The sequence below is a fragment of the Ambystoma mexicanum genome, chromosome 6p (genome assembly GCF_040938575.1).
Source record: "Ambystoma mexicanum isolate Mex_15411 chromosome 6p, UKY_AmexF1_1, whole genome shotgun sequence".
NCBI classification, from domain to species: domain Eukaryota; kingdom Metazoa; phylum Chordata; class Amphibia; order Caudata; family Ambystomatidae; genus Ambystoma; species Ambystoma mexicanum.
The window spans coordinates 515,520,477-515,664,655 of record NC_090935.1 but is presented as its reverse complement, the minus strand read 5'-3'; the positions used below and the strand labels follow the sequence as shown (position 1 = coordinate 515,664,655).

The following is a 144,179-nucleotide window of genomic DNA, read 5'->3' as shown; positions in this document are numbered from 1 at the left end:
TGTGGTTCGATACGCGTGGTTGGGTTAAATGCATACATTCAAAGAGGTCATTCAATGTTTCTCATTTTAGCTGGGGGGACTGAGTCCACCCTCTGAAAAAAATGGGTAGACTCCGTCCCTCTGCGTGTAGTGTACCCTCGACTTTAGTCCTGGCCCCTAGCACAGGAAATGCAGAACAACTCATTCAATATGCAGACTCTCAACATCACAACGTTTCAAATGACCTCTGGAAGGTGAGATTCCACAGCCAGCACTGGTCCTTGGCCTCAAGCCATGGGATCGTATCTCTCCAGCTCTGAAATCTCTCCATTGGTGCCCAGTGGATGCAAGGATTACATTCAAAACCCTCTGCATTGTCCACAAGGCTTTCTGGGGCCTGGGTCCATCTCCGGTTCCAGAAGCACCTCAAGACCTTCCTCTTTGCTTCTGCCTTCGCTCCCCCTCTCCCCTGATGATCTGTTCTCTCTTGGTACCGTGCACCTGGCCACTCTCTGTCCTGCGGGCCCAGGTGGCTGCTCGCCCTGCCACCCTCCCGCACTGCCTCTTGGCCACACCTTGCACTGGGTCTGTATCTATACCCATACAGCCCCCCTTTTTGTTCCTGTACTTATCAAACCTACCCTGTCTGCTGCCATAAATGCAGCACTTTCCGATTGCTGGCTGCACTACCACTGTTTGTTGCCTTTTTTATTTATTTATTTATTCATTTATTTATTATTTATCTGTTTCTCCTTTGCTCCACACTTTCCACTTCTCCCCTTCCATGCACTTTTGCCCTCCCCTCTCCCATGCACTTGCACGTTCTCAAGGTTACTGTGCCTAGTAATATCGTTGTTTTGTTCTCCCCTGTTCCCTTTCCTTGCTTTGTCGCGCTCTGAAACACTTGTGTACGAGTATGATAAAAATAAAATATCAATATCAATCTCGAAGATCTTTCTGCTCGTGTCTATATCCTGAGACAGCTCAACACAGATGAGTTAACAGGGGAAGGAAATGCCCTGAGGGTGGACTATGTGCTGGCCTCTTCCAGCTCCTACAGGATGTGTCGGGACTATGAGAGCTCTATTTGTCTTCGCAGTAGCTGTCCCACCATCCAGCAGTGCACCAAGTTGATGCTTCCATTTGGTGTATGGGCCTCATCACGAGGTTGGAGGTAAGGGGTTACTGGCATCGGTAAGGATGCCGGTGCCGGTAACCCCTTATCTCCGTATTCCGAGGTCCATTAGCGGGTCCCACTAAGGCCGGCTGGTTTTACCAGCCGCCCTTAGCGGTAGCCGCTAAGCGTCCATGGAGCTAATGACGGGCCCGCTATTTGCGGGCTCGTTATTAGCTCCTTCCCCATTCCCATTGAGCCCTATGGGGGCTCAAATAGGAATGGGGAATGGTTTTCAGAATGGAGACTTATCGGGTCCTCAAAGGTTGAAATGACCCGGTAAGTCCCTATTCCGACAACCTGGACCCGGAATGCGGTAAGGGGGTAGCCATGGTGCTAATCACACTATGGCTACCTCCAACCTTGTAATGAGGCCCAATGTCTTGGATACTACCTGGATGTTTTCCCTGAAATTCCTATGCATTTTGTGGGGAGTGTTGCAATGTTGTCGATAGATGCCCTAATCTCATCCTAGGCTGCAGGGACATTGTTCAAAAAGGATTGCCCATGCTCTTGGCAGTCTGGATTGGTTACACTACAGGGTCCTCGTTGGTAACTCAATGGGCCTCATTACGACTGAGGCGGAACGGGTTAACGGGCTCTGCTAAAGGAGGCGGACCCGTTAAACCCTTTTCGCCTCATTACAAGCTCCCCTCGTGGGACCCGGTAAGTAACGCCTGGTCAAACCAGGGGTCCTTAGCGGGTCCCGCGAGTGGAAGAGGGAGCAAACAACGGGACGCTCGTAATCGGCCCGTTGTTTGCACTCTAACCCATTCCCATTGAGTCCTATGGGGGCCCAGATGGGAAAGGGGAAGGTCCGGGTTCCTGGAGGGAGGAATTACCGGGCCCTCCGAACTCGGAATGGCCTGGTAATTCCCCATTCTGGGAACCCGGACCCGATTTCAGCGGCAGCCATGCCGCCAATAGCGGCATGGCTGCCGCTGAAGTCGTAATGAGGCCCAATGTGTGTCCATGGGTTCTACTTATGAAATAGTAGTGACATAAGCTTCTGTTCTTCTTATTAGAAATCTGCTCACTTCTTCCGGTCCCCAACCACAGCTTCATCCTCAGCAGACACATCTAGCATTCGTCCCTCTTTCTGACATTCTCGCTCCTCCTCAGTGCCTGTGACATCAACACAGGGACACTTGACGCTGGGTCATTAGAGTCATCTCCTACAGGTGCCTGCATTTACAATCCCACTGGAACACTTTCCCCCCAGCTGCAGGCACTGCATGACATCACCAGTGACAGCTGAAGGACTATGGGCAGTAGTGATAGTCAGCAATGCAAGGGAGTAATTTACTATGGGATATATGTCTAAATGTAGTTATTCTGTACAGGCAATGCAAGGTGTACAAATGTTGCCAGTTATAAGGTTGCCAAAAAAAGCAATTTCTAAACACACAAAAGTTCCAGGTTGTTACCCTACCAAGGACCCAAACCCCAATAAAATAACGCAGCCATCTGCCCTATACAATCATCTATCCCCAACCCTTAAACTAATCCTTATTCTACTCATACCCCTTTGGCTTTCCGTAACCCTTCAGCGCTCTATAGCAACACATGTGCATGTTACTTGATAGAAAACACCAAATAAATAAATAGAAAATTAACAGTGGCCCTAACTCCAACTCCAGCACCATCCCTCCACAAATTTCATAGCCCTTAGTCTAACCCACATTCTTGCTCTACTGCTAACCCTAGCCTTACCCTAACACCAACTTTAACACTTGCCCTAACCCTTACTTCGCACTAACGCTTAAGTTTTTCCTAACCCCTATTGTAACTTTCACGATCCATGCCCCTGACCCCCTGAGGTACAACAGCCCCCTGGCAGCAGCGGGGCTAAAGCCCTTCACACTTGCCCCAAGGGCCTTAAAACTCCATCAGAAACATACATGGAGTCAGTATTGGCGCCTTTGGCTCAATATCAGGAATAAAGTAATACCAGTTTTGGACCTTAATCCATCATGGAGGCCTATTATACAGCTCAGTTCTTTAGAACCAAGCCATGCGGTCTAGTGTTTGGGGTGCGGCTGGGCCTGGAACTACTTGGCCTGGAACTACTTTACCTGAGCTATTTAAACCACACCCAAATAGAAGAACACGCTTCGCGTTATTCTGCACTCCTGCAGCGTAACACTCACTGTGTCCAGCTCTTGCTCATCTGCTTCTCCCGCGGCCCGATCCTGAAGCCCTAGATCCGGATTCCATTAATAACCTGGAAGAACAACAACAGCATTAGCGAGCAAGAACACTTACCTGTGAAGTAACCGGCCTTGAATCCGTCCTGCGCTTCGCTTACCTCGCCCATCTCTGGAGTTCGCCGCAACCTGCAAAGGTAAAGAAACAAGGACAGCATTAATAACAATTCTTACCTGGGCAAGCAGCGAGTCCTGGCAGCACTCTGCGCTTCTCTTACCTCGCCAATCTCCGGGTTTCACCGCAAACTGCAAGGGAGAAGGAACAAGGTCAGCATTAACAAAGCACTTACCTGGGCAAGCAGAGCTTTGATCACTCATCACTCCGGAACATCACTGCATCCTGTACAAAGAAGAGAAGAGAACACAGGTTAGCAATTAACACCAATAAACTGCACAGTGCTCCACGCATTAATAACTCACCGTGGTATTTGCCATCGGCACGGCAACTCCGAGATCGCAACCATCCCTAGACATTTTTAGGGAACAGCGTAGTGGAGTAAGACGCAGAGAAGACAGAAAAAACAGAGGGAAAGAAAGAGACAGAATAAAGACGGAAACAACATTATAAATCACCTGGAAGGCAGCAAGCAGAGTCGGAGTCACAGCCGGTGTGGACCCGACATACGGGCACACGGACCAGTGAAGCAACTAGATCCATGGAACGGCCGCACCAACCACGCGCCCCTGCACAGAGACACAGTACGGAGAGTTCAATGCACAAAAACCTAAGGTGAGCAATAAACCCAAGGGAGGGGATTTGGACCAGAGGGAGGTGGGAGTCCACCTATCACAGAACCAGTATCTTAACCCTCCATTCTCTTGTTTTAGGTGCTACCCAACGTCTGGCACATAACCAAGCAGAGAGGGGTCTGGGATAGCGCTTAGACCTCAATCCAGTATTTTGTGGCGACCCGTGTATACCAGGTGAGCGTAACAGAACGCAAAGCCTCAATTAAAACATCCACCTTGGCGTCATGGAAACATCAGAGACTCACCAACTAGCCCAGTTACTAGGAGAATTACGGGCCAAGGTGCACTCCACCCGGCAAGAAACCAACACTCTTAGGAGGGAGTGATTGTCACCAAGGACCGCACCGGTGAATTAGCCAGACAATTGCTTCAAACACAGGCTGGGCAGGCTCAGTTGCCAGGAAGTATTCTGTCGGTTCCAGCCACATCTGTCAATCCAGTGCAGATGGTCCTCCCTGGGGCAGTTCCTTTGGCCCCACCGGAACGTTTTACGGGGGACCCAAGAAAATATGCAGTATTCATGAACCAGTGCCGCCTCCATTTTCTTTGTAGACCCGGAGTCCTTCCGATCAGTCGCGGGTTGCCTTCATTCTGTCATATCTGAGTGGCAGTGCCGTGGATTGGTCCATACCGTTGGTAAGCCAGGATGACCCACTCCTGTGGGATTTCAGGCCTTTTTAACAGGAGATGAAGAAGCTGTTCACCCGACATACCCAGGTCCAAGCTCTGGATAACGAACTTCTGTCCCTCCGCTAAGGCAGCCAAGATTTCTTAACATATATCGCCACTTTTAACAGACTTGTCGTTGAAACTGAGTGGGCTGAGGAGAAACGAACAACGTTATTCCATCGAGGATTACGGGGGGAATTGAAAGGCGTCCGAGCTCAGGTGGTAAACCCGCCAAAAGACTGTGCAGAGTTCATCAACCTAGTGGTGCAGCTAGACCACAGGCTGCAAGATATAAGGACAGATCGAACCAGAACAGAGAATCAGACTGTGTATGTACGCTCAAAGGAGAACAGTCCGCGTTCATCTGAAAACACTTCGGAACCCATGCAAATTGGGGGGGTACTGAGCCCATTAACCAAGGCCAAAAGAGACAAAAGGAAACAACAGCAATTATTTCTGTACTGCGGGAAATCAGGTCACTTCCTCAGAGAATGCCCCTTAAAACCCTCTAGGAGAACAGTTGGAGCTACAGAGAAAGAAGGAGGAGAACAAGAGTCGGAAAACTTCCAGGCCCGGCAAGTGTAGAGGTCCGTTTGTCGTGTGAAGGAAAAGAGCCACAGACCTCACACCTTGCCCTGCCTGTGATTTTGATCAGTCACCAACAACCGTCTCGGATACATGCTGTGGAGGCATACATAGACAGCGGAGCCGTTGGTAACTACATAGAACAAAGCCTGACAACAAGGATGGGGCTTCCCCTCTGTCAGAAAATGACAACTGAGAAGGTCACCACTGTCGACGGCATGGAGATAGCTTCTGGTCCTGTAACTCAACGCACAGCAGAATTGACCCTTCTGTGCCAAGACGGATATCGGGAAACCATTGCCTTCGACCTTATCAAGGCCCCTCAGTTCCGGGTGATTCTAGGGATGCCGTGATTGGTGGCTCACAATCCTAACATCGACTGACAAGCCAAGAAATTAGCCTTCTCCAATGAGTGTGCTCATGCGTGCTACCAAGTGGAAATGCCATTGTCTGACCCAGAGACACCGGTCCAAGATGAAGAGGCGTTGGTGCTAGGTGTAACAAGTACACTACCAAGCGAATACCACGATTTCCAAGACATTTTCCAAAAAGAACAGGCTAATACCTTACCCCCTCACAGGCCATATGACTGTCAGATCGACCTCGTACATGGTGCACAAATCCCGTGTAGTCGAATTTATGCACTCACCGAACCTGAATATCTCCACTTGAAATCATATATGGACCAATACCTTGCAAACGGTTTTATCCGCCCATCCCAATCCCCGGCAGCCTCGCCCCTATTCTTCGTACCCAAGAAGGAGGGGTACTTGAGAATATGCATCGACTACCGTACACTAAACCAAGTAACAGTTAAAAAGCGTTATCCTCTACCCCATATCCCAGAACTGCTGGACCAAGTCAAGGATGCCCAAATTTACACCAAATTGGACCTCAGGGGGGCATACCATCTCGTGTGTGTAAAGAAAGGAGACAAATGGAAGACCACCTTTCGTACTAAGTATGGGCTGTACGAATATCAGGTGATGCCCTTTTTGCTTTGCAACTCTCCCGCCGCATTCCAGTACTTCATGAACGATGTACTACGGGAATTGAACGACGTATGTGCCCTAGTTTACATCATCGACATATTGGTGTACTCCTCTTCTAAACAGGACCATGTCAGGCACGTTCGCTCTGTCCTTTCAAAACTCCGACAGCACCAGCTATACGCCAAACTTGAAAAATGCTCCTTCCATGTCACCGAAGTCGAGTTTCCTTGGTTTTCTCCTCACTCCCAGAGGCGTCCGGATGGATATGCACAAAGTAGATGCCATCCTGAGCTGGCCATCACCGTCTTCAGTCAAAGGTGTCCAAAGTATGCTCGGCTTTGCGAACTTTTATTGCCGATTCATCCCGGGTTTCTCCCATATTGTGCACATGATCACTTCTTTATTAAGAAAAAACAACAAACTGTTCCAATGGACAGAAGAGGCGGAGAAGGCCTTCCAGGAACTCAAGAAAAGATTTACCTCAGCCCGGGTGCTACGACACCCCCGCCCAGATCTCTCATATGTAGTGGAAACAGATGCCTCCAGCATGGCAATGGGGGCTGTTCTTTCCCAAAGGGATCCTGAAACAGGCCAGTTACATCCCGTGGCCTTTTGGTCGCGAAAATGTATTACATCTGAACTTAACTATGCAATAACAGGTCAGAGAGTTCAATGCACAAAAACCTAAGGTGAGCAATAACCCCAAGGGAGGGGATTTGGACCAGAGGGAGGTGTCCACCCATCACCATACCAGTATCTTAACCCTCCATTCTCCTGTTATAGGCGCTACCCAACATCTGGCACATAACCAAGCAGAGAGGGGTCCGGGATAGCGCTTAGACCTCCATTCAGTATCGTGTGGCGCCCCCGTGGATACCAGGTGAGCATAACAGTAACTCCACATCATTAGCTATCCCCAACTTCCCTGTCACTTTCTTTAAATCTAATCCCGAACACTTAACCTGTTCACTGGAACTTACCATAACCCCCAACCTAACATGTATCCTCCCCATTAATCTTCCATAACTCTTAAGCACACCACATCACTAAGCCTCCACAACCACCCTGACCTCCACCATCATCCTAATTCTAACCAAAATCATTGCTCTAACTCTAATCACTACCCATACCCTAAACCAAGCATTCACACTTCATCCACACCCCCTTAACCATAATGCTTACACTGACATCTCTGTATTTGTGGCTACATATTCATTGTACAGGTATTTCCACCAAATTTCTTTTCTCTGACTACATTTTAGTTTGCAACATTTTCACTTTATACCATACTACGGAATAACTACAGGGCTGCTTGTTAATGATGCATGGAGATAGAAGACTATAATTGCCATGGTGCCAACTTGTAGTGGTAGGTGCATAGGGGGTAATACTGAAGTGGCTCTGGTGGTAGTTCTGATACAGCAACATATGCTGCAGTGGTTGTAATTGTGGTATTTTCTGAAGCACAATTTACAATGCACAAAAGCAAATACACACTTCCCTTGTGGGACTTAATATTTTAAAATAGTACATGAAATGTGCATAACTGTATATAGAAATGAGACACACATAAACACCACTTTGAAATATTCAATTAAACTTCAAAATTCCCTATGTGATGATCTGTCCTGCTGACAATATTTAAGGTCAAGGACATCCTTATCATAAAGATGGTGGTAATTGTAAAACATTTGGGGTATTTTAAATTTCTCACATTCTTAAAATACAACCCGATTATGAGCTGACATGCAATATTTACTTCAGAGGACACATAGAAAGTATTGCATGGGAAAATTATAAGCCGTTTACTACATGCAATACTAAGATGAAATTGCACATTTAAAGAGGAAAACTTTATTGACATCTTCAAACTAAAGGACTGAGTAGTGTGGTGCGATGATATAAGAATTTTTAATAAATAAATAAATAAATAGTTATTAGAGGTTACTGGCCTCACCTCCTCAATAGGGCCATAGCATGGTACTTGGTAGGCTGGTCTTATTGCGGCCCCAATCTCTCATAACCTAAATGACACAGTGGTCTCTGTAGCTATAACCATTGTAACCTGTGCAGCTATTTTTATTTTAACATTTGTGTAGCGCTCAGCCCCAAAGGTACCACCGCGTTGGTACAGGGTAATAACAGAGTAAATAACAGAGTAAAAACTTTACAGATCATTGCGTTATGAGGAATTAGTACGGGCAAAATAGGAGACGGATCATGTTTAGAGTGTTAGGCAAACTTATTGAACAGCCAAGTGTTCAACAGTTGCTTGAATGCTGGTTAGGAGGGCTCATTTCTTAAGTGTGGAGGTAAGGAGTTCCATAGGGCAAGTGGTCTGGTGCTGAAATTAACGACTCCTTCTCTGGCTAGTTTGAACGTGGAACAGCTAGGGTGAGCTGGTCAGAGGAGTCGAGTGAGCGATAGTGCTGTTTCTTTGTGATGCAATGGTTCAAGTACATGGGTACTTCATTGTAGATGCATCAGCGTGATATGGTCAAGGTTTTGAAGTCAATCCGTGCTTTTATTGGTAGCCAATGGACCTATTGTAGAATTGCAGAAATGTGGTCAAATTTCCAGAGGCCCAGAGCTACCCAAAAGACTTTGTTTTGAAGCAGCTGTACCTCAGCTAGATTGGACATGGATGTGCCTTTCAGTAGGGCATTACAATAGTCTAGTTTGCTCAGTATAATAGCTCTGGAGAGCGTGAGGCAGTTGTTGGGGCTCAGGAATTATCTGCTTAATGAGATAAGTTTTGCGGTGTGGGACGTTGATGATGCCAGAGCATTGACATCCCTCGTCATGGTTAATTCGGCATCGAGGGAAACTCCCAGGGTTTTGGCATGTTTGAGGACAGGAAAGGAGACGTAGGAAGGGTTGAGAGCTTTGAGGCGAGCAGGAGCGTCTGCAATGAGCAACTCTAGCTTCTCATAATTGAGACAAAAGTTATGGGTAGCCATCCAAGACTGAATGGTGCAGAAGACTTGGTTAATGGTGTTAGAGTCATTAGTGTAGTTGCCGGAGAGGAGAATGCGAGTTTGCGTGTCGTCTGCAAAGTTGTTGTAGTTGATGCCTAGGTTGTCAAGAATGTCAAAGAGGGTTTTAGTGTAGCTGTTGTAGAGGGTCTGGGAAAGGCAAGAGCCTTGTGGGACACCAGAAGGACAGGGATGGGGTCGGCTGTGTGGTTGTCAATGAATACTCTGGAGGTACGGTCATTTAGAAAGGATTTGATCCATCGGACTGCCTTGGGTGAGAAGTGGAAGATCCTGAAAAGTTTTTGGAAGAGTAGGTTGTAGTCCATGAGATCATATACAGTGGAGAGGTCTATTAACAGTCGGATGGCAGCATTGCCAGCATCTCTAATGCTGTCAAGTTGCATTTTTAGATCGATATAGGCCGTTTCAGTACTGTTTTTCAGTCGGAAACCAGATTGTCTGACTCCAAAGAGAGATTGTTGTTCTAGGAATTGTAGGCGTTGTAAGTAAGCAATGCAGTGAAGATTTTGAGCAGGAAGGATACTGTGGTAATGGGCCTGTCGTTGGCAGGTCCTATCTGGTCCAGGGAGGTTTTTTTAGTAGGAGGGGGGTGACTCAGGCTGCTTTAATAGTAATGAGTATTTCGCATGAATTGAATGAGGCCCTTATGCCTGCAGGCTATGGCGCGATAGAAATAAATAATATATAAATGAGGAGTTAACACATTCTGTAATGCTGGGGGTGAGGCTTGGGGTGGAGTTTTATGATGTTGCCAGGGCAGGATTCTCCTTTGCAATTGGACGGTTTCAGGTCCTGGATGGTATTCAGACAGCTACTTGGGATACGTGTTGAAAGGAAAAGCTGGGGACTGCCTTCGTAGAGGAGGTAGGTAGGGCTAAACGTGGGCGTTATTATGATGGACCGGTGCGTAGGTTTGGCAGCGAGTAGGACTTTCTTAGGGCCTCATTACACGGATGGCGGTAGGGATTTACCGGTACCGGTAAAATACCAGTACCGGTAAATCCCTACCGCCTTACTACGAGGTCCCTTTGCGGGTTGGGGGATTTAACGCCTCCTTTTTGCAGGCGTTAAAATCCAACCCGCTAAGGGACCTCGGAGCTAATTACGGCACCGCAAAATTGCGGTGCCGTAATTAGCGCCTTCCCCATTCCCATAGAGCCCTATGGGGCAGAAATGGGAATAGGGAAGGGCAATGGCGGAAGGGGGATTTACCGCCCCTCTAACCTTGGAATGGGGCGGTAAATCCCCTTTCCACCAAGGCGGTGCCGGTATTTTACCGGCATGAGCCTTGGCGCTAGTAGCGCCATGGCTCACCGCCTACCGGGTAATGAGGCCCTTAGTCTTTATTTTGCTACAGAGTAAATCGATTTTGGTAGTTAGAGCAGTTTTGATAGTGGTGCACCACGCTTTGTCAGACTGAACTAAGGAGGTTTGTGCACAAGGGTTTTCTAATTTGCGCAAGATTGCGAAGAGGTCCTTGGTGTTGGTGCTTGCTGTACTAATTCTGTTGTCAAAGGAGGCAGCTTTATTCACAAAAAGAGTAGCTTTGTAGGTCTTAGAAGTATTGGCGAGTAGGGAGGCATTCTTGGGGTGGGATGTTTCTTATATAGATGCTCAATGGCTCTTTTCGGTCTGCGTAGCAGAACTAGTTTCTCTGTGAGATTTGTTTTTTAACGGCGCATGTTCATCTAGGAGGCTGTCATGGTAGTGGTTGGCAAGGGCTGTGGGGCTCTCACAGTTGGGAGGCCATGTTTCGATGAGAGTAATGAAGGTGGATTTGAACATTTCATGAGTGAGCTTCTGAGTACTTCTCGCTAGGATTTGGATGGGTGGTGGTCGGGTGATGTTGTTTCAGGGGTTCGAGTGATATAGTTTAAATCCAATCAGATGGTGATTGGACCATAGGACTGGGTTGATGAGAGATATGTCGATGATCGAATTAGGTGTAAGTATCCAGTTGAAGGTGCATCCTTTTATGTGGGTAGGGGCAGAGACAAGTTGTGAGAAGTTCATGTCATGTAAGGCTTGGACCACAGTGGTAGTATTATGTACAGTGGGATCATTGAAACTCAGATTGAAGTCACCTAACATTATTCATTTGGTGGCTGGTTTGAGGTAGGGGATTTCAAAGTCAGGTAAGATGGAGGCATTAGGTTGCCGGGAGAGCAGGAGAATGGTGATTGAAGTCTGGAGATTAGTCTTCAGTTTAAGTAATCATTTTTCATATCCCTCAGTAGGAGGCAGAGTAATTGAGCGGATATGGAGGTCAGATTTGTAGATGACAGTGACTCCTCCACCACCAGTGGCGTTAGCACAGTCGATTCTGTGGATCGCGTGGTTGGGGGGGAATAGCAATGCTGACCATAGGGCCAGAGGCATTATGTAGCCAAGATTCTATGATGGCTAGTTGGTCAATCTGGTTGTCGATGATAAGGTCATGAGCTTCTATAACATGGGCACCCAGGGATCTGATGTTAAAAAGGGTGCAATTAAGTGGTTTGTTCTGGTCAGTAGGAGGTGATTGGTTGGCATGTGGACTCATGGTAGGGGGAAGGTGTTTGGGTGGTGGAGGTTGGGAGGTCCGACTGGATAGCCTAAGCCGTCTGAGGTTGGTTGTGATATAGTAGGAGAGCTGTTGGAGATGTACGGGTCCCAGGAAGTTCAAGACCCAAGATCTTAGGTTGTGTAATCTTAACGCTTCTGAGGGGGGTGGGGGTAGAAGTGGTCATGGGTTTAGGTCTGGGAGGGTGAAAGACATTTGAGGGACAGAGTAGGTGGCAGGGCACTCATGGGCTTGGGTAGCACAGGTGGCAGGGCACTCATGGGCTTGGGATGCATGTGTGTCAGGGCACTCATGGGCTTGGGCAGTGCAGGAGGCAGGATACTCATGGGATTGGGCAGCACAGGAGACAGAGCACTCATGGGTCTGGGCAGCACAGTAGGCAGGGAACTCATGGGCGTGTGCAGCACAGGAAGCAGTGCACTCATGGGCTTAAGGCAGGTAGGTGACAGGTTGTCAGTGCCACCTAGAGGGCTTGGGTTGCTTGCAATATTTGACAGGAAGCAGTTTTGGTAGGGCGAGATTGCATAAAAGTGGGGGAGGAAGGAGGTGGGCCTGATATGTGGGTCTGTAGGCATATCTCCAACACCCGTAAAGGTGTTCAGGGATGTTGGGGGTACAGAGATAGAGTTTCCAGAGGAGTTGACCAAAGCAGGTGGGCCATAAGGAGAGGCTAACACCCATAGCATAATCCTGGGAAGAGGCACACAGAACATTGTAATCAGAAGGGGCATGCAAGGCAGTGCCCTCATGCAAAACACATACTTTGTAGTCAGGTTGGGCACATTTCAGGTAAACATATGGGGGGACACATGGCAGGCAGTGTTGAGAAGTGTGGCATGCATGGCAGTGCTATCTAGCGAGGCACGCATCACTTAGCAGTGAAGTGGAGCATGCAACGAGCTAACAATTAGGTCGGCTGAGGCGTGCAAAGTTGTAACATCAAGCGAGTCATGTAACAAAATAGAGGTAGCATCAGGTGCATTCGGAGTGCCAAACGATATACAAGGGTTAAAGGAATTTATAGATGGTATCATTGCGCGATCAGCTGTTGATGATTTGGGGGTGGGGGTGACAGGGTGAAGGAATGCAGGCAGTAGGGGCAGGGCAAATGTTGAGTATAGGTAAGGGTAGAGAAAGTTGCTTCTGAGCAAGATTGTGGTTGCTGGCCAGGGTGGTGACTTGATGTGTACCACCGGGAGTACGCAATGATAAAGAGTGCTACGCTGTGAGGGCAGGTTGGGCAATGGATGGGACAGATTGATGCAGTGTGTGCAGCTGAGAGAGAGGGTTAGGATAGTGGGTGGTAGTATGCAGACACATTGTGCATGATATGATATGGCACTTATAATGCGCCTATACACAAGTGTTTCAAAGCGCGCATGGTGGAGGGGGCATGTTATGTGTTAGGGGGAAACAGGGAGCCTGGATGCAGGGGTGAAGCTGAAATGCAGTGGACAGAGGCTTGTATGAATCAGCATGGGACTTACCTATGTCAGAGACCATGGAGGGGCGTCGCATGGTAGGATTTTTCTTGTGGGCAGTGTGGCAGCAAAGGAGCATGGACTAGAGAGTTGTGCCCACGCCATGACAGGTGTCGATAGGAATGGGCCTTGCTTCTGGGCCTTCCTCAGCTGGGCCTGATGGCTGGGCCTGCCGGCTGTGGATACCGGCAGCAGATAGGCTGATACTGGGCCAATCACAGTGCAGCTGAGCCGGGAGCTGTGTAGAGGCACTCAGTGAGGGTTCTCCAGAGCACATGGCAGCAGCCATCTTGAACAAAGTACCTTCTCCTTAATTTTCAATGGATTCAGCACAAGTGGGAGCTTCAATTTGTCCTGTAAAGGGTTGCAGCTTTAAATGAGCACATTTAGGCATAGTGCTTTTCTCAGAAAAGTGTAAAAACGAATTTAGAAGATTTTTTGAAGAAAATTTGCTGATCTCCCTGGGGCATCCAATCAAGGTGCTGGCATCAGGGAGGTGTGGGGAGGGTGGTTTCTTCACGCAGATGGCTAGAAACAGGGGCACTGGGTGTACTGTGGTGCCAACAGGAAGTGGCCTTGCTTCTGGGCCTTCCAGAGCTGGGCCTGTTTATCTCTTATAAACATTTCTTCTGTCAAAATAGACAGGAGTATCAGAGACCATTTGATTCATTCCTGTGACAATCAGACACAACCAATTATCCCATTTGTCCAATGGATACTGTGACATTAACTAAAGGAATAATGATTTTCACATACAAGAGTTTGATTTCCGAACTTAGTCAACAAAGCAGCTTTGAAACCAAGATTGTGATCTATTGTAATAAGAGCATGTATGACAAATGGTACACTGGGAGAAATACCAGATAATTTAATTTAAGAATTGATGTCCCTTGATCTTACATCCGAATGAAAATCATCCAGGCACAGACGGTAGCCCAGTACAATGAATTTAAGCACTAGTATACAGGCATTGAATGAACAGTCCTAGACGGCATACATTTGAATAAATGAGAAACCTCAGTAAAGCCAAATGTTAACCATGCTGGATACTTACATTTCGACTTTTAATGAGATGATGAAATGTCTGCATATGTTTTAAATAAGGAGATCGCCACATCTATGCTTTGTTATCTACAAACACGTTTCATGCAGGGATGATTTATCTCATCAAGGACAAAAACAATTTCAAGACATACCACCATGAATGCCCCATGATAAAATGCTCACAGTATAAAAACGAGTTCAAAATGGGGCCACGGTTGTTCATATTGCCATAAGGAATAATGTTTCATGAGAGAAATGAGGTAAGAACACGCATGGGATATCAGAAACTTTTTAAGTAAATATATGAAGTGAAACTGATATTTGTTCTTTGTCAGCATGAGTGCTATTTGTGAGGTACTGTTGCATTAATCACCCCTACTGGAAATGGTACACGCGAGTCTGCCGGCTCTAGAGACCCAAGCTGCAGCTCACTGATGATGCCGAATGAAGCCAGAACATGTCTAGGGATGCTGGTGATCTTGCACAGAAAGGCGGTGTCCAAGCAGTTTGGTCTGAACTATCCATTTTTGTGCAAGACCAAGTCTATATTGCAAAACATATTTCCCCTCCAGTAAGGGTATGCCAGACTTACACATTATGGTCTGTCGGTTTGCCCAGAGATTTGGCAGTGGATTTTGATTCATTCAAACCACTTCAACCATTACTCTTCAGTGTTACGCTTCAATCAGCTTGGGCGGATAATGATAGCAGATCTAACTGCACATAAACGAATACCTTCATCTAAGGCTGTAAAATCTTATCAAAAGAGCCTGGCACTTGCAGGATGACCCAGTTGTGACAGGATTTGCTTGAAGGGACTGTGCTGCAGGAAGCATTGCTGCCTCTCTCAAGATACAATATACACTTTTCAGCTGAGACTGTCCTCTTTTTCCACACACTGATATATGGATGAGCGCAACTCCTGCATCCTTTGGAGATCTGTCTCCCTGTCCCACCCTTCTGTTCCCTTGCCACTGTGATGGCTGATTAAAATGTGCATGGCCAAATGTCCTGCCTGTAGGGATTTCAGTCTATTTACAGTTTGCTAGTCATCTTCTTTAATCAAGGAGCCAATGATCTCACACAGATGCCCAAAATTTCAGAAACAATTTCTATACTGGTGTGTTGGAGCTCAGAATCACAAAAACATTTTTTAAGATTTTGAAAGGAAAACTGGTAAACCTGAAGTGTCCCTTAACTTACATTAGGATGAGTGCTATTTTAGGAGAGACAAAAGATCAAGAATACACAATTCTGGTAAAAATAATTGTCAATCTACCCTCATAAATAGGGATAATGGCGTGTGTGGACAACCCCAACTCCAACGGTATACAGTGTTATACAATACTTCCTCTTCATCAAGATAAATTCTCCTCTTCTTTTGGTGCACTTTCTGCCTGGTGGGATAGCAGATGACAGACCACATGATGCAAGTGCCCAGAGTGATGGGCTATCACTAGATTTCTTTAATGGAAGATCCAGTGCCAAAACGCCCCCTTAGCATGGTGCTCTTTGGGCTGATGATGTTAGGAATTGCAGTTACAGCTGGTACAGTATGTGAAGATGCTCACAAGTTACAATGCACAATGAATAATAGTATGGTTGTCTTCAGAAGTGATGCTTTAAAAGGGGTAGGATGGGATAAAGAAGGTTGTACAATGCATGTAAAAGTCTGCAATTTATTTGTTTCATAGAGAACCATCAATTGTACAGTCATCAATGCTTTGCACCTTAATTGCTGTCTGCCGCCACTTTTCATTCTGTATGTTAGAAATTGTCCAGGCCAAAAGGTCATACAAACCTTGCTAGAGGCCAAATGCAGAATCTGCAGGTTGGTAACATTTCCATATCAGTGGGTTTCCCTAACCCATTAGCCATCTATTCAAAAATTCAAATGTTAGAAAAGAAAAAAGGTAGCCCAAAAGTACAAAAGTAGAACTTGTTTCATTAAAGAGAGATTTTAGAATATTCACAAGTATATCAAACTGGAAGAAAAACGATAGCTACACTTTGGGCCTCATTACACGGACGGCGGTAAGGGTTAACGGTCACCGTTAATGGCAACGGTGACCGTTAACCCTTACCGCCGTACTACGAGGTCCCTTTGCGGGTTGGTGATTTAACGCCTGCTTTTTGCAGGCGTTAAAAACCAACCCGCTAAGGGACCTCGGAGCTAATTACGGCACCGCAAAATTGCGGTGCCGTAATTAGCGCCTTCCCCATTCCCATAGAGCCCTATGGGGCAGAAATGGGAATGGGGAAGGGCAATGGCGGAAGGGGGATTTACCGCCCCTCCAACCTTGGAATGGGGCGGTAAATCCCCTTTCCGCCAAGGCGGTGCCGGTATTTTACCGGCATGAGCCATGGCGCTAATAGCGCCATGGCTCACCGCCTTCCGTGTAATGAGGCCCTTTGTGTCAAAACATACAACATATTGGGCCTCATTACGACCCTGGCGTTAAGGGTTTAACGGCGCCGTTAAACCCTTAACGCCTGATTACGAGGTCCCTTTGCGGGACCCGACCTTAACGGCTGGTTTTTCCAGCCGTTAAAGTAGGGAACCGCAAAGTGACTTTGGTGCTAATAACGGTACCGCAATTTGCGCCTTCCCCATTCCCATTGAGCCCTATGGGGCACAAAATGGGAATGGGGAAGGGCCATGGCGGCATGGGGAATTACCACCCCACCAACCTCGGAATGGGGTGGTAATTCCCCATTCCGCCATGGCGGACACCGTCATGGACCATGGTGCTAATAGCACCATGGTCCTCCGCCCGGGTCGTAATGAGGCCCATTGTAATTACTAGCCTACAGATACTATAAGGATAATGAACACTTCCAATAGTAAGAAAACGATTGAAATAGCTAAGAATCCCACCTCCGAAGAAGCCTGAACATGAAATGAAAGAAATATACACTCTTTTACTGAGGCAGCGCAAGAGGTGGGGAAAATTAAGTCTACTCTGACTGACTTGTCTGTGAAGGTGCAGCATCGAAAATAGGGAAACTAAGGTGGAGAAAGAGTCTGGAGAAGCCAAATCTGAAATATCAGATAGTTTTAGGGCATGCATCCAACTGAAAGGCAAATGGTCCAGAGTAATGGGCAGAAATACCGAAATACAAAGCAACACAGGTTCGATCCCCTGGTCCATGCTTAGAAACCTCTGGGTATTAAGCGCGTTATAAATAATCTATCATATCTATCTATCATGGCTGGCAGAAGTAGGTGGAAAAAATGGAAGAAACCTCAACAAATATGTTGTACAAATACTGACAGAGCTCTATGGTCCTGGGATACTCCATCTTTGAGATTTAGACTTGGCCTTTAAAGCTGGGAGAGTGGAACAGGGTAATACACACCATATAACACTGTCCCTGAAAAAAGGATAGCTTTCAGGGAGGTCAAGACAATGGCAAAAGAGAACAACATCTGATGAAGTGTTAATGGCCAAACCAGCAATACTAATGTTTCTGCCAGAAGGATTCAGGCACCACTGATGACACATTCGCAGCCGGGTTGGCAGAGAGGGGATCAGTCTCCTCTTCGATCTGATGCTGGATAAGCCCCTCCTCTATTGCTTGGAAGACTATATCACAGATGTAACTTTATTACAGAAGGAGTGATTTTTTTGTGGTTTCTTTATGTACAGTTCACATAGGAAATAAATAAAATGGCGTGCTGGATAACAACGGCTTCTGCTAGGGCTGCATGGGCCATGGGCCGATGCTCTAGCAACAGGAGGTAGATGCAAGAGGGTCCTTTCCTCGAATACTTCAATGCCAGTTATGCTGCATATACTGCGTGCTGTGACAAAAGCGGTCTTGTGATTCTGGCAGGGATGAAAAGATCTGCAGAGGGACACCAAAGAGCGATGAATCCCTCACTGGCACTGGAACATCGATCTTAAAAATGGGAAAAAAAAGCTGAATGAAAACAACTAGAAGTGGGCATTGAGGGGAGATACACAGGGAACATTAATCTGTTTTAAATACTGGGGACAAAAGATAATTAGAGCAGTAATAGGAATATATTTCAGGGTGGAACAAACAATAGTTTTAATAAGGATTAACCTACCTAGGATTGTGTTATCATTTAATAAGTACAAAGACGGAAGGATTGTTTCAGTGCTGATGAAGATTCCAGGAAACTGAGGTGGCAATTTGTTACATTTACACTATGACAAGCAATAGGCAATTTTTCAGGGATGTTGCACAACATTTGCATGACCATAGAGTGAAAGACATTTTATTAGAAGGAGACTTTCAAGAGGTGCTGGACCCAATATTGGACAGAAGTAGTAGTATTGTTCAAGGAGAGAGGCGTTGGAACTGTGAGGCTTTTTAGGAACTATTAAACAAATGTAACTTGTTAGATGTGTGAAGGTTAGAGCACCCAATTGATAGAGACTATACTTTCCACTCTGGGGCACATGACGTATACTCACGAATTGACTTTATACTATTAGCTGGTAGGATTACCCAAAACGTGCTAAAGAATGAGATTGGTAGCATACACACTCCTGACCATGCTCTGATTAAGAAAGAAGTATATCTAGACTATTCTCTTACAAAATCTTGCTCATGGAAGATGAACACATCCATATTGAAGGATGATGGAATGGTTGACTGAATTATGCAAGTGGCAGAACACTATTGAGGCAAACAGCATTGACAAAGTGTGGGATCGCATAGTCTGGGAAGATTTTAAATGTGCCATGTGTGGTCTACTGATGGCAGTCGCTACTAAAAATGGAAGATCAGACAGCAGTTCTTTGGAGTTCACAGTTAAGCGACTGAAAAAAGAAACATCCTAACAAAGAGAAAGAACAAGTTCCTGTGGGAGAAAATATGAATTGAACAAAATGTGTTCCGAAAAGGTGGAATATGCATTATTTAGAGTGAGATGCACAAACTTTGAAGGGGTGATAAGTGTAATTGTCTACTTGCTCACCGATTGTGATTGATGAATGATGAATGAGGGCAAGGCCAGTTGTGCCATTGAAAAGCGTTCTGAGGGCCTGACATATGGCCCAGATGTGATCAATGAAGAATTCCATTCATACTATGAAGGTTTATACACGAGGAGAATGAAGCCAATAATGGGAACTTGTCAGACTTCTTGTACATCGTAACTTTGCCAAAGTTGACGTGGCCTGAAAATATAAAGTTTGAAGAGGAGTTTACATCTGAAAACTAAAGAAATCAGTTTATAGCCGAAACACTTGGAAATTCCTGGGCCTGGATGATCTACCAGCAGAATTTTACAGGATACTGGATGATAGCATATCCGACCTCTTGGAAGATATGTCAGCTCCCACAATGGCACGACATGCCAGAATATCATTCCTGCTGAAGGGGGACAAGACTCCTACAGCACTGTGAAGCTATAGACCTATTTGCCTTATTAATTCAGACTGAAAAATACTGGCGAAGACAATGGATAGACGTCTGGAGCAAGTTTTATTAAGATTGGCGAACCCGAGTCAGATGGGTTTCGTTAAAGGCAGACATGCATTTATGAATACGAGGAGACTGATTCAGATGCTGCTTGAAGCCGGGAAACCTGACACTGGGGTAGCAGTCCTATCATTGGATGCTGAAAAAGCATTTGACCACATTAATTTGAGATTCCCTCTTCTAGACGCTTCAGAAGACACGTTTTCGAACCGGCTTCATAGAGTGGGTCAAACTGCTACATTCAATTTGTAGGGCGTCTGTAGTCACGAATAGTAATTCTTCGGAAGTCATCAACCTGGAAGAGGGAACCAGACATGGATGCCCTTTTTCATCAATATTATTTGTGTTGGCTTTGGAACCATTAGGGATTTCGATTAGAAATGGTGAAATAATTTTTTAGGGTAAAGTTTGGTGGTGTCGAGCAGAAAATGTGACTCTATGCGGATGATCTGCTGTTAGTTATACAAGATTTGCCCGCTTCCCTTACAGCTTTGATGGAGCAGATCAAATGCTTTGGGACGCTCTCAGGATACAAGAAACAAAATGTCTGAAGCTATGCCAGCTTCATTAGCTTGCAGGAAGTGAATCTTGTGGAACCAGGCTTTTTGATGCTGTCCTGCGATGTTGAGGGTGGGTAAAATGGATGGAAGATCTGTTTGAAAATGCGGACTGGGTGTAAAGACTGGCGGGGGTATCTCTATTTCTTCCCCCTATAAATGTAGGGAAAAAGCACAGAGCACCCCAGCCAAGGCTCTGAATTGTTAACATAGGACGAGCAGCCACGCTGAGAGTCTTAGGAGGTGATGCAAGATGGCTCTTAAGTACAGTGAATCTCCAAGCTCCCACAAAGGAATGTCCACACACTATGTTATATGCTAATACAGTGCTTTTATTACTACCATCAAAGTTTAGATAACTTCAGTTCAAATAAATATATACATCAATAAATAATACACTTTGTACTCAGGTAACTCTATCCTAATAATGATAAATATATAAAAATCTATGTTGCACCACAATACATTTCAGATTCAATTTAGAATGCACCAACTGCTGGCAGTTATTTTTATTTTTTATTATTAGTTGTTTTAAGTTTTAATCAAGAACATCTTGAATTTTAAAAATTTGAACAGGAATATAAAAGAAATTTAATGTACTTTGTTACAATTCAAAAATAAAATGCAACTCAAATAAAATACAATTCAAATGTGGAAATATATCACATGACATCATAAAACATACACCATTTAAATAGGAAATATAGTAATCATTCTTGCAGCGTGGCTCTTGTTCTGGGGATTACAATTTGCTCTGGATTACTATTTTTTTGTAACAGCCCTAAACTATATAAAAAATTAAGAATAGCAAATCTAACAGACTTCCTTGTGCAATGGTATAATAACTCCCACAAACTTGCACCAGTTACATTTCGGTACCCTCAAACAAATGTTCAAAAAACATGACTCTCTGAGGAAGCAATACTGAACATTTGATGCATAGATGTTTCAGCGTTTCAGGAGCAGTCTTACAAAATCGACATTGCAGCTCACTTGCTGTTAACATTCTGCGTATGTGTAACACTTCACGTGTAGGCCAGATGTTTAAATGAAAGCGCAGAAAATCATCTCTCTGACGTGGGTTAGGAAACATGGTTCAATAACCTTCAACTAGGCCATATCGTTTCAAGGCAAAAGGATTGTCAGACAATTTACAATATTTGGAACATGCTCTCCTTGTTTGAATCCAGTCATGTTCCCATAAATGCTTTTTGGCTTTATCCGGGTTTTCAAGCAGTAAGGTTAAAGATATACGTATGTCGTTGATGATTTTTCTGTGCTTTCTTTCTCCAGGCCATAGGAAAGATATCTGTCGATTTCCAGAGGTAATCTTAGACGATACTTGATAGGCCGGTTTTGTTGGAAACCATCATGCATTTCCGATAAAGTGAACATTGTTTCCTATTATACGATGCATAAAGTGATAGCAATCCCAATTCATGCCTAAGTATACATATAGATTCAGATAATGGCAGATTCAGGACACGCTTCCAGTAGCACCCTTCTATGGTTGCCCAATAGTCATAGGGTTTCCTCACAAAAGCCTCAGTATCATACGTGATAACCAGAATACATTTTTGTTTATAATAGACAATGATGGGTGTTATTGAAAATCTGCAATATTTGTCTTTAATTAAACGTACTTGTGACACAGCTGTTAATACTTTTTGCTTGATGTGATGATCACTGGCGTTTTGACTCGGATGAAGAGTTATATACGTACCTAAATAGGTATACAATGAAACTGAATTCAAGTGCATTGTCTGCAGTGGCCATCGATGACTAGCAAGCCGCGGTTTGGGGTTACCAAATTGAATGACTTTTGTTTTCATTAGTTTGATTACTATACAATTGATCTGAGTGTATATATCAAAGGCACCCAACAGGGCTCGCAGGCCATTTGCGGTTTTTGAAAACAATACCATGTCATCAGCGTAAAGTAAAAATTTGACTTGCACCCCATTACTTTTTGGAGGATCAGCTGTAACGCCTTCAAAATGGGAGCCCATATCAGAAATAAAAAAATTAAACATAGCAGATGCTAACAGCCCTGTTTTAATCCCAGAGCAGTGTGAATTAGATCTGACAATAGACCTTCATTTGATAACCTGACCTGAATTGTAGTGCCGGTATGCAGATCGATAAGCCATTTCAAGATGAACCATGGACACTCTTTGTCCATTAGTTTTTTATACAGCCACTCACATGGTACTGTATCAAACGCCATGCGAAAATTTATGAAGGCAGTATAAAGTGCCTGATTTCGCTGGCGTGCTTGATGGATAATACTATTCAGGGTTATTATATTGACAGCTGTGCCTAGTCCCGGGAGAAACCCTATTTGAAATGGGTCTCGATAATCATTCGAATCCAACCATAAATTAAATTGTTTCAGGATTAGGCGAGCACATATTTTTCCTGGGAAGTCCACTAGGGCAATGGGGCGATAGGACTTGGGAGCGTCTCTGTTGCTTTTCTTGAAGATGGGAAGTATTATTGACTGCTTCCAAGATTTAGGTATTTCTCCTACTACAAATATATGTCTAAAAACTTGATGGAGAATTGCCACCCATTGCTGCGGATTATCTTTTATCATCCCGTAATGCAAACCATCTGGGCCAACCACTAGCGAGCGGCTCAAATTCGAGATGCAGTGCAAGATATCATCAGTTTCCGATGGAAATGAATGGGACATGTCTGGCGCAATGGAATTCCAAGTCAAATCCCAAAAAGGAGAACAGTACAAATCTGCCAGTCTTCGTTAGATATGGCACTAATTTGTACTGCTCCTTGTGTCTTTGAGGTAGCTTCATGCAGATAAGCCCAAATACCACTGGTGGATTTGGTGATTATTTGTTTTAACATTTGCTCTCCATCTTTCTGGCGCCAGAGGATCCTCAGACCTTTCAACCAATTTTTATAGGTCATTTTCAACTGCCTTTTCGCTGTTGCCCTGACTGCCATCAGCTGATGTGTCAGATTGCGAATGGCCCATCTTAGGTTAACCTTTTTATGTTTGAATTCTGAATCACAGGTATGACGATGTTGGTGTCTAATACTTGAATCTGGCATCATAACCTGCTTGAAGATTTGCATCATTTGAATATAGCAATCTGAGGCATCAGTATATGGAGAGTTAAAGGTTTTACTAATATTATCTCTATATTGGTTCAACTTATATGGGTTCCATTTGCAGGCAGGTGCCACTGCTATTCACTTTTATATTCACTAAATATGCATTTTTTTGTAGTAGCTGCAGCCTGGATGGAAGCTTGCAACACATGACCAACATATTATGATCACTTGCGCTTGATGGTATCCCGTTCATGGACTGTACCTGTGTCAAAAAAGTATTGTTTACATAGATATAGTCTAAGGTAGCTTGGTGCAAGCCTCTACCCCATGTGGATTGAGATGACACATCACCTACTACTGTGCCATTTAGCAATTTAGCATCACAAAGCCCCTTTATTCCATGATTTTAATCCACCTAGTTTCATCATGTGTCTGTTCTATATCACCATCAGGAAATAGATGTAAGTTCAGGTCGCCTAATATATTTGTCCAAGATATACTCCGATCCATCAATACATTATCGAGATGCCAGATCAAATATATGAAAAACAGTTCTGCTGTTAGATTCTGTTTACTCCAATATATATTAATGATAGTGATGCTTAGGTTACTTCTGGTCAATTTCACAACTTGGAAGTAGGGTGAGGGAGAGGTGTATTTCACACTCATAAAACCAGTAGCTTTGGTAATTGCTAGTAGCCAATGTTGAGATAATCGAGTGGGACACCCAGACCGGGACACCCGTTAGCCACGTCTCCTGAAGCGCAATAATATCAAAACTCGCCAAACCACTATCATGGGAATTAAGGATGTGACTATGGCCTCTAGTATTCCAGTAGATGAGGCTGATGGCTTCTTCAAGTGCATTCTGTTATGATCTTATACCATATGTTTGTGTCACTGGAGCATATATTGGATGGATTTCCATTCTCCTCTCTAACTCATACTGTCCAGATCTATATATCTTTATCTGAGGTTTCTCAATTTGACGGTCATTTAGACTTATATCTTGGACAGAATGAAACCCAGATCAAATAGGGCCATTCTTGCCTGCCATAGAATGTTAAATATTAGGCCAGATCGCACATAAATGTTAGCTTCAGACAAGTCATCTTGATTAACGAATTCCACTAGCTTAATGTCTGTTCTGTTATAGATAATTCCCTCAGAATTGGGACTTCTGTAAACATTTTCAATACACTTGTTCTATTGAGAACATATTTTGGAAATGGTAAAGTGTGACATTTGAGGTTTAAACAGTGATAATTCGATAGTTTGATTGCTTTATCGTTATTTGTGTGGTTTGTATTCTGAAACCCCATAGATGTTTTCTGTGTATGATCAATAGTTACTAGGGGCCACATTGGGTCTTGCTGTTCTCTTTCTGAGTTGTTCGTTTTGGGAGGACCCTTTAACAGGGAGCTCACGTCAGGAAATGACAAGCTTGGGGCATTGTCAGTTTTACTTCGACCTTTGGTCTCTATGAGGTATGAGTCAATTGACAGCTTTATGATTTCCCTCAGGTCCTGTGTAGGTAGAGTCACTTGACTGGGTGTCACCACAGGCACTAGAGGAGTGGCCGTGGTATCATGTATGGATTGGGTCTGTAGGGGTAATATTACTCTGGAATGTATTTGGTAGGCTTCCTCGTGAGGTGCCTGATTATTAAATGGAGCAGGCATATGTATCATTTGAGGGCAAAATTAATTATCAGGCTTGTCGGCCAAAGTGGCTGGACATAATTTTGAGGTAGTCAAGTTGGAAAGAAGCCTAGCAGACGCCACATGGGATGGATCCGACTTCTGAGATACTGATGGATTCTGGATTATATACGTGTTAATGGAGGCTCTGATCTCCTCTGTGAGTTCAGCAATGTTCGAATGAGCTAGATTAGTTCCCATCACATTGGGGGCCATGGGAGCTAACGGCTCTTCACAATCTGCACTGTTGGTGTCAATAGAGATCACTGAGGGCACTATGACCTGAGACTGGACGGCGGCCGTTCGTAAATCACCTGGTGAGGCCATTTGTACAGTTAAAGCCACCAAATCATCCAGCGGTTTGTAAGCCATTGATGATTGAACCTTGGGGATAGTAATACTCATGGCCGGAAATTAGCGAGTTTTCTCTAGTCTAGTATGGGCCTTAATAAATCTTCATTCCTTACCTTTGGGCTCTTGGCGACGACCTTTTTTACTCAGCCTTATGGATTTCCTCCGTTCATCATTAGAAGATTGGAGAAGTGCTGGTTTTACTGCAGAGTTATTGGTGGCCGGTGCAAAAAGCTGAAAGACATTAGTTGAAATGGGTATCACCGGTTTGATGATTGGCACGGGCTCCATAATGTTGGACCTTCGATGTACACCACTCGTCATTAGTTGATCCTCAATCAAAAGGTGGATATTCTCATTGACAACATCATGAGACACGACACAGTTTGGTTGTCCACTGCCTCATAAGTAGAAATATACAGGACGCTACGTTGCTTAATGCCATCATCAGTTTGTATAGTTTCCAATTCACTCGGGGGCCCACTTACATTTTTGCACACCTCTGGATTAGGTTGTGGATTACTTTTAACATTATCACTGACTACGCTGAGGCCGGCTCCATCTTTAATGAGCTGTTCCAGTAACTTTGTTTGGTAACTCAATTTCCCATCCAGGACTTCATATAGTTTTTCTACGGCCTGGAGAGCAGTATTCATGGTGCTTAGTGTATTGATAGGAGCCGGGACTTCTGGGAATGAAAAGCGCTTCGATTGATTTTTATGGATGAAAAATTCTGAATCCTGTACTGTCTCCTGGAAACTTGAACGTCACAGAGTGGGCACTGTTGAATGAGGGAGATTCGTCCACAAAATCGATATGGGGATTGCAAATTATGCATGCTCTTCACCTGGGGAGAGGCATTCTTAGCTCACAGAGCTTTGCTCCATGCAGCTATGTTACTATGCATATGATCTTCATGCAATTGGATCAGATCTCCAGAATTTGAGCAAATGTACAAGATATCAGGGGTGGGGGACTAGACTTGCTGGACATATCCATAAAATCCATGGCGTCCTCCCCGCTATCGTTAATAATTAATGGGCTCTGAGAAGTTTCTGCTGAGCTGCTACAGAGCACTGGACAGGTTCCATAATCATACATGGGTTCATATGGGTAGACAACTTTAACCGGCCAATGGGTTGTAATTCAGCTTCTATGCAAGCTGATTCCAGGGTTGTATCTGTGACCTCTCCTGTCAAGGAAAAAATAACTGAATTCTTGGGAACAGTCATTGTTTTGGGTCATTTATGGGGGATTTAGGCAGAGTCTGCAACATCGTCACGGAAGCCAGTATCATTGGTGTTGGAACCGCACACTTGTGCGCATTCGACTCTTCAGAAGGTTATCGATGCACTGTTTCTTTAGCGGGCGGCTCATTAGAATAATAGGTATGAATATCTGATGTAAGGGATAACGAACGCTGTAACTTGGCACCCGCTAAACTAGCTGGACAAAAAAAACGTCTTTTTTTCGGGAGATTTTTGGCCACTACCATCTTTGGATGATCTAGAGATGACGGCTGCACCGTAGTAGCACACGGTATGCCTGTTTTTAGAGTATATCTTCTAAGCACCATGATCTCCACAAGCAATTACAAATAACATACGGGGATACACAAAAAAAAAATGGATATCAGACTGTAATACCCAAAGTGACGACACTGCCTCTGCCGTACGCTCATCCGCTAGACAGCGAGACAGCACCACACTTCTGCACTGCGCGCGCGTGACTGCGTGAGCACGCTGGATATGTGGAACGCTGGGGAAGGAGGCGGGCCACAGGCCTCTACAACAAATGAAAGAGAGAATCAGTCTCCAAAGTGTCTCAAAGTTTCTTAACTTGTAACACAGAATAGTCCATACCGCTCTGCGATGGCCAATGGGAGAGCGGCTGGTAGCTGTAAACACGCCACGCCACGTGGCCATTCACCGAAATAGCCTGAGTCTGGCAAAGGAACAGAGTGGAGGACAGCAAGACAGCACCACACTTCTGCACCCCACTTTCACCACTGCATGCGCGCCACTGCGTGAGTGCGCTGGATATATGGAACGCTGGGGAAGGCGGCCAGTCACAGGCCTCTACAACAAATGAAAGATAGAATTACTGTCTAAGGTTTCTCAAAGTTTCTTAACTCGTAACTCAGAATAGTCCATACCGCTCTGCGATGGCCAATGGGAGCACGGCTGGTAGCTGTAAACATGCCACGTCACTTGACAGTTCACCGAAATAGCCTGTCTGGCAAAGGAACACAACGGAGGACAGCGAGACAGCACCACACTTCTGCACTGCACTTCCACCACTGGCAGTTATTAATAAGCACAGGATTCATAAAGCATTGCATACTGGCATAGATATAATGTAGAAAGGCAGGTTAGATTCGGAACATTGGAAGAATGCTTTCTTTAAAGTCGATAGTCAATACTGTGTGAGGATCCCCCCACCTGGGAAACCTGTAAAGGCAAAGTCAAGGTGTACTTTTTCTCGTCTATTACAGCCCAGTCCAAGTATGTTCAATACTACTCTGCCCCAAAGTACCTGGGAAGCCACAGGAGAACAGTATCCATGATGAAGCTGGAACCCCTGGACAGTTCCTGAGTATGAAAGATGCTCACAGTACCATGGTGCCTTGGAAGGACAAAGTGGTGGAGTTTCTTGGCCTTACTTGACAAGACCCCTTGAGGATGGACCCCCTTTGGAAGGAGTCATAACTGGGATGTTGATGGCAAGAAGAAAGAACGAACCAAGCATTGTTGCAAAGGCAACATCTTCGGTCTTCGCAGTGGTCTCCGTTGGCGGGTCGTTACTTCGGCTGTGGATGTCCCACAAAGGTGAATCTTGCTGTGGACCTTGACAAGGCCTGGTTTAAGAAGATAAGACCCTGGTTGGCCTCTAATGATTTTGCCTGGTGACATGTGCAGTGGCAGAATTAGGTGTTGGGTTCTGGGAATTTGTGGCTTACTGCCTTTTGGTTCTTCTTTGCTGGCTTATGGTGACCTGGACACAACCACTGGACGGGACTACAGACTCTCACCATGTCTGGAAACTTGGGACATCTTCTTTGGTTTTTCGTGGTGGGAAACCCACTGGCGGAGACTCCACTGCAGGCAGTGACTATGGACTTTCTGCGGCACAGAGAACTGGACAGGTGTCATTGAAGGGTATGCCCCTTGAAGGAGTCTCAAGATATTTGGACATTTTGCAGCTCTGGGTGTCAAGCAGCCCTCTGCCAGGGTACCCCCTCTTCTGAGTGATACTTAGCAACCTGGCTTCTGTTGGGAAGGGAGCAAACCCATCCCAACCCATAGGTGCTTTAAGGTGAGACGAGCCCAATGAAAGAAATAATAAAATGGGGGGTGTCCTAAACGTCCCCACACGATCATAATATTGAATGCAATTTAGACATTTAGACATAGTGCACATGTACAAGTGAACACCATTTTCATAGATAGTAGCAACCATTGTCAAAGCACAGGGCCTGCATGACCATGCAGTATTTAGTGTGTTAGACAGGGGCCGCGAGTCTGAAGGGGAAATAAAGATCTGAAAGTATGGTCGTCCCACCTTCATTTTAAAACATGGTTTGTAGTGTGAGGTACAGGGAGGGATACATTATAATTCAAAATCGAGGGTGGAAGCCTTGGGAGCTCATGACGTGATTGGGAATGAGTGAAGTATTTATGGGTTAGTTTAACCTTCAGACACCCCTGTGCCAGTCCTCAAGCCTGCGAGGTGCACTGTATAATGATAGAGTAGCATTGTTCACAAATTTAGTTAATTGCTTCTTCAGCCTTGGTTCGTTGGAGACGATGAGCCCAGCAGAACCCACGTGATGGAAGATGGAGGACTGGGCCGGGACCAATGACCTGGCATCTCCTATGGAGCAGGCCGACCATGTATAGGGTCGCACCAACCAGCCACGCAGGTTTTCACTGTATATAATCATGCTACCTATGACACTGTGTCTCCATATAAGATTCTGCTTGCACACTTTTTGGCAGAACGTTTCATGGCAGCAGAGTTCTTTGCTGATGCTCGACTTTTGTTGAAATAAGTACTTGTTTCACTTGCAAGAGTATATTGGGCCTTTTTCCCTAGCGGGTTATATTTTTTCTGGTGTGAGCGTTTAGGGGCATCCCTTCATTTGGAGACCCTGACGTGATCCCAGTGCCCCCCCCCTTGCCTGTGGAGGCTTTCCGGCCACTTCTCCGGAGGGTCCGCACCCACCTATAGCGATCAGTCCTGAAAAACGCGTATTCTCTAGTGGTTTTACAGGAGCTGTCTTGGCAGAATTCCTGTCTGCTCTTTGGAATGGGGCACGGCTCCGAAGAGAGTGCAAGCTGGTATTATTGGGACCCTGTAATAGAGGAATTTGGGGAAGTGAGGTTGTTGGTGTGCTGTAGATGTGGTTTGTTTTATTTTTAGTATTATTAAGGAGAATATTAAGGAAAGTAAAACGGAATGTTAGGGAGCCTTCCCGAGTGAGGGGAAAAGATGGTACTACTTGTATTCTGTAACAGAGGAAAAAGAAAACAAATAGGAGCCCTGCATAATTAGTGGGCTCGGGAATATTAGCTGTTCTTATTTATTTATGTATTTATTTATTTTTGTATTGTTATATGGTTAAAAAGATTAACCTTTAACAAATTCACAAAACAATTTAAAACACAATTAATTACATTAATTCAAAATTCATGATTAAACATCAAATAAAAAAAATCATACAATGCACGAACAATCCAGATCGACAAATCAACAAACCAATTATGTTAAATTCAAAATCTCTTTGAAAACGTGCATTGCTGCCATCAACCAGCGATTTTGACCATAAGAGCTCATAACTCGTTGCCACAATATTCCAACTCCTCCAACAGTACACTTTTCCATCAGGTGATCAAAGTAGTGGTGGTGCCTGTCATTTAAAGCCCCACAATACAGCAAAAAATGCTGTAATGTCTCAACTTGTCCCTGCTCCAATCAATAGCAACAGATCCTTAAATCCCTCATGGTCCCAGCTTTAGCGCCCTCAATTTCTTTAGTTGGCAATAAATTGTGCCTCAGTCTCATAGCCAGCCTATACCATGTAGGGCTAGGTGATTTGCTTAAATAGGTCAGTAACGCCCCCACAGTCCTTACAGTCCCCCACTACTGCTACCTGGCATGCAGGCAGCAGCCAATACAAAATGGCTGCAAATTGTATGCTGGGAACTGGTCCAGTTAGAAAATGATAGAGAATGGGTTCAACATCATAAAGGTCAAGCTGCGTGCCCTGAGACTGAATGGCAATGCAGAATCGCTACATTCTCCATATGTTGATGGCAATGAAAGGAGGCGTGTGCCAAAAAATGGCGATTCCTGCTGCACATTCACACCTCCTGAAGACGTGGAGAACGGGTCATTATATCAGATAATTGCAGCTGTACATGGTCTAGGAGTTCACATGAAGAAAGATGAGGAATACAAGGAAATGACTGGCTTGATGTTGCATTCGATTGGGCCACGTCCTGGTTGGGGGCCATCATTAAGATGCTGGCACCTGTCATTGCGTTCGTCTTGATCATCTTCTTCACCTGTCAAATGGGTCTCCGGTGTTGTGCCAAAGCAGTGCCTAATAGCAAAATGATAATGGTGTAAACTGGGGTTTCAAAGGTACCACGCAATACAAAGGAGAGTGAAATACAGACTGACCACCCCATCCCTCACATAGACAGTTTTCATCACACCATTTTTATTCCACCCCTTGACCTTGGTCATGAGCATGATAACGAAGTAAGGGTGGATCTAGAAGATGAGGGGTGATGTATTTATATGACATGCATGCCTGAGGAGTATGTGCGGTCAGGGGAGAGTCTACAGTCCATGTGTAGGGCCTGGACACCAGAAAAGGGAACCCCACCATATGAGGAAGTGGTGAGAAGGGAGAACGAGCGCATGCGCGGGGGGATTTCGTTACTGTAGAAATAATGAAAGGGGGGAATGTTGGGAAGGGAGCATGCCCATGCAACCCCCCTATGTGCTTTAAGTTGAAACATATACCCTATGAAAGAACTATAATAAACCAGGGGGAATCCTAAAAGTCTCCACAGTATCATAATAATGTATACAATTTAGACATTTAGACATAGTGCACATATTCAAGCAAACACCATTTTTGTAGATATTAGCAGCCATAGTCAAAGCACAGGTCCTGCACAGCTGTCACAATCCATGCCCCTGACCCCCCTCAGGTATAACAGCCCCCAGGCAGCAGTGGGGCTAAAGCCCTTCACACTGGCCCCAAAGGCCTTAAAACTCCATCAGAAACATACATGGAGTCAGTCCTGGCGCCTTTGGTGCCAGGCTCATTATCAGGAATAAAGCAATACCAGTTTTGGACCTTAATCCAACATGGAGGCCTATCACACAGCTCAGTTCTTTAGAACCAAGCCATGCGGTTTAGTATTTTGGGTGTGGCTGGGCCTGGAACTACTTGGCCTGGAACTACTTTACCTGGGCTATTTAAACCACACCCAAACAGCAGAGCACGCTTTGCGTTATTCTGCACTCCTGCAGCATAACGCTCACTGTGTCCATCTCCTGCTCATCTGCTTCTCCAGCGGCCAGATCCTGAAGCCCTAGATCCGGATTCCATTAATACCTGAAAGAACAATAACAGCATTAGCGAGCAAGAACACTTACCTCTGAAGTAACCAGTCTTGAATCCATCCTGCGCTTCGCCTACCTCACCCATCTCTGGAGTTCGCCGCAACCTGAAAAGGTAAAGAAACAAGGACAGCATTAATAACAATTCTTACCTGGGCAATCAGCGAGTCCTGGCAGCAGCCTGCACTTCTCTTACCTCGCCCATCTCCTGGTTTCACCGCAACCTGCAATGGAGAAGGAACAAGGTCAGCATTAACAAACCACTTACCTGGGTAAGCAGCACTTCGATAGCTCATAACTCCGGAAAATCACTGCAAACTGTACAAAGAAGGGAAGAGAACACAGGTTAGCAATTAACACCAATAAACAGCGCAGCGCTCCGCGTATCAATAACTCACCGTGGTCTTTGTCATCGGCGCGGCAACTCCGAGATCGCAACCATCCTTGTGAAAACAAAAAGAGAAATTGTTAGGGAACAGCTAAGCGGAGCAAGACGCCGAGAAGACAGAGAAAACAGAGGGAAAGAAAGATACAGAATAAAGATGGAAAAGACATTATAACTCACCTGGAAGACAGCAAGCAGAGTCGGAGACACAGCTGGTCTGGACCCGACATAAGGGTACACGGACCAGTGAAGCAACTAGGTCCACGAAACGCCTGCACCAACCACGCGCCCCTGCACAGAAACGCAGGATGGAGAATTCAACGCACAAAAACCTAAGGTGAGCAATACCCGAAGGGAGGGGATTTGGACCAGAGGGAGGTGGGAGTCCACCCATCACAGAACCAGTGTATTAACCCTCCATTCTCCCGTTATAGGTGCTACCCAACGTCTGGCACATAACCAAGCAGAGAGGGGTCCGGGATAGCGCTAAGACGTCCATCCAGTATTGTGTGGCGCCCCGTGGATACCAGGTGAGCGTAACAACTGCCATGCAGTATTTATTGTGTTAGACAGAGGCCACAAACCTGAAGGGGAAATCTGGAAAGGCCCAAACGCTGATGAGATAGCACCATACCAGTTGACCCAGACCACCTACCATAAAACCAATCAACCATAAAGATCTGAGAGTATCGTCGTCCCACCTTCATTATATAATGATATAGTTTGTAGTGCGAGGTACAGGGAGGGCTACATTATAGTTCAAAAGCCAAGGTGGAAGCCTTTGGAGCTGATGATGTGATCAGGAATGAGTGAAGTATGTGTGGGTCCGCTCAACCTCGAGACTCCCCCTGTGCTAGTCCTCGAGCCTGAAAGGTGTACTGTATAATGATAGAGTAGCACTGTTCACAAATATAGTTAATTGCTTCTTCTGCCTTGGTTCGTTGGAGACGATGAGCCCAGCAGAACCCATGCGATGGAAGACGGACGGACTGGACTGAGACCAATGAACTGGCATCCCCTATGGAGCATGCCGATCATGTATAGGGTCGCACCAACCAGCCACACAGGTTTTCACTGTATATGATAACGCCACCCATGACGCTGTGTCTCCTTATAAGATTCTGCTTGTACACTTTTTGGCAGAACGTTGCGTGGCAGCAGAGTTCTTTGCTGATGCACCTATTTTTATAGACATAAATACTTGTTTCATTTGCAAGAGCATATTGGGTCCCTTTCCGTAGCAGGCTGTGTTTTTTCTGGTGTGAGCGTTTAGGGGCATGCCTTCACTTCCAGCGGTCACTAACACTCTCCCAGACCCTGGGCAACACAGATGAATGTCCTGGCTTCAAGAGGTTCAGGCACTCCTCTTCTGGTCCCACAATGATCCCTTTTGTGGATGGCAGGCACACAGGACTGGCTTCCAGGACACTTTGAGTGAAGAGCAGCAGTTGCACAATGTTCCCTTATAGCACGTGAAGAGGATGGCTACCCAGGTCCTCTCTGGTTCAGTCCATGAGTCAGCACAGCTGTTTTCAGATATGGTGAGGAAGTGCAGCCGCAAACTTCTTCCTCCAACTGGACTCCAGGTTACAACTTAAGTTGACTTCAGCATTATATTTCTTGTTAAAGCTTCTGACCGCTTTTATACTAAACACTGCCCATTCACTCAGGATGAGACAGGCTCAACCAGCCAATCACACAGTTGCATTCATGCAGGAAGCACCCATTCAAGCTCACAGGGATTCAGGCTACTCACCAGAAACCTGACACCCAAAACCTGGAATGTGGATTGGGGGCTACTCCAGTTCCAGTCAGGGCTGGCTCAGGCATTGTGTCACACAACGAAAGCCAGACACCCACAACACAGAATGCATATTGCCTACTCACTCCATTCAGGTAGCCTCCACCCCAAGGTTGTACCCACAACAAACAGCCCCTGTGAAGGCTCCAGCCAGTCTGGCAGGAGGCAGCCCCATAGCCATATATGGTCCTTCCATCAAACAACCATTCAAGGAAAGGGAACGGAGTAAAGGCTTCTGAGCCCAAGGCTGTAAGGCAAAGGAAACAGAGAGGCCACCAGTGGCTATCTTGCCTTTGTGTAGGAATCCATTAATTCCTATGGCAGGGTCTGGGTATCTCGAAAATGGAGGATACCTAGAGTCACTGTCACATCAGCATATAGCTGTCACCAGCCCACACCCTGCTCTGTGGGCAACACACATGAACCCAAAACATACACTAGGGGTACAGGGTTGTACTACTACCAATGGATGCCCTAAGGCTATCCCAAGGATACTGATCACCAAGAACAAAATAAAGAGCTGCACTGACAGTGGTCCAAACTGGACTTGTGTGCAGAAAATAAGCAGAACACACAGAATAAGGAGGTATAGGGCAATGACAAGGAGGCCCTGTCACTCTAATGCATTTCTCACATCACACTAGGTACGATTTTAGAAACTTTAATTAGACAAAAACTCAATGGGCCTCATTACGACCCAGGCGGTAAGGGGTTAACGGCAGCGTTAACAGCGCCGACCCTTACCGCCTGAGTACGAGGTCCCTTAGCGCCATGGCGCTTTTAACACCTGCTTTTAGCAGGTGTTAAAATCCATGGCGCTAAGGGACCATGGAGTTAATTACGCCACCGTAATTTACGGTGGCGTAATTAACGCCTTCCCCACTCCCATTATGCCCTATGGGGCAAAAATGGGAATGGGGAAGGGTAAATGGGGATTGGGGACTTACCGCCCCGCCAAGGTCGGAATGGGGCGGTAAGTCCGCCAACCACCATGGCGTAAACATGGTTTACGCCATGGTGGTAAAGTCACGGCCCAGGCGGTAACTTACCGCCTGGGTCGTAATGAGGCCCAATGACTGAAAACTGCTATTGACACCAGAAGGCCAATTGTGAAAAAATGACACAGCGTACAATATAATACAATGGGGATGGCAAGGACATATGGCTTCAGTGGTATTTAATCACTTAATAGTATCTATGTCTATTTAATTTATTCACCTATTGCACCCAAAGAATCCCAATAGCCTGGTCCGTTTCCATAGTAACAATCCACCCCTACTAGAAGATGCTCTCAGACATCCAGACTGTCAACTTGGGAGACTTAGAGATAGCCGGCCGATAGTTCCAGAAAAGACACAGCGACATCGAAGATAAACTCAATCTGAGTTTAAGGTATGTATATACGCTCCACTTCGGTGGACATCTACCCTAGGCATGCCTCTCCATCCACGCACTCTAGAATGCAGCTACAGCTATGACACATTCGGTCTAGCTGGTCACAAACGTTTTGCACTGATACCCCAGACTTGCCTCAACACCTCTGCCATTATCATACAATGACAGCCTACGACAAATCCGGAATCGCTTGGTACACATCCAGTCTCCTGTACTAGCGCTCTAACATGACCACCCTCAGCATCCGCCCACGTACCTGAACTCTTGGGTTGCTTACTGGATAAAAATGGGGAAAATTGTGCTATATAAATGATGATTAAAATACAATACAATAGTGAGGGCCAGGAAGGGAAACTCTACATTATTGTAAACTTGGACGAAAAATCTTGGAACAGTGATGACTGAAGGGAGCTGGGATGCCATATGCAGGAACATACTTGAGAAGTATTTGAAATGGGTTGAAAGGGTCAGGAATATTAAGTTATTAAACAGTTTATTGAACTCCTGAGAGAAGGTATAGGAGGAGAATCAGTGATTCTGGAGCATGTTGGGGATGCATAAAGAAGGAAGGCACATTGGACCATCTGATAGAGGAATGCAGTAGGGTGTGTTCCTTTGGGGGAAAGTTGGTAGATGTATAAAATTAAGTTCAACAGTTTGATATGGAATACAACGTTGAAACATTGCTACTGAGGGAGGATGCTCTCTTAGAAGAACTGGCACATCCACAAAGACATTTTAGGGCAACCTTATTGGATTAAAAAACGTATTCTGAGAGACTGAAATTCAGACTAGAATCCATCTGGATTGATCTGGATTCAGGAATTACATCAACTCTCAGATTGAGAGAGTGACACTCAGATTGCAGACGAAAAGTTACCTGTACGAGGATGTTTGGGGCAGGTTTTTGGAACTGGGTTTGGTATGATGATGTATGTTCTCATGATAATCAATAACGTACATGTAGAAATGTTGGGAGGAGTTGGAAGGTTTGCATGTTGAACTCCCTGCTGTGAATGGGACCAGTAGTCTGGGATGCCAACATAGATGCTGTTGGTATAAAGAATATGCGATATTTGAAATGTTAAATTCGCGACCCTATAATAAAAATGGAGAAATGGAAATATGCATTTTAGGAGTCACAAATGGTGAAATGATGCTATTTGTGGGTCTAAGAAAGGGTGGCAAGCACAAGACTTCTCAAGTGTTTAACTGCGGTTATTGGGGTTAGACATGCTCCAGTTTTTGTTGGCCAGACAGAGATGTCAAACTGTGAGTCAACCACCATCAGAATCTCTTTTTAAGTTGGATTTACTTTAATGAAATGTAATCCCATGCATTCACTGATTCAACATATATATCCGAGTAAGGTTTGTTTTGAATCGGCTGTCATTTTGAAAATCTGCTGCTTGTCATCAGCATACGTATATGGGATCCTACATCCTGTGCTTCTTGGGTTTGGTTTGAAGGGTGAGAGGACAACTTTCTGTTGGTGATTTTTGAGAAAACAACAAGCCAACTAAGGGCTGTATCCTTAATACCTTTGTCTTCGAGCCGAGAGAGTATGGTCCTGTAGCCCTCTGTTAGAAATGGGAAACTCAAGAGCTCAATAATTATCAGCTGGTTCCTTACCTCTCATAAATTACTATAGACAAGAAACAAAGAACTTTACCATAACGTCCCTTTAACAAAGTTTTTTCACTGAATTTCATAGGTTTTTATTAGTGCAACTTAACCATAACGTCCCTGTAACATTTTTTTTTTACTAAATTTTAAAGGTTTTTATTAGTACAACGTGACCATAACATCCTTTTCAATAGATGAAGACCACTAACATCTTATGTCCTCAAAGTGGGAATGCCGGGTGGTAAAAAAAACAAAAAGATTTTCCTTCCTACACCGGGACGCCTGCGGCGTCTCGGTGTAGGAAGGAAAATCTTTTACCAAGATGGCCACCATGGAAAGGGAAGGCAGGGTGTATAAAGAACACAACGGCGCATGAGCGGGATTGGGGGGACACAGGGGAGACACATGGGCATGAGCGAGGGGTGAGAGGGAACAGGGTACAAACGGGGCATGAGCAGGGGGTTGGGGGGAAAAGGAAGGAAACACAGGGCATGAGCGGTGGTGGGGGGAACACGAGAGAGACACGGGGCATGAGCAGCGGGTGAAGAGAAACAAAAGGGAGACACGGGGTATGAGCAGGGGTGGGGAGGAACACGAGGGAGACACAGGGCATGAGCGGGGGGATACAGGGCACATACGGGACATGAGCGGGGGTGGGGAGGAAAGGAGAGAGACAAGGGGCATGAGCAGGGGGTGGGGGGAACACGAGGGAGACACGGAGCATGAGCGGGGGGCGGGGGGTAACACGAGGGAAACACGGGGCATGAGCGGGGGGTGGGGGGACCACGAGGGAGACACGGGGCATGAGCGGGGGTGGGGAGAACAGGAGACCGACACGGGGCATGAGCGGGGGGGTAGGGAGAACAGGAGACAGACACGGGGCATGAGCGGAGGTGGGGAGAACAGGAGACAGACACGGGGAATGAGCAGGGGGTGGGGGGCAACAGGAGACAGACACGGGGCATGAGCGGGGGGCGTGGGGGGCAACAGGAGAGAGACACGGGGCATGAGCGTGGAGTGGGGGAATGCAGGAGACAGACACGGGGCATGGGTGGGGCCAACAGGAGACAGACACGGGGCATGAGCGGGGGGTGGGGGAACAGAAGACAGACACGGGGCATGAGCGGGGGAGTCGGGGGCAACAGGAAAGAGACACAGGGCATGAGCGGGGGGTGGGGGGCAACAGGAGAGAGACACGGGACATGAGTGGGTGGGGGGAACAGGAGACAGACACGGGGCATGAGTGGGGGGCAACAGGAGACAGACACGGGGCATGAGCGGGGGATGGGGGTACAGGAGACAGACACGGGGCATGAGTGGGGGGTGGGGGGCAACAGGAGAGAGACACGGGGCATGAGCGGGGGGTGGGGGGAACAGGAGACAGACACGGGGCATGAGCGGGGGTGGGGGAACAGCAGAGACAGACAAGGGGCATGAGCAGGGGGTGGGGGGCAACAGGAGACAGACACAGGGCATGAGCGGGGGTGGGGCGCAACAGGCGACAGACACGGGGCATGAGCGGGGGTGGGGGGAACAGGAGACAGACACGGAGCATGAGTGGGGGTGGGGAGAACAGGAGACAGACACGGGGCATGAGCGGGGGTGGGAGGAACAGGAGACACGGGGCATGAGCGGGGGGTGGGGAGAACAGGTGACAAACATGGGGCATGAGCGAGGGGGTGGGGGGCAACAGGAGACAGACACGGGGCATGAGCGGGGGTGTGGGGGGCAACAGGAGAGAGACACGGGCATGAGCGCGGAGTGAGGGGTACAGGAGACAGACACGGGGCATGGGTGGGAGCAAGAGGAGACAGACATGGGGCATGAGCGGGGGGTGGGGGGTACAGAAGACAGACACGGGGCATGAGCGGGGTAGTGGGGGGCAACAGGAGAGAGACACGGGACATGAGTGGGTGGGCAACAGGAGACAGACATGGGGCAAGAGCGGGGGTGGGCGGGAGGGTGAAAGACACGGGGCAAAAGCGAGGGTGGGCGGGAGGGTGAAAGACACGGGCAAGAGCGGGGGTGGGCGGGAGGGAGAAAGACACGGGGCAAGAGCGGGGGTGGGCGGGAGGGAGAAAGACACGGGGCAAAAGCGGGGGTGGGCGGGAGGGAGAAAGACACGGGGCAAGAGCGGGGGTGGGCGGGAGGGAGAAAGACACGGGGCAAGAGCAGGGGTGGGCGGGAGGTCGAAAGACACGGGCAAGAGCGGGGGTGGGCGGGAGGTAGAAAGACATGGGGCAAGAGTGGGGGTGGGCGGGAGGGAGAAAGACACGGGGCAAGAGCGTGGGTGGGTGGCAGGGGGAAAGACACAGGACAAGAGCGGGGGTGGGAGGGAGGGGGAAAGACAGGACAAGAGCGGTGGTGGGAGGGAGGGGGAAAGAGACACAGGGCAAGAGCGGGGGTGGGCGGCGGGTGGCGAGAGACACACGGACATGAGCGGGGGTGGGGAGAGACACACGGACATGAGCGGGGGGTGGGCGGCAGGTGGTGAGAGACATACGGACATGAGCGGGGGGTGGGCGGCGGGTGGGGAGAGACACGGACATGAGCGGGCGGCGGGTGGGGAGAAACACACAGACATGAGCAGCGGGTGGTAGAGAGACACGGGGGTGGGAGAGACACACGGGGCAAGAGCGGGGCATGAGCGGGGCATGAGCGGGGGGTGGGCGGGAGGGAGAAAGACACACGGACATGAGCGGGGGGTGGGAGGAACAGGAGACAGACACGGGCATGAGCGGGGGTGGGGGACTTACTGTGCAGGCGGGATACAAAGCCTCTCATGCGAGGAACAAAGATGGCGGGCGTCTCTGAAGCCAGACGCACTGCACGCTTTCACGCATCCAATGAGAGAGCACGTCAGATGTCCGCGGACATCACGCAAGCTGCTTGCCCAATCACCAACTACTGGACGGATTTACACCAAATAAAGCAAAGCACGCTTTCGGGACCAAGCCGCCGCTCCTGCCGCTAATTTGGTGTACATCCGTCCAGCGGTTTGGGCTGTAGGCGTGAGCAAAGTTTTTTCCCATTATGTCTATGGGAAAAAAAAAGTTTTGGGACCCCCCCTATAACTTTGCCCTCCCTGGACGAATCCTCACCAAACTTTGCAGAAAAATTCAGAGTGACCCAAATACATTTTTGCAAAGTTTGGTGAGGATCCGTCCAGGGAGAGCGAAGTTATAAGCCACCCAAAAAGTGCTCTTCCTATGGAAACAGCAATTTAACCATAACTACATGGCCACTACCGTGGCCATGTAATATAATATATATATATATATATATATATATATATATATATATATATATATATATATATATATAATGAAAAAACTTTGTTAAAGGCACGTTATGGTTAAGTTGCACTAATAAAAACCTATGAAATTCAATGAAAAAACGTTGTTAAAGGGATGTGATGATTAAATTGCGCTAATAAAGTTGAAGTGATTCAATCACCAAATTATATTGTTGTATCTCCCACTCCCTCTTATTCCTTTGTCCCTCTCCACTCCTTCCTCACCAATAATGTTAATTGTTCCTTATACCGTTTCAATTTGTGTCTCAATCATTACCTTTTGTTTGTCTCTCCCCTCCCCTATTCCTTTGTCCCTCTCCACTCCCATCTCACCTCAGCAAAAATGTAAATTGTTCCTTATACTGTTTTCGAGTTGTGATTCAATTACCAGCTTATATTGTTGTATCTCCCACTCCCTCTTATTCCTTTGTCCCTCTCCACTCCTTCCTCACCAATAATGTTAATTGTTCCTTATACCGTTTCAATTTGTGTCTCAATCATTACCTTTTGTTTATTGTCTCTCCCCTCCCCTATTCCTTTGTCCCTCTCCACTCCCATCTCACCTCAGCAAAAATGTAAATTGTTCCTTATACTGTTTGAGTTGTGATTCAATTACCAGCTTATGCTTGTTGTATTTCTTCTAGTTCTCATGTAAAGCACTTTGGATTAAAATGCTGCATGAATTCAATAAAATACAAATAATAAAAACCTATCAAATTAAGTGAAAAAACTTTGTTGAAGGGACGTTATGGTTCAGTTGCCCTAATAAAAACCTGGCAAATTCAGTGCAAAACCCTTGTTTAAGGGACGTTATAGTTACTTTGCACTAATAACAACCTATCCATATTATGGTTACAAGTAAAACGAAAAACCCCAGAAATTCGTCAGTTATGGTAAGCTAAGCAACCATAACTCACACCACCACTGTGCACTGCTAAGACTAACACCCATGACATCAAAGATGACATCAAAAATGTAATTGATGTCATCACTGATGACATCACATGTCTGGCTCTCTCTTTTTTGGTTCACTGACATATCTAAGCCAGGTGGTTTTCTTGACTGACTCGAACTAAAAATGCAAAAGGTACTATATTTGTAGACCTTTCCCTTCTCATATGTTCTTACACTACTTTCCTTAGGGGAAGAAGCAAGCCTGAAATACAGCAATCATTTCTGTGCATGAAGATAATCAGTTAGGTTATGAACACTTTCTTGTAATATTGCTGCTTTTTGCTTACTTTCCTTTCCCTGTATATGCTCATATTTGTATGCATTGTGGTCTCTTTATGTTTGTGTGTAATATGATATGATATATGATATGGCATTTATAACGCGCCTATACACAAGTGTTTCAAGGCGCGACAAGGCAAGGAAGGGGAGGGGGCAGTGAAGTATATAGGATAACAGTAAAATAAATAAAGAAAATAAATAATAAATAAAAGTGTGGCCAGCTGGTGGCAAGTGCAAGGGTAAGTGCAGACATCAACTGTCAAGTGCTAGTAGGGGCTGTAGGGATACAGAAACAGTCCCCGAGTGCAAGGGTTGCCAATGGGGCAGTGCAGGTGTGCAACTGGCGGGGAGGGGACCTGGGCCCGAGATCAGAGGGTAGCCAGGTAACCAGTGCAGTTTCAGATTCTGCCAGGAGATCAGCAGGGGAGAGGAGGAGAGAAAGCAGAAGCAAAGAGGAAGGTCTTGAGGTGCTTCCAGAACTGGAGATGGTTCTCCTCAATTTTCAGAGAGGCAGGGAGGCTGATCCAGAGGGAGGCCCCAGCAGAGTAAAGAGATCTACCACCAACTCACTGCTTGGAGAAGTGACTAACCCTGAGGGAGTTGGAGGCGGATGAGTTGAAGGTATTGAGGCCCCAGGCCCCAGAAGGCCTTGTGGACAATGCAGAGGGTTTTGAACGTAATCCTCAGTGCCACTGGGAGCTAGTGCAAAGATTTCAGTCCTGGAGAGATACGATCCCTAGGCTTGAGGCCAAGGACAAGTCTTGCAGTCCTGTTTTGGATGAGTTGCAGAGGGCGGAGAGTAGAGGCAGGCAGATTTAGAAAGAGGATGTTGTAGTAGTCTAGCCTAGAGAGAACCAGAGCTCTGAAGACAGCGAGCTTCTGGGGGTAGGAGAGAAAAGGAAGAATACCTCTGAAGAGGTGTAGCAGGTAGTGTGACTTCTTAGAAACGTCTGAGATGTGAGGAGAGAAGGAAAGTGGTGTGTCTATGAGGAGAATCTCGGTCTTACTGGCATTAAGGCAGAGATCTTTGGTTGCACAACACTGCTGGATGGTGGACAGACAGTCAGAGATGAGAGAAGGAGAAGAGGTGGCAGAATGGAGCCTGAAAATGAGTTCAGTGCCATCTGCATAGCACTGAAAGTTGGGGCAGGGGGCGGCAATGCAGTAGGCAAGAAGTGGCAGATATTGGTTGAAAAGCCACGGAGAGAGGGTAGAGCCCTGGGGAACGCCACAGGTACAGATAGAGATAGAGGAGAGGAAGGACTCAAGTTGGACCTGGGAGGATCGATCAGAGAGGAAAGAGGTCAGCCAGGCCAGGGCCTGATCAGTGATACCCAGGTTATCACGGAGTCGGTTGAGCAGGAGGGCATGGTTGACTGTGTCCAAGGCAGAAGAGAGATCAAGTAAGATGAGGACACAGGGGGTGTTGGAATCAAGGTTTGAGAGCATGTCTTCACGGATGTTTGGGAGAGCAGTTTCCATAATTCCGGCAGCTCTGAAGCCAGACTGATGGTCATGGAGACAACCAATAGAATCATAATGAAGATTAAGCTGGGAGATGGCCAGCTTTTCCAGGAGTTTGCCCAGGAATGGAGTGATGGAGATTGGACAATAGTAATCCTGGCAAGAAGGGTCGGTGGAGGGTTTCTTAAGAAGAGGGTGCACAAGGGAGTGCTTCAGGGGGAGGGGAAGACTCCAGTGACGGAGTGGTTGCAGAAATCAGCCAGAGCAGGAGCCAGGGTATCAATGTGGTCCTTGATGGTTTTGGAGGGACAGGGGTGAACCTGTTTTGATGAGACTTTACTAGATCGGACTTGTCTAGAAACCTTGTCTGAGGAGAATAGGGGAAAGGCAGAGAAGGAAGGAGGAGAGGTCGCCACAGAAGGGCCAGAGAAAGAGCAGGTAGTGGAAGGAGGAGGGCAAGAGGAAGAGAGAGAGGGCAGGATGTCCTGAGTTTTAGAGATGAAATGAGAAGCCAGGGCTGAACAGAGGGCCTGGGAGTGGACAGGAGAGGTAGAGACTGCAGCAGGATTGACCAGCTCCTTGCAGATTTTAAAGAGTTCGGCCGAGTTGTTAGATGCCGCAGAGACCCAGGCTTGGATGTGGGCTCTCTTATTGGTGCGGACAGAGAGCCGGTATTGCCTTTGGAGCAGGCGGCAAGCCAGTTTGTCAGAAGATGTACCGGAAGCACCCCATTTCCTCTAAGGTCTGAGTCGTACCAAGAGTTTCACTTGGCTTTGGGCTTCAGGCGAATCCTCATGACATGGGCAAGAACATTGAGAGTATCAGATATAGCAGAGTGGAGCATGGAAAGGGCTGTGTCAGGGTGTGAATCAGCCAAGGTTGGGGGGGAGAAAGTGGCGGCGAAAGCCTCAACTGACACGCTTCATGGGTCGGATAACTGAGAAGATAGGTGGCAGTGCTGGAGTTGGCTTGGCCTAAGGGGTAGAGAGGGTGAGATGGGAGGAGAGGAGAAAGTCATCCCTCCAGGAGAGAGGGGTGGTGATAGGGATTGAAAGGGGAAGGTCTGTAGAGATCAGAACATCCAGAGTGTGCCCTGCAGAGTCAGTCGGCCCAGAGGGAAGAATACAGAGTCAGAGAGAGAGTTGCAGAGATCTGACCAGTTGGCTGATAGTTGGTAGCCACAGTAAGGGAATGGCCAGGAGAGAACGAGAGCCTGCAGACGTGGGATTCAAAAGAGGAGTAGGTCTGCGTAGGAATGACAGAGGCAGGAATCCACTCCAAATGATCAGGACTACACCCCCTCCAGAACGCTTGGATATGGGCGTGGAGAAGTTCTTGTAGCCATCAGCGAGGAAAGTGTCAAAGTTCGTGACAGAGCTGGCCATGACCATGTCCCGGTGAGACTGAGGACATCAAGATCAAGTTCCTCCAGGAGGTGGCAGATGTCAGGAGTGGTTGACAGCTGAGCGAGAGTTTAGAGTGGCAATATGGAGAAGGTTGCTGTCCTTAAAAGACTTCCGGGGAGGGGTACAAATCAGACGTAGGCCCTGCGGAGGTGTTGAAGCAGCCCGAGGGGGGGCTGAAGAGGACAAAGTAGCCAAGGAGGAGACAGCAGGGGTACGCAAGGAAGCCGTGGAGGGGAGAGAGTGGGCAACAGGAGAAGAAAGGAAATGAATGAGGCGCGGGGAGCATCTCTCAAAGAGGAGAAAGTTGGCTTGAGGACCTTGGACCAAGACGGTACCATTCAAGTACACATTAATGATGACCTGAGAGGAGTGAAAGGAGGCCAAGAGGGCCTCCCACCAGATGCCACCATTAATGGGAGAGGAAAAGAAGGGAGAGAGCACAGAGACCATGTGTAGAGTCCATACAAATGACAAAGAGGAGGTCGGTGAAAGTTTGCCTGGAGGAGGCACTGGCGTAGGTGTCAACGATAGGGAGGACTGGGTTGGAGACCAGAATGTCCTTTTTTAAACTTCCTCCTACCAGATTCAGTGAGGAGAGCAGGATAGTCGATAGAGAAGCAGTTAGAAAAGATAGGAGGGACAGAGAGCACCATAGAGTAGGTAGGGAGAGGTGAGAAGAGGAAGAGGGTGGGGGGAACACTAGGGAAGGACACAGAGCAGGGAGCAAGCAGACGAGACAGAGAGATGAGACAAGTTGACAGTTGGGCGAGACGATAGGCGCTACGATAATGGTAGAAAGGTTCGCTAGATGAGTGCTTTGCTGGGGGGTAAGCCACAGCACGGCTCTACTTTCACAATGCAATTTTAAAACAGGAGAAAAACACACCTAAGTTTGAGAGTCTTGAAAGTGGGGAAAAGGCCTAGGTTTCACAATGTAGTACAATTATGTAGTAAGTGAGGCATTGTTAGCCACTTATTACATGTTTCACAGTACGCAAAACTCTGAAACTAAAACATTCTTCATTTTACTATCCAACATGGCAAGATTTTGAATATTTCACCTCTATGGTGCATGCTGCAGACAATGCCTACGTTTCTACATGAGTAGGTTCATGTACTGGAAAGAACTCAGTAATGTAATGGTGTTTATAGAAATGCATTGCTTAATGAACTGTGTATCTCATTATAGTTCTCCCAATGACCTCCGATAGTTTTCTGCCAACATTATAATGACAATCCCTTGTGGAGGCTTTTCATGAAAACTAAATGCACATGTGATTTCATCAGTGATGTCATCAATGACTTTTGTGATGTCATCTTTGATGTCATGGGTGTTAGTCTTATGAGTGCACAGTGGTGGCGTGAGTTATGGTTGCTTAGCTTACCAGAACTGGTGAATTTCTGGGGGTTTTCGGTTTTACTTGTACCATAATATGGATAGGTTGTTATTAGTACAAAGTAACTATAACGTCCCTTTAACAAAGTTTTGGCATTGAATTTTCTAGGTTTTTTTTAGGGCAACTGAACCATAACGTCCCTTTAACAAAGTTTTTTCACTGAATTTCATGTGTTTTTCCAGTGCATGTTATTTTCCTACAACTTACTAATATCATACTTACCTCAATATAGCAACACTTCTGTCCAATACACAATGTTTCACCTTAAAGCTCTGCCATTTCCCACCTTCTAGCATCATTTTTAACACTTCTATACACTTTTTGCAACTTTTTCCACTGTTTTTGCATCCGTCAACGTGTACGAACTTCTGATGTAATCACAAACCTTCCAGACAGTGCCACATGACCATGCGCTTGCACGCAGGATGATGGCGTGAATGCAAAGGTGTCCGCACTTTACGATCGGGTCCATGATTCGAGGACTGTTTGGAACTGCATTTTATTCGACTGATCTAGGAACTTTCAAGCTCAAAATGTAACCTTGCACAGCTTCTACACCTACATACCCTCGGGTCTGGTGCGCAATACAAATGAATAAACTAAACTTAACTATACTTACTCATTATCCATTAACAATCTAGTTCAAAGCACATACTTGGAATAATATTAGCAAAACTGCTATTTCTCTTACGAATAGCATCAGCTATTACCATCCCTCCTCCCAAAGAGCCACCAGCACCAGCTGGAGGACCTACACAACAAAAAAGCGCAGTACTTCCAAAGACAAGGAAGAGGAACAAGAAGATGAGGTAGAGGAAGTGCCTACTCTAGCACCCAGAGAGAATCATGGTTGTGGCAGTTCTTTACCACTGTTGGTAGTGTACCAAAGGCTAAAGCTACCAAAGTGAAATGCACTGAGTGCAACTTTAGTCGCGGACTACCTGGACAGTACTCCTACAGGACCACCTCCATGCGCCGCTACACCAAATCCAACCACCGCGATGCTCCCAGAAAGTGTGTTCCTTTCTCAGCAAGGCAACCCACCACTCAGCAGGGGGAAGGAATTTCGACGTGCTGTAATCAAGGAGCATGAGAAACACTGCCCACTACCTTAGAAGTAACACACGCGCAACATCTTCCCCTGTCCATCTGCCCCTCCATATTAGTGCTTGGTGCCTCTTCCCTCATTTCCCTGTTCACCTTACGTTCTAACCTCTCCTGCAAACATTTTTTTTTTAAAACATCAAAAGAAAGGTCCCTTTAGAAACCGCCTTTCACAATTAAAAAATAGAACTAAAAAAAATCTTATAGACTCCATCTACTTTACATTTCTCAGTAAAGTACATAGACTCAATACGTGTTTCCAACATTACCATTAGCATTTTGTGTTATGCTACTGAGAATAATGTGACATTCATCCCCCGTTCCAGGGACTGGAACAGTGGATAACAGCCCGGCAGCCCAAGTTATCGGCCCAAGCAGTGTGTCTGTGTGCGCCCTGTTGTCTGCGGGCTTCGGCGTGTTATAAATAAATAAATAAATAAATAACAAGGGCTCTGGACCATTATCCTCAATTGCAGCACCTGCAATAAGGGATAAAGGCCCTTATCACCCCTGGTTCCCAAAGCGGGAACCCGGGGTGCTAATAAATTGATTTTTCTTCCTACAGCGGGATGCCCATGATGGCCACCAGGGAAAGAGAAGGCGGGGCTCCATACAGAGCCCCTGTTCCCTTTCCATGGCAGCCTGCAGAACCCTATGACCATATTACCACAAGCAATTTTTTTCCCTTTGAAACCTATCCTGCTTTTGAATAACTTTACCATATAGCCGGTCCCAAAGTTTGTCTGTGTGCGCCCTGATGTCTGCAGGCTTTGGCGTGTTATAAATAAATAATTAAATAAATAACGAGGGCTCCGGACCATTATCCTCAATTGCAGCCCCTGCAATAGGGGATAAAAGCCCTAGCACCCCTGGTTCCCAAAGTGGGAACCTGGGGTGCTAAAAAACTGATTTTTCTTCCTGCAATGGGATGCTGTAGGAAGGAAAATACTTTTCCAAGATGGCCACCATGGAAAGAGAAGGCGGTGCTCCGTACAGTGTCCCTCTTCCCTTTCCATGGCAGCCTGCAGAACCCTATGACCATATTACCACAAACACATTTTTTTCCCTTTCAAACCTATCTTACCTTTGAATAACTTTACCATATAGCCGGTCCCAGGTGGACATGGCCACTTTAACACAATTTTTCCGCCATAGACCTTATACTATGACCCGGACAATCTGGCCACTGCCCATGGCTCCAGGCTATACCTCAGTCACCAAAGGTATATCACTATTTTTTGTACCTACATTATGACACGTGTCAAAAAATAAAACACAGGCACATTTGCAAAATCATGCTTTAATGTCCTTGCCAATGCTCCTTACACGAGTTTGCTTGAAATCCGCCCATGTTTTATTTATTTTTTAAAGTGTCAAAATGTATGTACATACAATAGTCATATAACTTAGCCCCCACTTGACAAAAGCCATTCCGTCTTTACACAAACATTGAAGGTTGGGTCTATTACCTTTCTGAAAACCTTTGTCCACATTTGTCAAATGGCAACAAAGTTATGAGCCATCTAAAAATGTTCAGACCGCCCCTCTAATTTTGCCCCCTCTTGAGAGAATCCCACCAAACTTTGCAAAATCATGTATATCTAGATCCAAAATCATTTTGCCAACTGTTGTGCAGATTCGTCAAATGGAACCACATTTTTAAGCCTTTACAATATTTTCAAACCCCCCCTCTAATTTTGCCCCCTCTTGACAGAATCCCTCAAAACTTTGCAAACCATTCAGAATTAGGTCTAGAAAAAAATTCCAAGAAATGGGCACAGATGTCCTAGCACATCTGAAGTGTCCACAAACATTACAGGACTGTCCCAGGACATCTCGAGTCTTCGCAGACTTTCAGGGATTAAAACCTTTGCATTCACGCCCTCATCCTGCGTGCAAGCGCATGGTCATGTGGCACTGTCTGGAAGGTTTGTGATTACATCAGAAGTTTGTGCATGTCGACGGATGCAAAAACAGTGGAAAAAGTTGCAAAAAGTGTAACCCATTTTTTAGCTTCTTGTGGCAATATCCCATTCCATCCTCACCCCCACCCACCTCCCCAGAGATTATTTGTTGTGTTTGACAAGTGCAATGTTGCGCCAAAAGTCAGAGAATCCAAGATGGCGGGCGTTTCAGGGAAACTGACACATTTCACGTTTTTCTCCATCCAATCAGCAGTCGCGCCCAGTGTCCGCAGATTTCACATTGCCCGATTGGCCAATCGGATGACAGTGCACGGACCGAACAGGGAAATGGGTCCGCGGAGCAGAGCCAGGAAGCACTAATTTGTTTTACTTACGTTCAGCCCATTTTAAAGAAAACTAGTGGATGGATTTACACCAAATTTACAAAAGCACGCTTTTGGGACCAAGCCGCCACTCCTGTAGCAAATTTGGTGAAAATCCATCCAGCGTTTTGGGCTGTAGGCGTGATAAAGGTTTTTTCCCATTATATCTATAGAAAAAAAATAATTTTGGGTCTCCCCTATAACTTTGCCTCGCCGGCACGAAACCTCACCAAACTTGGCAAAACAATTCGGAGCGGGCCATATACGTTTCTTGCAAAGTTTGGTGAGGATTCGTCCAGGGGAGCGAAGTTATAAGCCGCCCAAAAAGTGCTCTTCCTATGGGATTAGCAACTTAACCATAACTACTAGGCTGCTACCGCAGGCCCAGTAATATATTTATATATATATTAAAGAGAACTCTATACATTTGTACACTTTAGATGGCCCTCCACGGAGCAGCAGAGCGAGACAAAAACACTGAATCTGCAAAGAACAGCCCCCACTATGGCCACAGCAATGATATTTATTGAGTATTAATGAGGACAGGAACAAACACGCAACAACACGTTTCGCGGTAAACAGACCGCTTGATCACATTCAAAGGAAACAACACTATAGTAGGACTTTCATATTGTATTCCAACTCTATGGTCCCAGCAAGATAGATATATCTCGCTTGACGAGTGCACTTGGTTCAGACTAAAAGGAATATATGTTGGCCATCCTGGAATGTCACAATGCATATAAAGGCATACTGCAACAAAGTGGGCATTCATATATACTGACAATCGATAAGTGGCTAGCGCTGTGAATGCAATGCTCAATGCAATTTAATTATTAACGAGAATTCATAAACAACATGTACATAACAGAAAAAAAATGATTAGTACAAATCTACCTCTTCAACAGCTCAGTTGTCAGTGTATGATGCGTAAAACACCCAGATGACCTTCAGCCCAAGGGGTATGAAACCGATAGCAAAACACGAGTAATCTAGGTGATAAACAGAGACTTATGTAGACTCATGTACAAACTGGTATATAAAACTCTAATTCCACAATGAGGTGCTTAGTGCTGTTCAGTGCAAACATTTGAAACATCCATAAAGCACATGGTGCAAGTAGAATTGTGCAATAGCACTATTGAATGAAGTGCAGGGTGCATATCAAGTATATAATACTCACAAGATTAAAATCCAATGCTAATGCGCCAAAAGTATAGTTAAAAACAAAAGACTCAAATGAACTCATATGCACACTAGATTGTCTACATGTAATCAACAATAAAGTGCTAAGTGCTATTCAGTGCAATCATCTTTCGCATCAATAAAATGCGTAATGCAGTTTATCTAATGGCGATGTGGCACATGTCAAAGTGCATAATGCATGTCAAAGAAATAAACATTACAGAATTAAAACTTCTGGGTGTAAACTAAAGAGTACAATGGTTATGTAATGATTGTCTAATTATTGAAAATTGACATTAAGAGGCTCATGTGCAAACCAGTATGTAAACTGATGGTTAGCAATAAAGTGCGCACCGAGTGGAAGTACCGGTGAAGTATCGCTTATTGCCTGGTACCGCTCTGCTGCTCTTTTTTTCATTGCTGTGAAAGCGTTAAAATTGCATTTATTGCATTAGAGCGGTAAGCTCCACCTCGAACTACCCAGAATCCTATAACAACAACAGGGAGCTAATACCGCACCGAGCAGAAGTACCGGTGAAGTACCGCTTACCGCCTGGGACCGCTCTGCTGCTCTTTGTTTCATTGCTGTGAAGTACATTTTTCATCATCAATCCTCACTTGGAATGCTTTGAATACAGCTATCAACTTCATTGGACTTTAAACTTATTATACTTTATCTTATTTTGTGTTTCAGAGCGTTAAAATTACATTTATTGCATTAGAGCGCTAAGCTCCACCTCTAACTACTCAGAATCCTATAATAACAACAGGGCACGCAAAGTACTGGTGAAGTACTGCTTACTGCTTGGCAGCGAGGCGGATGAGTGGTGAGTGTAAAACTTCGCCCTTACAAACAAGCTGTTACGGTAACTTATCAGATTCTGGGTCAGTTTCCTTTTCAGTTTCCTTTTTATTTCCTTTTATCTCTGTGCTTATTGTATCTTGAGCCCTAGCGCCCTTCCACCTGCTATGTGGATCATATATTTTGATGAGTGGTATGCCATCAGTACCAGACAAAGTTAAGGCCCTCTCCCAATCAAAGCGACCGCTGTATAACAAAACTCTTGTGGTCCTACCTTCGAGCAAATCTCCATTACCTTTCTCACCACCGCGGAAAAAAAGAATGCCTGTCCATTCTTTTAAAAAGAAATGTATTAAGAGATTATAATCGCCGAAAGCGACTTTCACAAGATTTCAAGAAGAAAAGAAAAGACGTAAAGGTGTTAGACATGAGAAGACCTCCCAAAAGAATTTAGTTTTCAAATTTAGACTGTTCAACCTGTAGTTTCGTTTCTTTGGGGCTCCCCTGAGACGTCCGAGAGATCATTTGGAGTCTTTGACGCTAAACTGGCAAAGATTTGATCCAAAATGTTTACCGCTGCAATGGCCCACGAGGTCCTTTCTCCTCCGAATAAGCGGGACCACCAGAGTTCCTCTTCAGTTACGTGGGCTTTGGCTACATGATTATACAAGTAAGGGGATCGGAAACGACAAGTTCCTGGACAAGACAGTAGCAGATGGCGTATTGATTTTGGTTCTGAAGATACGTCACAGAAACGACAGCTGTTTGTATGCAAAACCCTCTTATCTTCATTATCTCGTTTGATGGCAGGAGGTTTAGATGTGCCCTTAATAGGATGGATGTCTCTTTAGGAAGGGCTGAATTTCATTTAACTTTTGTGCTGTTGGCGGTAAATGTGCTGCCAATTTATAAGTAAGAGCTTTCTCTAAGGTTGAGATCCAGTCAGTTCATCAAGTCTTTTTTTGTTTTTGTTGGATTCTCTAGGAGCTATTCGACAGAGCTACCGCATGCATCCAGATTTTCTTTACAGCCTCTTTCCCATTAAGACAGCAGTTTGTCCCACGATGTAAAAGCAGGCGGCGAAATCACGTAGAACCTATTGGAGGGCTCAACAAGTCGATAGCTTTCCGGTATAACATGAGTAAGTTTCTAGCAACAACTACCACAAGTTAAGTTAGAGACAATTCTCGCCTGATCAGGACCATGGGTGTTGATTTAGGGAGGTTTAGTATGGGACGCCAAAAAATGCGTTCTAGTGTAGACCAGATCTGTTTTGGAAGGAACGGCAAAGCCTCTGCCCCATATGTAATGGATGGTGTTACCTTTACTCGATAGAATTTTATTGTCGGAAGCAGAGAAAAGCAACCATACTTCTTATCGAAGATCTTTGCTTGAGCAGTTCAATTCTGCATTTTTTTTTTGTTGGAGATGAGTTTGCATTGAATTTTTTCTTTTTGTACTGTCCAACATAACGCCCAGATATTTGAATTCCGAAACCTGTTTGACTCTGTCTCCTTCCAAGTACCATTTTTGATTTGCATTTTTCTTTTTATCCTTCTCAAGGACCATGATCTTTGTTTTGGTTTTGTTTACTTCGAGGTCATTGGCCGCTGTGTACTTGGCAAGGGAATCCAACTGGCGCTGTAAACCAATGGCTGTTTGGTCCAGTTGGATCAAGTTGTCTGCATACAATAGACAAGGGGCCTTGTTGTGGCCAATTTTCAGAGGAAAAGATTGAATTAGGGCGTTGGCTTCTTTATACTCTTCGAAATAAGCCAGGAAGAGGGCCGGGGCCAAAGGGCAACCCTGCTTTGCTCCTCGTGTTGTGAAAATCACAGAAGAAAGTAGACCGCAGTTACTCAAACGTACACGAATGCTGGTATCGGTATGCAGGGTTTTTATGGGCCCTAAAATGTCTGAGGGACAATCCCAGGAATCCAACTTCTGCCAGAATTTGGACCCATGAACAAGGTCAAAAGCCTGTGTGAGGTCTATAAATGCCAAATAGACCCTCGGGCTGCCTTCCAACACTTTGGCTTTAAGGACACTGAGGAGCATAATGTTGATACTTGTGCCGGTCACTTTCTTAAATCCTGATTGAAGTGGATCTGCGCAAGGAGCATCTTTTGACCATAGTTGACATTTTTTTAGTAGCAGGCTGCCATAAACTTTTCTGATGACATCAAGCAAGGCCACTGGGCGGAAGTTCTGAGCATCGTTTTTACAGCCTTTTTTGTAGATCGAGATGATAACCGACGTTGTCCATGATGCAGGAAGTTTTCTTAAGTTTGAACATCTTTCAAATATTAGGCTTAGTAATTTGGACCATTCCACAGGTGAGCTTTTTAGGTCTACATTAGTAATGCCATCCAGCCATGGTGCTCTCGAGTTTTTCAGGTTAGTTAGAGACAGCCTGATATCCTCGATGTCGTGGAGTTCCACCCATAGTGAGGATTTGGAGGGTAGTGTTGTGTCTGGTAGCACATGAGGGATTCAAACAACTTTGAGTAGAATCTTACCCAACTTTGTTCAGAAATTCCATTTGTTAAAAGTTCAACCGGGGCATTACCCAACGGTCTGATTAGCTTCCAAAAGTCTCGAGAGTTTGAGTTGTTTACTCATTGTAACATTTTGACAGAGTCCTGTTGGTAGAGGACAAGGCGATAAGACCACAGCCAAGACTTATAGCTCACTCGCTCTTTGGATGGGGCCCATTTTATGTACAAAAGGTTATGTTCGCTTTGCAATGTTTTTATCATGTTAGCTTCAGTCAAGTTTGGTGAGAATGATTGTGAAGCAAAAATGTAGTCGATAATAGAGTTTGCACGCCCCTTTTTGAATGTAGGGGCGAAGTTTGCATCCGCAAGTACTGTAGTCATGTTAAAAAGGTTTCTTAATAATAATAATAATAATAATAATTAGGCATTTATATAGGCTACGCACCCTCAGGTATCTGAGCGCTGCTTATTATTACCCACGGTGTGTGGTGCTCATTTATCGACCTCGGAAGGATGAAAGGCTGAGTTTGGCCCTGCCGGGATTCGAACCTGCGTTAACAGGCTCTGCACGGATGTCAAAGCGAGCGCTCGACTCACTGTGCCACTTGACCGGCTTTGATGTTACTCCACGCCTTGCCTCGAAGTTCTGCCAGGGCATTTGTTTTGGCTGTGGGCCAAGACGTTGGTGGTGTACAGATCGTGTTTAGATCGCCACTGATCAGTAGGTCCGCACCTTGACAATTTGTAAAGGTAGAGTCGATTGAGGCTGTTACCAGCTCCAGGAGGGTTTCTGTTTGGATCCCCTTAGGGTTCCAGTAGATGTTTGCGATCAACAGCTTAGTCGAGCACACTTTGCCTGTCATCCTTTCTTTATGTGTCCAAGAAAGCATTGCTGTTAGTATGAATGGATTTACCAGAAGTATTTTCTTGATGTGCAACCCACTTCCAATACGGACGGCAATCAACAGGACAGAGGATGGGCGTCCCCTAGCCCCAATCTTCGCTGGCGAAAATGCTATTTCAAAGCCATACAGAGTCAGTTTGTCTTGAAGCAAAAGTTCTTGTAGGCATGAGATGTCAAAACGACCCAGGTCGGGATAGTCAAATGTTGAAAGCCCTTTGTATTGCAGCAACCTAAAGAAAGTTATGAAGATTCTTGGATGGTAAACTGGGGGGGTGATGGCTATTTGTGGAATCTATGGACATTAGGCAATTTGTCGACAGTCCGTGACAAAAAACACTCAAATACACTCACCTGTTACTCCTCCCTTAAATATTTGTCATCAGCCATCTGAAGACACAACAGCATCCGAGTTACCCGACTCACTAGTGGCAGCAGGGTTTACGGGCACTCTGATGGCAACAGCCATCAAATGGATTACGACCGACCCTGGATACTCCTGTTGATTTAACTTCTAGCGTAAATGACATGCATGCTGCAGTTATCGCCTCCAAACAGCTGCCAACCAAACTTGCAGATTTCGCCCCTCCTATTTCGGCAGACTGCGATGCAGACATAGATAAAATCTCTTCTATTGATTCCAATCCTTTGCGCAATTTGGAATCTCTGTCGTCACACGTCAATCCCAATGCTGCATATTTAAACAACTCTATGACTCTAAAAAACCCGCTGAGATCTTAGATCTTCCAACAGAGACAAATCCTGATTTATCACAGTCACCCTTGATGTTTGGCTACTCGGCTCCAAATTCCTCAGATCTTTCATCATCTTTTTCATGTCCCACGCCATGCAAGCCCTCGATAGTTCCACAATCTGATTTTCATAGTCAGTCTGATTTGTTTCCTAACACTTTAATCATTATTACTCCAACCTCAATGAACACTGCTATTCTGTCTCTAGTTAAACTTTTTGAGACAATGGATGCAAACAAACAAACAATTGATCCTTATCACCAAAATGTTAGAGCGTGACTCAATCATTCTTGCATCCCTGGCTGAAAAGAATATTATACTGAACCCTAACTCAGGTGCTCCCACCAAAAAACTATTAGATTTTCCACAATTTAAGTGTGACGTTTAAAAGGAGCAATTTTCAGAAAGGTCGAAACAAACTGCTTCTGCATTACCCTCATTTGACTATGTGATCTATCCCAGAGAAGCCTCAAAACCTATTCCAGTGATTTCCATCCCACAACAGAACGTAGATAAACATTCGAAATTGAGAAATGAACCTGAGAAGTGTGCATACACGATTTTCACTTCTGTAAAAAAAAAAAGAAAAAAAACTCAATATCTCAGATAACCCACAAGTGCAGGGAGAAATCATAATAAATATACTTTTACAATGCTCATAATCCAATACTAAACAATTTATTAAAAACATCTCCTTTCCTAAGAAATCGACGTCTAAGGTTCAGCAGCTGTTGTTAAAAAGTACTTAAAACTCTCCCAAAATAAAAAAAAGTATGCTAGACATGGACAAATCTGTCATAGAAACTTATGCGCTCCTAGATGACCTGATTGCTGTAGTTGATCAGCCGAAAGGTGAAACTGCTGTAAAATCTTCAGCAATCACTACTCCTCCAAAGGTAAAATTGTTAGCCCCCTCAGAATCAATTTTGTTACCCCCAACAATTGTCCCCCCCCAATGTCGAAGAGTGATGTGCAGAAATACGCCAAGAAGTGGATCGATGTATGACTTTTCAGAAACCTTTGTCGTCATGCCCACAGATTCATAATCAGGCCATTTTGTCCCCGAAAACAAATAAATGAAATATCCATTAATCTAAAGTATATCCTCAACTGATTATGAGATGCCAGCCAGATCCATTTCCATTGTATGATCTCAACAGAACAACAGTTCTAGTGATATTTGCCGACCTACTGAGCTTGGAAGACCTCGAATCTGCAGATCTTGATCAGGCTGAATTCCTTGATAACACAGATTTATCAGTAAATCAGGCCCTGGGTTTGTTCTGGCATAGTATTTAATACAATATGGAGAGAAAAATTGGAACTTATGGCTCTAGGGTTTATTATTACTCAAGCCCTGCCCCTGATATTATTGAACTCCCAGATGATGAATTTAGACAAAAACCATATGGAGAAGAGAAATCATCCTTCGATGACAGCTTTCAACTCGCTCAGGACTAGACAAATCATTCTACTGCTATTGTATCTTGCAACTGCAACAAACGTGTGTTATAACATCATCATGAAACAGGTTCATCCACCACTACTCTGGCAAGCTGGAATACGCAAGGGTTCTCCTATCTCTTGTCATTTAGTGACAATCAGCTAAACTCCTTTGATATAGTGGCAATGCAAGAAATATGGTTATCGGAGACTCCCTCTTCGGATGGCCATGATATTATTTTACTGCCCGCATTTCGAGCCCCTCGTGGCAGTCCTCCTTCTGGTTTAATGGCAGCTGTGAAAATTAGCTCAGGGCTAACAATATCTTTGTGGTGTGCTCCGAATAACCATATGCAGCTAGTTGAAATTCAATCAACCCAAAATATTGCTCTAATCAACTTCTATTGGAATCCAGTGAGTATTGGTGTAGATACCTTTTTTAATGAGTTAACTAAGATTTTGAATCAATTGATCGGTCCCCATCGGTTACTAATGTGATCTTGACAGGTGATCTTAATCTTCACTGCCTTTCCAATTAGCAGTCGCTAACAGACAGTCGCAAATATAGATGGATTATGTTTAAGAAAAAACTAAATATGCTCATGACAATTGGCTCACTTCCTGGAGACATTCCCCCTCATTCCACTTGGAGAAGAGGGCCTGTTGAAGCCATTATTGATTATATCTATATTGATGCCAACCTCTTTGCTGAGGCTATCACTTTTGAAGTCAAACAACTTGAGAGCGATCACAAAATGTTAACTTTAAATTGGTCTAATACTAATTCTAAATTTGAATCCAAAAGGGAAAAATGTGCAGGTAAGTTTGCCATTAATAATGGTTGTAACCGGGTTAAGATGGACGGATTCCTCTTTAAATGACTTGAATAGTTGTCTAATTTGAGAATATGCATCTCAACATGATGGTGGCCTTCCTGGGAAAAAAACAGTATTCCATAATTTTACAGTTGTTCAAAACCCAATTTAACAGCCTAGGGCGAAATAAAAAGACAGTTTTGAAAATAAAAGAGATATGTGCGATTCCTTCCATTGGAATCACTACGTGCTGCATTGCTCCCTTGTATATCAAAAGGTAAGTGAATCAATGCTGGAAGCAATTGCCCAAAAAAATACATCTCAAATTTGGTCTTATTCCAATCATTTGACCGCCAGTTCCCAAGCTTCCCTTCAGGTTAACAGGGTTACAGAATCTGAATGGATACATCATTATCCAGTGTTGTATGCTAGCCCGGTGATCTCTCCTTATTCCACCAACATCTTTGTGATAACTTCACTTTGGCCCTCCCTGAAAAAGACATACCATACTTCATTAATACACTTAGTCAAGAGCACCGGGGCAAGATGGTCTATCTAATGTAATGTGGAAAAAATATCCTATAGCTTGGACGACAATCCTTTTAAAGATTTTTACAAATGCTATACAGGTCAGGTTGCTACCAGAATCTTGGAGCCACTCTATCATAATAGCTATCTTTAGAAAAGGCGATAGACAATCACCTTCAAACTATCGACCAATAGCTCTCCTCGATGAGCTTGCCAACATTTTTGCCAGGTTCATCCTGAGGGAATTTAACAAATGGACACTAAGAACTTCACATCGAGATCCATTTCAGGCAGGATTTGTTGCTGGTCTTGGTACAGGTATCAATCTATTGACTCTAGCCACTATCAAAGTGCACTGTATAAAGACAAATTGAGCACTGTATTTAGCGTTTATAGACTTTTGAGCAGCGTTTGACTCTATATCAAGACAACTATTGATACAAAAACTGATTCAAGCCAAATGCCCACACTCCACTATAAACTTAATAGACTTTACTTTACTTTAATACATTTATATAGCGCGGCCATGAACCAGAGGGCGTGAGGGCACTACAAGACACAAACAACGAATAACAGGTAAAAGAGTCTGGGATGCAAAGCCATTGCGGAGAAGAGAATTTATAGCTGTCTCAGAGTCATTTAGTTGAACGAATATGTCTTTAGGCTCTTCTTAAACAATTCTAGGGCGTCAATGGATCTCATCTTTAAAGGAAGAGCATTCCAAGCCCTTGGTCCATTGACGACAAAGGCTGAGTTAGCTGCTCTGACTGTGTGGAATATTGGTTCAGACAGAAAGTGCTGATTGTTCGACCCTAATGTTTGCACATTGTTTTTTTTGGATAGCAGCTGTTGTAGGTATCCAGGCATGTTTCCGGATCTGCACTTATATATAATAGTCAGCGTTCGGAATAGAAATCTAGAGGTCACTGGCAGCCAATGTAACTCACGTCTTGCTGATGTGACATGGTCTCTATATTTAAGATTCATAACAGCTCTGACAGCCCCATTTTGGCATACCTGCAGCCTATTACAGTCGGACTTACTGATACCCATGAGTAGGCTAGAGCAGTAGTCTATTTTAGACCCTACTATTGCTCTCGCAATAGCCTCAGCGTTCTCCTGTGAGATTAATGGCCTTAGGTGTGCTAACAATTTGATGTAGTATGCACATGAGGATACAAGACTGCTGACATGCTGTTTCATGGTCATATGTTGATCGAACGTTACTCCAAGGGTTTTTACCTTTTTTAGGGGTTTAATAGATTCTCCTCCCAACTGGAAATTCTCATACTTTGGCCCCATTCTGTTAATGGTATGTGGCGAGCCTAAAACAAGTAGTTCTGTTTTTGGTTTCTTCAATGCTAGTTTGTTGTGGACCATCCAGGCCTCAATGAGAGTAAAAACTCTATTAATGGCTAATTTATCTTCCCTATGACAGCCAGTAAGCGGGATTACATATTGCGTGTCATCCGCATAATTGGTAAAGATTATATTCTCGTATCGAGCATTGCAAACAAGGGGGCTGTGAATATATTGTAGAAACAGGGAGATGTACAGGCACCCTGTGGGACGCCACAAGTTGTTACAATAGGTTCCGATTCCGCATTGCCACAGAAGACTCTACTGGCTCGGTTATTAAGGAAAGACAGTACCAGTTTGCAGGCCAGAGGTGAAAAACTAGCCATATCGCACAACCTGGTGGCCATGATGTCATGGTCCACCAGGTCAAAGGCCGCAGAAAGGTCAAGCAGCATAAGCAGGGATGCTTCCCTATTATCCATACGGGCCATCAATTTAGATTTGAGTTCAAGTAGCGCAGTCTCAGTGCCATATCCAACCCGAAATCTAGGCTGATGGTCGTTTAAGATAGGATGTGCCTTTAGATGTACTGCAATTTGAATGTAGGCCATACGGTCAAGGATCTTGAGTAGGAACGCTGTATTTGTAATGGGTTGATAATTATTTGGCATATCAACTGAAAGCCCTGTTTTTTTCAGGATTGGCATGACCCATGATTGCTTAAGTTCCTGAGGGACAATACCGGTAGATATGGAAGTATTTACAAATTGACAAATAGATGAAATTAAAGAGGGGGCACAGGTCTTAATTATCATGGTAGTATGAATGTCGTTCTTATTTCTTGTGGCTTTTAGTTGGGTGATAATAGTTTCTAAATTCTTCTCTGTTATAGGCACTAGATTGAGAACTGGAATAGTTGGTGATCTTTGGTAAGGTCAATCAGTGGATGTGGCCTTGAAGCAGTTTAAGTTAATACTTTTCTCCAATATGTCTTCCTTAATCGTGTCTAGTTTTTTGTGCATGGCTTGTTGCATGACATTGCACCAGGTAGCATCTTCCGTGATAGTTCTGACTGGCGTAGAATGGTTGGTTCTTTCCTGTTCTTTCAGGATGCGGAAGAGCTCCTTCGTGTTGTGCTGTGCATTTTGAATTCGGTCATTAAAAAAAACTAGATTTGGCTTTAAGAATATCCTTTTTGTAGGTACAAATAGTGGCTTTATATTTGTTAAGAAGCAATGGAGTATTATGCTTCTTCCACAAATAGTAAGATTTTGTGGTTATAGATTTCAGAGACTGAAGCTCTGGTGTAAACCATGGATTGTCTATTATCAGCTTTTGGCGTTTTATTTTTATAGGTGCCAGGGTATTGGCAACACATTCTAGGTTGTGGGGAGTGTCCTTTATAGGGACGATTATAGTATTAAGAATTGATTCCACTTTAATCTTTTTAATGTTCTTTAAATTTCGATATTATATTGCACTCCTCAACATCTATACAAATTCGTCTCACGCTTGAGGGCCTTCTTTCTGTTAATATACCTACTTATAAAGGCCTTAAGCAAGGTTGTATTCTGGCTGTGGCCTTGTTTAATTTTTTCATTCTGGATTTAAAAGATAGATTTGATTGTATAATTTCAGATGCACCTAAATTGGGAGTTAAACAGGTTGAATGGTTATTGTACGTTGATGACATTATTTTGCTGTCATGAACACCTAAAGGTCTTCAACGCCTACTTGATGAATTGGGCGGGGTAAACCAACTACAAATGAATTTGACAAAATCTAAAGTTATGCAATGTGTAAAATCGCAGGCTTCTTCTAAAACCCTTAGATGGACACTGCAAGCCGAAGATCTAAATAGTGTTCAACAGTATACCTATCTTGGGGTAAACATAAATGATCGTATCAATGATGAAAAATACTTTGTTGATATCAATATAAAGGTAAATACAGCTATTGCACAAACAAAGCATATTTTGTATAAATATGGCACATTTTTCTGCTTACCAGCAATCACCTACTATAAACAAAAAGCTACACCAATTCTATTTTATGGCTCAGAATGTAAAAAAGTCTTGCCAAAATCATACTGGGATAAACTCGAAGGTCACTATTGGCGACGGGTTCTCAAACTTCCAGAATGTGTCCCGGTAGCAATGATTCGCTTTGAGTTGGGAATAGTTTCCATGAATACAATTTACTTGTGAAAACTATGTAGCTTTTACAGGAAATGCTTAATAGCCCCAAAAAATCTAACGATCTTGGGTTTATTGGCTGGGCATATATTAAACTCTTCACAAAATGTTACTGCATTATGGCGAACTGCTACCTTCAAGGCCCTATTAGCGGCTGACATATCATCAGACCTCTTAATAAACAATCCAACTAGAGCTAAGGCAAAAATGTATGAATACGATTTGATGAGCATGCAAAGGAAGTGTGCTTTCTGTCTTAATTTTAGATCTAACCTTTTTAACTCTAAGAAGCTTAATACTGCGGCTAACTACCTTGCAAAAAGTCCATCTCTCAAGTTTAGAAATGTCTTTATAAGGTTTACATTCAATCTATGGCCATGCAAAGACATAATGGCAAGACGTGACCTGATTGATGAAACTGACAATATTTGCAGATTTTGTAAAGTGTTAAACCAACCAGAGACCTTATGCCATCTTCTAACAGAATGTTTACAGCTTATTAATATGCGTGTTTTGTATCTGAAATGTTGTTTTGGAGAATTGGAAATTTTGGACTCATCTAAGCTCTGGCAATTAATCTTTGCTACTGAACGTGCTTCTGTCAGATTAGCCGTTATTAGATTCTTGGAAGATCTGAATCTAGGCAATATTGATCCGCAATGATCATCGCTTCACTGCTTAAGCAAATTAAAATCTATATAGAAGTATTAGGGCTGCAATGTTAAAAAGTAAAATCAATAAAAACTTTGTAGAATCTTCGAAGGTCTCAAAGCAATAGTTATGATGTTTTATAGAGTAGTATTGAAGGATGGTATGAAGCACATGTTTTACTAATTGTAATGTTATTTTTAGTGATGATATCTTAGTGTACCTTCTGTCTAAGCTTAATCAATCAATAATTGTTTAATCACTTTTTATTCAAATAATTGTGATGCGCCGCAAATTACCACTGATTAATAATAAATGCATTGTACAAATTTAAAATATTATTTCTTTCCTAATTTTCTTTAGAAATTGTTAAATTCATTTCAAATTACCACAGTATTGTATTTTTGATGTTTTAGATTTCAAATTGTGAATATTATTCTCTTCTCTTTTCTATTTTACTGGATTTCCTCAAATGTATGTATAGATTGAAAGGTTGATCAATTTAACCATCAATAAAAAAATTCAAAAACTAATAATAAAGTCCTTTGTACTATTCAATGCAACCGTATTTGGCAACAATAAAGTGCATAGTGCAATAAAAGGAGTCCAATATCGCCAAGGAATAAAATGCATAGTGCATATCAGACATTTAAAAATTACTAAATGGAGATCTCATGTTAAAAAATACATTAGAAATTCTAATATGCATTATAATGTTAGGCACAGTCAATATCTCCCTCAGCAACACAATAGTTATATATGTCTGTGAAGTACTTTGCTGGGTAACCAATTAAAAGCAATGTATAAACGAAAAGCAAGAATGTGAGCAGTTCAGCGCAGTTTAAGACACCTACATGTAGATCTTGGTGCACTCAACGGAGCAGAGGTTGTCAGCCACACGATGAAGACCCTTCCTATGCGTCCAGGGAGATACTGTTAGAAGAGAAGTTGCAGCTGCTGTTACGCTCACCTGGTTCCCACAGGGGCATCGGTCGGACCCAGACAGCTGCGGTCTCCACCAACGTGATGCGTAGTGCAGAAATGGCTGTTTGGACTGGCCCGCCTAGTTTGGTCTGCTTGACCCGAAGAAGTATTCTCCTGCAAGTGGAGAAAGGGATTTAGCCACCCGTGGATTTTAGCAGGGACCCCCGCTACTCTCGATCTCCCCACTAGTCACCTCTGATATTCCCTTTTAGTAAGCTCACCTTATGTATTTAATTGATGAGCTCTCCATCCTGCGTGATATGCAGGGGCGCGTAGATACCAGTTACACTGGCTTGAAGGTACTGGAGGAGTTCCGGCTATTGACTCCGGGGCTTATAGAGTTCAAAAGAGTTCACTCTTGTTCCATTCCCTTTTTAGAATTGCAGCTGGGTCCAAAAGAATATTGCCTGGAGGTAGCTGATGGTGTTTGGGTAAGAGTCTGTATTTCCCAACACTGTCCGGTAAAGTTGCACAAGTTTAACTTGTTGTTTTCTCTCCCTTTATAGGTGCGGCATATGAAGATGTGGCATATTAAAGGGTAATGCCTCCGGTGGTAAATCAGGTAAGTCTATGGTAAGTGATGATATTTGTCGGCTTCCCGGCCCACCTTGTTGTTTCTTTGGTTTTCCCCAGATGCTGGAGTTCGACAACGAAAAAGATGGAGGGAGCGCCGAGTTGAAAGATGCTGTGGACTGGCGAGTATAACGCGGCGCTGCAGCCGACGATGCGACGCGTGTTGGAATAATGTTCTTTCCAGGCTCAGAGACGTGCTGGGTCCGGAATCAGGTAAGGAATAGAAATGATGTTCGTGATCTAATAAGGACCATTGGTATGATTAGGTGCGAGGTCTGAGTGTCCTTCTTTAAGCTCGGCAAGCGGACCTCTACGCTTGTCGGCCGTGGTCGTTTCCCGAATCAGGCTCTGTTTGGTTTTTGTCAGCAACTCCAACTATTTTCTTGGATGGTTTCATAGGGCAATCCCTTAGAAAATGTCCTGAGGCCCCACAGTACAGACACAGTTGCATCTGCCGTCTCCTTTCCCTTTCCTTTTGAGTTAAGGGTGCCTTAACCCCCCCCCCCGACCTGCATAGGTTCTGATGCATCTGTTCCTTTTGCGGTAACGTTGGGTTTAACCAATACCCGATTCTCGAATTTAGCTCGATCAGCTTTTCTAGTCTGAAGGCGGTGGTCTAATTGGACCACTAAGTCTATATATTCTGCGCAATACTGAGGTGGATTCACAACTTGGGCCAGAACATCTTTGAATTCACCCCGAAGTCCACGATGAACTAATGTAATTCGTTTTGCCTCAGGCCATCCGGTTACCACCGCCAACCTACTGAAGGTTGCGATATAGGTTAGCAGATCCTGGTTACCCTGTCGTAGGGATAAAAGTTTGTTATCCAGGGCCTGTCCCTGTGAATGTCTGGCAAATAGTCTTTCGATGCTTAATTGAAAACCCTGAAAATCCCGAAGAAGAGGATCATCCTGGTTGACTAGTGGAATTGACCAATCCGCTGCACTGCCACTAAGGTATGATAGTACAAAGGCTACTTTGGCTTGGTCTTTTGGAAAGGCTCCAGGTCTGCATAAAAAGTGCAAGCGGCATTGGTTCATGAACACGGCAAACCTTTTTGGGTCCCCAGCAAAGCGTTCGGGTGGAGCTAAAGGAATGCTCCCTGGTAGAACCACTTGCACAGGATTGCTCGATGAAACGGGGGTTGGATTCCCCTCAAGTCCAGGTAGTGGTGTTTGCCCAGCTTGGTTTTGCAGCAGTTGTCTAGCCAAATCAGTAGTGCGCTCCTTTGAGACTATCAGTTCTCTCCTGAGGGCATTAGTTTCTTGGCACGCGGAATGCACTTCTGCCCTAAGTTCCCCTTGCAATAGGGCTAGTTGTTCGGTTTCTGAGGTTTCCATTACGCCCGGGTGGGGATTTGTAGATGGGCTTTGCGTTCTGTTACGCTCACCTGGTTCCCACAAGGGCGTCGGTCGGACCCGGACAGCTGCGGTCTCCACCAACGTGATGCGTAGTGCAGAGATGACTGTTTGGACTGGCCCGCCTAGTTTCGTCTGCTTGACCCGAAGAAGTATTCTCCTGCAAGTGGAGAAAGGGATTTAGCCACCCGTGGGTTTTAGCAAGGACCCCCCGCTGCTCTCGATCTCCCCACTAGTCACCTCTGATATTCCCTTTTAGTAAGCTCACCTTATGTTTTTAAATGATGAGCTCTCCATCCTGCGTGATATGCAGGGGCGCGTAGAGACCAGTTACTTCACTGGCTTGAAGGTACTGGAGGAGTTCCGGCTATTGACTCCGGGCCTTATAAAGTTCAAAAGAGTTCAATATGTCCGATGTTCACTCTTGTTCCATTCCCTTTTTAGAATTGCAGCTGGGTCCAAAAGAATATTGCCTGGAGGTAGCTGATGGCGTTTGGGTAAGAGTCTGTATTTCCCAACACTATCCGGTAAAGCTGCACGAGTTTAACTTGTTGTTTTCTCTCCCTTTATAGGTGCGGCATATGAAGATGTGGCATGTTAAAAGGTAATGCCTCCGGTGGTAAATCAGGTAAGTCTATGGTAAGTGATGATATTTGTCGGCTTCCCGGCTCACCTTGTTGTTTCTTTGGTTTTCCCCAGATGCTGGAGTTCGACGACGAAAAAGATGGAGGGAGCGCCGAGTTGAAAGTTGCTGTGGACTGGTGAGTATAACGCAGCGCTGCAGCTGGCGATGTGACGCGTGTTGGAATAATGTTCTTTCCAGGCTCGGAGACGTGCTGGGTCCGGAATCAGGTAAGGAATAGAAATGATGTTCGTGATCTAACCTTTCCTCCTTCTTTTCCCCTTTTCCTAGGAGCTCCGGATTCGAGGCAGGCGTGGCAGAAGACTGGATGCAGACTTGCAGGCACGGTGAGCGTTACGCTGAACAATGCAGAATAACGCGAAGCGTGTGCTGCTGATCGGGCGTGGTTTAAATAGCCTCCAAAGTAGTTCCAGGTAAGAAGTTTCCCAGAGCCACACCCGAGTAAAAAAATAGTCCCTGTAATAAAATAGTCCCATCCAAGCCTCACGTTGGCTTGGATTCAGTTGCAGCATGGTCTGCATGAGGTAAGTAGGCGCCAGGACTGATTCCTATTATGAGCCTGGCGCCTAAGGCGCCAGGACTGAACCCAAACAGCCCCCAGTCGGGGCTGTTGGGGTTTTGAGAAATATCTGGATGCCTGCTCCCGGGGCTGATGGACTCGATCCGGATGCCCGGGGGTAGGCATCATGACAGCTGCCTAGTTTATTTGCCTGTCATAGACATGGTTAGTTTTGACATTTTCTGTATAGACAACATATGTGCGTTCCATAAACATATGCTTATCCAAAGAGAAGGAGTGTACTACATATGTGTTAGCTGCAAACAGATGTCTGTGAACAATCATCCACCAGTCAACACATGTTTCGTCCCGAGGAATTTTCTCAAGGTTGGAATTAAAGAAAAACATAATTCTATTACAAGATGGACTAAAAAAAGATACGGGCATTATAGTGTAGAAATGAGCAAAGAGTAATGTTGATATAAGGTTAAGTTAGTCTACCTCAGTCATTGCAGGTTAAAGTTCCTGGTTCAGTTAGACTTCAGATTGTTGTCTAGGTTCAGGCAGGTGCGACTGGCAAAATGAACGAACAGAGTATTCAAATGTTGCACAGATTATGTAATACTCATTCATTTAGCCTCAATGGATAGTGCTTGAGTTATCACATACCGATTGATGTGGACAGATAGTATATGTATTAGCATTAACAATTGCTTTAGAAAGCACGTGTTTTTCAGGACAAACTGAGGTAACACTTCTTGCTGATCATCATTGTTAGAGTATATATTCCCCAGTTAACAACTGCAAAATCCATTCCTTCCGAGAGAGCGTATGTAGACAGCTGTCATCGTTCTAGAGTATGGGCCTGCAACTGGTGTCTCGCCAGAGATTTTGGACTACAATTCCCATGGCCCCTCCATTGACTATCCTGTCTAGAACTGATGGAATTTTTTAGTCCATAGATCTGGAGAGCCAAAGGTTTCAGACCGTCGTTCTAGTGTATCTTTCTAGAAAAGTTTGCACATTTTAATATAATTGTTCATATGCTCAGCTATACAGACATATATTAGCAAATGTTTCATTCGGTGCATTCTAAATTGTGTTCCTCTTGTGTCTTACAGACTGGAATTATAATCATGTGTTATTTATATAGTGTCCAAAGTGTCCACTATCTAAAGTGCTTTACATAGCACATATTTGCATAGACTATTATACTATTATTTCTCATTATTACACAATTGAAATTGGTATCAAGAAATACATGGAATCATTCTATCCCATATCGAGCAATATTCATTTTACTAGCATGTAAACTGGGGTAAAGCGGTAATGGAGGCAGCCATATTCAAATGATTGCCCTCTCCACACCATCATTTAGGTTACTTTTGAAGCTCATCGACAATTGCTTTATCGAAGCTTTGGGGAAAGGTCAGATACAGCAGAATTCTTTCCCAGCTTAGATGCAAATAAATTCCAGGGGTCGTCGGTCCAAGGGCCCATTCGGACCTTGAGTTCTTGTATCATTGACAATCATAGGTTTATCTTAAAAGACATACGCATCAAATACAATACAGTGGTTTACTTCACCAACATACACTTTTTAATTGCACGAGCGAGACTACACCGAACTTTAAAAATTCAGGATTCATTCTGGATGATTTTACTAGGGAAACAACTGCAGTTGCCCTTAACGGCAGCATATGTCTTTGCTCACACGCCTAGATGTTGATAACACTTAGCAGAACTCTTTCTTCCTTTCTTGCAAACACCCTTGAAAATGTTCAATATTCCGTGATAGAGTAATATTTGCTTTTTTTTGGTTTGCTACTGCAACATAACCTCTTTCTCGCTGCAAAGGTTGTTTCAGTATGTGAAAGGGACAGCAAAAAACATGCCTTTTTTTAAGCTCATAGCGTAGAGTAGAAAATGATCACTTTGCAGCATCCTTAGAATGTTTATTATTCTTTTCCCATTCGCTGAATTGCACCATTGTATCCGCAAGCCTTCCGTGAGTCCCATTATGTGAGAACTATCTGCTACTGTGCTATTTGCCACAATGGAAGCTTTGAGGAACAAAGGATGCATTTTCCCATTTTCCAGTCTCTCCATGGCATGTCTGCAAAGCCAGTTCTACTCTCCAACCAGGGGGAGGGGGACACGAATAGGCTGTCAACAGTGCTCCACAAGAGCCCGCAAGGGACACTATTGTGCGGGTGAACAAGCCACCAATCCCTGCTGGCACTGGACAACAAAACCCTGCCTGATTGGCTTCACCCTCTCCTTTCTGCGTCTGCAGATATCATAGAGTAACCAAGCGCTGGAGGCGGTTGCCTGGCCACCAGCCAGCAGGTGGGCTGCCTCAACACCAGGATCATGCAGTGCTATAATTGCAATGCATGTTGGGATCCTTTCAGGTGAAAGGTGTAATATAGATGCAAATTACACTATTATTATCTCTAATGACTCTCTGACTCCCTTGCTGCTGGATGTCATAATTTCCTGGTGCTTGTGTGTACGGTGGAGGAATCAATACCTTCAACAGAGGTTTGGCACTACATGTACTTTTTGGTGAACACAATTCTAAAATTCTATCTAAAACGAAAAAGTGACACTAATTCTTTACATTGGAAAAGGCGCGCAGCCTATAGGTGACAAGTGCCTAATGGGGCTGCTTCAGAAGGTATCGGACTCATGATCACATGAGGAAACGCAAAAAGGAGCAAGACAAAGAGAGGGAAAACAATAACCACACGCGCATGCGCACACACACCCACACACATACACACCTATTGAAAATTAACAGCAAAAATAAGACGAAAATACTTTGCACACAACCCAGATGTACATATATTGCGGCCATGGAAAACATGCCTTCGGTCCATGGCTAAAGGGGGTAAATTGTATTGCACCTTTTATTTAGATGTTTGCACAGACTATGGTCTTCAGAAGGCCGTTCATCCACTGCAGTGATTTGAAGCCATAACAATGGCAACAGGCACTGTGCAAATATCAAATAACATAACATACATGGCCCTATCCAGGGTTATGCACATTGAAGTAAATAAAAAAAAAAGCTTGCTGAAATAGACTCTAGCTCGCACTAGCTGAGCTTAAAAGCTTAACTCTGCAAAAGGTGGCTCACAACGCAGGTATCACAAATTCATTATCGACACCTTCTAGTATGTTTATTTTGGATGTTGTGTCCAGAACATGACAATGCAATAACCTTAAAATCAACATATACAATTTAATACACAGTAAAACAATAGGTAACTAAATTTACCATCTTAATAACGCTGCTATAGGCCTAGACTATAGGCTGCATAGAGCTCCATTACATAGCAAAATGTTCAGCCCATGTTTTTATTCCATCTTCTAATTCTCAGAGAAGTCTATGCGTAAGTGGTACAAGAAAGGTAGTATGAGTAGGTCGGCAATGTCCAGTTTTATTTCTATAACTAACAAGAGTTCATATCAGAAATTCAAAGAGCACAACATTTAATAATTAAAGACGTTGAGGTCAAAACAAAGACATGCTAGCTTGAAGCAGGGTTGTCACAGGAACTAGACTGGAGCCAGGTACGCAGGATTGGAAATGTGTTTATTCCTGGGAGGGGGGCGTCAGCTAAAAAAATAATAGGTACTTTCATGCAGATAGCCTTTCCCATGCTAAATGGAACTAATTCCCACACAAAAAACTAAGGGCCCATGGAATAGTCTGTGCTGAAAATAGGGTACTTGCGTGCGAAAATGCGCACAAGTCCTCGCTTGTCGATTCATGGAACAAAATGCGCTGGAATTACCTGGGACTTGCGAGGAATTTGTGCTGGTACACCACGTCACTGCGACCCGACAAACGTCTTGCACAAGACTCCAGTAGAAGGGGCGGGCCGGGCCTGCGCACCCACCTAAAAATAGGGCAGAACACGTAGAATGAGGAAGAACAAGTGAAAATGTGGGCATTTTGAGGGACGTTCCACTGTCAAACAATTGCACCGCCCATACGTGCGTAAAACAAACATTCATGGAATTGAACAGGGAACACCAGGTCGCGAAAAGGACGTGCAAATCCAAAAATACCTACGTCACTCGATAGCAGGGATAAATGTCAATGCGCACACTAACAAATGCATAAAAAGCATGCGCGATCAACAAACGCATGGATACAGCCACGATGAATGCACCATTTGTTGCAACAGTCACCCGGGGACACCGCAGGAGGAGGATGGCGAGGGCCTGGGTCTTCCACCCAAGGTCCAGCCTTTTTGGGATGCCTGATGAACAGGTCTATGGCAGGTATAGGTTCCCCTATCATTCTAGACCTGGTCATGGAGTGGGAAGGTGACCTCACATCACCCACCATGTGCTCCCAAGCACTGAGCTCTTTGGTAAAGGTGCTCAGTGCTCTGCAATTTTTGGCCACTGGCTCATTCCAGGAGACCACCGCCATAGTAGGTGGCATCTCCCAGGCCACGCAGTCTCGCTGCTTACATCAGGTGTTGATAATCATAACTGCACGTCCGTCTGTCCGCCGGCATATCTATATGCTCAGAACACTGGCAGAAATGCAAGTAGTGGTCCAGGATTTTTATGGGGTGGCGCATTTCCCAAAGTGCCATGTGCGATTTACTACACCCATGTTGCTCTACGTCCACCTATAGCGAGAGAGCACATCTACCGCAACCGGAAAAATTCAATTTTCCGGTTGTGTGTGATGCCCTGGGCATCATTACTGAGGTGTATGCCAACTATCTAGGTAGCACACATGATAGTTACATCTTCAGGATGTCCTTGCTCCACCAGGCAACACATGGCTCATTGATGGGTATGAATGGCCATGCACATGCGTGCATGTTGTACACAGTCCAATAGACACTGTCAACAAATGACAATGACAACTATTCTCACCTCTACAGGGGACAGTGCTTAGCCTCTGAGCACATACAAGATGCCCATACGCAACCCCAACACACCTGCCGAGGTAAGGTACAACACTGCCCATATTGCAACTCAGGGTATAGTGGAGCGCACAACCAGAGTTCTCAAGTCCCATTTCCGCTCCCTTGACCACTCTGGTGGCATGTAGGTATATGCACCACCAGTAGTCTGCAGTATCATTGTGGCAGCATGTGTCCTGCACAATGTTGCAACACAGCGCGGTGTCCCGGTGGACATCGTGGTGGCACACCATTCACACCCACAGGCACACCGCTTGCGGATGCTCGGAAAAGGGCACGTGGAGAGGCTGCACATACCCAGCTTGTGGAATCTTTTTTCACCTAAAATCCTTCCCCAGTGGAGTGCACACAATCCCGCCAAATACCAGGTGCCATTCAATGATGACAATGGGCCAACCCACTATGCCCACAAAACCACCCTTGGAAGTGCAAATTTGTGTTTATCCCTTAGAACTAAAATGATATTTCATTTTGTGTTTCACAAAGAAACACATTGAAGAGAGAGGACACCGCTACCACCATGCCAACCATTAAATGAAATCATCCCTTTGGCATAAAAAAACATATGACTATATAACATACCTGTGAAATGTGTAAGCAGCGATAAATCCTGAAACATAATTCAACAAAGGTAGCAGGCGCCCCTCTCTTGGAAGAACAAGGCATGATAACCTGTTCAGTGGTTAACCACTTTGAGAGTTCGCAGCCATCTGCCTTTTTCTCACTGTACCTTTTACAGATGGGAAATATCCATTTATATATCAGTCTTTGTCCTGCCCACATGGGCAGTCCAGCACCAAAATGCTATGGCAATTCCTCTCTGAACAAGAGTACCAACAGCAACCCCATACACGCGTTTCAGCCTTGTTGGGCATCATCAGTGAGGTGAAGCTGAGCCCCTCTAAGCACAGTGAGCAGGGAGTGCACGTCTGGTTGCCCCCAGGTAACCTACGGTGACCAACCTCAAGTTCCTTCAAAGAATGCAACAAGGGTAGCAGGCTCCCCTCTCTTGGAAGAACAGGGCATGATAACCTGTTCAGTGGTTGTTAACCACATTGAGAGCTCATAGCCATCTGCTTTCTGCTCACATTTTGCTCACTGTACCTTTCACAGATGGGAAATATCAATTTGCAGATGGCTGCAAACTCTCAAAGTGGTTAATAACCACTGAGCAGGTTATCATGCCATATTATTTTTGAGAGAGGGGCGCCTGCAACCTTTTTTTGTATTTTTAGGAGGAACTTGGGGTTGGTTACCCTAAGTTACCTGGGGCCAACCAGACGTGGACTCCTTGCTCACTGTGCTCAGAGAGGCGCAGCTTCACCTCACTGATGAGGCCCAACAAGGCTGAAACACGTGTATGGGATTGCTGGTGGTACTCTTGTTCAGAGAGGAATTGCCATAGCATTTCGGTGCAAAGACTGATATGCAAATAATAATAATAATAATAATTTGGCACTTATATAGCGCTACGAACCCTCAGGTATCTGAGCGCTGCTTATTATTACCCACGGTATGTGGTGCTCATTTATCGACCTCGGAAGGATGAAAGGCTGAGTTTGGCCCCGCCGGGATTCGAACCTGCGTTTGCAGGCTCTGCACAGATGTCAAAGCGAGCGCTCTACTCGCTGTGCCACTTGACCGGCATAAGGATATTATCCATCTGAGAAAGGTACAGTGAGCAAAAAGCAGATGGCTGCGAACTCTCAAAGTGGTTAATAACCACTGAACAGGTTATCATGCCGTGTTCTTTTCGAGAGAGGGGCGCCTGCTACCTTTTTTTGTAAATCCCGAAACATGTCTGAGCTGCAAGCCATACATGGCTTAAAAAATTAACATGGACACAAAATTCAAGCGGAATGGCATATTGATGCACACATGTCCTAGAATGTGCATGATGCGCACAAACATGTCCCTATTGTGGGTTGCAGAAAAGCAGTGCAGTGTCGATCCACATCTGACTCAATCGGGCAACATGACCACAATAAACCCCATCCAAAAAACAAAAATGAGCAAGAAGTAATTGACAATTGTGACAAAGAGGGCGACACACCAGAATTGCCACATCCAGACATGTAGCAACTAAAGTAGCCTTCCATAATCATCAAGATAAATGCACATCTTACCTGTCCCCTTGGCATGCAGTCGACAGTCAAATTCCATGAAATAGCCATCATTCCCTCACGGAAGGATCTGCAGACAAAGAACAAAAGGAAAAAGAGTGCAGATAACACATCCATGCACTCAAAAACTCAAGACCCATGGGCCCGCCTCAGTGACATACAACACATGCAAACACCAACTCACAAGACAAACATCAATGTGTCCCAGCATACATGCAGCAACACCTGCCCACTGCATGCAAATCGAACACACAAAACACACACACTGACAAACAACAACAACCCCCACACTGCCTGCCCTCTGAATGACATGCAGCAAATGTGCATGTTACATATCCCCATTCACAAGATTATGGCTCAAAAATCTGCATCAATGGTTCCATGGTTGTGGATCATAACTGGGGCTGCACACCATAATTGCAGGGAGGCCAAATGTGCCATCGAACCATTACCTCACAAACATTGCAAGGGATGTGAAGTGCCACTCAGTACACATGGTCAAAGTACAATGAGACACACACCAGCACAACTATCAAGAGCTGTCACAGGCCACAAACAGCCAGCCCTGCCTCCCACTCCCAACCACCCGAGCAAGGCCCACAATTTTGAATATGAAACCAATGGCCCCACCAATCCATAGAAACAACACCATGGCCAGACCTATCACCATCACCATACCCTGTGAAACATGCACCCATGAAGTAGTACTGATGCCCCACAAGACACGTCAATCCAATGTGATGCCACACAGTCCAAGACTCCCAGCCAAACACCACACAAGGGTCTGCAAATGCCCTTTACTTACCTGCACAGGGTACCCACCTGCCTTGCATATGATGCAACCCATCTGGAGACACATCCCCTAAATGCAATGACTTGCATAGTAACAACAGAAAGAATATGCACATCCATGACAATACATGAATGGATCCTGAAAATATGCAGAGAGCACAGACTGCAGAAAGACACAGGGTGCAAGAGGGTGACAGGACATAGATTGTGATCTGCCCACGAGTGCAGCGTAGCACAGCAGAGAGAGGGAGAGAGAGTGACAGTGAGAGGGAAAGCGAAGTTAAACACACTTCAAGGAGTGAACTGCCTGGATTGGAGATGGCCAATGACATGCACTACACCACAGTAGTTGCGGGCATAGATGAGTTGACCAAGGGAGGTAACACAGTGACATGAGTAGCATGGCATGGTAGCATGCAAAGCACATACAAGTAAAGTTAAATATGCAGAAAACATGTGGAACTATAATGCATGATCACCATGCAAGACAGTGCTGATGCTTACCTGCTGACTGCGCCGGCATGGTGTGAATCCCACCTCACCTTCACCAGAAACTGTGTCTCCAAATTAGTGACAGGAGGACAAGTGCCTGGTGGGGTGCATGGACTTCAAAGGGTGCAGGGTGTCTCCCCTGGGACAGCAGTCACCGCCACATCACGGATTACTGAAACAACACGGGAGAAGACATTACAACAGGCATAGTGAAGTGCCATTCACACAGCACACATGTGCAAAGATACACAGAGCCCATAGTTACCTGCACATGCCATCCTGTGCATAACCATGCAAATATGCAAGTTGACCTCAATATGCATGCCTGCATGCCCCCTACTGCAAACGTCATGGCCTTGAGAGGTCAACTACACAACTCAAGATTAATTAAAACCTGGAAAGGGCAACTCAAAAATAACATGCCAACATCTGGGCCTGGGGTCAACAAAAGTATAAAAAAATGTACAAAAAAATAAAAAATGTCCATCATGGTCTGTGGAGGAGGGGGCTCCACCCAAGAAGGGGGAGTGGATGGGTGCATGTCAAGGACCACAAAAAAAAATCATTAAAAAAACCGCCATGGACTCATGGACCGCATGGCTACGGTGGACCGGGAGGCATGTCTGTGCTGGCACCCCCATCCTGCGTTGAATCTGAAGGTGGAAGTTGTGCTGGAGGCTCACAATGCAGTGCCCTGGCCTGGTCCTCAGTGGCAGCTGCCGTGCGTGACACTGAAGAATGCACCAGCAGACTGAGGGCTTGGAGGTCACTATGCACAACCTCACGGGTTGCACAGAGTTCCTCCGAGATTGTCCGCCTCAATGATAACATCTCCTGGAGGAACAGTCTTCTGCTGGCTGCATGTTCCTCATGGATTTCAGCCCTGTGGGCCAACAACTCATGCCTCAGGGCTTCCCTCTGTGCCTGACCCTCTGCAAGCAGGGATGCCTGCAGACTCTGTAAATCTGTCCGTCAGCCCCTGATGTTGGCCTCCATGCACAGCCTGTGGGAGCGGCATGTGGACTGCATGACCTGCAGCTGTTGCTTCACCTGTGTTGCTGGGGGATCATGAAAGCGGCCACCCTATCCATGCCCTCTGCCGATCTCTCATAGGCAGCACCCTGTCAGTGTGCAGAATGCAACATCTGCTGCTTGTCATGATGCCTACCCCCAGGCATCCGGACCAAGCCCATCAGCCCCGGGAGCAGGCATCCAGGTGCTTACTAAAAACCCAGCAGCCCCGGCTAGGGGCTGTCTGGGTACAGTCCTGGCACCATTGGCACCAGGCTCATAGAGGAAATCAGTCCTGGCGCCACAGGCACCAGGCTCATGTACATTACTTACCTCATGCAGACCATGCTGCAATGAAGTCAAGCCAACGTGAGGCCTGAATGGGACTACTTTACTTCAGGGACTATTTTTCACCTCAGAGAGTTGGTGGTGGATGAGTGGAGAGCTTGAGAAAGAAGATGTTTTGGAAGAGAAAGTTGGAGGTAGAGGAGTCCCAGGCCCCAAAAAGCCTTGTGGACGAGGCAGAGGGTCTTGAACTTGATCCTTGCAGCCACAGGGAGCCAGTGAAGAGATTTCAGAGCTGGAAAGATACGATCCCTGGACTTAAGGCCAAGGACACGTCTTGCAGTACTGTTCTGGATAAGTTGTAAAGCTCAAAGAGTAGAGGCAGGAAGATTAAGGAAGAGGCTGTTACCATAGTTCAGCCCAGAGAGGACCAGAGCTCTGGAGACAGTGAGCTTCTGGGGGAAAGTGAGAAAAGGAAGAATACCTCTGAGGAGGTGCAGCTGATAGTTTGACTTCTTAGATAGCTCATAGATGTGAGGAGAGAAGGAGAGAGTGGAGTTGAAGATCACACCAAGGTTCTTAGCCTCACAGGAAGGAGCAGGAAGAGAGCCCAGCATGGGTGGCCATAGAGAGAGAGGAAAGGAGGGAGCAGGTGTCCCAATGAGGAGGATCTCAGTCTATCAGGCATTAAGGCAGAGATCAATCTGGTATGGGAGAAGAAGCATAGGTGACTGAGGGGAGCCTGAAAGAGAGCTGAGTGTCATCCTCATAGCATTGAAAATTGTAGCAGAAAGTAAAGTAGTGATGCAGTGGGCGAGAGGTGCCAGGTAGTGGTTGAAGAGCCACGGAGAGAGGTTAGACCCCCGGGGAACACCACAAGTAGAGCGAGAGATAGGAGAGAGGAAAGACTCCACTTGGACCAGAGAGGGTCGGTAGGTGAGAAAGGCGGTCAACCAGGCCAGGGCCTGATCAGTAGTAACAAGGTAGGCCCATAGACGATTGAGTAGGATGGTATGGTTGACTGTGTCAAAAGCAGAGGATACATCAAGGAGAATGAGCAGAGAAGGGAGATTAGAGTCCAGATTGGAGAGGCAGTCTTCACGGGTGTTCAGGAGAGCAGTTTCAGTGCTTCTGGCAGCTCTGAAGCCTGACTATTGGCCATGAAGGCAACCAACAGATTTAGAATGTAGATTAAGCTGGGAGATCGCCAGCTTTTCCAAGAGCTTGCCCAGGCAAGGAGTGATGGAGATTGGGCGATAGTTGGAGAGGAAGGATCGGCCGAGGGATTCTTTAGAAGGGGGTGCACAAGAGAGTGCTTAAGGGGGAGGGGAAAGTTCTAGTGGCAAAAGAGTGATTGCAGAAATTGGCCAAGGCTGGAGCAAGGGTATCGATGTGGTCCTTGATAGTTCTGGATGTGCAGGGAAGAAAGTGCTTTGATGAGACTTTCATCGGTCGGACTTGTCTAGAAACATTAGCAGGGGTGAACAGGGGAAAGGAGGAGAAAGGATGAGGAGAGATGGCCTCAGAGAGGTCAGGAGTGGTAGAGGAGGAGGAAGAAGAGGTAGAGGAAGAGAGGGTGGACAGGATGTCCTGAGTTTTTAGTAGCGAAATGAGAGGCCAAGGCTGTGCAGAGGGCCTGGAAGGGAACAGGAGAGGTAGAGACGGCAACAGGATTGGCCAGCTCTTTGCAGATTTTGAGAAGTTTGGCTGAGTTGTTAGATGCCACAGAGATGCAGGCTTGGATGTAGGCTCTCTTCCTAGAGAGTACAGAGAGTCTGTGCTGCCTTTGGAGCAGGAGGCAGGCCTGTTTGTCATTGGGTGCGCCCGAGGCCCTCAACTTCCTCTTCACAGCCCTACACTTGCGTTTAAGGCCAGTGAGGTTGGAATCGTACCAAGAGCTACACTTTGTCTTGAGCTTCATGCAGATCGTCATGACAGGGGCAAGGACATCCGGAGTGTCAGAGATAGATAGATGAATGTTAGAGAGAGCCGTGTAAAGGTGTGAGTCAGCCAAAGGTGCAGGACAAGGAGAGAAAGTAGTGGCAAAAGCCTCAACTGCCACACGCTTCATGGGTCAGATGTCTGAGAAGGTAGGTGGCAGTGCTGGAGTTGGCTCGACCTGCAGGGAAGAGAGAGAGGTGGGAAGAAAGGAGAAAGTGCTAATCACTCCAACAGAGAGGAGTGGTGAGAGGGTTAGAGAAGGGGAGGTCTGAGGAGATCAGAATATCCAAGGTGTGCTCTGCAGAGTGAGTCAGGCCAGGGGGAAGAATAGAGCGAGAGGAAGAATTGTGAAAGAGTCCTGAAGAAGGGCTGATACCATCCAGGTGGATGTTCCAGTCTCAGAGGAGGAGAAGTTGGGAGGTAGAGGCAAGGAGTGAGGAGGAGCGGTTCTTCTTCCTCAACGTGCCAGTGTCCTGTGCCGTGTCATGGGGTTGAGCCTGTTCCTGCTGTGCAGGCTTTGCCTTCTTGCCACAAGGCGTTGGTGCCACCCCTGTGTGGCTGGGACGACTATGGGGTCTAGATGCCATTGCACAAGTGGCCTGGCCCATGGCTTTACCCCTTGGGGCTGGTGCAGCTGGCTCCACAGCACGTCCCTTATCCATTCGGTCTGGGGCAGCTGCTTCTGCAGCACAACCCTAACCCTTTTGGGCTGGGGCAGCTGCTTCTGCAGCACAACCCTAACCCTTTTGGGCTGGCACAGCTGCTTCTGCAGTGCGTCCTGGAACCATTGGGGCTGGGACAGCTGCTTCTGCAGCACGTCCTGGAACCCTTGGGACTGGGACAGCTGATTCTGCAGTACTTCCTGGAAACCATGGGGCTGGGACAGCTGCTTCCGCAGCAAGTTCCTGTCATCGGCCACGTCTACCACCTTTCCCTCATGAGGCCTTTCCACTCATGTTCCAGGTGTAACGTAAATATGAAAGGCACACCAAGTAATTGTCCCGAGCGATTCGAGTGAGGGGGCAGTCTATGTGATGGAAGATGTAGTTCTGTGGTACAGCAACGCTCAAATGTACCCCAAGTGTGAAAAATATGCTATGCGTAATGCACAGGCACCCCAAAACAAAAATAAATGCGTACGCTATACCAGGATAACTTCTGAAATAACAAAAAAGCGGTAAGCGATATGCAGTGGCCTTCATCAATGCATAAAATGCATACACAAACCCTGGAAAGCTACCAGAAAGGTAAGAATAGTGTTACGCGATACACAGGGGCACCCCGAGTTGAAAAAAATGCGCACGTGACTCACCATTACACTTTCAAAACTCAAAAGTAGATGCGCGTATGTGAGGAGGCAAATCCCCCACCAAAATAAGAAGTTTGTACGGTTCCTGAAGTGAACAGATTTGCGTGGCACCCCAAAATAAACAGTATTCCACTCGTCCATCTCCTCCCCTTCGCACACACATTCGGAGTTGATTCTACACATACTTATGTATCCCCGAATATGGCCTGCGTGCAGCACGTGTCACGTGAGTTACGTGCTGAGAGCCTTTCCTCAGATCTCACATGTCCATGCTTTTCTTATTTCTCACGGGCAAAGTTTATTTATTTATTTATTCAGTTATTAGCGCCTCTATGCCCTCGGGCTGCAGTGCGCTTTAAGAATCCAAATAAATAAATAAATAAATAAAGTCCCTTCACTCTGATCACGGCTTCCATCATTGTGAGACACGGAAGATCCACGCTCTTGCATCCATACCATTTTATCAGCCTCCTACTGCCCTGTGCTGCCTCCAACTTTGCCATCTGCTGCTGCCTGCACAGTGTGTGTGGCTGCTGCCCACCTGCACTGTATTTGGAGTGCCTGCTGTCCAGCCATTGGCTATGCTGCTGTATTGGCTCCTATGACCACCTCAGCTGCTTCATTGGACTTACCACGTGCCATTCCACCACCACCGCTCCAGGACCACCTTGCCCACCCACACCTGCCTCAGGGGTTGCCATTTCTGCACCTTCATGCTCAGACCAGAGCGGCAGCCCCATGGCAGCGAAGCAGAGGGCTGTCAACTTTAGAGCCAGGGAAGTTGACATCCTGGTGGCGAAGGTCGTGGAGCATTATGATTCCCTCTTCAAACCTGTAATGCAACGCAGCAAGGAAGGACGTCATTAGATCTGGGCCGGAATCACGGATGCCATCAATGCGGAGGAGGTGGCAGTTCACTTCTTCAAGACTGTGCACAAGCGCTGGGAGGATCTTAAATCCAGGACCCATGGCAAGGCCATGCACTTCCTCCAGGCCTGTGCTACTGCGGAGGTGCACGGTGCATGCTGGTGCTGGATGAAAGGGAAGAACATGCGGTTCCTGGAGAGGTTTTACCCTGCACTGCACACCCAGGTTTGTGAATTACAGCAACGTCTGGAGTGGACTGGTGAGTAGCCATGTGGCGCACTGCTGTACAGTGCCTGTGTGATGTTCATGTTCCAGCATGTTGGCAGTGACCACCTTAGGCTTGCAGCAAGTATGCTTCTGAGACGGATGTCTGCATGCATGCCCCAGACATTGCTCTCCATGTGTGCATCTTTGGAATTTAAATGTGCTCTTTTGTTACATTGTGTGTTGTAGTGCTGTCTTGCAGACCGTGCGCATGCAATGTTGCTTGTTATTGCGATGTCCCAGGATGGCAAGTGTGCCAGTTGATGTAGTGTTGCCCATGTCATGTGCAGACATGATGCTCATGTGTATGTGCGCAAAATGGAAATGTGTGACTGTGCATCACTCACGCTTGGAAGCAACACGTGCATGTGGATGTCTGGCTTGGTAACATTGAGGCATTGCAGTTCACGGACTCTGATGTGATTGCTCATGGCACTGGCTGGGCCCTCTGAGGTGAAGTGTGTGCTTGACATGTGTATGTGCTTGTTGCTATGGCATGCTCTCATGTGCATGTGCAATTGATACATGTGTGTATGGCATACACAATAGATTGGTTGTGACAGTAGCATGTAGTTTGATGTGATTATGTGGAGTGATGGCCAGGCAGGTGTCTGCATGGATGTGGATTGCGTGTCCATGTGTGTGGGTGTGGAGGTATATGGTTGTTCACTTGACTAGTCATGTTCCTTTGAATGTTGGTGATGCCAGGCTGGCTTTTGTGCAGTACACTGATGTTGCACTGTATGTTTTCATTTGCTTTTAGCTGTGCCGCATCACTGTGTGTTTGCCATCAGTGTTGTTGGGTTGGAGGTAGGTGGGCTTAATGTGGTGGTGTTCTATGGTCCCGTTAATAGCACTTTTGTTTGTCATTGCTGTGTTAATCCCATGAATCAGGCGCACGCAGGTTCAGTGTCTTTCCGTGAATTAGGCCCATTTAGCACAGTGCAAAGAATACTTTTGCAGTGCAAAGTCACTTTGCTCCCCGCTAAACAACCTGAGAATTAGGCCCTAAATATCTAACTAAGAGCCTGATTTCGATGGAGGCCAACGAGGCAGTATAATTGCTATTAACCCAACGCTTGTTTGTGATGCCGATCAGACCCATGTTTATCCACAAAGTGAATACCGTGGATATTTCGCCTGGAACCTCTATGTGTAAAAATGCCCATCCATAGGTTGTAGAACTATAGAGATTGTCATGAGATTACATTGCTTCCTTCAGGCAGCCACATTACATGGAGAGAGCTGGAGAAATAATGATTAACGATTGAATAATGATTAACATGGAAAGTGGGTTTTATAGCTGAACCAGCACATGAAAGTAGCACCTACCTAAAGCAGGTGAAAATATGGGATGGAGAGTCACAAAGCAGGAACATAATGATGAAAACAGGTAACAACTACACATTAAACACCAATACATGAAACCAGTCGTGAGGTAGTGTCAATATGAAAGCAGGAAATAGGCCACATTGGGGCACCAGTTTACCCGCTAGCGAGTAGCCCATTGGTCTTTCCAGCAGCCCAGCGCCACCCCAGCCCCCCGAGCAGGGTGCCCATCAGCCTAGTCAGCAAAACCTGCAGTAGCAAAGCAGGAGAGGTGGGAGAATGCGATGGCCGTACATGCCAAGAGTGTGCATGCCTATATTGGCACTGCTAGACTTGACTGTTATTCCCATCTACTTCCTGGACATGAATATTATTCTGTCCCTCCAGGTCATATTGAGGATGACATAGAATCAAACAAGGAGATAATTATATCAATACTCCCTGTTGAATCTGGTCAGTGAATTGCACCTCAAGCCCAGTGACTGTATCTCTCCAGCCTTAAAATCTCTCCACTGGCTCCTGGTTGCTGCAAGGATCACATTCAAATCTCTCTGCATCAACCATAAAGCTGTCTGGGGCCATGCTATCTACAACTTCCTCTCACCACCACTGTCCTCCAAATCTCTCTGATCCTCTGGTTCCACCTTTCTGCTTGTCAAGCGCTTCTCGGAGCAGCGAGTGGGTGGCCGATCTCGTTCCTTGGCTGGCTTCGTCAGCTGGAAGAGCCTCCCACTTCCTCTCTGTCTTGAGCCGGATCTCCTCAAATTCTGCAAGCTCCTCAAGACTTTCCTCTTCTCCTCCTCCTTCCTCCTCTCCCTCCCGTGCTAAACCCCACAGTCCATGCGATTGGTGGCCTGGGCCCTTATGTGTCCTAGGTCCCGACCTTCTGTCGAATCGCCTTCAGCCTCTTCCCTCCCCTGAACTTGTCTTTGGGCACCCAATGGCCTGTGTTTTCTCAGACCTGAACTTATTGTACTGGCAGGTGACCACTCTCCTACCAAGTGGTCACTGCCTTGCACTACATGTTGCCCTGCAACCGACTCTCTGGCACTTCCCCCTCTTTGGAACCTCCAGCACTTGCCCCTCAGGCTCTCTCTCTGCACTTGCACGTTATGAATGTTCACAAGGCCTAGTAGAACCGCCTCTGCCTTTTGCTCATCATTGTTAATTTGCTCATTGTCTTGTTTTGTTCCGTTGTTCCCTCCCCTTTGACCTGTGGGTGCTTTGAAATACCATTCCTTGATATATAAGCACCTTACAAATGCACAATAAATAAAAATAAATACATGCAAGTGGAACATGCTGGACTACTGTGGCAGCTTAACATGGCATTACACATCCCTGTTTCTCTCAGTCCTCTTATCATAGGTCCTACCCACCATGATGTGATGCATTCATAATTTGAGGGGTCAGTAATGTGAGACTCACGACTGTATTGAGTTTTCTCAGGATTTACCATTTTATTACACACAAAATGATAACAAAAATGCTAAGTAAACTTACTCTATCAGGAAACTCCCTACCTATTCTAAGATCTATGGGAAAACTTCTTAGCATTCACAAAACAAACCCTCACACTAAACAACATAAACATTCAAAGTAACATAAATACAACATAAATCAAATGTTACCAAACACCCAGTGTCTTGGATGACCTGTCGTGATCCTGGGCAGATCCTGCTCCTGCAGGAAAGTCCCAAAGTCAATTTCTTCCAAGGAACAAAAAGGTCCTAACCATAGTCTTGGAAATTTCCAAAAAAACAAAAGTTCACACAATTAAAATCCACCGGCAAAATTATCTTCTTTGCTTGGTGGAAAGATTCCTCCTTTATAGTTCCACAAAGAAAATAACAGCACCAATGGAGTTTCCTGTACTTCCTTCAATGAAAGAATTTAACAAAAGGGACAGCCCAGGAAGGCAGAACTTGGGGCTGAAAATGGAGTGTAACAAAGGAGGGAAAACGGCCAGCAATCAATTGTTCATACTTCTAGTTTTGTATGAGTGTTGGTGTAGAAAAATTGCCATGCAAACCCATCCTGTAGTCTAAGGTCGAAAGAAGAGAGCAGGCCAGAGCAGGGCTACAAATAAAAATGAAGTTGGCTGTAGCGCATGCAACTGGAGAATAGCCTTATAAGCCTTATAAGGCTATTCTCCAGTTGCATGCGCTCAAACTATAGGATAGGTTTGCATGGCAATTTTTCTATGCCAACACTCTTCTCTAAATAGGAAATCATACAAAACTGGAAGTGTGGCCAATTGATTACTGGCGGCTTTCACTCCTTTGTTACATTCCTACAAGGGAAGAACAGATGAAGTTGAAGACAAAAGTACCTCTTCGACTGACAACTTCTCTGCTTTCTACTTCTGCAGTGTCTTATATACACAGTTTGTCAGGATGTTTTTGCTTAAGGTTTGTTCCTTTCTCCGCAAATTCTTTCTGCGATAGAACTGTGAGAGCAAGCTCCCTTTCCCCACAGTTAGTTTTAGCTTCAACAGTTTTGACAAATATTGACAGCCACAGTCCTGCTTCTGCTGCTACAACTTCTGCAATTAGGTAATTTTCTGCAACTGCAACTTCAGGATAGGCAATTTCTACAAGACATCTACCTCCACAGGGTGGCAAGGCACTCTTCTTTCTATGCCATAAGAAAGAGCCGCCTCTTTTCCATTCTTGCAGCTACCATAAAATCTGCTTCTAGCTTCTAGACCACTTCTTCTTCTTCCAAATAGTCTCAGTCATGCGGATATGAAGACATTTTTTGTTAGCAAGTACCCAGCTACCTTCCCCAGTTTTGTACACCTTTCCTTCACTGGTTACCCCAAAGCTGTTGTGTCACTCTTCCAGCTTTGGCTGAAGACTTGTGGGTAAAAATGAATTCAACATCTTCACAACACTGATGTACAGTTCTTACAGGTGCACGATTTACTGGGTTCTGTAGAAAAATTTGAAGAAAAAAAAAAACGAACTGACAAAAATGCTGAATTCGGCACTAGAAAAATAACTGAAGTCCCAAAATGTCGAACAAGGGTAGCGAGGGTTGCAGGGGTATCCCCCGCTCTCCATGATCAACACAATCAAGGGAATTTGGGGGATGCAGGAGTTCCCCTGCTTCCATGAAATGGAAAGTGGGGGACAAAGTTTCAAAGAAAAGTCAAAAGAAAAGGACCCTGCAGCGAAAATATCCACCTCTCAATGGGGTGGCAGAACTCACGTCGCAGGGTGAGAACTGCAGAGAAGGACAAAAGGTAAGTTGGGTGCCGGAGGAAAGTATTAGGGTTAGGGATGTTGAGGGAGCGGGGATAGTGGGCTGGGGTGATGTTTGTGATTATTGCCTTGTTGAAAATGTAGAATTCATAATTTTCGTTGCAACATTTTCAGCATCGAAATAATCACACACATCGGGATTTACTTGTATAGAGTTCACTCTATGGGCTTTGGTAATACTTGTTCTAGCTTCAGCTTCTATTACTTCTACAACTTCTGCTTCAGCCATTAATGTGTTGCAAGATGTGGACCTTCTACTGAGAACAAAATTAGACACACGCAATTTCGTTTCACACTTGAACTGCCACATCAAAGAGAGACGCTTTCCCACCTTTCGGTCAGCACTCAGCATCCAAAGTATCAGGAAACATTGTCTGATACATGTGGGCCCTTTTAAACAATACTTGCAACTCTTCAGGAAAGTCAAATACTTCAGTTATTCTCCTCCTCCGTGCTCTACACTCCTCTTGAAGAAATGGGCAATAAAATAGTACTGCCATTTTGATTCCCTGTGAGCAATGCGATATTTTATTACTATAATATCAAAACATATTGGAAAAAACTAAGAATATATAACATTGAGATCAATTCATTCTCTACAGGTTCAGTTCACTGTGTTGCAAACAAAAAAGTTCACTACATGTGCTGATATGGAAATTCACCAAATCCCAAATTTGTCAAATAATCTGCTATAGACATTCACAAATGTTACAGATACAAAATTGTCGTGAACATTTTCACTAGAACCTAAGATATCAAACACAGGGTTTCCAAAGTTTACAAATGCAAAATTGTTGTGGAAACTTTCACTAGAACCTATGATACCAAACACAGGATTACCAATACGTGTTTCGACCCATTGGGTCCTCGTCAGGGCACACTTTAGCAATGCAACTCTTGAGTTTGAGAATATACTGTCCTTATAATCACTAACACACATTGGTCATATGATAATCAATCATGAATGGCAGCACACTGTTGGAGGAGATGAGAGGTGGAAAAACAGAGAAAAAAATAGCTATTAACATTTTTTGCAAAATCTCCAATGGAAGTCAATTTGTTCAATCTTAGAATATGCTATTATATTTAATGATTGGTATCCCCGCCTAACATCTAAGGTCTAATTGACCCCCATTTAGATAAATAAAATTCGCAAATAATCCACATAGCAATTGGAAAACAACATCAGATGGTCCCACAACTTTACTTTACTTTATTACATGTGTTATGCACACAATAAACCCGTAGGTGTGATGGCGCAGATAGAGACAAACAACATAAAACATAAACGCTACATAGTGTAGGAGGTAGAGTTCTCCTAAGCACAAGCAAGTGATTTACAAACTGTGATAGCAACTCATCATCAGAACTACAGTAAATCATTAATCAATAAACACTATGGCTATAATAAGGAAGAAAGAAAACAGGAACATTACCAGTGAGAGAATTGTAACACTTAAATAATCAAATTACATTTAGATGCACCTTTGGGCAGATATTTACAGCGTCTAAGAAAGGTAGGTAGGGTACTAGCCCCACAACCCATTAAGATGCAATCCATGTTAGGTTGCGAACACCAATCGCTCTGATTTATGATATGATATATGATATGGCATTTCTAACGCGCCTATACACAAGTGTTTCAAGGCGCGACTAGGCAGGGAGGGGGGAACAAGGGGAAGACAGACAACGATCCTACTAGGCCAGGTGTCATTCAGACCGCGCAAGTGCAGGGATAGGGGGAAGGGAAAAAGTACAAGGGGAAGGGGGAGGGGGGGATGCAGTACAAATAAGTAGAATAGTAATAAAATAATAAATAAATAGGGCCAGCTGGTGGCAAGTGCAAGGTAAGTGCAGACAAGTGCTGGGGGGGGGGGGCTGTAGGGATACAGAGACAGTCCCGCAGTGCAGGGGTTGCCAGGGAGGCAGTGCAAGTGAAGAGTGACTGGGCCCAGGACCGAGGTCGGTGAGAGTGGCCCAGTTGCAGAATCAGTGCAGTTTAGGTGAAGAATTTAGCAGGGGAGAGGGAGAGAGAAAGCAGAAGTGAAGAGGAAGGTTTTGAGGTGCTTCCGGAACCGGAGATGGTTCTCCTCAAGTTTCAGGGAGGCAGGAAGGCTGTTCCAGAGGGAGGCCCCTGCCGCGGAGAGAGATCTACCCCCAGCTCGTTGCTTCGAGAAGCGGCTGACCCTGAGGGAGTTGGAGACGGATGAGCGTAGGGCTCGGGAAGGAAGATATTTAGGAAGAGAGAGTTGAAGGTATTTAGGCCCAGGCCCCAGAAGGCCTTGTGGACAATGCAGAGGGTTTTGAACTTAATCCTCGCAGCCACTGGGAGCCAGTGTAGAGATTTCAGTCCTGGAGAGATACGGTCCCTGGGCTTGAGGCCAAGGGCAAGTCTCGCAGTTCTGTTCTGGATGAGTTGCAGAGGGCGGAGAGTGGAGGCAGGCAGATTAAGATAGAGGCTGTTACAGTAGTCCAGCTTTGAGAGAACCAGGGCTTGGGAGACAGTGAGCTTCTGGGGGAAGGAGAGGAAGGGAAGAATACCTCTGAGGAGGTGCAGCTGGTAATGTGACTTCTTAGAGACGTCAGATATATGAGGAGAGAAGGAGAGTGTGGAGTCGAAGATGACCCCGAGGTTTTTTGCCTTGCAGGTAGGAGCAGGAAGAGGGCCAAGAGAGGCCGGCCAGAGAGCTGCAGGGAAGGAGGGAGTGGGTGTGCCGATGAGTAGGATCTCAGTCTTACTAGCATTAAGGCAGAGGTCATTGGAAGCACACCATTCCTGGATAGCAGACAGACAGTCAGAGATGAGGGAGGGAGAGGAGGAGGCCGAGGGTAGCCTGAAAATGAGCTGGGTATCGTCCGCATAGCACTGAAAGTTGGGGCAGAGGGCGGCGATGCGGTGGGCAAGGAGTGCCAGATACTGGTTGAACAGCCAGGGAGAGAGATTAGATCCCTGGGGAACGCCACAGGTGGAGAAAAAGATGTCAGAGAGGAAGGACCCAAGTTGGACCTGGGAGGGTCGATTGGAAAGGAAAGAGGTCAGCCACGCCAGAGCCTGACCAGTGATACCCAGGTTATCACTGAGACGGTTGAGCAGGATGGCATGGTTGACAGTGTCAAAAGCAGAAGAGAGATCGAGCAGAATGAGAACACACGGAGTGTTGGAGTCGAGGTTCACGAGCAGGTCCTCACGGATGTTCAGGAGAGCAGTTTCCGTGCTTCTGGCCGCTCTGAAGCCAGATTGATGGTCATGGAGACTATCAACAGCTTCAGCATGGAGGTTAAGATGGGAGATGGCCAGTTTCTCCGGGAGCTTGCCCAGGAAGGGAGTGATGGTGATTGGGCGATAGTTAGCCGGACAGGAGGGGTCGGCAGAGGGTTTCTTAAGGAGAGGGTGCACAAGGGAGTGCTTGAGGGGGGATGGGAAGACTCCAGAGGCGAAGGAGTGGTTGCAAAAGTCAGCCAGGGCAGGAGCCAGGGAGTCGATGTGGTCCTTGATAGTTTTGGAGGAACAGGGGTGAATCTGTTTAGACGAGACTTTCATAGATCGGATTTGTCTGGAAACCTCGTCAGCAGAAAAAAGGGGGAAGGCAGAGAAGGAGGGAGGAGGGGTGGCTGCAGAAGGGCCAGAGGAAGAGCAGGGAAGAGAGGGGGGGAGGTGATAGGAGGAGAGTGAGGACAGGATGTCCTGAGTTTTAGAGATGAAGTGGGAGGCCAGTGCAGTGCAGAGGGCCTGGGAGGGGACAGGAGAGGTAGAGACTGCAGCAGGGTTGGCAAGCTCCTTGCAGATTTTAAAGAGTTCAGCCGAGTTGTTAGATGCCGCAGACATGCTGGCTTGGATAAGGGCTCTCTTCTTGGTGAGAACAGAGACGGTATTGCCTTTGGAGCAGGCGGCAGGCCAGTTTGTCAGAGGATGAACATGAAGCACGCCATTTCCTCTCTGCCACCCTGCACTTGCGTTTTAGGGTGACAAGATCCGAATCAAACCAGGAGTTACATTTGGCTTTGGGCTTCAGGCGGATTTTCATGACAGGGGCAAGGATATCAAGATATAGCAGAGTGGAGCAAGGAGAGGGCTGTGTCAGGGTGGGAGTCAGCCGAAGGGGGAGTGGGGGGGGTGAGAAGGTGGCAGCGAAAGCCGCAACTGACACGCGCTTCATGGGTCGGATGACCGAGAAGGTGGGTGGCAATGATGAGGGTGGCTTTGCCTGTGGGGTAGGGAGGGTGAGGTGGGAGGATAGGAGAAAGTGATCACTCCAGGAGGGAGGAGTGGAGAGAGGGACAGAGAGGGGAAGGTCAGAAGAGATCAGAGCATTAAGAGTGTGCCCTGCAGAATGAGTAGGCCCAGACGGGAGAATAGAGAGTGAGAGAGAGTCGCAGAGGTCACGAAAGAGTCCAGTGGGGGGACAGGAGGCATCTAGGTGGATGTTGAAGTCCCCAAGAAAGAGGAGTTGAGTGGTAGAGGACGGGAGTGAGGAGGAGAGGTCAGCCCACTCAGAGAGGAAGGAGGAAATTTGACCAGCTGGCCGATAGATAGTAGCCACGGTAAGGGAATGGCTAGGAGAGAGAGAGAGAGTCGGCAGACAAGACATTCAAAAGAGGAGTAGGTCTGCGTAGGAGTGACAGTGGCAGGAATCCACTCAGGGAAGATAAGGGCAACACCCCCCCCCCTGCACGGTTGGGCCTGGGCACAGAGAGGATCTTGTAACCTTCAGGTAGGAGTGTGTCAAAGCCCGTGACAGAGCTGGCTGTGAACCATGTCTCAGTGAGACCGAGGACGTCAAGGTCCAGTTCCTCAAGAAGGCGACAGATATCAGAGGAATGTTTGACAGCAGAGCGGGAGTTGAGAGTGGCAAAGTGGAGAAGGTTGCCATCCTTGAAGGACTTCCGGGGAGGGGTACAGATCAGAGGTACGCCCTGCGGAGGTGTTGAAGCAGCCCGAGGGGGGGCTGAAGAGGACAAAGTAGCCAAGGAGGAGACAGCAGGGGTACGCAAGGAAGCCGTGGAGGGGAGAGAGTGGGCAACAGGAGAAGAAAGGAAATGAATGAGGCGCGGGGAGCATCTCTCAAAGAGGAGAAAGTTGGCTTGAGGACCTTGGACCAAGACGGTACCATTCAAGTACACATTAATGATGACCTGAGAGGAGTGAAAGGAGGCCAAGAGGGCCTCCCACCAGATGCCACCATTAATGGGAGAGGAAAAGAAGGGAGAGAGCACAGAGACCATGTGTAGAGTCCATACAAATGACAAAGAGGAGGTCGGTGAAAGTTTGCCTGGAGGAGGCACTGGCGTAGGTGTCAACGATAGGGAGGACTGGGTTGGAGACCAGAATGTCCTTTTTTAAACTTCCTCCTACCAGATTCAGTGAGGAGAGCAGGATAGTCGATAGAGAAGCAGTTAGAAAAGATAGGAGGGACAGAGAGCACCATAGAGTAGGTAGGGAGAGGTGAGAAGAGGAAGAGGGTGAGGGGAACACTAGGGAAGGACACAGAGCAGGGAGCAAGCAGACGAGACAGAGAGATGAGACAAGTTGACAGTTGGGCGAGACGATAGGCGCTACGATAATGGTAAAGGAGGTGAAGAGGGAGTGCGAGAGGGGGCAGGGAGGGAGGGTAGAGGCAAGGTAGCCGAAGACAGGGGGGGACAGCAGGGGAGGAAAGGAAGTTGATGAGGCGAGGGAAGCGTCTATCAAAGAGGTGAAGGTTGGCCTGAGGGCCTTGGACCAACACAGTCCCATTAGCGTAGACATTAATGATGGCCTTAGAGGAGCGGAAGGGGGCCAAGAGGACATCCCAACGGGTGCCACCATTAATGGGAGAAGAGGAAAAAGGAGAGAGCACAGAGACCATATGAAGGGTCCATAGGTCAGGTGAAGGCACGAAAAAGAGGATGTCAGTGAGAGTTTCCTTAGAGCAGGCACTAGTGTAGGTGTCAGCGATAGGGAGGCCTGGGTTGGAGACCAGGATGTCCTTTTTAAACTTTTTCCTACCAGATTTAGTGAGGAGAGCAGGATAGTCAATAGAGAAGCAGTTAGAGAAGACAGGCGAGATAGAGAGCACCATGTAGTGGGAGGGGGGGGGGAGACAGATGATGCGAGAGCCCACAGACAGGAAGGAACGGCAAGACAGGTTACCACATTTCAGAACAACAGCAGTATTGTGTTTTAGGAACACAGTGGATAGGCCACCTAAGTTTGAGAATCCTGCGAGGAGAGAAAAACCCTAGTTACCACAACTGTGGAACACAGTGAGGTGAAGACACTGTGCGAATGCAGTGGCCAGGCATGGGTGGGGGTGGGCAGGAAGAAGGTGGAGAAGGCGAAATTTACTTGCGCCTTGCGGACACCTGCAGACACACAGGGAGCCGCAACTGCAGGAGTCGCCCTTGGCCTTGGGGCCCTTAGCCGCAGGGGGCTGCCGGGCAGAGGGCTGCCCAGGAGCGAGGTGGTAATAGACGAGGGAGGAGAGGAAGGGGAGGGGGGAGTGGGCGGGCAGGGAGGTGGGAGGGAGAGGAGGACCAGGAAGTGGGAGGGGAGGGGAGAGCAGGCACAACAACGCGCTCGGAGCGCAAATGCATAATTCTTCTTTTTTTTCTTTTTTTTAAATAAAACAACAGAAATCACTCACAGAGGCCCGCTAGGGCCAGGCAGGGCTTCCTGGCCTGCAGTTCCCTCTTGGCTACCGGCGACCGCTCTCCCACGCTCAGCTTCGGGTGATAATAAGGTCCATGCATCTAACCACTCCTGGCCCTGTTCTCTGACGCAGCCAGGCAAGAACCTTGTTGCGAGGGTTTCTTTGGACTCATTCCTTCGATTTTCTGGACATTAGTTAGAATAAAGTTATGAAGTCACGTGTGTTCACGTCCTTATCTTTTGGCATTTGTGACTTTTTTTAGTTGTAAGTTCCGGGAGAGTACTCTCTTCAGTTTAGCATTCACAGTTGTAGGCTGATTAGCCTCTTTGCATACAAAAGTTGCCTCATGTTACAATGCCAAAGGAAAGGATTCATGGGATCCAGCTGTATTGGGGATGGGAATCTTGTCCTTACAATCCGCAACTACCCCAATAGGTACCAGTGAATCCTTACAACAGAAATCAGTTTGAGTCCCTTGGTGTATTATTTCCCTTTGTATAAGGGCTTGACAGGCAACATTCACATTAGAAGCCTGTAACAGCACACCTCTATAGATAGCTCCATGCGTCTGGGAAGCAGTGTTCACTTTAGCCAGCTGTAGACTCTGTGCCCAATTATTTAAAGCCTCTGCCAGTAGGCCAAGATCAAATGGGTCTTTGCAAGCAAGTAATTCTTTGACAATATTGGCCATGTGCTCGGACCACTGAGAGGAGACAATGGAGGGACCAATAGGCTCTGCTTGCGCTGAGATGGACACCATGGGTGTCTCAATCCTTGGGGGTGTTTGTACTATGTGTCCAACCTTCACAGATGTCCTATCAGGATCCTGAATTTGGCTTGATGCTTTATGTGAGAGGTCAAGATCTTCAGTTAGGGATATTTTCATTGCAGGGAGTTTACCCTGCTTACTAAGCTCTCTCAATCTCCTGCGCTCACTTAAAGCTGTAACCTCTGATACTCAACCCCTGTTAGTCATTGGCGATCGGGCCGTGGAGTCTGCTAGTGCCCCGAAGGCCAATTTAGAGATAGGGTTGGCCCCAGACTCCTTGTGTGTTGCCATTCCAGTGCTCATATTGGGCTAAACTACAGCCCACATTAACAATGTGAGTAGATAAAAGCAGCACACAAACTGGAGGCTACCCTTCCAGGAGGAGAAACAATCAGATGCAATCAGCCAGCTGACAGCAAAGACGTGAGGTTCTTACCGCGCCAGGACGCATCCTGAGGCCCCCCAGTGGATTCCGGATGACGCTCCCACACGTCCTCCCAATAGTCCACTGATGCTGCACGCCAAAAACCCGACTGCCCAAGATGCCCAACGTGCCTGGGCTGTGGGGCTGGGGGGAGGATGGTGGGAAGGAGGTGAAGCTGCCCCCCGAGGTCACGGTGCGCCAAGGCTTCACCGCGGAGAGCGAGCAGCTGCGGCCAGCAATATTGCCCGCATGAGAAAAATTGAGAGGAAAGGACCTAGCAGGAAGCTGGAGTCAAGCCGCACGGAGAGCGGAGAGCAGAAAGCTGCCGCCGCTACCACCGCTTCTGACAACTATTCCCATTACAATCCTCAATGGATTGTATAAGTATAACTACTAACAAGGGGACCTCCATGCAACTAAAAATTTCATGCAAAGACACATGTTGGAAAAACATGTTTTATAAAAAACTAATGATTATTAAAGAGTGAGGTGAGTGTGTTACCTGTCTCACTATCTCACTTTTCATGATGCACACTATTAACATCTGGTGCGGTCCTTAAGATAGCAAGATTGTTGTTGCTTGTGGTTTACTTCCTCAAGCTGAGCATTTCCTATCTGTTAAGTAAGATGACGCTATTAGTTTTGTAAAAGTGCAACCGTATTGTGCCGCCTGATAAGTACAATAACACTGTTTGTTTCTAATCTGTTCAAACATTTATGAGGGCTATGTCAATAATCAACGCCATTAAAGATCTTACCTATTTTAAAGTTGTACCGTAGTTCCCATGTTTGCAAGATACTCGTCTCAGGCCATCATTTACTTAAAATGCTGAATTGCAATGTTATTATCAAAGGCAAAGCCTTTTGTAGTCTGCCTGAGAACGTACGCTCCGTTTCGTTACTGCAACAAGGTTTATAAATGTTGTTCTAATTGAATAACTGGGCGGGGCATTGCACGCTGATGCGTGTCCTTCAAGTTACTTGAAAACAAAAGAAAAAAATGCTTTGCGCTACGCTTACCTGAGACGATCGGTTAGAGTGAATAGAAGTCTGCGTGTAAATGCGATGAATCCTGCCACTGCTCCGGCAAAAGCAGGACTGTGCTTGGAGCACTCAATTTTGTACCTTTCGCTGGAAGTCATGTGATCAATCACCTGACCCTGTTTCACCGTCACTAGTGAATAACTGACTGAATTCAGTGGGGTTTGGGTGTCTTAAATATGTGTTTGCTAAATTAATAAAAAGCATAATGGGAATCATTTGGTTCAAGCCTATTGACAACGTGTGCTCATGATAATATTAAACATTGTTATTTGTTCCAATGGAAGTCTGCTGTTCCCTCATTCACTTTTGGTTTGATTTAAATTGAGTTGAGGCTAAGTCCCTGCATCTAACGCTGCTTTTGAATCCAACCAAGTAGGCACTGTGCATATTTAATAGGATCCCTCCTAGTGTTGTATTCATTGGTTAAAAACATGATGGATGCTTGATGCCATATAATCATGTGATACATTTCTAACACCCAGTGGTCATTTCGAAGGCTCCTCCTTCGGCCACTTATAATGTTGGTTAAAGAGTAGTTGTGCACTAGTTTTGTTCACTCATGTATTAACTCTTGTATTCAGTTGTAACATCATTTGTACATATCAGATTAGGATCCACCTTGCCACTTGCAACCTCTTGGATATCATAATATACTAGTCTAATGTGAAACATTGCATGGATGTATACATCTCCTGATTTTATCCCATTGCACTTCCTGTCTGTTACTAGTGTCCATATGTGAAACAGATAATTGCACTACACCGCGCATATAAACAGTTTCCCAGTGTCACAGCCTTCGTTAAAGAAAGACATTGAACTCATGCTCCTGGTTCAGTCTGAGTTTTAAACATCTGAGTTTACAGATACTTGGGGCTTTTAACTGCCGTAAGTATAGTTGGTGATCGCCACTTCAACATGTGGTTTGGCTTGCTGTAGTCCCACAAAGCAGATATCTTTACTGTTGTCCTGTTGGTGTTGTCTTTGTCAATGAAGAGCCAGTAGAAGTTTAGGATCTTGATTGCTCAAATTTGCCAGGTGTACACCACAAGTTTATTTTTACAATAATGAAGTCTGTTCTTTCTACCTGTAGTCCTCCATAACAAAAAAAAAAAATCTTTGTAGCTGATAAAGCAAACTTGCAGAAATGACAGGTACCACATTTGTAGAAGCCTCTGATTGGGCTTCTAAGCCAGGTTATCTATGTATTGGGTTCAGATGCCAAGAAAGAGGGACTGAGTTTCATTCGAAGTGTTGGTAATTTTGTATAAATTATATTTGGTCTGTCGGAGATATATTGTGATATGTCCCGGTCCAATTTCAAAATATGCCAATGTTTCTTGAGCAAGTTATAGATCTGACTGCTATCACTAGAACATTTGGTAATGAAGTTAACCAATTCTTGAAGTGTACTTTTTGTGATGATCTCCTTGTTGAATAGTGATGCACGATCTGAATTATTGATTGTGCTTCTCGCTTATTTAATGATTTTGGCTGGGTACCCTCTTTCCTTGAATCTGTCGCCAATTAATTCACATTCTAAATGAAAAGCCTAATTCGTGCTACAATTTTGGGGTGCTGGGAAGAACTCTCCTTTCGGTATATTATTTATGACACTTTTTATGGCAACTTAATGCATATAGTTTAGCAGTCACCGCTGTGTGTTTCCTATGTGTACTGGTTTGAAGTCTGTTTTGCTCAATTAATATGTTTAAATCCAAAAACACAATGTGTGAGTCATGAATCTGGCTAGTGAATTCAATCCCAAATTTGTTATGATTGAGGTATTGAAGAAAGAGCTCAAATCTCTCTGGTGATCCGTCCCATATTAACAACACGTCATCTATGTAAGGTTTCCACACGTGGATTTCTTCCGAGAATTCATGTGCCTGGTAAATGTGTGCGTGTTAAAAAAATTCCATAAATAAATTGACAAGCAAAGGGGCGTATTTAGCACCCATTGCCATGCAACATGTTTGTAAATAATATTGTTGATTGAAAATAAATTGATTGTGACTGAGTGTGAAATCCAGAAAGCTTTTAATCATTTGTACACGGGTTGTGTATGAAGCAGAAAAGGTTCTAAAGGAAAAGAAAAGTCTATTGTTTCAAGTGCCAGATTGTGTTGAATAGCCGTGTACAATGATTTAACATCCAGGGTTGCTAAGTGGAAACGTGGTTGCCATATAATTTGGTTTAAGAGATTAAGGGGGTAATTCATAGAATTCGGTGTACAAGTGGCGCACGCGGCTGGCGCACAGTGTGCACGTGCGGCAGTCTGCGCCAGCCGTGTGCGCCAAAACCCATCTCAGCGCACAGAATATTCATGGATTTTAACATCCATAACCAGCTGTAGCGCAGCGACCCTGCAGCAGCGCCAGTAAGGCCCCCAACCCCACCCTGTGTGCCTAAAACATCGCACAAATATCCTACATGGCGCAAAGGCCAGGGGACCAGCATACAGCCCCCCCAAGCAGGAAAACACGTGTAAAAGTCCACGCGCACCCCTCGGAATACGCATACCCCTCTCGCGCTATGGAAAATGCATGAAAAACTCCCTGGGCACCCCTCGGAATACACGTACCCCTCTCGCGCTATGGAAAATGCGTGGAAAACTCCCTGAGCAGCCCTCGGAAAACACGTACCCCTCTCGTGTTATCGAAAACGCATAGAAAACTCCCCGCGCACCCCTCAGAATACACATACCTTCATCGTGCCAGCCAAAACGTGTGGAAAAGTCCACGCGCACCTTCGGAAATCATGTACCGCATCCCATGAAGAGCACGTACAGAGCGATGGTAACCCACGTGGGACCTTCAACCCGTGGTGGGGGAAACGCCCATGCGTGTTACGTCACAGACGCACTTACGCACCAAGGGCCTTTCCTCAAATTACATGCTGACGTGCCGTTTTTTCACGTGCCAAATCACTCTGTATCAAGCTAGCCACGCGACAACACACGGAAGACCACGCTCCTGCCCAGAAGGCCAAATTACTGCCCCCCAGAGCCCTGAGCAGCCTTCCACAAGCCATCTGCTGCTGCCTGCCTGCCTCCTGCCACTGTCCAGTTGCAGTGACCACCCCTGCTGGAACAGAAGACTCCCGACTGAAGTACTATCACTCCACAGCCCAGCCCCTGGACCCAGTTGCCCACCCACACCTGCCTCGGGGATTGCCATGTCTGACACAACACCTTCCGGCACCAGTGGCAATCCCCAGCCAGAGAGGCAGAGGGCTACCAGCTGCAGTGAAAATGAAGTTGGTATCCTGGTGGAGCAAGTTCTGGGGCATTATGATGCCCTCTTCACACCATTGCGCGCCGATAAGGAAGGACGTAAGAGGATCTGGAAGGACATAGTGGGTGCCATCAACGTGGAGGGGGTAGCACCCCGTGACATCAAACATGTCCAGAAGCGCTGGGAGGACTACAAATCCAGGACCCTCAAGAAGGCCCGGCGCCTCTTGGAAGCAGAGGATGCAGTGGGGCGCCGGGGCCAGTTTACCACCCAGCAGATGAGGGTCCTGGAGCGCATTGGCCCAGTGCTTCACCATCAGATCCTCAGGATGCAGGCCCGTCTGGAGTCGAGCGGTAAGTGGCCATGCACTCATGTTTAAAAAGTTGCAGTGTGCTGGTAGTTAGCTACTTGGCTGCATGTGTGAAATGGGTCATGTTTGGATGTGTGTGTGCAGGGACATGATGGTGCCACATGTGATTCCAGTCAGGCTTGACCCACATTGATGGTGAATGTGTAAAAATGCATCATGCGGAGCAGCATGCGGAATGCACACATATATGCATGCCTGTGTCTGTAATTTGACATGTTTGGGGTGTGAGAGATGTGTGCTGTTGTCATGTCCGTGTGTTTGAGTAGTGTGTGCGCCATGGATGCATGACACATGTTGGTAGGATGTGTCAATTCACTGATACAGCCTAGTCATCCCTGTATCCACTGTGTCCGTGGGTATACTGGGCCAAATGCATGACCCTAAGGTAACGCATGTGCATTTGACCAGCATGTCTCATGGTGCATGTGAGAATCAGCCCACCATTGGATACAACTATGGTGCCTATGACATGGATGCCAATGTATGTTGCATGTGCCATGCCTGTTCCTGCATGTGTGTTGCCTGCACTGACCCATGTGTTGCAGAGGGACATGATGGAAGTGACGTTTGACAGTGCCACTCATGGGCCATTGCTTTGTGTCTAGGGGACTATAGTTCAGTACCCTGATGCTTGTGTTCAATGTCTACCTTTACACAGCGGCGAGTGAAGAAAAGGGCGGAGACAGCACTGTGGAGGAAAGCGGCAGGGATGCCTCCACCGGCCAGCGACGCAAGGCCCAGTCACCCTCCCAGGAAATACCATCAGTCGGGAGCGAGGGGACTGGTGTCACGTCTTTCACTATGGCTGCAGCGGAAGGGGCAGATGAGCCCCCCATAGGGGCCCAAAGGGGCCTGCAACGGCGGAAGATGGTGCGGAGCCATCCAGGTTGGTGTTGGGCATAGAGGAGCAGGAGGCTGCTACAGAGCCGCACATGGGGCCTGGTGGGGGTGGTACCACTGGTGCAAGTGGTGCAGTGCAGGGTCAGGAGACAGCACAGGTTGCCGCAGAGGTGCCTGTGCACGTCTCTGTCCCTGACACTGTGACTGCATCGCCATGCACCAGCAGGGATGCCCTGTCCCAGGTCTGTCTGCAGGGGCCATGTCATCTGGCACTTCTCTACCTGCGGACGAGGGCACCTGTGACCGGATGGAGTCCGTCCTGATTGGTGTTGCGTTGCGCACACGTGACATTCGTGATGACGTGCATGGTTCCCGGTGGGACCAAGCATGTCATCACGAAGAGCTGTGTGCCAACGTGGCCCAGTGGGGAGGGTTCATGGTCGGGGGTTTCCTCCATGTGTCAGCCACACTTGCAGCCCTCTCCTCCTCTGAGCACACCATACACCAGTCATTCTCTGTGCTGTCTTCCGGCACAGATGCCACCAGGGCCCCCTGTGGTTCTGCCCCAACCAACGCAGCCAGCCTGGTGGAGATCCTATCCCTGCCACAGTCAGGAGTCGGAGGTCCAGCAGGGGTGGACACACCACCAACTGGACCCCAGCAGATGGAGGATGTGCCGGCATCATCAGGCAGGGCACGTGCACGACGGCTCCGGTGGATTCCATCATCCCAGATGCCGTCGTGCTGGCAGATGCAGTTGCATCGGAGGCAGCGGCAGGCTCAGCGTGGAGACATCATGGCTTGGGCCATCAACATCAGAGAGGCAGGCATCGTCCGGAGGGCAGGAGGACCCTGGATTGGGAGTGTCTTCCATGTGGCAGCGGTTGGGCCAGCGCATAGATGCGGAGCGGTGGCGGGCGGAGGAGGCATGGCTCACTATGGTCAGGGCAGAGAACTCCATGCACAGGGCATTGAGGCAGGCTGAGTGCCTCGAAGCAACTTGCAGGGAGTTGGAACAGGCCATGACTGCATCACTGCGAGACCATGTGGCCAGGGAAGAGGCCCGCCTCCGGGACATCGACTTGGAGTTCGATGATGCCCTGGCCACAAACATCAACGAGTGAGCCATTGGACTTGCCCGCCGCCATTGTACATAGTTCATTAGTGTTAGGTTTCCTTTGTTTTTACTTTTATTTTGGAGTTCATGGACATTGCTCCACTTCATGTATATGGTTCATTGTTCATAGGACTTTTTTGTAGGTTTCCTTTTGTTTGTGGATCATGGACCATTTGGACTTCCATTGTATATGGTTGCAGACTTGTACATACTTTCTTTTTAAATATTCCCATGGATCAATTGTTTTATTTAATTTGGATTATGCTTTTCTAATAGACATTGGCAATGGACCACTTTTTCATCCAACATGATGTATTTTATTGTTTCTTCATTGGATCAACACTTTTATTTTTTTTATTTCTCTCATTGGACATTGATTTTCAAGTTTCATTTCTTCAATGTCAGTTCATAATGTTGTAATACATTTTTGCTAACTTCAAGATTGGTGTTGTGTTCTGTCATTGGTTTTGTGCATTTCTCAATGAACATTGCCTCAGTCATGTGTTGCCACTGTGTGGCTCCGTTGTGCATTCCTTCATGGGCATGGTGGTCCATTTAAGACTGTCATGGCATGGGTAATTTGGGAGTGGGTTCTGTGGATGGTTGCATGCTTGTACTGGGGGGAAAGAGGGAATAGGGTTGGCATTAGGGACATGGGTCTATTTGTCAGGACATGTTGTTTGGTGGGCCATGTGTTGGGGCCTGCTGGATGGTTCCCATCACTGCTTTATGGGGGACATAAGTCTGTGCTCCCAAGTGCATGGTGCCATGTGGGCTGGCCGCGGGGCATGCCCAGGGGTGTAGGGTAGTCCCCTGTGGTGTGGACTGCCTGCAGGGCATGGTCATGGTGGATGTGCAGTCTGCATGGCATGGGGAGGAGGGAAAGTGAACACCCGAGGGCCCACACTGCCAAATTGCATGTAAAACTTCCTGCGCACCCCTCGGAATATGCGCACCCCACCCGCGCTAGCAAAAACGGGTATAAAACTCCCCGCGCACCTCTCGGAATATGCGTACCCCACCCGCGCTAGCAAAAACAGGTGTAAAACTCCCTGCGCCCCCCTCGGAATATGCATACCCCGCTCATATTAGGTAAAATGGATGGAAAAAGTCCCCCCTGTGGTTTGGGCTGCCTGTGGGGCATGGCGAGGGCAGATGGGCTGCCTGTGTGACATGGGGAGGGAGGATGGGCTGCGTGCGTGTATTCCGAGGATTGCGCGTGGATTTCTACACGCATTTTACCTGATGCGAGCGGGGTACGTGTATTCCGATGGGTGCGCGACTTTTACACGCGCATTGGCAGTGTGGTCCCTCGGGTGTGCCCTTCCCCTCTCCCCATGCTCTGCAGGCAGCCCACACCACAGGGGACTACCATACACCCCTGACCATGCCCCTCAGGCAGCCCACATGGCAACATGCACGTGTGAGCCCCAACACATGTCCCCCACCCACCCACACACCCAGCAGTGACGGGCACCTGCCAGCAGGCCCTGACTCATGTCCCCCAGCCACCCAACTACCCACCCATCCAGCAGTGATGGGCACCTGCCAGCAGGCCCTGACTCATGTCCCCCAACCACCCACCCACCCAGCAGTGACTGGCACATGTCAGCAGGCCCCGACTCATGTCCCCCAACCACCCACCCACCCAACAGTGAGGGGCACCTGCCAGCAGGCCCCGACTCATGTCCCCCAAACACCCACCCACCCAGCAGTGACGGGCACCTGCCAGCAGGCCCCGACACATGTCCCACCAAACAACACGTCCTAACAAAACTGACCCATGTCCCTAATGCCAACCCTATTCCCCCTTGCCCCCCAGTACAAGCACTCAACCATCCACTGCACCCACTCCCAAATTACCCATGCCATGAGAGTCTCAAAAGAACCACCATGGCCATGCATAAATGTACAACAGAGCCACACAGTGGCAACACATGACTGAGTAAATGCTCATAGAGACATGCACACAACCAATGAGAGTAGACCACACCAAAAATGAAGATTAATGAAATGTATTAAAAATTGTATTGAAATAACATATTATAAATTCAAACTAGTAAATTAAGAGACAATGAAATCATAAAAAAAGATAAATCCAATGTAAAACAATTTTTTTTTCCAATGTCCAAATAAAGTACATGAAAAAATCCAGGAAAAATCATTGATCCATGGGATGTTAAAATAACCAAAGCATGTACAAGTCAGGAACTATATACACTGCAAGTCCAAAGGGTCCATGACGCCCAAACCAAAGGAAACCTACCAGAACGCCTACAAAAAAAAATATGTACATAAAGTGGAGCAAAGTCCATGAACTCCAAAATAAAAAAATTAAAAAAAGGAAACCTAACACTAAAGAACTATGTACAAAGGTGGCAGGCATGTCCTATGGCTCACTCGTTGATGTTACGGGCCAGGGCATCATCGAACTCCACGTCGATGTCCCGGAGGCGGACCACTTCCCTGGCCTCAAGGTCTCGCAGGGATGCAGTCATGGCGGCCTCCAACTCCCTGCGAGTGGCCTCAAGGCACTCAGCCTGCCTCAACGCCCTGCGCATGGAGTTCTCCACCCTGACCATAGTGAGCCGTGCCTCCTCCGCCCGCCGCTGCTCTGCATCTATTTGCCAGCCCAACCGCTGCAACATGGAAGACACTCCCAATCCAGTGTCCTCCTGCCCTCCGGCCGATGCCTGCCCCTCTGATGTAGATGTCCCTGAGCCATGATGTCTCCCACCCTGAGCCTGCTGCAGCCGTGGATGTGCCCTGCTGGTGGATGCCTGCACGTCCTCCTCTGCTGGACCTCCGACTCCCGACTGTGGCAGGGATGTTTCCTCCACCAGCCTGTCCACTGGTTCAGGGTCAGCTCCACAGGGTGCCCAGGTGATACTTGGGCAGGAAGAATGCATGGAGGACGACTGGCGCAAAGGGGGTTCAGTTGAGGAGGGGGTCGCTAGAAGATCCAGCACACGGAGGGACCCAGCCTGGGTGACCTGTCCTAGCAGTCCGACGCGGTCAATGAGGTATTCGGAATGACGTGCATTGTCCTCACGAGAATCCTGCACGTCATCCCGAATACCACGTTGACGCAATGCCACCATAGCCAGGACAGGCTCAACCCGGTCCGGGACAGCCATGTCCACAGGGAGAGGAAGGCCAGTTGTTGTTCACGCATTCCCTCCCTGAAAATGGGTCTGGACGAAGGCATCCCTGCTGGTGAGGGATGATACAGTCACAGGATCGGGGACAGGATTACACACCAGCACCTCCATGGCAGCCTGTGCTGCCTCCTGTCACTGCCCCTGGACTGCACCACTAGCACCAGTGGAATGCCCCCCTCCAGGCCCCATGCGTGGGCCTTCCACGGCCTCCTTCTCAACCGAACCCACCACCAACCTGGGTGACTCCGTGCCATCTTCCTCCATAGGCCCCTGTGGGGTCTGAGCTGACCCTTCTGCTGCCGAGGAGTCCACCTCTGCCTCTTGGACCTACCCTCAGCAGCTGTGGCCACGGGCGCGGCACCAGACTCCTCACTCCCCGAAGAGATGACAACCTGGGAGGTGAGCTGAGCCTTGTGTCTCCGGCTGGGATCCCCGCCGCTGTGCTGCACAGCACTGTCTCCGCCCTCTTCATCAGTTGACACTGTAGACAGGGAGAGACAGAACACAGGCATCAGGGCACTGTACAATGGTCTGATACACACATGACACTTGCACATGAGTGGCAGTGTCATTCTTCACAGATGGCATCACACTCCCCAACACACATATCATTTGAACCCACACACATGTGCAAATTAACAGGAATGTTGTAGCAGGCGGCACCATCCATACACATACAACAGCATGAGCATCCGAAGGTTATCCTGACGTCACATGCAACATGGGGAGTGTGGAACACATGCACACACGCCACCAGACATACATGCATCTGTACATCTCCACCACCTGTCACAGTGAAATCATCGGCAACTATGTCACATCTGCCAATCAGCCTCCTACATGTCGGTGTCACATGCATCCATGGCGAATCACATTCGTACACATGTCAAACACACAAACGCACATGTATGCCGTGCACGTATATGAAGGTGGAACCAGCATCCATGTGTCACACCCCAACCATGCCACAGTACATACACAGAAATGCTAACATGTGTGCCTCCCCACATGCATTCGTGCATCATGCATTTCAACACATACACCATTGATGTGCCTCACACATGACTGCACTCACATGTGGCAGGCTCATGTCCCTGTACATATACATCCATACATGGCCCTTTCAAGACATATGTCCAACCTGCACACTCCTGGCACACCTCAACATGCACTGCGTCCAATCAGTACGCATGGACACTTACCGCTCGACTCCAGATGGGTCTGCCTCTCAAGGACCTGGAGGTGGAGCGCTGGGCGTATACGTTCCAGGACCCTCATCTGGATGCTTTTAAGGCGGACGCGGCACCCCTCTGCAAGCGCTGCCTCCAAGAGGTGCCGGGCCTTGTAGATGGTCCTGGACCTGAAGTCCTCCCAGCGCTTCCGGACATGTGTCAGGTCACGGGCTGCCACCCCCTCCACGTTGATGGCAGCCACGATGTCCTTCCAGATCCTCTTCCGTCCTTCATTGTCGGCGCGCCGTCTTCCGAAGAGGGCATCATAATGCACCAGGACTTGCTCCACCAGAATACCAACTTCTGCGGCACTGAAGCTGGTAGCCTTCTGCCTCTCTGGCAGGTGTGAGTGGGCAACTGGGTCCTGATGCTGGGCTGTGGAGCGATGGAACGTCAGTTGGAAGTCTTCTGTTCCAGCAGGGGTGGTCACAGCAACTGGATGCCTGTAGATGGCTGACGTACAGGCACCAAATAGCAGGGCACCTGGCCAGCAGGCAGGCAGGCAGCAGCAGATGGCAGGTGGGAGTGGGCTCAGGGCTCTGGGGGGCAGGAAAATGGCCTTTTTGGCAGGAGCGTGGTCTTCTGTGTGTTGTCACGTGGCCAGCTTGACACTGAGTGATTTGGCACGTGAAAAAACAGCACGTCAGCATGTAATTCGAGGGAACACCCTTAGCACATAAGCACGCCTGTGACGTAACGCGCACAGTCATTTCCCTCGTGACGGGTGCATAGTGATTCAGCATGTGAAAAAGCAGCACGTCCGCGTGTTAATGCGTCTAATCTGAGGAAAGGGCCTAAGCGCGTAAGAGAAGTGACGCACGCAGGCGTTTCCCTCAGCACGGGTTAAAGGTGAGTGGGGCCAGCAGTTCGCTGTACGTGCCTTTCGTGGAGACCGACGTTTGTGTTGCTACTTCATGTTGTTTTGCTCGCCATCACAACTTCACAGCGGATCAAGGACGTATCTCTTGTTTTGGCAGGAGTATTGGCTATGCGTGTTTTTCATTATCACGCTAGTCTGACAGTGAGTCGTGCACACTATTTTTCCCACTGCGGGTGCCCCTGTGTATCACGTACCCGTTTTCGAGGTCATAGTAGCCTGCGTGTCCCATGCGCACCTGTTTTTCGTGTCCCTGGGTGCCACTGCGTACTGCGGGAGGTTAATTCCACACAAGTGGGCTACCAGGGGTTGCCTGCACGGTTTTACTGCAGTTTTGGGGTGCCTGAGCGTTGCGTGACCCGTCACTTTATCACTGGGGTCATATAGAGCCTTGCAGGTGAACAGGGGTGCTGTTAACATCTTGTATCCCACCTCCTTCAACCCAATTGCCCAAGACAATTGTCGTGTACACTGCCCATTGGCACTACTCCATCTGCGCCGGCACTACTCCATCTGTGCCATGGTTGGGAGGCCACGAAAGGTGAGGGGCGCTTCAGCTGGGCGTGCTCCACGTGACAGGCATGGTCAGGGACTTGGCCGGGATGACCAGGGTGTCCAGGCTGGCCACAGTGGGGGAAGAGGCAGGGGTGTACCAGTTTGGCACGATGTTGTGCCACGTGTTGGTGCAGTCATGGCACCACCCCCTGTGGTTACGGGAGATGCAGCTCTTGCATCTGGCACTGGCGCCCATGTGACCCGGCAGTCCATTTCATCGACTGCCACGGGCCCAAGGGTAGTGGTAGCTGCAGCTGCAGCTGTGGACACCACCACCCAGGCTCAAGGTGGGCCAGCACATGCTGCGTTGGCACCGGAAGAGTCTCTGGATGATTCCCAGGATTTCAGGGGGCACAGGGTAAGTGCAAGCAGGGCTGCCCTGACCAAGGCACATGTCCCTGGGGCAGTATTGTCATCTGCTGCCCCAAGCAGCGGGGTGTCGGCAAGTGCATGGGCAGATGCAGCCGACACCACCCCGGCTGTGAGTCTACCATCCAGGACAGTCCCGGTCAGTGACCTTAGCACAGCAGATGTTGCTGCGCAGGGTCAAGTCAGGGGCACCCAGCAGCCACCGACGGAAGTCAGGACTTCCATCATTGTTCCACCTGCCACTCCCTTGATCAATCCACCAGCACCACTGCCCATACTGATCAGGGTGACATTTGCCAGTCAGGGTCCAGATCACTGTCCAAGAGGAGGAAGGTTGCACCTACAGTAGAGGCTGGGACCCCAGACACAGCTCCGGCCTCTGGCACGTCGAGGAAGAAGCCTTTCTGCACAAAGGAACTGGACTTCCTTGTGGACTAGGTGCAGGACCACAACCGTGATATGCTAGTGGGGCCGAATTGTCACACTATGGCTGCCCATCGTATGTCCCACTGGAAACAAGTTGCGGATTGAGTGAGTGCTAGCATGAGGTGAGCACAGCTCAAGAGTGCAAAAAGCATTGGGATGACCTCCGATGCAGTACTAAGGCGAAGCGTGCCTCCAATTATGCCGTGACTGGGTTGACTGGCGGTGGGTCACCAGCTCAGGAGGAAGACTTCACTTCGCACGAGTCAGTCGTTGCGGGGTTCATACCGGCAGGATTGGTCGAAGGAGTGGGAGACATGCAGGACTTAGATGCCCCGTCCAGTGAGTGTTGTTGTGTGTTTGTCCAGACCATGTGTGTTTTGCTTGTGTGATGTGTCGTGCTTGACTGCCACTACATGTCATGTGCACATGGTTCTCAGGTGCGAGTCATGCAATGCTTCACTGATGCGTGCCTGCTGTGCAGCATGCTGGACATGTAGAGCAGACGGGGACTGTCCTCATCACCACACTTGCACCCTACTCACATGCTACTCACCCGGCTGCCCCTCCGGTCCATGTTCTAGCTCACTGGCCCTTCTGCATGTAGCCTGGGGAGTCTTTCCTCTCAGCACTAGGACTATGTCATTGCATGACTGACGTGCATGTGTGTTCTGCCTACATGCGGGTACTCCACCTAGGCATGCTCCCTTGCCCCTCCACCCCCGTGCACCTCAATTTCACCATGGTCCTCGTGTGTATCATGTTGGAGTACTGCAATGGCCTGTTCAAGGCTTCTGTGTACATGCACACTTCCCCCAGCCAACCTGCCAGACAAATACAGTGGGGTATATCCTTTGTCCTTGATGCAGGGTGTCTCACTTGGACTGTGCAGATGGCAGATGCTCCGCCGGGACATGAGTGCCCATTAATGCTCCATGTGCATTCCATGCATGCCCCTATTTGTCCTTGACTGGATGATCATTGTAGTACGTGTCCAGGATGACCTACATTTCATGGCATTTGATCATCCATTCCATGCCCACTCTGGCTCAGTCCTGTATCACGCACATGTTTAGGGTGTCACATGTCTGTGTGGGGCACAGACCTCCCCCTGTATCAGGCCCCCTGACTCTGTTCAACTGGTGTAGAGGCTTCTGCACACATGGGTGTACTACTGAGGGTTCATCATGTGTCCTGCTTACTGTCCCATTATCATCTGCTGTGTTGTCAGGTGACTTAGATTATGCAATTGATGCTAGTCAACACTGTCTGCCAATACACAGGTCTCTGGTCACCCTTTTGCTGCCATGCAATGCCTCCCTGTATTTTCACTTAGGGGGGGGGTTTGCTTGTAGCCATGCAACCCATTGCCTGCACATTGCACGTGATGCCTGAACTTGCCCTTACACTGCCTTCACGTTTATTGATAGACATAATGTACTAGTTCAGGTAGATAGTGGGTAAAGTATACATGGTTTGCACTGCATCAAGCCACTTCTGAGCCGTGTTACACTGTTCTACATGCCTACTCACTGATGCAATGTCAAAGTGACCTGGCATGTATGGTCAGATTTTCATCCCTTCTCTGTCATGAATGCCACAGGTGCATCCTGTGACCCATGTACTCAGTAATGGAACTCCCTAGTGGTTGTTTAGAAAAGTTGATTGGTCAATCTGCAGCATATACCAACTGACATAGGGCGCAGATTGAATGTAGCCTGCCAATCGGGTTGTAATGACTGTGGAGCTGCCTTCACATGTGTATGTGTACACTTCCACATACATCAAAGCAAGCAGCGTTGTAGCTGCTTGCTTTGCTGTATTGGATGCTGTTCATGTTCACAATACAGGTGTATGGGGAAAGGGGTGTTTTTAAACGCTTTCACATGTACATATGCAAGCAGCTTCAATGTTGTGTAGTGCAACATTGCGACTACTTACTTATGTGTGTGTGAAAGTTCATTTACACATGTGTGTTCCGCAGCTTTTTTGTTGACTGACTAATATGTAGTTGATTGACGTTCATGCTGGTGAGATTTCTGCATTTCGCACGTTATGTTCAACTGGCATAATCCTGAAGGTGCACTGTTGAGCAGTATGTGTACGCCCAGGCACACTTGGCTAATATGGTGGTGCTTGGCCGTGGAGATTTTACACAAGGAATGATGGAATAGGGCACGTTCATAGCACAATGTGCTCAATCAGGCCCTGAGGGGTGTTGTGGAGGCTTCATGTCCTGCAGCTCGGACCGTACTGAGCGTTATGGTCCCTCATGCCTGGTTGCAGGCACTTGCTTTGCTTGGGGCATTCACTATATCTACATGGCCCATGCCACCCGGTACGGGCCGAGCTGCAGATGGATGGAGGTATTTTGGTGATGATGATTTAGTGATGCATGTGTCCATCATATTACGTGAGTCATTGTGTGTTTGGATTCACTTGCAGCAGAGGTCAATTTGCAGTTCAGAAATGCTTATGGTATGTGCCATCTCTTTGTTGCCATCTGTCTTTTCTGCCTGTGACATGTGCCTGACCGAGGTGGTGTCTGATGGAGTTCATATACTACTTTTTGTACTTGTGTTGGCTTTGCTATTCATACACATTCATTTCTGCTTTTCTGATGTCTTTGCATATCAAGGCCACTCGATGCATGCCAGGTTCTCATTTGTGTGTGACATGTCTGCTTCATGTGTTGGCTGTCAATGTGACCTCTATGTGTGTGTGGATTATGTGCTTCTGACATGTGTACTCATGTTTGTTTTTTCCCCTTTTCAGATGATGACGCAATGGAGCCAGAGGATGGTGTTGTCATGCCAGGCACAGGCTTGCTATCACAACAGCAACCCAGCACAAGTGGGGGTCGTGGGGTGGTAGACCACGAGAACCCACTTGTGTTCCAGAGCATCGTGTCTAGGGCTGGCAATTAGTCTAGCCCGGATGATCACTCTGACGACAATGTCAAGTTGGATGTGCGTTGGGTCCATTTGTCAATGGTGAGTGATTGTGATGTGGATGCTTCTCTGTCCGCGACACCTGCACTGAGGAGCCAGACGGTGGTGGGACCTCCGCCTGTGGTGGATCGGGACGCAGAGTCACACTCCACACCATTTGCTGATGTGCCTGGGGCATCACGTCAACGGAGGCATGTAGTCCTGCAGCCGCGGGCGGTGCCAACCCACCAAGGACGGTGGCTCCTTGGGCCCCATAGGTGTCAAGCCCAGCAACGCGGTGGCCGCGTGCCACCGGTATATACTGAGTGGGAGCAAGCCATGGTTGCCAATTCTGAACAACAGGGGGCAGCAATTGATAATATTGCTCAGAGCATAGAGCATGTGGCCCAATCCGTGCTCCCCCTGCTAGGCAGGTGGATCTCCAGCAGCGGGTGGCACAGTCCATGGCCCGCTCGCTCAGGCTCTGCATGGCGGCCTCAGGCAGGGCACACCGGGCTCAAATGGTGTCTTTGCGTCAAGCAATTGCTGCTCGCGCAGAGGCACACATGGAGGCCATGAGGGTTGACTATGAATCCCTCAGATCTACTCTGGGTGTGCCCTTGATGTCCCAGAGGCAGCGGTCAGAGGAGAGGTTGGAGCAGCCTGAGAATACCATCTCGGCTGAGCTACGTGCTTGCCGGGAGGTGTACCAGTTGCCCAGCCAGGCCATGCAGGAAGAACTCTGTGTTACACGTGTTACCTTGCAAGAGGAAGCATGCGTATCACGCAAGGTTCTGCATGCTGACCTATGTGTCATCGCTGCACAGAACCAGGCTCACCCGTCCCGCAGACTTGCTGCCAACGAGGGGGCAAGCTGCGCATAGGCATGGTGAGGGTACTGTGCCACGTCACCCTTTTCAGCCAGAGGATGAGGAGGACGATGACTTATCTCCCACACAGGTCGGGCTGTGCAGGCGTTGAGCCCATGGAGTTTTTTTTTTTTATCTCAACATCATCCCATGTGGGTGTTGAGGTGCACCCTGTGTCTCCTCCTCCTGGGTGCCTCCCCCCGGGTCGTATGTGGCCATGTTTGATTTTTATAGTTAGTTTAATTAGTTAATATGGTTTTTTATAGTTAGTTTAATTAGTTAAAATCGTTTTTTATAGTTAGTTTAATTAGTTAATATAGTTTAAAATTGCTTGTCTACTGTGCATTCATGTGACAGTGTGGTGCTTTGTGGCTTTTGAAAGCATCCACTGTCTGTTCCAGCTGGGCCCTTCAAGCTTGTCTCGTGTATGTGTCTGCAGCTTGGGGTCCTGACTGACATATGCCACTCCTGCTTCCCCTATCCATGGTCTTGCAAGGATGGTTCAGTGTTACAACCATTTAAAAAAGGGCATTGGACTTTGGTCATATCTGTGGCCTGTCTGCTGCTGTACTGCTTGTGTTGACACCCCTAGTGGGGATAATGTAGTTTTTCTCCACGGCATGTCTGCAATCAATTTTGGTGAGTACATATTTGATATGTCCATTTATTGATGTTGATTGTGTTGTGTGTTCTTTTCTTGCCGGTATATGACACGGGGACAAGAACTACAGAAAACTGGCCACATTGGGTAGTGCACACGTGCCCATGCGTGCGCAAGCAGAAGCACAGGGCTTGTGCTCAGACGTCCAACAGAAGCAGACGTTTTTCCAGGAGCTCCAGGCAAGGTGAGAAGCACGAGGGGCCACACCCCAGCCAAACTTCCTCCAGGCCCCTTGCACATGCAGGCTAAGTTGCGCCAGTGCTGGGGAGCTTGGCCAGGCATTGGGGACGAAGCGCACAGTACAGCTAAGACGCGTTGAGGTACATATGCCAAGTAGCATTACAAGTTGTCAGGGGCACACGCAGGGGGGATCGCCCATATCCTCGAGTCCCCCCTGCTCCATAGAAGCTGAGTTGTTAGTGCAGTAGCGTTCCTAGCCAGACACGTATACAGCGCACAGGGGCACTCAGCGACGCACAGACTCGAGTGCTGTGCATATCATTTGCATATGCAAATTGCCACGTGCACTACCTATTGAAATCCACGGCTGGCAGAACACGACTTGTACTGAAGTTGCACCTCGCCAAACGCGTCTAGCAGATCACCCAAGGACCATTTTATCATGTGTGATTCTGAAGACATTGGTCTTCCTTTTACCGCAGGGCCACATGTTGCTGCCTTACTGCATTGACAGTGTATGAACCATCACGGTGCCAAGCAAAAGTATACAAACAAAGCAGCAGACAAGAGTGTTTGTTTGAGGAGAAGTCACTTAGTTTGAGGCATCTATGGTGTGTGGGTGCTGGAAACACACACAGATTAGTAACTCACACTCTCTTTGCAGCATTGAACTGCTCCTGTTACCGGACCTGAGAGTGCGCAGGCAGGAGGCCAGCACTCACCCCAGAGATAAGTCTCTCTTTGCCTTGCATTTGACCCATTTTGTACAATGTGCATGAAGAACATGGTTTCTCTGATTGAGTATGTGTTATTGTCAATAGTTGTATTTTGTATTTTGTCTGCTTTCACTTGCCCATCCTAATTCCCTCTCCTGCCCCTCTTTCCGGTTATCCTGAATACCAATGCCTATCCAAACAACGGATCCATGACCCTCTTTCCCCGCCGGGGTCTCGGAGGCCTGTGTAAGTTTTATCTTGCAGGTGCCCAGACCGCGGAGGGGGTGGTTGGTTCATGCCACTCCTGCGCCTGGAGACCGGAGCTGTGACACTACCCATCAGTTGTTACATCCTCATTGTGTATTATGTACTGAAAATGCTACCCATCCTGCTGAACCATTGTTGAACTGTGCTACCTTGGTTGTTCTATCATTCTGCTTGGACATGTGCTTGGACATTTTCAGCGACTTCAAGTCATCTACTGGAGACACTTCCAGGGTTTTTTGGTGGCTACAGGATTTTTACCTGATTTGGGGGTTTGGCTCCTTGGAGTTCTCTGCGATTTGGTATTTTTACCAGTCAAGGTGGCCTCTGAGGGGGCTGAACCCTATTTACACGCACGGTAGAACATGGAAACCATGGGGTAGGGGGATCCTGAAGCCAGGTAGACTAGAAGGAAGAAGGCTACAGACCCCAGACACAGTTCTTCAGAAGGTCATGGTGATGTGTAAATGAGGGAGAGCCTTTTGTTGTTGGACAGTAAGGTTGGGCTACAGTGTTTGGCCACTCTCTGACATTGTCATTGTGGGGTCCTATGTACATGATGTGTTCTGCTGGTCAATGGCTGTTCCTGTGTTGTGTTTACTTTGCAGGTGTCAGGGGATTGTCGTGGTTTGACATGCTGGGGTGTACACATGGGCAATGTTCACATGTGAGGTGTACAGGACACTGAGGGTCACTTGATTTCACATGAATATATTGAGTGCATGTCCTTACTGACACACACACTTACACAATGCTCCACCACACATACAAGCACCCTTCCATGCCCACACGTGCACACAGATTGCCTTCCCTGGCACGCTGTGTCCCTGCAGCGCATGATCAATTACCATTTGGGGATTGTGTGCATGCGTCAATAGGTTATTTTTGTTGCTTGTCCTTTTTATGTGATGCTCAAGGTGTATCTCCAAAACAATGGCTGCACACTGTGCTGTGTGCTGCGCAGAGTGTTGCAGGAGACACACACAGCACACGGGTTAGGGATTAGCGGATTTGGCTTTGCCAATGTGCATGAGAAAAGGCATTCAGTCTTTTGTTGATGCTACCACTGGTGACAAGCATTTGTGTATGACTTGGTATGTGTGGGAGGATGTTGGTCAGTCATTTCATCTGATTCCATGTCAGGCGTGATTGTCTTGGGCCCCTTTCTATTTATCCCATGTCACTTTGTATGTAATTGGACATGTGTTAGGCTTTTGTTGTTGCATGCCATGTCATGGTGTGGCAGACAAGGGTGATGTGGGTTGGGAGGGTTTGGGTGACATACCAGTGATTGTCATGGCCTCTTCCGCAAGGGGTGGTGAGATACACAGCTTGCATGTGTTCCTTTTGGTCACACAGGATTGGTTATGTTTAAGTAGGTAGGGATGCACACAATGTAGCACTTCCGTGGCAACATTCTCACGGTGGTAAGGGTGTGACAGTTGACTGTCTCTTTATCATCATCGATTGTCACGTGGTATGTTCCAGGTCTGTGTGCACTCCGCAGGGGTGGGAGTTTAGGTGAAAAATGTGGCCACAAGCTGGGTCAGGGCTGCCTCGCCACGTGCCCTTTCCCCTCCCATGGGCAGTGCCTGGGCATGTGGTTGGGGATGTGGGGGCACCACCATGTCCACCTGTACATCCCGCCATGTTGCAACATTGTGCAGGACACATGTTGACTCAATGATCCTGCTCACTACTGGGGGTGCATATAGTAGGTGTATGCCAGAGCGGTCAAGGGAGCGGAAGCGTGACGCTCCACTATGCCCCTGGTTGCAATATGGGCAGCATTGTATCTTACCTGGGATGGTGTGGTGAATTCCGGATTGGCGTCATCATGTGGTTGCTCAGAGGGTAGGCACTGTCCCCTGGGGAGGTGATAATGGTTGTGATTAGTTGGGCTTGTGTATTTGTATGTGTGTGACATGCATGCATGTGCACAGGCATTTGTACTCATCTAGGAGCCATGTGCCGCCATGCTTCCCAGCTTCCAGGGCCCGGCTCAGGGCAGACATTCTGTATATGAAACTGTCATGGGTAGAGCCAGGGTAGTTTGCATAGACATAGGTGATAATTCCCTTGGCATCGCATACAACCTGCACGTTGATGAAATGCCAGTGCTTGCGGTTTCAATAGATGTGCTCAGTGGCCCTGGGTGGACGTAGGGCCACATGGGTGCAATCTATGGCACAGAGCACTTTGGGGAAGTGTGCCACCCTGTAAAAGTCCTGGACCACAGCCTGCCTTTCTGCGGGTGTTCTGGGCAAGTATATGTGTCTGTGGACTGAGGGGCGCGCAGTCATGATTGCCAACACCTGGTGTAGGCAGCGTGACTGCGTGGCCTGTGAGACGCCCCCAACTATGGCAGTTGTCCACTGAAATGACCCAGTGGCCAAACAAAAAAATGCAGGACATTGAGCACCTTCTCCAAGGGGCTCAATGCTTGGGAGCATAGGGTGGGTGATGTAAGGTCCTCTACCCACTCCCTGACCAGGTATAGGATGATACGAGGTGGAAACTTATACCTGCTGGTCGTCAGGCATCACGAAAAGGCTGGTCTGGGCCAAAGAAATGCAGGGCCTGGCTATTCTCCTCCTCCTGCCATGTCCCGTGATCAGTGCTGCGACAAATGGGGCATTCATCGTAGCTGTATATATGTGTTTGTTGTTTGCGAGCAATTTTATACTGTGCGCGGGGACGCTTCCGCCTGCCTTCGTGTTGCGGACGTGTTGACGCCTGTGCGCATCTTTTGCCGTGCGCGGGTTTCCCATATTCGATTTCATGAATACGTGTTGATCACGTGCGTGTGGGCGTTCTGTGTATTTCCCTGCCGTACTTCCCCAGTTACGCCTTCTCTTTCCACGTGTTGTTTCCCATTCCGCTTGTTCCCCCCCTGTTCCGCCCCCTTTTTGGTGTGTGCGCTAGCATTGTGCGCTTTCATTGTGCGCGTTGCGCACAGTGTTCATGATGTTGCAATGACGTGCGGGCCCGTGTGCGCCATGCACGGATTTGGCGCACATCCTGGGGTAAACACACGCAGGGCCTTCCATGAATCGCACGCGTGCACTTGCTTTTTCATGCTTGCGCCACCTTGCGCCACGATTTACGGCACACATTTGTTCCATGAATCGGCCCCTGGGTGTATGAGTTGTGTCTTTGAGATATGCTGGTATTTTGGGAACTAAATCTTTGATTGCTGAATCTATGTACTCGAATAGTCTCTCGGTGGCCCAATCTTGCCCACTCATGATTGGTCTGACTGGAGGTAGGTGATCATAAGTTTTGTGTACCTTTGGCAGAAAATAGATTGTGGGAATAAGAGGTTTGGATCTGATAAGAAAGAATTTTTCATTGTCTGTTATTAGAGGAGTGTAGAGCGCGGAGGAGGAGAATAACTGAAGTATTTGATTCTATAAAGGTGGGTTGGGGTAACCCACCATTTCTACCTGTACCGCAGCCAACACTCACCTCTGTCACACAGACTTCTTTCTAACTAACACTTTGAGCTTGTAATGAGGGAAGAATTCCAGCGCACCGAAAACTAGGTACCCCACCAACGCCATAGTTTATCATTCATCCTAGGGTGGTGCTCATGGGCCTTTCAGTAGTCTTCATCAACGTGTTGAATGAGGATGGATGGACCCCAAGCTCTGCAATGGCACATTAGAAGGTCCAAAGCATAGCTGTGTTTTGCAGAACTTCCACTGCAGCTTTTATATCTCTTTTCGTGAATTATGCTCCTCCACCAAGAAATACATCCAGCTGTCAGATGTTGTTTTCATGCCACACAATTCTTTGTGGGGGGAGGATGTTGTGAGAACCCAGATGACCTCATTAATACTACTGCTGTGGTCAGACATGGTGGACAATGTCTGAGCTGGGAGGAAAATGCAATAACATCGAAAAAGACATGAGAAAAAGGACTATGCCACTAAAAATAAATATTTTTTAACAGGAAAATGACTAAGTAAATAATGCATTGACTATTAGGTTTTTTCATTCCACCTTGGATTTTTTTCCCAGTGACCCAATGATTATTATATCTGAAGGCAACAACAGTGTACTATGCACAAATGTGGTATCGAACATAGTGCGTATGATGTACTACTTATTAGGGTCAACAAAATTAAACATATGTCTATAACTGTAACTCATTGTATTTCATAAAGTATGTTCTATACTAATTATATTTTCTTCTTTTTTTACAGGCAGAAAAGATCAGGACAGTGACACATTGCCCATTCATGTAGTAACCTGGACCAACCCTTAGCTTCAAAGTGAGGAAGGGGCGGGTCCCTTCAGGCCATGTTAACTAATTAATGCACAAAAGTTACAAAACCACTTAGAGCAACATGACCAGATGGGGCCAGCCCCATCCTCGTTTGAAGCTAAGTGGGTCTAGTCTCGGTCCCAGTTTTGGCACAGATTGAAGACAGTCCACAGTCTGGATGCTGTGTGTTTTCTTAGTTTTAAATATCTCATAAAACACACTAAGAAAACCCAAGGCATCCACATATTTTTTTTTAACCGTGCTACTGTCAGTCCTTGTAAGTATTGCAATCTAGATGTCAAGCTGCCATGAGGCCCAAATTAAACGAACATCTATCTTTGGCTATCAGCTGCTTATACATGGAGAACTGCAAATCCAATTTGCAAGGCAAACTAGAATACACTTTTTTGTTACATATATATTTATTTCTGGGCAGCTATTAGCATTTGTACTTTAGCATGCTCTTTTGTATTTGTATCAATGTTTCCATTTGGGATTGATAATTCAATTGGTTTTTTTATGCATTTGCAATTTATTCCTGGGAAGCTGTTAGCATTTGTACTTTAGCATGCTCAGTTGAATGTGAGTAATTTCATTGATGTATGCACTTGCTTCTTAGGATTTTGGTATTCAATTTCAGTGAGTGAGGATGTCAGTCACTTTGACTATACTGAGTATTTACTGCCAAATCATATTATAATTGAATGCACTGTTGAACTGATTGTCTATTATCATCAAAACACTTAATGATGACTGACACTTTCATATGACTCCGGTAGTTTGGTTCCCACACCGTTGTCAGTTGCCCATTCCAACATGTCTGCCTTCATTGTATGCATTATAGGACTAGAAATGCTTATTGCCAAAAGTAAAGAGGGACTTCTTGGTTTAAAACAGCCATTTTGGCCATATGAACCCTGTGTGAACAATCACTCTGGTAGTGCGAAATGCATCATATTTCTGTGCCTCTGAACACTGCTAATGGTCAAACCTTTTTGATTCAATAAAGCTCTGTGTCATTTCTCCAGGGTTCCATTTGATTTTTTGTCTGCTCTAAGACTCTGGAGTGCGGTCCTGCTGCTCTGCTGCATTTTTCCTCTGGTTTGTGTATTTACATGATGTGTACCATGTTGGACAAGCTCCGTCTTTTTATCTGATTCTGGTGTTGTGCGCGGGTTGTCCCATTTATGTTCTTGTGGGCTACCTTGCAGCCACCCGTGGTGCACTCATGTGCTGATAGGAATGAGACTGTTTGCGCCTGTGGGATTAGGTGGCCCGTCATGCTAACACATGTTAAGGCTGCAGTGTGTGTTGGAGGACACAGGTTGCAGTGATCCTGGTAATTGTTAAAAGCTACTCGTTCTTCCCGTTTTGTAAGCATGTGGTATTGTTGTTTTGTCTTTTTCCTCACTGGTTTACATCATCATACTGTCTCTGCCATTATGCCATTGTAGCATTTTATTGTTAGCAAGGCCTTTGAGCATTTCTTCCTTTAAAACCAATTTTGGGAGCATTTTCACATGTAGGGTAGTAGAGAAGCAGACTGCTTGCTACTTGCACAACGTCTTTTTAATTAACAGCAAATTGTCTCAACTGGGCATGTGCTCAATACTGTAAGTCTACAGATGCATTCATCAGTAAGGAGTTGGCATTGGCTAGAGAACTGGATCAACATCTAAAAAAGATTTCTAAATGGGGGAGGAACACTCACTTCAGAACTATGTTGACATTGGGCGGATCCCTAAAGGTTTGCGCATAATGATTACTTCATCATTTGAGGATCAAGACCATGTAATGTTGGAGGAATAGGGTCAAGCTAGCAATGAATGTTCTGCATTCTTTTTCACCATTTTTGTAAAGTTTGCTAAGACAGATCGTGCATCAGCTTTGAAATGTATAGAGGGAGTTGAAAATCAGTTGAAGGAAATACCTCCCACTGGAGATGGTGACAAACTTAGATCAAAGATCGATGCTCATTTGATGACCTATGAGGAATAAATAAAGCAGCGCAAACATAGAAAATAAATGTATTTGAGACAAAAATGACTAAGACACTGGTAGGGTTTACACGTTCACCAAATGCTTTGATATTCTCCACAATGCATCAAGGCCTCAATTGGGACCGGGAGAATCTAATGCAACAGTGGTCACACCTTCAGAATCAGATGTCTCAAATTCTGAGAGTGATGAACTGATTGTCAAGATGGATTTTTTAGACGAGATGCGTCTCCTGCGTCAGGATGGCCAATCTCAAAAGAGAGTCCGGTGTCGCAATGTACTAGCAGTAAGAAAACCCACAGAGGTCAATGCTAGCAATGACTCAAGTGCAGACCCTCAGAGCAGATTAACTTGCTTTGGGGCTCGAGGCAGGAAATAAAATCCAATGTCAATATGCAAGTAATCAATCTTTCATCTCATCAATTGACTGAGTCTCAGACTAATCTTTTGGATTTGTGTCTTACTTTTTTCCCAAGTTCGACTTTTGATTCTGTCCAAACACGTCTTGGCTATGATCAGTTTTATTGTAAATTAAAATTGAAAATGGAATTAGGAATTAGGAATTATTAGAACTGACCACATATCACAATATATGAGAGAGGCACACTGGTTGCCTATACAAGCCAGTATACTGCGCAAAACTCTCACCATCACACATAAATGTGTTACCTCTAATGCCCCTATCTATCTCAATCGATGCCTCACAGGCAAAACAGCAGCAAGAACTCTCAGATCTAATGCCAATACTCACCTACTCATCCCCCGATTCAAGAACTCCAGAACAGGTAGGTCCAGCTTCCCAGTAGCTAGCCCCCAGAATCTGGAACTCACTCCCATCCAATTTATGTGATGAGCCATCCCACCCACAATTCAAGAAATTACTCAAAACCTAACTGTCCAATAAATGCTAACTATACGTTATACATTGTATGTAACTTCCGCCTGTCCCCAGGCCCATAGACCTGAATAATTGTATTATTATGTCAAATGTTTTACATCATCTATGTATTGATCCAGTTTATCATGTACATTGTACCCTGGAATCCATCATTTGAAACTACTCATGTAATTAACTCTAAGTTTCTCACCTATAAGCTTGTAGGTTTTCTTGTAACCAATAAGTCTGAAAGTACTCTTGTAACCTACGCCATGACACTCAAGGGTTTGGATGTACAATGAAATGCAATAAATAATTAATAAATACATTGGTTTTTTTCATCAAGTGCAAGGGACGGCCATGGGTAGTTATGTTGCCCCCCTTATGCCAAACTAACAGTGGATGTTGGGAAGCAACCATTTTATCAGAAATCATATCTGAATTTTTCAATGACCAGATGTTACGCTCACCTGGCTCCCACAGAGGCGTCGATCTGGACTGGACTGCTGCGGTCTCCACCAATGTGACATGTAGGGCCGAGATGACGGACTGGACTGGCCCACCTAGCTTCGTTCACTTGGCCCGTAGGAATATTCTTCTGCAACTGGAGAAAGGGAATTAACCACCCATGGAGTTGAGCGTAAATCCCCCCACCCCGCTGTTCTCCCCACTGATCACCTTGGATGTTCCCTCTTATAGTCTCACCTGATGATTTGAAAAGATGAGCTCTCCATCCTGCATTGAGCGCAGGGGTGCGTAGATAACCAGTTGCTTCACTGGCTCGAAGGAATTTGTGAGTTCCAGGACAATATTGACTCCGATATTCCCGGCAAGACGCCGTAAGTATGTAGTTCATAAGAGTTCAAATACCTGACTTTCACTCTTGTCCGATTCCTTGCAGGTTGTAGCTTGACCCTACTAAAGAGTTCCTCGTGGCAACAGGTAATGTTCTGGTAAGGATTGGTATTATCGAACACAGTTCGATAAAATAATGTCCATATGTAACCTGTTGCGTTCTCCCTTATTCAGGCGCTGAGAGAAAGTATGAAGTCTCGGGGAATAATGCCTCCGGCGGTAAAATTAGGTAAGTCTTTTGTGGTGAGGAGGGTTCCCCTTGTTAGTCCCTTGTTTCACCTTGCTGTCCTTTTGTTTCCCCTTAGCGGCCGGGGTCCAGCTAGGATGCAGTGGAAGCTGCGCCGACCCGTGAAGAGAATAGTACCCCCGGTGGTAAAATCAGGTAAGTCTATGGGGGGTATTCCTCTGTGTATTCCCTTGGCTCACCTTGCTGTTCTTGTCTTCTCCTTAGGTGCTGGTGTGCGACGGTAACATGCAGGAGGATGCGAGGAATGTGAAGATGCTGCGAAGGCCGGTGAGTTCAGTGCGGCGCTGCAGCAGGCGAGGCGACGCGCATAAAATAACTTCTTTCTTCCAGCTCGAAAGCGTGATGGATCGGGAATTCAGGTAAGGATCAAAGGTATTGCTCTTGTTCTAACCTTTTCTCCTTCTTTCTCCCTTTTTCTAGGACTCCAAACTTGAGGCGGGCGTGGCAGAAGACTGGATGCAGACTTGCAGGCACGGTGAGCGTTACGCTGCTGGATGCAGAATAACGCGAAGCGTGTGCTGCTCTTCGGGCTTGGTTTAAATAGCCCCCAAAGTAGTCCGAGGTAAGTATTCCTCCCCAGCCCCACCCGAGTAAAAAAATAGTCCCTAGGTAAAATAGTCCCTTCCAAGCCTCGTTTGGCTTGGAGCTCTTGCAGCATGGTCTGCATCAGGTAAGTTTGCAGCATGGTCTGCATCAGGTAAGTTTTAACTATGAGCCTGGCGCCTAAGGCGCCAGGACTGACTCTCCATATGAGCCTGGCGCCCTAGGTGCCAGGACTGCACCCAAATAACCCCTAGCGGGGGTTATTGAGTTTGCTTGGGGTAACTTGATGCCTGCTTCCGGGGTTGCTGGACTTGGTCTGGGTCCCCGGGGGTAGGCATCTTGATACCAGATTGTTGTTTGTCGGCGTTACATTGAGGACGTCTTTGTCTTATGGAAAGGGTCTGAGTCGAGTTATGTTGATTTTGTCAAAAGGGTCAACTTTAACAGTGTCAATTTGGCTTTTACTGAAAGTCATAGTACTTCTTAAATTGTCTATCTTGATATCAAAGTCACTTTGGACAAAGGTGGGTTACACACTTCTGTTTATAAAAGCCCACCAGTTCTAATCTTCCTTTGCATGCCAGCAGCAGTTACCCCACAAGTTGTATGAGGGATATTCCTTATGATGAATTTGTGCGTTATCACAAAAATTCTTCAGATCATGTTCAATTTGACAAATGTTGTTCAGAAGCTTCTCACAAATTTTTTTTATCCCATGGCTATTCTAAGGGTGTCATAGAGAATGCTTATGTTAAGGCTAGACAACTTCATAGGGATCAACTTCTCAGCACAAATAGATCTTCTATTGAGAAGAACAATGATGACCCATGTTTTATTGTGACATTTGGCACTTCTTCACAGGCCATCAGGAAGTTCATTCAGAGGCCTTGGCATGTGCTCACGATGGACAATGATTTACTGTCAGTGCTCTCTCCATGATCCACTTTAACTTTTAGACGGGCCTCTTCACTAAGGGATGAATCAGTTTTGAGTTTTCTCCAGCCTATTCCAAGAGCATCCACACAGACCTCTTGGCTATCCACATCACCAGTTGGGTTTATGAAATGTCACAAATGTAAGTTGTGTGTTCATGCCACTCCATGCAAAGCATTTGAACATCATATTACTGCCTTACCTCAGACTATCCAACAATGGATAACATGTGATACCACCTTTATTGTATATGTACTTTGTTGTCCTTGCAATAAATGGTATGTGGGAGCATCACATGTAGTTAAAGGAATGGTTCGGTAAAAAATGTTTATTGTCCCTACGGGTCGGCCATGTGTTTTTAAGCCTAAGTCGCTCGATTTTAGAAAGATTTCCTATGGACCTTACCTGAGTTTTCGTCCATTAAACGCACGCGAAAACAGGCATCAGGGCGCTGCCATTTTGTGATAATCCTATCACTTGCCCCATCGCCCTGGCTGAGCTGCTTTTGCGGCACTAAATCATATCCACCGCCCCTGAGGCTGTCATCAGCAGACGCGTACCGCCCATTTCACAATGCCAAAGCACGTCTCGTGTCAACATTCACTGCGCTTCAGCTAATGACGTGTCGCCATGGAAATGGCAGGATGCCTCTTTCCTCAATAAGTATAAACAGACCGTTTCACAACACACAGCAGCAGATTTTCGATTCCATTCCTCTCTCTGTGTTACTTTGAGTATTCTGTGACTCGTTTCTGTGCTCTGGTCAGCTACCTACGTTGCTTGTAGCCCGTGTGAACAGATACCAGTACCACCGTTATAAAATATTTTGGTTTGTTTAACACACAATGGCTACAATAATGCCCTACATGTACGAGCCCGAGTATGCCGAGGAGGAACTACTGGAAAGGGAAACTCGCAAAAACGATGGGACTTCGGCCGGCAGTTGGGAGGACGATTCAACAGCTGGACCTAGTCGCATGGACGGTGTTTCCACCTGGTGCACATGCAATCGGTGCAGGCTAATGCCAACCGAGGACGAGAACTGCTGCTGCTGTGAAAACTCGGGATGCGTGGCCTACATTTCGGAAAGGCGAGCCATGACCGCAATGCATCACCGAGCTGCCAGACTTCAGGGCAGCCTGCCTCACACGGTCCGTGTTGAGGATAATGATGGTGCTTATGCACGAACTTCGCGCCACTTTCGTCCTCGTAATCCGAGTAACGAGTAAGTATACTCTGCTTGTCATGCCACTCCTATTTCATGGTCTTCTACTATATCCAAAATTACATATACATATCATCGCAACGCATGTCGTTCAATAGTGTGCAGTGTCTAGATAGCATTTGTCCGAGCAGAATGCCATTAGTTACAAGAATTGTCATTGACAACAAACGTTTATTAAACTTAACTTGGTCATTTAAAAACAGTTTGTTTCATTCCTTTTCACAGGTGGTACAGGCTGGTGGCCTATCGTTCCTTTACATGGTGGCTTCACGGGAGGCTTGGACACCGCGTTCGAAGAGTAATACCCGCCTGTGCCGTTCGTGCCATAAGAGAAACTTTTCCAAGTGACAGCGGTCAGTACAGGGGATTTTCTCTCTCTGTGCTGCAACCTGACCTGTACAATGTGTAAAGTCTTGTATTTTTGTGTCATCAAAATAAGATACAAAATAAAACACCACATATATTTTAACAACCGTTGTTTTGATTTTTTAAATGAATCAAGTGTGTCTCCATTCAAGGATGGACGTCAGACATCTGTGCTCCGAATGGGTGTAGGTCAGGTCGCTGTGAAGCAGGGTGGTCACTATCTAAGCTAACATAATATATTCTCAATAATGCATGCTCTAAATAACACTTGTTCAAAGTCTTTCAGTCGGTTATGTCTCTATAAAAGTCACACATATATCTATACTATCAATCAACATTGGATTATACAGGCCTTAGGTTAAGGGTCTTGACCACTATAATACACTGTTTGAAGTGTGGGTCTGTGCTCAAAAGAATCTCCGGTATGTGGCATTTGTTACTGATAGGCAACAATATACTGCAGTAGGGGTCTAATGTTAGTTGGGGATCTGCTAGATGGGCATCATGGCGTGGTCAGTGGTCTGGCACATGAAGAGAATTCCTTGCAGGGACACAGGGTCAGAATGGCAGTAAGTTTCCACTGGCGAGGGTGCGTGGGCAAGGACACGTTTGTAGAGATGAACGAGCTATGTGCTTAGTTCAGGCTGGTTCACATGCAGGACAGTGATCTCATAGGAAGAGTGATGTGTTACATTTATTAGCTGTTGCAAATACCTCTGGAGTTTTCCAGTCAGAGTGGGAATGAGGGTGGGGGCCCTGTGCCCTGCGCAGTGAGGCCTGGTCACCAAGATGGAGTGGAAAGGGGGTACAAAAATGGATGCCCCGTTTCCTGCTCAGTGGTCCCATCTACGCAAATGTCAACCAAAGTTAACGTCACATAAGGGCAAGGGGCGAACCCACTACTGGAGGAACTTGGTCCGAGTTTCTACTGAGAAGTAAAGGATGAGAGGGGCCTGATGGCCCCTCGCTCCCACACACTTGCCTGCACGCCCACCGGCCCATCAATCCCACCCCCTCTATCAAAGGTGGTTCACACCCGGGGATGAGCACTGGCATGGGGGCTGTCACGGGCGCAAACGGCCAAGGAGCCAAACAGCATGTACACTTCAAAAGGTATCCAACGCCGAGGGGCCATCGCTCACATGGCCTCCTCAGACCCCGTATCTCCAGGCAGGCCTCCCCTGAGGCAGGCCGCCCCCCTGCAATCCACATAAGTGTGTCTCCATTCAGCAGTCTCCCTGTGCCTTCTCTGCACGCCCCAGGCCCATCCATCCCACCCCCCCTCTATCAAAGGCGGTTCGCACCCGGGGATGTGCGCTGGCATGGGGGCTGTCACGGGCGCAAACGGCCAAGGAGCCAAACAGCATGTACACTTCAAAAGGTATCCAACGCCGAGGGGCCATCGCTCACATGGCCTCCTCAGACCCCGTGTCTCCAGGCAGGCCTCCCCTGAGGCAGGCCGCCCCCCTGCAAACCACATAATACCACGACATACACACGTCATTCATTCCCAAACACACCCCTGTTTCTAATACTTTATAAACCACTTGATATGTCTCATGAGAACATCTTTGTGCTTTGCAAGTCAACTCCTGAACCTTCTACCTGAGAAGCACTGAGATCTATGCTAATCTGCTCGTCGTCGTGCTATCTGTGACCGCTTCGAGAAAACTCGTCAGTGTGCTACCTGTGGCCATCTACCTGTTCTCCTGCAACATACTGCTCGGCCTGCTGAATCCAACTGTTTGGTGGTCAAGGTAAGGCCATGTATCCTAGTCATATTTCGGTCATTTTTACATTTCTATCTATTTGCGATTACAGTACCCAATAGTGCAATGGTCATTGGTCTCATTGCTATTGACTTGAGTTTCAATTGTTATGCTATCAATATATCTATTTATTTTCATCTTTGTCAATTGTCATCGAATTGCATCCTTTGGGGGTCTAGTCTATAATGTAAGCATGTTTCCTTCTCGTGCAAGACAGAACATCCAAGGGACAAGTCACATGTTCAGAGTTTAGTCACATCATTTAAAAAATGTCTGTAATTTATGCAAATACTAAGCCGCACATGATGAACTGGTATAGTTCCGGCGACCAAAACAAACCTTGCATTGAACATGGTATGGTTCATTTACTTTTTTTATGACATTTTTATTCATCAAGGTGTTATAATAATCTTGATATTTACTTTTCAGAATTTTCAACAATGCCTGCCTGTTCGATTAGCGGTTGCCCTTCGAAGACCCATGCTAAATCTGAAGGCACTACAATGCATGTATTCCCTAAAACTGTTGATCAAATAAGAGAATGGGTCAGACATTGCGGATATCCACCGGAAGAGATTGAAAGTAGAGTCCAGCAAGTCTTTGAGGACAAGAGGGGTGATCAATACCGCATCTGCAGCCGGCACTTTTCCTCGAACATGTACGCCACATCTTGGGTAACAAAGAAGAATAAACGGTGAACGACACGAAAATTGCTCGCAAACGCTATTCCAACTCTATTCGTCCACATTCCGCCACTGGTGAGTCAAGTGTTCGGATTTAGCTTTAGACGTTGCGGTAGTGTGTAGGTAGCCAAATGGATTAATTGATATTTTAGGTGTTGTATCCCTTGTAATACTTTCGATATTGATATGAGTGTATAGCTTTTTGAATAATGACATTTATCAATAAATAATTTTTTGATTTTATGACCCCCAAAGGAAATCTATTTATGGGCACAGGGAACTGTGCTATTTTGCGCATTTTCAATAGCATTATTCTCAAGTATTCTGTCAGTTTACATGGCAATTTTTTAATATTTGCATTTCATTATCAAACAATAATTTACCTTTACAACTGCTTGACTATCCACTGAATCTGAAGCAAGAACATTTTACATCCGTGACGTGCCCGCAGTTATCAACCACTTCTAGCGCGTATCAGGTAATCATACTTGGCTATTCCGCTACAGACTTGTTTTATGCATGTCAAGTAATAGTTTTTATGTATCGTGTGATTATTTTACCAATTGTTTAGTTAGTGCTTTCCAATTGATATACACCTTAGTTGTCGTCCCCTGGTGTTTGTTTTCAGTTATAATTAGTGTTATCCATACTAATGCAAGTACTGTCTTTCACGGAGATGCTGAAGCGTCCACCACATTGACAACAGCCCTAGATGTTCTTCAGCAGCACGAGGTATGGATACTGACAGCTCCATCAACCGTGATCATCAGGACTCGAACACTTGTCGTTTGATTGTTCTACACCATGTTTCATTCGTGGTTAGCCATTGATATGTACCTGTGCTGTCGACCCCAAGTGTGTGTTGTGTTTTCAATATTGTAATCCTTACTAATGCAAATACTATGTTTCAGGCAGTTGTTGAAGCGTCAACCCACGCACTTGATGCGGAGCCTGACATTCAAGTAATTCCAGGGGAAGTGGAAGCGGGACCATGCGGATACGAATCGGCGCAACAGCTTTCCGAAGTGCGCACCACATTTACAACATCCATAGATATTCTTCAGCAGCACGAGGTATGGATACTGACAGCTCCATCGAGCGTGATCATATAACGTGATTCCATTTGCTATACTTTCTTCCCTATTAACGCAAGTACTGTGTTTCAGGGAGACGATGGAGCTTCCACTACAATCACAAGATCCCATTTAGATGATGCAGATGTAAAGAAATTGGAGAAATAAGTCGATTAAATCTGATCATATTTAAATATTCCTTGATTCTTTTAGACAATGCATCATTTGTGGTTATCTCTTGATATGTACCTGTGCCGTCGACCCCAAGTGTGTTTTATGTTTACAATATTGAAAACCATACTAACGGAAGTACTGTGTTTCAGGGAGTTGCTGATGCCTCCTCTCCAATAGAATCATTCATGGCAGTCCATGCAGAGCCAGAGGTATGGATACTGACAGTTCCATGGAACTAGGTCATCAGAGCTCAAATACTTGTCTTTTGATTGTTCCACACAATGTTTAATTCGTGTTGAGCTATTGAGATTTACCTGTGTGTTTGTCCTCACGTGTGTTTTATGTTATCAATATTGTGATACATAGTAATGAAAGTACTATGTTTCAGGGAGTCGATGACTTTAGAATTTCTTTTTGCTGGGGACTGTTTTATGTTTTTTCCAGTCAATTGTACTATACTTTATCTTGTGTTTAAACTGAACATCCCTTTTCCAATCTGTCCTGTAGTTATCCGTGGGTCTACGAACTATACATACACAGACAGTGAAGTGAATGAGAGATGTTGCTTGCCAGACCATTTACACTATGGAGGAACTATTAATTCAGACGCCGCGTGTTGAGACTATAGATGCTCATACCCAATGGCCAGAACATGAAATGAATGTGTCCGGAGAATCCAGTAAAGTTGTAAGGGACCATTGCTACAGTGCGACTGCCCCACCACAAGAAGATGATACTGAATGTATTGAGGATAGCTCGGAAGTAGTCGCAGATCAATTCAGACAATCTACACCCGCCAAAAAATTGCCACCAAAAAAGCTGTCGACAATGTTGTGTTCTCCCATCAATGTTGAATTAACAGATGTTGAAATGACATAGAATGAACCAGCAGCATTCACCGACGCATCAGAGCCCGATATCGGCGATATTTCTTTCAGTTGTGGTGAAATGTCCTCAACGATGCAGTCCGAAACAAGTGTGACACCGGATGACAGTCTAATGAAAGAGGGCAAATACATAGTATTCAACAGTTATTTGATGGATATTATAAGTATGCTGAAATGTGGGCATTCTGTCAGAGGGAAAGTATGTCAGAGGCCATTGATTCATGTGACTCGTCAAAAACAAGGCAGTAACGTCAAAATACATGCCGCCTGTAGATTAAATCATGCGTTCTCATGGTCTGCACAACCAATGCTGGGGAAGCTGCCAGCAGGCAATCTACTGTGTGCAGCTGCATCACTTTTTGGTGGGTCCAGTTTTAGAAAGTTAGAGTCTTTCTTTCAGTTTGTGGGACTTCATTTCATTTCTAAAACGCAGTACTACAAATACCAACATGATTATCTGTTTCCGGCCATTAGTGATGCTTGGAAAATTGAACAATTGTCTCTAGCAAGTACATTCGAAGGGAAACCATTCAGGCTAGCCGGTGATGGACAGTGCAACAGCCCTGGATTTTCTGCCAAGTACTGCACCTACTACTTTCAGGACATGGATAGTAAGAAAATTGTGAGTTCGGTGGTCGTGCAGGTAACACAATGTACATCCTCAGTGGCCATGGAGAAACTAGGATTTATAAAATCAGTGGAATATCTACAATCGAGGGGGAATGCAAATTGACCTCATAGCCACGGACAGGCATGTTTCAATTGCCAAGACAATGAGAGAGCAGTTCCCACATATTAAACATCAATTTGATGCATGGCATCTTGCTAAATCAATCAATGAGAAAATCTCGGCTGCAGGGAAAAAAAAAAGGTTTGGAAAGTATTTCACAGTGGTCCCAGTCTATCAGCAACCATCTTTGGTGGAGCTCCAAAACTTGTGAAGAGTCAGTGGAAATACTACTTGAAAAATGGCGGTCACTGATGCACCACTGTACCAACGTTCACCTCTGGTCAGAAAACCTACATTTCCACCAATGTGAAAATGGCCCTTTGTCCCCAGAGAAGGCAAGGAAGAAGAAGTGGTTGATTCCATCTTCACCGACACACAAAGCCATTGAGAAGATTGTTTTCGATAAAACTCTATCAAGAGATTTGAGGGGACTGACAGAATTCTGTCACAGGAGGTTTGGAGGTGTTCCACAATATGTGCCTAAAGTACGGCCAAAGCGCTTGCATTTCAGCATACAGGGCATGAAACATAGGACTCTACTTGCGGTCTTGGCCCATAACGAGAATCTCTGCCGTGAACAATCTAGGACTACGGGTAATGTAAGGATGCCTTGCTACACTAAGGTGTTTTCTAAAAGAAGTAAGCAATGGGTCATCAAACCAGTCTATGAGGAAATGGGGTTCGACTTCGAGAAGCACAGATATGGAATTTTGAACGTTTCTGTGCAGAGCACTGATGCATTGCCACCAAACATTGCCAATGTGCCATGTCCACCCAAAGCAGAGCTGGTTGTGAAGTACAAATCCTGGTTTAAATAATTGCAATATGATTGTCTTTTTGTAAATAAATGTTATTGTACAGTGTACATACAAAGTATGCTAACCCTAACCCCTCCCTTCACCATCCTGGGTGGCAAACAACCTGGGTGTCATGTTTGACTTCTCTCTCTATTCACCTCATATCGCTGACCTTGTCAATATGTGTATGTATATATTTGCATATTGCAAATAATAAAACAAACAATAAATCTCACTTTCAACTCAACTCCTCGGGTACGTTATACTTTCCCTGACCTTCCCCCAAAAAGTCAATGGGCCTCATTACACGGTAGGCAGTAAGTGTTTACCGGTACCGGTATTTTACCGGTAAATCCTTACCGCTTTACTACGAGGTCCCTTTGCGGGTTGGAGAATTTAACACCTGCTTTTTGCAGGCATTAAAAACCAACCCGCAAAGGGACCAGGGAGCTAATTACGGTACCGCAATTTGCGGTGCCGTAATTAGCACCTTCCCCATTCCCATTATGCCCTATGGGGCAAAAATGGGAATGAGGAAGGGCAATGGGGGAAGGGGGAATTACCACCCCACCAACCTTGGAATTTTACCGGCATGGACCAAGGTGATGTCCGTGTAATGAGGCCCAATGTCTCCATAGTTATGGTTCTCTAGGGCTGCAAAGCTCGCGGACAACGAGGACAAAATTGGGGGCCTCAGAACACGCCAAGCGAGCCGGTGCAGATGGGAAAGAAGCCAGTTCACATTTGCACATTGAGGCCTAGTACATAGATGGATTTGAAAATTCAAGTTCTCACAGATGGCTTTACTACGGGATGTTGCAAAGTAAGAATGTATGCTCGTTTAGAGTGAAGGTCAGCGGCTTAGATTTTCAGCTGGCGGCCTGAAGAGGCCCACAACTAACACTGGCAGTATAAGGTTCTATTGTTTTTTGACCTTGAGAGTCAGGGACATGCCGAAAGGACTTCATTTGAAGGAGGGGTATAATAACGTAAAAGACGATAAGGCAGAAAATTTTGAAACTAGACCGAGTTTCATGTTAGTTCAGTATACGAAAAATCGTTGTCAAGAGCACAGTGGGATTTACAGACAGATTACGCAGAGACACAATAGAAATTGCAAATATAATGTAAGCAACTCTTTAGACGCTTTTATACCGGAATGAAGAATTAATGAATGGATGAATGAATGAATGAATGAATAAATGAATGAATGAATGAATGAATGAAGAGCAAGTAAAACGTTTGTGGGATCGTCTTTGTACCGGGCACATGGGCATGCAGGTCCACATTCCACACGCATGTAGACAAACAGTCGTTTCTCATTGTGTGTTAACCTCGGTTTATTTCGTTAGTTTTCGCATTGATTTTAGAGCCGAACATACTCCATTGCACTATCCTTGAAAGCAAATAGTTTCAGATCGGCCGTAATAAATAAAATGAATAATATTAATAAAGATCGGCTGGCGAGACTAATTATAATTTTTATGTTTTCAAAACAGGTATATCCTACCCTACTGCTACTGCCACCAATTTCAGACCCCGGCAGATGGTTTCTTCAACCGCCAGCTGCAGCTTATCGTAAACAACTGCACCAGTTTGACGATCTTATGGGATGATCGCCAAGGGCCCACATGCCCTTACGCTGTACTAGCGGCTAGAAGCAACATATCAACATTTACGCTGGCCTAGTGCCTAGTTGATGGAACAGCCTTGCGGTTCACCGTGCGACCAAAGTGCTTCTTTTAACGAAAACCAACACCCTGTGTACCATAAAGTAACAGCGTGTGACTCATGATAAAACGGAACAGGATTTGCGGATAGAGAGAAAAGAAAAAAATGACATTCCGATTTAATATGCCAATTGCTGAATATTCTATGAACATTTAATGTTAAATAAATGTACTTTACCAAATTTACCGTGTTGCTGTTTGATTTGAAAGTACAGTTTCATATTCCGAATTGTGGCGCGCTGTGTTGTGAGTTGATCTGTGTTGGTTTCCGGGTTCTGTATGAAGTCGCATAGAAGACGATTGGGCGCGTTTGCGGGGAATTTGAATGTTTTGATAATGTCAGGCTCAGGGGCGGGGGATATAATTTAGTGCCGCAAAAGCAGGTCAGCCAGGGCGATGGGGCAAGTGATAGGATTATCACAAAATGGCAGCGTCCTGATGCCTGTTTTTGCGTGCGTTTAATGGACGAAAACACGGGTAAGGTCCATAGGAAATTTTTCTAAAATCGAGTGACTTAGGCTTAAAAACACCTGGCCGACCCGTAAGGACAATAAAAATTTTTGACCGAACCACTCCTTTAAAGATAATGATTTTTCAGCACCTTAGAGCAATTAAAACATTAGATCGGTCTTATCCTATGACCAAGCATTTTACGGAGTACCATGATCAGAATGCACAGTTGTTAACCTGTTTAGGTGGTGCCCACATTGCCATTCATCCTCAAGGTAGCAATTGGACATTGAGAATATGCCAGCTGGAGAACAAGAACATTCTGGATTTTGATACTAAAGTGCCACTTGGCCATAACATTGATGATTAATTATACACTTTCATTGGAGTCTGATATTCACTGAACATAGATTCAGTGTATCCTTTTCTTCTAGGTGTTTATTGATGTTGCCTGTGACATTGACATTGTATGCATGATAATGTTGCTGTTTATCTTAAGTTGCTGATGAATTTTTAGGTTTTATTTTCCTTCATTTATCTTAGTTAGAGGGATCATTGCCCTCTTTCCTTCCCTCTTGTTAGATCATGTCGCCCCTTTTGCATTTGGATTCTCTTGCAATTGAACTTTGAGTCCAATCGTTATTGGTAGTCCGTTATTTTAGTTGGAGCGAATGGTTGCTACACACGTGTTCCACAGACCATGCATTATTATGATGATGTAATTCAATTGTATTTTGGAGGTGACAATATATTCTGCCATCCTCACACTCATTCCTGTCAGTAGCACATATTTATTTTAAGATCTGCTTTTCCCCACCCATCTGTAAATGTGGTCCTTTTAGCTATTTATGCACTAGCACTTCATTATAGGGCAGCTATTAGCATTTGCACTTAAGCATGCCAATCAGGACATTATCATATGTGTGAGGAATTGTGTCTTTTTTAACATTTTGAAAGTGTGAATTACTTATGGACCTTGTTATGTAATGCCTTTTTACTGTTGTTTACTTTATACATGTTTCTTTTTGGGATTGATAATTCCATCTGTATTTAATGCATGAGCACTTTATTTCTGGCCAGCTATTAGAATTAGTACTTTAGCATGCTGTTATGTTTTTTATCAATGTTTCCATTTGGGATTAATAATTCCATCAGTATTTAATGCATTTGCACTTTTTTTCCTGGGCAGCTATTAGCATGTGCACTTTAGCATGCTCAGTTGCATGTGAGTAATTTCATTGTTGTATGCACTTGCTCTTTAGGATTTTGGTATCCAATTTCAGTGAGTGAGGATTTCAGTCACTTTGACTATGCTGAACGATTTACTGTCAAATCATATTATAATTCTCTGTTGAATTATTGTTTATTATCATCAAAACACATATTGATGACTGACACTTTCATGTGACTCTGATAGTTTGGTTCGCACACCGTTGTCAGTTACCCATTCCAACATGTCGGCCTACACTGTATGCATGTTAGGACTAGACATGCTTGTTGCCAAAAGTAAAGAGAATTTCTTGGTTTTAAAAAGCCTTGGTTCTGGCCATAGGAACCCTGTGTGAACAAGCACTCTGGTAGTGTGAAATGCACTTGTGATGTCATCTTTGATGTCCTGGGAGTTAGTCTTAGCAGTGCACGGTGGTGGCACGAGTTATGGTTGCTTAGCTTACCATAATTGGCTAATTTCTGTGGGTTTTCGGTTTTACTTGTAACCATAACGTCCCTTTAACAAAGTTTTTTCATTGAATTTCATAGGTTTTTATTAGTGCAACTTAACCATAACGTCTGTTTAACAGAGATTTTTCACTAAATTTCATAGGTTTTTATTACCATAACGTCTATCGGTTTTCATTAGTGCAACTTAACCATAAAGCCATTTTAACAAAGTTTTTTCAGTGAATTTCATGGGGTTTTACCAGTGCATGCTATTTTCCTACAACTTACTAATATCATACTTACCCAATATAGCAATATTTGTGTCCAATTTACAAAGTGTCACCTTAAAACTCTGTCATTTCCCACCTTCTAGAATCATTTTTAACACTCCTATACACTTCTTGCAACTATTTCAACTGGTTTTACATCCGTAGACGTCTAGGAACATCTGACTTCATTGCGGACCTTCCGGACAGTGCCACATGACCATACGCTGGCGTGCGGCATGATGACGTGTCCGATAACCTGTCCGCACTTCACAATAAGATCCATGCTTCGCGTACAGTTCGGAACTGCATTTTCTACTGATCTAGGAACTTTCAAATTCAAAATTTCCCTTGCCCAGCTCCTACATGTATTCCTACTCATTATCCATTAACAATCTAGTACACAGTACATACATTTAGCAAAACTGCTATTTATCTTAAAATGGCATCAGCTAATGCCATCCCTCCTCGCCAAGAGCCACCACCACTGCTGTAATCAAGGAGCCTGTGAAACACTGCCCCCTACCTTAGAAATAACACATGCGCAACATTTTCCCGTGTCCACCTGCCCCTTCATATTAGTGTTTGGTGCCTCTTCCCACATTTCCCTCCCCACCTTTCGTTCTAAGCTCTCCTGCCATAAAATAAATCCGAAAACAACAAAATAAATGTTCCTTTAGGAACCACCTTTCACAGAAAAAAAATAGAACTAAAAAAACATATAGACTCCATCTACTTTACATTTCTCAGTAAAGTACATAGACTCAATAAGATTTTCCAACATTTCCATTTGCCTTTTGTGTTATGCTAATGGGAATATTGTGGCGTTCATCCCCCGTTCCAGGGACTTGGACGGTGGAGACCGGCCGGCAGTCCAAGTTATCAGCCCAAGCGAAGCAAAGGTGGATAACGAGGTCTCCAGACCATTATGCCCTCATTCCAGCCACTGTAATGGGGGTTAAAGGCCATTAGCACCCTAAGTTCCCAAAGCGGGAACCCGGGGTGCTAAAAAAGAGATTTTTCTTCCTACACAGGGTAGGAAGGAAAATCCTTTTCCAAGATGGCCACCATGCAAAGGGAAGGCGGGGTTTCATACAGGGCCCCTCTTCGCTTTCCATGGCAGCCTGCAGAAGGCGAAAAGAGAACCCTATGACCATAGTACCTCAAGCACATTTTTCTTCCCTTTCAAACCTATCCCAATTTTGAAATAACTTTACCACAAAGACAGTTCCAGGTGGACATGGTCACTTTCACCCCACGTGTTGTCCTTCGTGGTCATGGCCAGTAGCCAGATTGTCCGGATCATGACCTTATTCCATGACCCGGACAATCTGGCCACTATTTTTTGTACCTACATTATGACACTTGTCAAAAAATAAAGCACAGACATATTTGAAAAACCATGCTTTCAGGTGCTTGTCAATGCTCCTTGCACAAGTTTGCTGGAAATGCACCCATGTTTTATTTTTTCAAAAGTGGCAAATGTATGCACATACAATAGTCATATAACTTAGCCCTCGCTTGACAAAATCCATTCAGACTTTACGAAAACATTTATATCTTTACCACAAAGCCAGTCCCAGGTGGACATGGCCACTTTAATCCTATGTTTTGTCCCTTGTGGTCACGGCCAGGAGCCAGATTGTCCAGATCATGACCTTATTCCATGACCCGGACAATATGGCCACAGGCTACCCCTCAGTCACTAAAGGTATACCGCTATTTTTTGTAGCTACATTATGGCACTTGTCAAATAATAAAACACTGGCACATTTTCAAAAACCATGCTTGTAGGTCCTTGCCAATGCTCATTGCGCAAGTTTGCTGGAAATCCACCCATGTTTTATTTTTTCAAAAGTGTCAAATGTATGCACATACAACCGTCATATAACCCAGCCCCCACTTGACAAAATCCATTCAGACTTCATGAAAACATCTAAATCTAGATCTATAATCTTTTTGCAAACCTTTGTGTAGATTCATCAAATGGCACCACATTTATAAGCCTTTACAATATTTAGGGTCTCCCCCTCTAATTTTGCCCCCTCTTGACAAAATCCCACCAAACGTTGCAGAAACAGTTATATCTAGATCTATAATCTTTTTGAAAACCTTTGTGTAGATTTGTCAAATGACACCACATTTATAAACCTTCACAATATTTTGGGACCCCCTCTAATTTTGCCCCCTCTTGACAAAATCCCAACAAACTTCGCAAAAACATTTATATTTAGATCTATAATCTTTTTGAAAACATTTGTGTAGATTTGTCAAATGGCGCCTCATTTATAAGCCTTTAAATCATTTTGGGACCCCCCCTCTGATTTATTTCCCCTCTTGACAGAATCTCACCAAACTTTGCAAACTCATTCGGAATCAGGTCAGGAATATAATTGCTAAATTTCATGCAGTTTCATTAAGTGGCGCCAAAGTTATAAGCCATCCAAGAACTGCTTTTCACCAACCCTGTAATGCAGAGGTGCCCGAAAATTTCACAGGACTGTTCACGGACGTTTACAGTGAAAAACGCCTGTTTTTAAGCTTCTTGAAGCCATATCCCATCCCATCCTCATCACCTCTCACCTCACCAGAGATTATTTGATAAGTTTGACAAGGGCAATGTTGTGTTTTTTAATATGTTTTTACCGCAATGTCCGCAGACAGCGGCTGAAGTCCGCGAATCCAAGATGGTGGCCGTTTCCAAAAATCTGACGCACTTCACGCTTTTCACCATCCAATCAGTGGGTGCGTCTGATGTCCGCGGACAGAACGTTGCCGGCAAGTTGCCTTCTAAGCCAATCAGAGTCCAGGCCACAGACTGAACAGGGAAATGAGTCCGCGGACCGGACCCAGATATCACTAATGTTTTTGGACCTACTTTTTGGTTGTTTAAAAAAAACTACTGGACGGATTTCCACCAAATTTACAAAAGCACGTGTTCGGGACCAAGCCGGTGCTCCTGCCACAAATTTGGGAAAAATCCATCCAGTGGTTTGGGCTGTAGGCGTGAGCAAAGTTTTTCTACATTCAGTCTATAGTTATAGGACCCCCCTATAGCTTTGCCCCCCTTGATGAAACCTCATCAAAATGCCAGAAGTGGGCTATATACTTATTTTGAAAAGTTCTGTGAGGTTTAGTCCAGGGGGAGTGAAGTTAGAAGCAGCACAAAAAGTGCTCTTCCTATGGGTTTAGCAACTTAACCATAACTGCACGGGCGCTACTGCGGGACATGTGGTATATTTACATATACCCAAGAAGGGCGAGCACTGGAACTGCCTGGAGCGGGCCTGAGAGGCGGGTTCGAGAGCACGGATTGACGGCGGTACCCCTCCTGGCCAAAGAGGTGAGAAACCGCGGGGGGTCTCGGGGGCCTGCCCTAGACTAGCACATCAGGGGGATAGGCGACACACGTCCCCAGGCACCTGATACCCGCCACAACATCACGCTAGGGTCCTGCGGTGGCCCCACCCCGGAGCCCACGCCAGAGCCAAAGAAGCAGACAAGCCAGGTAGGATACTTGCCCATACGTGAAGAGCGCATGGCGGTAGGAGAGAGGACAGTCAAAATTGTTAGTATTGTTGGTTTATTGTTACCTGTTGTTTATTTGGCGAACATGTCGCACAATCGATAATATGATGCATAACCTAAGCTCAATTGCTTTATGTATAACCATAAATGCCAATAAAAACATTTAAACTATATTCAGTGAAAAAACTTTGTTAAAGGGACGTTACGGTTCCAAGTAAAACCAAAAAACCCCTAAAATTCACAAGTTATGGTAAGCTAAGCAACCATAACTCGCGCCACTACCGTGCACTGCTAAGACGAACATCCAGGTCATCAAAGATGACATCACAAATGTCATTGATGACATCACTGATGACATCACATGTCTGGCTCCCTCTTTTTTCCTTTACTGACATACCTAGGCCACTAACAGTCAGGAACTAAAAATTCAGCAGTATAGTAGTTCAGTAGTATAGTAGTATATTTGAGTGACCGCTGGAAGCCGACATCGAGACTACATACCCAAATAAATGACAGACCTAACCCCAGAGGTGCGTGCCTGAAAGAGAGGTGGGAGACCGACCTAGGGACTGAAATCACAGAGGGCGAATGGGCAAGGGGAAGACGCCCCAGGGTAGACTTGGAACCCCATTGCAGCGAACGCGACCAGGGCCTGTCCGCCTCCCACGAGCCGGTTCCTCGCCTGAAAACAGGGCCTAACGAGGCCGCCCTAATAGGTGAATCGACCCGCCACGACCTCCTCTTGAACAAAGTGTCGACCAACCTGCATTAAGACAACAGAGCGCAGCATCGAGGTGCCCCTGTGAGTAAGACGGAGAATAGGCTGTGGAGAGCCAAACAACCACCCACCCTGAAGAGGCGGACCAGACACCTGCACCAAACGGAGGGGCCCAGAGATCCAGCAATGTCTACCTCAAGGAGCTACGATGGATCCTTTCGTCACGTCAAAGCCCCATCCCGTTGCCCAGTCCACACCGAAAGGCACAGCAGTGCAGATCAGCCCAGAAGAGTGCACCAAAGACAACCAGGTGCTCGAGGCGATTGCTGCTCTAAGAACGTTTATAGACATGAAAATAGGTGAAGTGAAGGCTGACATTCAGCATATAAGACAAGATGCCCGTAACCTGACGGAACGTGTCACCATCATAGAATCTTCTCAGAAAGATACCGCGGAGGACACAGAGAATCTCAAGGCCGAGGTGGCGGACCTTTGGAGAAAGGTGAGCTTCCTGGAGGAAGGTCTGAGGAGGCAGAGGGACGCGCTAGGCGCAATAACGTCAGAATACTGGGCATCCCTGAGGGGACTGAGACCACAGATCCGACAGCCTACATAGAATCCCTAATACAGCAGGAAATTGGGGCGGAGAAGCTCTCACAGGGCTTCGCCATAGAGAGGGCTCATAGATCGCTCCCAAAGAAACCCCCTTCCGGCTCCTACCCTCGCCCCATCATAGCGAAGTTCCTCAACTTCCGGGACCGCAAAGTGATCCTAAAATTCTCAAGAGAGGGCGGAGAGATAGAGCGGGACAACTCAAAAATCACCATCTACCCCGATTACACACAGTCAGTGCAGAGGGCAAGAAATTATTTCGTCCCAGTCAAGGCTAGACTGAGAAAACTAAACCTAAAGTATATGCTGCTGTATCCATCCAGACTAAAGGTGATCCACAAATGACGAGCGATATTTATCGAAACGCCGGCCGCAGCCAACTTGTGGCTGGAACATAACAACTTGGCCGAGGTCCCCTCCGAACCCACCCATGAGAGCCGTACTGAGGTGCGCAACGGGCGATAGACTGACGCTCTGATATTACCACCCTCGACCCCCGCTGAAGACACTATTATGGAAAAGTATAGCATCACCATGGAAACAACACTGCAGCATGAGAAAACTAAAAGACTACGGGGCCCATCCGGCCTCCCACCCATGAGCAACCAGCACATACCCACAAACGATCAGTGCTGGCCAGTTGCCAACACGAACCTACTCGCACCAGAAACCCGGATGGGGACAGACAGCGCGAGAGCACCTGAGCACTGCACCCTTGAGGCAGAAGCTAGGTGCACCAGTTACAGTTATTTTTGTTTAGTTTTTGTTATGACTGCCCTCCTCATGAAGACCATCAACCAAATTGAAGTGGACCAGAGACCAGACGCTGGAGCCTACCAACTCACGCAAGCGGAACAAGATACAACGCCTAGTAACGCACGACCAAGCCGCGGAATAGGCAAGGAGCCTCCCGCACCAATAAACAAAGTCAAGCAATGGCAACATGATTCAAGATAATCACATGGAACGTTAGGGGGATGGGATGCTACTTACGGGGAAACTGTATACATTGCTACCTGAAGAGGAAGAAGGTATCATTTGCCCTCCTGCAGGAAACGCACCTCACGACCGATACCACAGATAAACTAGTGTACTATTGGGGCGGCCAGGGCAGTGGAGCATCCTACTCGAGGTACGCACGAGGCGTATACACATGGGTGAGTCTGGATACACCATTTCACCAGATGGGGGTGGAAGCCGACAAAGAAGGCAGGTATGTGATAATGTGGGGCATGATGGAGAACCTCCGATTATGCATTGTAAACTCATATTTCCCCTAACATGGCATACCCTCCCACCTCAAGCAGCTATACGCTAAAATGGCGCACCACAGGGAGGACACTTTTCTATGGGGGGGAGATTTTAATTGTCTGATGAATGAAGGAATGGACAGATCCACAACACCACGCATCCTCAACAACCCTGCCCCCCGGGCCCTCCGCAGCGCGATAGAGGACTTGCACTTAGTTGACATCTGGCGAGATCTACACCCCACCGACAGGTCTTACTCATTTTACTCAGCCCCTCATGGTCTACACACCAGGATAGATCACTTCTTCATAGACAGCGAGCTAACCCCGCAAGTTGAGTCAGCGAGCTATCTGGGCAGGTCGATTTCAGATCATTCCCCACTGTTAATGCAGCTCTACTTAAGAGGCCCTCTGCCCCATATCTCGATGTGGCGCATGCCAGCAGAAACTTTAATGGACCCCACAATCAAGGAAACCCTAGGAGAAAAACTGGAGGAGTACATAGAGATCAACATAGGATCAGTCGAGAAGTGGAGCACGCTATGGGAAGCCATGAAGGTGGTAACGAGGGGTGAGATCATAGCCGAAGCAGGCGGATCAGAAGGCAACTGGGAAAGGAGCTGGAGGACAAAGAGGAAGAGATCAGGCAACTGGAGGGAACTCTTCCCCTGACCACTGCGAGGGAAGCCAGGTTGCAGGAGATCAGAGAGGACTGCAAGAAAGCATGGGAGAGGCTGTCCAAGTTCGACTTCTCTATGCGAACCTTTAAGGCACACAAAGAAGCAGACAAGCCAGGCAGGATACTTGCCTGGTTATGCAGGAAGGAGAACCCGAGGCAGGCCCTCAGAGAGATCAAGGATGTGGGTGGCACAACGCAAAGGACACAAAAAGCAATAAACTGAGTCTTTTCAAACTTTTATGCTAAGCTTTATGCCCACAACGATCGAATCCCTGAAGAAGATATCAAAGACACCCTGGACGAGATCGGGCTGCCCAAACTAAGCCAGGAACAACGAGACGTACTGGGAGAGGCCATCACACTGGAAAACATATTGGAGGCGATTAGGTCCATCTCTACAAGCAAGACCCCCGGGACAGACGGCCTCACTCCAGAATTTTACAAGGCCTACGAGGAGATCTTAACTCCGATACTACATGGAGTATATACTGAGAAATACGAGACTGGGACATTGCCGGGCAGCATGAGAGAGACCCTCATAATACCAATGCTCAACCAGGTAAACCAGCTGACGAGTGTGACTCGTATCGCCCCTTGGCAATGCTGAACTATGATGGCAAAATCCTTACAACTATATTAGCCAAAAGGCTCTCGAGGGTGATTGGATCCCTAATACATGAGGACCAGAACGGCTTTGTCCCGGGACGTAATACCACTGCCAACCTAAGAAGGCTCCAACATTTAATGGCACAAACAGCGGAGCGCAAGGAAGACCTAGCAGTACTCTCACTAGATGCCATAAAAGCTTTTGATTCGATATTTTAGGAATGGCTGATTGCGACTCTGAGGGAGTTTGGTCTCGGAGAGCACTTCATCCGGTGGGTTGAGGTGCTCTACAACAACCCGGTGGCGAGAGTGAAGACTGGAAGCATGGTGTCAGGAGCCTGGGCCATCCAAAGGGGAACTAGACAAGGGTGCCCGCTATCGCCGATGCTGTATATCCTTGGCCTGGAACCAATGGCAATCTACTTTAGGAAGCAGCTATTTGATGCCGGTATTAACATCGGTGGAATAGATAACATCATCACCCTGTATGCGGACGATGTCCTTCTATACCTCTGAAACCCCTGAGAGAACGCACCCACAGCATTAGACATCCTTGATAACTTTGCTAAATACTCGGGGATAAAATTCAGCCGACAGAAATCATGCTCCTTCCCCCTTGCCGGACTCAGAGGGAAGGGTAGAGAAGATTTACCCGAGATTGGGATCCAATGGCAGGTGGAGGCCTTCCGCTATCTAGGCCTCACCATCACACACATGCCAGCCTCCACCCACGTGTGCAACACAGAAGCAGCGATGTGTGGGGTGCGCAGGTCCATTAAATTCTGGTTGAAACTTCCTCTCTCGGTGATGGGCAGAGCTGCGATCTCCAAAATGATAATACTACCAAGGTTCCTCTATTACTTTACCAACATAACATACTATATTCCCCGTCCTTCTTTAGGAAACTAGAATCCTTGATCAGAGACTTCCTTTGGGGCCGGGCCAGACACAAACTCACCCTGAACATCCTCACGCTCCCCCACGCTGAGGGTGGCATCCAAGTCCCCGAATTCCAGAGATACTATCTAGCTGCACAACTGACACACATCACGAAGTGGCTTTCGGATGAACCCTCACCCGAGGCAGGCCCCCTTCGCCAGCTGACCATGCCGATGCACCCCAAGGAGGTAATATGGAGCTCACAAGTGGGGCCTCCCAACCCGCCCATGATAGTAAAGCTGGGGAGACAAGTCTGGAACAAGGTCGGTTCACTACTTGGCCTCCAACACCCGTACATGCCTGAAATCCCCATGCTAGCTGATGTATGCAAGACCCCCGTGGACTTACCAACAATGAGGAGCTGGGAGACCTGTGGCCTCTACACATGGGGAGACATGTTTGATGAGGGACTATTCAGAGACTTTGACTCGCTACAACTGAAGGACAGGCTTGTACCGGGACAATTCCTATGGTATCAGAGGGTGAGACATGTAGCCAAGGCAAAATGGAGCACATGGCCCGAGGAGCCGGAGACGCACTCCCTCATACAGGAAAAGTACAACTTGAGTGACGGCTGGAAGCCGACATCGAGACTATATACCCAAATAAATGACAGACATAACCCCAGAGGTGCGCGCCTGAAAGAGAGGTGGGAGACCGACCTAGGGACTGAAATCACGGAGGGCGAATGGGCAAGGGCCCTGCTGTACCCAAAGGAGGTGTCCCGGAATGCCAGGTTCAGGATGATCCAGCTAAATTTCCTCTATAGGACCTACATGACCCCGCACAGAATAGCCACCTTCAACGACAAAATCCCCTCGACGTGCCCATGGTGCTCCTCTGAACACGCTGATATGATCCACATGTTTTGGGCCTGTCCCAGATCGCAGAGGCTCTGGCTCGCTGCCGAACAGACCTGCAGGAGAGCTGGACTGGAAAGGTACAAATGGAAACCCAAGGAGTGCCTCTTGGGCACCCACCCAAGACTGGGTAAAATCAGGCACTTAGTGAAGCTCATGGACATGGCATGTATACTTACGAAGAGAACAATATTAATGGCCTGGAAGTCGCCTGCAGGCCCTAGATACGGACCCTGGATCAGGGAGATGGAGAGATGGACCGCCGGTGAAACCAGAGCCTGGGAGGAGGGGAACAACCGGGGTGGATATGATGTGAGCGCCACACTGGAGTCCTGGCAGGCCCTCATGAAAGACATGATCCTTTCGACAAATTTCAAACCCCTCTGAGCAGACCACTCTGGCACGAACTGCAAAAAAGACACATCGATAAGACCGCCAAACCCGAGCACATCCCGGCATCATAACCCAAGGAGAGGCAACAGAAAGTGACGGCGCCGGCTCTGGAGCCCATACATGAAGAGCGGACTGCACATGGCGGCAGGAGAGAGGACAGTCAAAATTGTTATTATTGTTGGTTTATTGTTACCTGTTGTTTATTTGGCGAACATGTTGCACAATTGATAATATGATGCATAACCTAAGCTCAATTGCTTTATTTATAACCATAAATGCCAATAAAAACATTTAAACTATATTCAGTGAAAAAACTTTGTTAAAGGGACATTACGGTTGCAAGTAAAACCGAAAAACCCCTAAAATTCACAAGTTATGGTAAGCTAAGCATCCATAACTCGCGCCACTACCGTGCACTGCTAAGACGAACACCCAGGACATCAAAGATGACATCACAAATGTCATTGATGACATCACTGATGGCATCACATGTCTGGCTCCCTCTTTTTTCCTTTTACCTAGGCCAGTAACAGTCAGGAACTAAAAATTCAGAAGTATAGTAGTATAGTAGTTCAGTAATATAGTAGTATATTTGTAGACTTATACTTCAAATATGTTCTTACAGTAATTCACTTCGGGTTCACTCACAGGATATGAAACATATACATAGGGGAAAACACACACTTGAAAGACAACAATGCTTTCTATGTATGAATATGATCAGTAAGTTTATCAACACTTTCTTATAGTTGTGTTGTTTTTTTATTACTGTACTCTCCCTGGATATGCTCATATTTGTATACATCAAACTCACACTACTTTCCTTAGGCTCCAGTCACATTATGTGATAGTTATACATAGGGAAGTAGTAGCTTTGAAGCAGACCAATCATTTCGGTGCATGAAGATAATCAGTTAGATTTTGAAGATTGTCTGGTAATAATGCTGTTTTTTTTGTTTATTTCATTCTCCCTGTATATGATCATATTTGTATGTGTTGTTGACTGTTTGTGTTTTGTTTGCAA

General features: G+C 46.3%; 1 long non-coding RNA gene across 1 annotated transcript; it reads right to left on the bottom strand.

Moving 5' to 3' along the window:
• Nucleotides 1-30,186: 30,186 nt before the first annotated feature.
• LOC138510943 (uncharacterized) lies at nucleotides 30,187-94,291 on the bottom strand. The gene is made up of 6 exons (XR_011280486.1): nucleotides 94,218-94,291; nucleotides 75,116-75,275; nucleotides 73,823-73,889; nucleotides 70,542-70,646; nucleotides 50,510-50,604; nucleotides 30,187-31,185 (listed from the first exon to the last, which is right to left on the bottom strand). It is a non-coding gene; the product is annotated as an uncharacterized lncRNA (long non-coding RNA).
• Between the last annotated feature and the right edge of the window lie 49,888 nt (nucleotides 94,292-144,179).